The sequence below is a fragment of the Capra hircus genome, chromosome 13, assembly GCF_001704415.2.
Source record: "Capra hircus breed San Clemente chromosome 13, ASM170441v1, whole genome shotgun sequence".
Taxonomy (NCBI): Eukaryota; Metazoa; Chordata; class Mammalia; order Artiodactyla; family Bovidae; genus Capra; species Capra hircus.
This window is the reverse complement of record NC_030820.1, coordinates 46,853,623-46,997,801: the sequence shown is the minus strand read 5'-3', so window position 1 is coordinate 46,997,801 and position 144,179 is coordinate 46,853,623. Positions and strand designations below refer to the sequence as shown.

At 42.3% G+C, this 144,179-nt stretch overlaps 4 protein-coding genes and 1 pseudogene across 9 annotated transcripts in view; 4 read left to right on the top strand and 1 right to left on the bottom strand.

Annotated features, from left to right (window-relative positions):
* Positions 1-6,577, top strand: part of PROKR2 (prokineticin receptor 2) — a 12,695-nt gene extending 6,118 nt beyond the window's left edge. The window contains exon 3 of the mRNA XM_018057366.1: positions 3,468-6,577. Coding sequence (XP_017912855.1) covers positions 3,468-4,164 — 697 coding nt within the window. The 3' untranslated portion in view covers positions 4,165-6,577. The remainder of the gene's footprint in view (positions 1-3,467) is intronic.
* On the top strand, positions 26,519-50,339 carry LOC102191714 (annotated as a pseudogene).
* CDS2 (CDP-diacylglycerol synthase 2) lies at positions 76,177-121,729 on the bottom strand. Its single transcript, XM_018057365.1, has 13 exons — positions 121,432-121,729; positions 92,757-92,893; positions 91,377-91,473; positions 90,526-90,623; positions 88,363-88,502; positions 86,516-86,574; positions 85,795-85,877; positions 82,688-82,775; positions 82,126-82,194; positions 81,091-81,243; positions 79,476-79,595; positions 78,938-79,041; positions 76,177-78,694 (listed from the first exon to the last, which is right to left on the bottom strand). Exons 1-13 carry the CDS (start codon positions 121,486-121,488, stop codon positions 78,562-78,564), a joined length of 1,338 nt encoding a protein of 445 aa, XP_017912854.1. The 5' UTR covers positions 121,489-121,729; the 3' UTR covers positions 76,177-78,561.
* On the top strand, positions 127,430-133,002 carry PCNA (proliferating cell nuclear antigen). Its single transcript, XM_005688167.3, has 6 exons — positions 127,430-127,859; positions 128,926-129,023; positions 129,162-129,229; positions 129,960-130,154; positions 131,666-131,789; positions 131,880-133,002. Exons 1-6 carry the CDS (start codon positions 127,639-127,641, stop codon positions 131,957-131,959), a joined length of 786 nt encoding a protein of 261 aa, XP_005688224.1. The 5' UTR covers positions 127,430-127,638; the 3' UTR covers positions 131,960-133,002.
* Positions 133,540-141,514, top strand: TMEM230 (transmembrane protein 230). 6 transcript variants are annotated; one of them, XR_001296411.2, is made up of 5 exons: positions 133,669-133,816; positions 135,701-135,814; positions 136,158-136,255; positions 137,113-137,235; positions 140,450-141,514. XR_001296411.2 is itself a non-coding variant. In XM_013968676.2 (5 exons), the coding sequence occupies exons 2-5, from the start codon at positions 135,792-135,794 to the stop codon at positions 140,588-140,590; spliced, it is 366 nt and encodes a 121-aa protein (XP_013824130.1). In that variant the 5' UTR covers positions 133,678-133,816; positions 135,701-135,791; the 3' UTR covers positions 140,591-141,514. The 6 variants fall into 6 exon arrangements, 5 of the variants coding, with proteins under 5 accessions (XP_005688220.1, XP_005688222.1, XP_013824130.1 ...); XM_013968676.2 differs by having other exon boundaries at positions 133,678-133,816; positions 136,158-136,236; XM_018057364.1 differs by lacking the exon at positions 136,158-136,255 and adding an exon at positions 134,038-134,166 and having other exon boundaries at positions 133,704-133,816.

Here is a 144,179-nt window from a genome sequence, read left to right as displayed (position 1 = left end):
CAGCAGGCTTTACAGTGGCAAGAGACTGAGGTGACCTTAGCTCCCATGGGAGGATGTGATTGGCTTGTTTGAATGATTTTGCCAACTGGCAGGGAAGTGAAACCCATTAGTTGTGGGTTGGGGGCACAGTTATTCCCACTGACAGAGAAACTAGCAGGACAGGAGACTTTCCCACCAGGAGGAGGGATACATCTGGTGAAAACAGAGGAACTCACAGCTAAACTTTTTGTAGATATCAAAGCACATATGGAATTTCAGCTCTTAAAATTCATGACTCTAATAAATAGCATCCCTCTTTCTTACTCAGTTTCAAACCAACTGAAAAATAAGGCAAAATGATAAGAAGGATAGATGATGGCCAAACTCTTACTTTTGTTGAGATGACATTAATATTAAATAATTGGCTTGTATCTGTAGGCATGGGGACTACATCATACTCAGAACAAACCCTGACACCGGCAGCAGGAGAAGAGCAATGTTCATGTGCAGAGGGCCTAGAAGACATGCTATTTGAAGTCACAGAGACCCCAGAAGGAGAGTGTTGACCTCAAGAAACAGGCAAGCAGATAGATGGCAACAAAGAATTTACAGATGTCCCTCTTGCCAATGAAAGAGTCATAGGAAAAGATGAGTTTAAACAAAGTATTATAGCTTCTAGCATGCTTTATATACATTTACCTTCTCAAATGGAACCTTTCAAAAAGGTTGTCCATAAAGTTATTTTTATCTCTCTTTCACAGATGAAGAAACTAAGTCCCAGGGGCATAAGTGATTTATCTGAGGATTTAGGTACAGAGCTAAAATCCACGGCTTCTGAATAATGCCTAGGGAGTGTGCTTTATTTTATGATTTATTTGATAACAATAAATCATAAAATAAAGCTCTGAATTTTGGAGCATCCTATAGGATAAGGAAGAAGTTACTGAGTGAAAAGGAATTAGAATTTAAGAGTTGACAGCAGAGTAAGCAGGGCTTTAGAAATTCTCTCCAGCGTTGGTTACTGAGAAACTTCTCATGCTGGAATCAGATTGGGAGAGTTATTAAGTCCTGAACTAGTTCTGCATAATGTAAGGACTTTGGACTCACTATGGGAAGCAGAATAATGACTCCCAAGATATCAACATCTTAATCCCCAGAACATGTTATGCCTAAGAGGAATTAAGGTTGCTAATTAGCTGATCATAAAATAAGGTCATTATACTGGATTATCTGGGTGGGCTCAGTGTAATCACAACAATCCTTAAATGTGCAAGAGGGAGGCAGAAAAGTCAGTATCAGGGTGATGTGTTGTGGGCATGACTTGACTGATCATTGATGGCTTTGAACATATAAGGGGGCCATAAGTCAAGTAATGCAGGCAGCTCTAATGGAAAAACAAATGAGATTTTTCCCTAAGAGCCTCCAGAAAGTAACACAGGCCTACCAACACCTTCATGTTAGCCCGGTAAGATACATGCCAGACTTCAGACTTCAAAACTATAAGATAATAAATTTGTTAAGCCACTGAGTTTGTAGTAATTTGTTATAGCAGCAACAGGAAACTGATACACTCAGCATTACAGAGAGACAGTGATTGTGAGATGTCCCTGCCCCAGTGAAGGATGAGCTAACCCACTTGTCCTGATCTCCAGCCCTGTGAGCCTTGTGCTATCCAGGCAATTCATGCAAGTTAACTTGGAAAAACTGGGACCCATGGATGGGTAAAGAACTCTAGCAAGCCTGCTCATTACTTTATATAGCTAGGGTGCAGCCAGTGGTTGGGATGAGATCCAGTTTTATCTCAGGTCAGAAAGCTGCAACCTGAAGTGAACAAGGCTGCCATGAGATCTCCTAATTGAAGTCTATGGGTCAGAGCTGCCAGTGGGGAAGGGGAAGGCAAAAGCAAGTAAAACAACCTCATGACAGATTATTGCCAAGGACAGACAGAAATAGCATTCCAGAAGGCTGCCTTGGTCAAGTCAGAAGCTTGGAAAGGTGACCAAAGGGTCTAGTTACCAAAAAGTGTAAAGTGAAAGTCAAAGTGAAGTCGCTCAGTCATGTCCGACTCTCTGTGACCCCTGGACTGTAACCTACCACGCTCCTCCATCCATGGGATTTTCCAGGCAAGAATACTGGAGTGGGTTGCCATTTCCTTCTCCAGAGGCTCTTCCCTATCCAGGGATCGAACCCAGGTCTCCTGCATTGTAGGCAGACGCTTTACCATCTGAGCCACCAAGGAAGGCTAGATAGAAATCTATGGGTGTCTTCCTGCTATTGGTCATAACCTGACTCAAGCTCCAGGTGTGAGGTATACATTCATCTCCAAGACTGAATTGCTTCTTCCCAACCCCTCATGCCTCTTTTCTTCCTCCACCTTCCTCCGCCACCTCTTCCTCTTGACCCATAAAATGCACAAGAATGATTCCAGGGCACTAAATTACCTAAATAGGTGTTATTAGGTTTCTCTAGAAAGGAAATGTTCAACCTACACAAATGAGCTCATTTCCCACTAAAGGCTCCAACCTCTTTCCCAGGCAGTGTTGCTGATTGGAAAGAGGATAAAAGCTTTATGCTATATGCTGCTTGATGGTGTCAAGGCAACTTTACATACCTTCTCATCTGAGCTTGGACAGCCCACAGAGGTGGGTGTAAAAGCTTTCTCTCATTTCTTTCCATTCCCTGCACCAAGTGAGCTTTGGCAAGTCATTTACATCTCACTAGATTGCTCAGATTCCACCCTAAACCACCCCTACCCTCCAGCTCTGTAATGCAGAATGAAACCTAAGGGTAGCAGAGAGAAAGTCCTAGTCCACAGACCTTCTTTTGCCTCTACACCAGGAGATCTGTGAATTGAAGAGTTTTGAAAGAATTATACTCTTAGAATGACAAGCTTAAAAGTCAGTTGGTATCAATAGGATTTATAATCATGATAGACCTCATATATTTATTGAATATCTAGTACATGCATTGGAGAAGGAAATGGCAACCCACTCCAGTGTTCTTGCCTGGAGAATCCCAGGGATGGGGGAGCCTGGTGGGCTGCCATCTATGGGGTTGCATAGAGTCGGACACGACTGAAGTGACTTAGCAGCAGCAGTACATGCCAAGCACTTCACAAACATTGTAACATTTAATATTCACAGAAGCCCTGCAAGGTAGGTGTCATTTTATCCCATGTTGCATTTGAGGAAAGGAATCTCAGAGAGACTGATTCACTCTAGACCCCCAAAGCCAATCAGGTAAAAAGCCAGGATTTATTCTCTGTTTGACCCAAATCCTGTGCTGTTCCCCCTAAACCTCTCCTCTCCTCCAAATACCAAATGATGTTGCTAAAATAAAATGAAGTATGTTGACGCTGGAAAATAGGTACGTGGGGAGTCATTGTGCCATTTTGTCTGCTACTGTGGGTGTTTGGGTTAAAAACTAATAATGATTACAAGCATATATCAGCATACATCATTGCTACTGATGCTTCCCTCACCCACCAGATATCTCGCTATCGTTCACCCCTTGAAACCACGAATGAATTATCAGACAGCCTCCTTCCTGATCGCTTTGGTCTGGATGGTATCCATTCTCATCTCCATCCCATCAGCCTACTTCACAAAGGAAACCGTCCTCTTCATTGTCAAAAACAAGAAAAAGATCTTCTGCGGCCAGGTCTGGCCAGTGGACCAGCAGCTCTACTATAAATCCTACTTCCTCTTTGTCTTTGGCATCGAGTTCCTGGGCCCCGTGGTCACCATGACCCTGTGCTATGCCAGGATCTCCCAGGAGCTCTGGTTCAAAGCGGTCCCGGGTTTCCAGACTGAGCAGATCCGGAAGAGGCTGCGCTGCCGGCGGAAGACGGTACTGGTACTCATGTGTATCCTCACGGCCTATGTTCTGTGCTGGGCGCCCTTCTATGGCTTCACAATCGTGCGCGACTTCTTCCCCACTGTGTTCGTGAAGGAAAAGCATTACCTCACAGCCTTTTATGTTGTGGAGTGCATCGCCATGAGCAACAGCATGATCAACACCGTGTGCTTCGTGACAGTGAAGAGCAACACCAAGAAGTACTTCAAGAAGATGCTGCTGCTCGACTGGCGGCCCTCCCACCATGGGAGTAAGTCCAGTGCTGACCTCGACCTCAAAACCAGCCGCCTGCCAGCCACGGAGGAGGTGGATTGTATCAGGCTGAAGTGACCCACTGGTATTTCACAATTGAAAACCCAAAAGCCAGTACTTGGAGCACAGTTTATCAATAACCAAGTGCACAGGCTGCATGGGGAAAGGGCAACTGTTCTCACACGTCGCTGCTGTCAAGGAGCTGGATGCTTCTGCAGTCATAAAATGCAGTGCGGCTTGACACAAACCACAGCAGCTAACATTTACTGATACCTGCTCAACGTACTGTGCATGACACCAGCAAGATTAAGGAGCTGACATTTACTGATTACCTACTGTGTGTAAAAATATTTAAATAGCAAAATGAATTGGCAGAAGTCATTGGAGTCATCGAGTTATATCCAGATATTTAGGTGTCAGGCAGAGGCCACAGCTGGTCTTCTATATTCATACTTCATCTTACCTCATTGTGTATCCAGTCAGTGCAGGAAAGTCAAAAGCCAACAGAATATAGAACAATGGAGATAAAAGCATGAGTTACAGCGTGGGGTGTACTGCCTCATGGGGAGACAGTTCATGCCATCACAATGAGCTATTCCTCTCAGATCTTATGATTTCATTAGAACATTCTGTTGGATTCTGGTTGCCAGAAAAGAATTTTTCTCATAATCAGGTCATTAGTTATCTATAATGGTGTCATTTCAAAGAAAAGAACCAAAAAATCTCTTTTCCTCTGATCCTTGAAAGCTCATCATTCTTTTGTGTGAAGACAGGCAATCCTAAAATGAGGAACATATCCAGTTCCTGACACTTTAAAGTAAATGATGTCAGAAACTTCAGTATCAAGGAGAAAGGAGTGGAGTTTGCCACTGGCAATGAACATAATCTGTGTGGCCATTTTGCTAAGGCCTGGACTGTTTTTCTAGCACACATCCTCTTTTTCAAAGATGAGCTCTACTTGAAATTCAAAGACCTGGGTTCAAGTTCTAAATCACGTGATCTAGATGTTTATTCCCTCTGCATCTCAGTTTTGTTCAATAAAACAGGACTACCTTATAGGACTGTTGGGAGAGACCACTGAGGTCATAGTTTATGAAAGTGATTTTCAGCTATACAAGTGATGAGAATGGATAAGTGACACTGAGCAATTTGTTTGGACCCCATCCACTGTGGCTTATTATGGAGAAACACTCTGACTTTTTCATCCTTATTCTATGAACCAGTGAGCCCTGAGCTCTTTGCAGATCTCTGAACTCTACATCAGGAGAAAAAAAGAATCCTTGTCCTGGGTTGTAATCAGGAAGATTCGACCTCAGAGTCTCGGTAATCCCCCTCCCCTGACTTTCAGTATCCCTGTGATCATAGAAGTGTTTTGACAATCTTCCCTACATGTTGCCAAACAACACACCCCAGAGTTGCCTAAATCTGTTTGTATTATCACATGTCTGTGGTAATTGTGTATATTTGTCCTCATTTCTTCTGGATTCATTTTGAAGCAGAGACTATACAAATGGGAACTGATCTGGGATTGACTCAAATGACCCACATTTGGACAATTTACACTTTTCTGTAGTTAAAGTGTTATTTAGTTGTTTGCTTATGTGTGTGTGTGTGTGTTTAATTAATTGTTGGTGTTTTACCCAACAATGGTGTTTCAATCAACATTTTCCTCTATCACCACCCAGGAGACTCACTTTCAGCCCAATTACTGTACCCTCAGAAAATGTAAACTCACTTTAACATTAGGCTAGCCAAACTGTTTATAAATTCTGATTTTAAAAAACTATATGATTTATTCTAAAGCCAAGCCAGTAAATATTTGGGGTTATCTGCATTTTCACAAGTGTAATAACTGCATTTTTATTTATTACTCCTATCCTGACTCTTTTCCTAATGAGTCTTTAAAAGTAGAGTGTTACCAACTGTATCTGTCAAAAGAATTTAGCCCCTTTTTCCTTTTTATATTATACTAACCTCTCTTCATTTAAACTTAATGGAAACAACCTTTGTAAATATAAGTGTGATTTGTGAGTTTCCAGTGAATAAAAGTGTTACATTGTTATCAGATGAAATAATTAACATATGGAATCTTAACCACACTATTAAAGTAATTTCCCTGATAATCTTCTACGTGTTAGTATATATTAGTGAAGTTATAGCCATTTAAACAATTAAACCTTGAAACAGAGAAGTTCTTAAAGGCATTTCTAGAACAATAGTAGCTCACACCAGCAACCAGCCTCATCTTGGTCACATCTCTCAAGCTGCCAGCCCAAGAGAATACTCATGCATGCAAATCAATCAGAGAACCACGACTCCATGTTTACATTCACATTCAAGCTCCTCCTTCATTTCATTCTTTAAAAATTTAAAGAAAAAAACCCTTCATTTTAAAATCACCTTGTTTGTTTAATGAATAATGCTGTTTACATGGAGATTGTTCATTGATCTAACTGGTGTTAAGGTAATAAATGAATAGCACTTGTGTTTACCCTTTTCTTCTCAAGACTAATTAATGCTAAGCTTAAGATACTTTTAGTGTGCTGAGATATATAAATGTTTATATATAATTTTATATTGGGAGCTATTAAAAATTTAATCTCGTTTGGCAAGATTTCCTTGGCCAGAATAAAAGAAGGATGGCTTTGTGATGAAGCTATTAGAGATCTTTCTTTCAGCATCCAACATCAATAATAAGTTGATTCTCAAATTGAAGAAATTAAAAAATAGCTTCAGGCCTTTTAGGGGTAAAAACCCTAAAAGATTTATGAAGATTTATGAAGGGAAAAGTTACACATGGGACACTATTATAAAACTTAAAGTGAGTTCTATCTCTAGAGGGAAGTGTCAACTTTGAATCATATCTCCTCAATCTAACCATTATCTCTCCCTTGAACTCAAGATCACACAAACACACACACACATACACACACACACACACACACACACACACACACCCCTCAATAGGACACCACAGCAGGAAAAGGCCTTTTGGGGCGTGTAATTCATCTCACTAGTGTCTTAGATGAGAAGATACGAATTCCAAACGAGGAAGTGATTTGCTTAAGGATGCGCAGCTAACACTTGCTGGAACCAAAATAGTGCCCCAGGTCTCAGTCTGGTCTAGTAACTGCCCTTCTGAATCCAAAGGAGAGGACTTCCTCTAAAAATGTTTAGAGGGCCATTTAAACTGGTTGCTCAAATTGCCAGCATCCGCTGGATCACTGAAGAAGCAAGAGAGTTCCAGAAAAACATCTATTTCTGCTTTCTTGACTATGCCAAAGCCTTTGACTGTGTGGATCACAATAAACTGTGGAAAATTCTGAAAGAGATGGGAATACCAGACCACCTGACCCGCCTCTTGAGAAACCTATATGCAGGTCAGGAAGCAACAGTTAGAACTGGACATGGAACAACAGACTGGTTCCAAATAGGAAAAGGAGTACGTCAAGGCTGTCTATTGTCACCCTGCTTATTTAACTTCTATGCAGAGTACATCATGAGAAATGCTGGGCTGGAAGAAGCACAAGTTGGAATCAAGATTGCTGGGAGAAATATCAATCACCTCAGATATGCAGATGACACCACCCTTATGGCAGAAAGTGAAGAGGAACTAAAATGCCTCTTGATGGAAGTGAAAGAGGAGAGTGAAAAAGTTGGCTTAAAGCTCAACATTCAGAAAATGAAGATCATGGTATCTGGTCCCATCACTTCATGGGAAATAGATGGGGAAACAGTGGAAACAGTGTCAGACTTTATTTTGGGGGGCCCCAAAATCACTGCAGATGGTGACTGCAGCCATGAAATTAAAAAACACTTACTCCTTGGAAGAATAGTTATGACCAACCTAGATAGCTTATTCAAAAGCAGAGACATTACTTTGCCAACAAAGGTCTGGCTAGTCAAGGAAGGCTATGGTTTTTCCAATGGTCATGTATGGATGTGAGAGTTGGACTGTGAAGAAGGCTGAGTGCCGAAGAATTGATGCTTTTGAAGTGCGGTGTTGGAGAAGACTCTTGAGAGTCCCTTGGACTGCCAGGAGATCCAACCAGTCCATTCTGAAGGAAATCAGCCCTGGGATTTCTTTGGAAGGAATGATGCTAAAGCTGAAACTCCAGTACTTTGGCCACCTCATGCGAAGAATTGACTCATTGGAAAAGACTCTGATGCTGGGAGGGATTGGGGGCAGGAGGAGAAGGGGACGACCGAGGATGAGATGGCTGGATGGCATCACTGACTCGATGGACGTGAGTCTGCGTGAACTCTGGGAGATGGTGATGGACAGGGAGGCCTGGCGTGCTGCAATTCATGGAGTCGCAAAGAGTCAGACATGACTGAGCGACTGAACTGAACTGAACTCACTCCTGAGAGAATCTTAAACTGCACAAAAGATACCTTCCTTCCCTCTGTCAAGCAGAGTGCATCTCATCCAACAGACTTCATAATCTAGACTCCAGGTTTCCAGAGAAACCAGAATTACCCCAGGACGACTCTAATGTTCCTGCCTTTGATTTCTCCTAATGGGAGAATTGCCCCCTTTGGGAGATATTTGAGCACATTTAGCTGAAATGTACATGGAGCTATTTGGATGTGGTGTTGGAGCCATGTGGGAAAGCAGATTATGATGAGAAGAGGCCTTGGCCACAGGAAAAGTAGGTGGTGGGGAAAAGGGCTTTCTCATATTGGAAGACAAAGCAAGTCCAAGGCCAGAGTGTGTAATCATCACACAAGTGGTGAGCAGTGGTCATTCTTCATGCCTCCCAGGAACAAAATGCCTTCTGGTCACCAGGTCAGCCTCTCTCCTGAGGTACACCCACCAGGCCACACATCACCTCCTGGAGTTGCTTGAACCAATTACTCCTTTACAAATGCTCAAAGAGCTCCAAATACAGGACAATTTTTCTAAGCAATAAAGAGGCATGGAGGGAAAATGTGTTTGGCACTTGCTTCAGCTATAACAAATTGGTGGGAGGTGAGAGGTTCATTGGAACTTGAAAAGAATAATCATCAGATAGAGGAAAATAGGCAGGGGTTTTGCCTCCAAGAAGTGAGGAGGTCAGTTTTGGAACAGAAGGTCATATAGATACAAGGTCCTTCCAGTCCTTTGTTGATTCCTTGTACTGAATTTCCACATGTGAGTCACAGATGAAAGAGGTTGTCTCCAGGATCTCATGTAATGCTGTTTGTAGGTTTCCAGCTCTGGATCCAGGCAAGTTCCTGATACAATTCTTTGACTGACTTCTGCAGCAGGAATGGTCCACTGTGTGTAGAATATCTTCCACCCACTCACTTATTTAGTCTCTGTGCTGACTGCTGTGAAGGAACAAAGGTGTGAGTGCAAGTCTGAATCTGAGAGTGACTCTCAAAATGATACATGATTAATTCTATGTTGAAGCAGAGACACTGTAAGCACAAAAATGGAGAGGATATAGAAGACAGATTGCTTCCAACCATGGGAATCAGAAAAGGTTTGGAGTACAGAGGTTGTGAGGCAGAGTTCTGGAAAATGGAGAATGGTGGGGAGAGGGTATTCTAGACAAAGAGAATAGAAAGAGCAAAAACATAAAAGAGGGGAAATGAGATAGAATATAAGTGGAACAACAAATAGTTTGATTTGACAGACATACAGAGTATAGATGTTTAGGGGAGAGCAAACACTGGCAGCAGGATAAAGAGCAGGATGAAAACAGAGGTGTACTGAAAGAGACTTGGATTCACAATGAGAATCATATTCAAATAGTAATTCTTATTTAATAACTTTCACTTTACCTCTTACCCTTTTACTTGTAAAATGGGAATGATCATAGTACTTGCAGCATAAGATTATATGTGGATTAAATATGTATCTTAAACAACACCTCAGTTCAGTTCAGTTCAGTCACTCAGTGGTCTCCATCTCTTTGCAACCCATGGACTCCAGCATGCCAGGCTTCCCTGTCCATCATCAAATCCTAGCGCTTGTTCAAACTCATGTCCATTGAGTCAGTGATGCCATCCAACCATCTCATCCTCTGCCAACCCCTTATTCTCCCGCCTTCAATCTTTCCCAGCATCAGGGTCTTTTCAAATGAGTCAGTTCTTCACATCAGGTGGCCAAAGTACTGAAGCTTCAGCTTCAGCATCAATCCTTCCAATGAATATTCAGGACTGATTTCCTTTAGGATTGATTGGTTGGATCTTCTTGCAGTCCAGGGGACTCTCAAGAGTCTTCTCCAACACCACAGTTCAAAAGCATCAATTCTTCACTGCTCAGCTTTCTTTATAGTACAACTCTCACATCCATACATGACTACTGGAAAAACCATAGCCTTGACTAGACGGACCTTTGTTGGCAAAGTAATGTCTCTGCTTTTAAATAAGCTGTTTAGGTTTGTCATAGCTTTTCTTCGAAAGAGCAAGAATCTTTTAATTTCATGGCTGCAGTCATCATCTGCCCTGATTTTCGAGCCCAAGAAAATAAAGTCTCTCAACTGTTTCCATTCTTTTCCTATCTGTTTTCCATGAAGCAATGGGACCAGATGCCATGATCTTAGTTTTTTGAATGTTGAGCTTTAAGCCAGCTTTTTCATTCTCCTCCTTCACTTTCATCAAGAGGCTCTTCAGTTCCTCTTCGCTTTTGCCATAAGAGTGGTGTCATCTGCGTATCTGAGGTTATTGATATTTCTCCCTGCAATCTGGATTCTAGCTTATGCTTCATCCAGCCTGGCATTTTCACATGATGTACTCTCCATACAAGTTAAATAAGCAGGGTGACAATATACAACCTTGACATACTTCTTTCCCAATTTGGAACCAGTCTGTTGTTCCATGTCCAGTTCTAACTGTTGCTTCCTGACCTGCATACAGATTTCTCAAGAGGCAGGTCAGGTGGTCAGGTATTTCCATCTCTTGAAGAATTTTCCACAGTTTGTTGTGATCCACACAGTCAAAGGCTTTGGTGTAGTCGATAAAGCAGAAGTAGATGCTTTTCTGGAACTCTTTTCCTTTTTCTGTGATCCAAGGGATGTTGGCAATTTGATCTCTGGTTCCTCTGCTTTTTCTAAATACAGCTTGAACGTCTGGAAGTTGTCAGTTTGCATACTGTTAATGCCTACCTTGGAGAATTTTCAGCATTACTTTATTAGCGTGTGAGATGAGTGCAATTGTGTGGTAGTTTGAACATTCTTTAGCATTGCCTTTCTTTGTGATTGGAATGAAAACTGACCTTTTCCAGTCCTGTGGCCACTGCTGAGTTTTCCAAATTTGCTGACATATTGAGTGCAGCACTTTCACAGCATCATCTTTTAGGATTAGAAATAGCTCAACTGGAATTCCATCACCTCCACTAGGTTTGTTCATTGTGATGGTTCCTAAAGTCCACTTGACTTCGGATTCCAGGATGTCTGGTTCTAGGTGAGTGATCACACCATCATGGTTATCTGTGTCATGAAGATCTTTCTTGCATAGTTCTTCTGTGTGTTCTTGCCACATTTTCTTAATATATTCTGCTTCTTATAGGTCCATATCTTTTCTGTCCTTTATTGTGCCCATCTTTGCATGAAATGTTCCCTTGGTATTTCCAATTTTCTTGACGCGATCTCTAGTCTTTCCCATTCTATTGTTTTCCTCTATTTCTTTTCATTGGTCACTGAGAAAGGCTTTCTTATCTCTCCTTGCTATTCTTTGAAACTCTGCATTCAGATGGGTATATCTTTCCTTTTCTCTAGCACATCATAAGCAGTCAATAGATATTAGCTATTATTTTTAGAATGATTAATTCTGGGAACAGAATTTCTCTTAGAGGAATCCAGAGTATTGTGTCACATATAATGGATGTACTATTTGGGATTTATTCACCAGAGTATTTTCATCTTCTATGGCTCCGAGTCTCTAGCTATCTTGGACTCCCAATTCGACCTGGCCAGCTCAAGTCATAGGATTTCTTCCATAGTATAAGGAAGAAGCTCTTCCACCATTAAGGCTGAACCAGAAAGATTAATGATTTTAAGGAAATTGGCATTAATATAGGGGAAGTCCCTTCCATACAGAAAGAAGGAAACAGAGCATACCCCTTCCAGTCCCAATGGTGGAGGGGAAGAAGGAAACAAGCTGATTAAAGACAGATGCATTTGTCCCTGCTTTCTCTTTCAGAATATAAATCTAGGTGGTGAAGTGAAGATGCAATAGAAGCACCTAAGTTATAGGGAAGCCTAAGAAAGGTGCTTGGGGCAGGGAAGCACCAATGAAGTGCTTGCCCATGTTCACTGAGGTAGGCCCTAGACCTCTAAGAGAAGTCGTGCATAAGGCCCAGAGATAGCGAGACAGCAGTCTCACTAAGAAGAAGCTATAAGATAGAGGAGTCTGACATAGTACCTTAACATCTCACAGAAAGCAGTGAGGCATAGGGATCCATAAATTACCATGTGCCCCACTTAGGGGTCACAGATGGATGGACAAAAGCCTGGGGTTGAGTTAAAGAGGCCATTATACATGGGGCCTTTGCAATCAAGCACAAATAGCGAGGATTATAGATTCCAAAAGACCAGTTGAAATGTGTTATTTTTCAACAACCCACTCTGCAGCACAGCCTGCAAAGATCCAGAATGCACATAACAGCATGTGATTCTGAGTGTTCCCTCTACCCTTCCCCAACATGCTTTCATGGGAGCTCTACCATATTGGGAAAGAGTAAGAAGAAGGGTCTGAAATCCCAAACATTTCATTTATCTGAAAGTGGGTGATTTAAACTGAATGGAATATACTTAAGTCCAAAAAGACTATATGTTATTAATAGTGAAGTTTAAGTTTGTTCTCTACCTCCCTGTGAGACAGGGACTTATAAAGCTTTGACCAATGATAGAAAAGTCAAGAAGCTATGTTTTCCCCGTCATACAAATGTAGTGTCAGACAACACTGCACATATAACAATGATGAAAAAACAACAGAAGATTGAGGACTGGCATGGGGAGAAAAGAAGAAAAGCAGTTGTCCCACTGGAAACATATGGTAAAAAATGGGAGTTGTTATATAGGATCCGGATCCAGCTCCAAATCTTATGGAGTAGGGTTCAAAACAACAAGGAGGATATGATGGTACCCTCACTTGGACTGAAAGGGACAGGAAAGACTTGCGCCTGATGCTTGACAGATGGCCAAGAGAGGAGTGGGGTTCAGGAGGCCAGAAGTCATCATGAGGGAGGCATATGTGGAGAGAAGCTGTGGCTGCTGTTGAAGGAGAGGCAGTACTTCCAACTGTTCACCACTGGGTGTGATGTCTGCTGTGGACTTGTCATATACGTACTTTGTTGTGGTGAAAGATCAAGCCCTGAGCCTTTGGAGTGGGAGCACTGACTCCAAGACACTAGACTACCAGAGAAATAACCCTAGGGAGTATTAAATAGTGAGAACTCCCACAAAGGAAACCACTTGAACACAAGACTCAGCATCAGCAGTAGCACACTGTGCAGGATGCCTCATCCAAACAAAAAAATAAAACAAAAATACAAACCATACCATCAGCAGACAGGAGTACCACCTCACTCAGCCTTGTGCATCAGAAGAAAACAAACAAACAAAAAAACTCAGCACAAATCTCACCTATACAAAGTTTACCGAAACCACTGCACCAGTCTTAGGAGGGCAGAAATCAAAAGGAAGAAAGAATTCAACCTTTAAGCCTGAGAAAAGGAGACCTCAAACACAATAAGTTTTAAAAAGAATAATGAAAAGGCAAAAAAAATACTGCACAAATGAAGGAACAAACTAGAAAAATAGATGTCTAAATAATGAAGAGGAAATGGGCAAACTACCTGAAAAAGAATTCAGAATAATGATAGTAAAGATGATCAAAAACCTGGAAAGCAGAATGGAGAAAGTGTAAGACTCAATTAACAAAGATCTAGAAGAATTAAAAAATAAACATACAGAGACAAACAACACAATTACTGAAATTAAAAATACTCTAGGAGGAATCAATAGCAGAATATCTGAAGCAGAAGAATAAATCAGTGAGCTGGAAGACAAAATGGTGGAAATAACTTCTGAAGTGCAGAATAAAGTAAAAAGACAGAAAAGAACTGAGGATAGTCTCAGGGACCTCTGGGACAATATCAAATGCACATTCAATTTATAGGGGTCCCAGATGAAGAAGAGAAAAAGAAAGTGTATGAAAAAGTTTTTGAAGAGGTTATAGTTGAAAATTTCCCCAACATGGAAAAGGAAATAGTCAATCAGTCCAAGAGGTGCAAAGAGTTCCATACAGGATAAACCCCAAAAAACATGACAAGACACATACTAATCAAACTAACAAAGATTAAACACAAAGAAAGAATATTAAAAGCAGCAAGGGAAAAGCAACAAATAACATACAAGAGAAACCTTATACATTTAACAGCCTATTTCAGCAGAAACTCTGAAGGCCAGAAGGGAATGGCAGAATATATTTAAAGTACTGAAAGGGAAAAGTCTACAACCAAGATTACTCTACCTGGCAAGGATCTCATTCAAAATTGATGGAGAAATAAAAACCTTTTCAGACAAGCAAAAGTTAAGAGAATTCAGTACCACCAAACCAGCTTTACAACAAATGTTAAAGGGCCTTATATAGTCAGGAAATATAAGAGAAGAAAAAGACCTATACAATCAAACCCCAAACAATAAAGAAAATGGCAATAGGAACATATATATTGATTATTACTATACGTAAATAGATTAAATGCTCCAACCAAAAGACACAGACTGGCTGAATGGATACAAAAAAAGACCCATATATATGCTATCTACAAGAAACCCCCTTCAGACCTCAAGACTGAAAGTGAGAGGATGGAAAAATACATTCCATGCAAATGGAAACCAAAAGAAAGCTGGAGTAGCAATCCTCATATCAGGCAAAATAGACCTTAAAGTAAAGAAGATTACAAGTGATAAGGAAGGACACCACCTAATGATCAAGGGACCAATCCAAGAGAAAGACATAACAATTGTAAATATCTATGCACCCAACATAGGATACATAAGACAAACACTAACAGACATAAAAAGAGAAATTGACAGGAACACAATAATAGTAGGAGACTTTAACACCCCACTCACACCAATGGACAGATCATCAAAACAGAAAATCAATAAGGAAACACAAGTCTTAAATGATACATTAGATGAGATGGATCTCAATGATATCTCCATGGCATACCATCCAAATACAGAAGAAAACACTTACTTCTCAAGGGCACAGGGAACATTATCCAGGATTTACCTCATCTTGGGTCACAAATCAAGCTTCAGTAAATTTAAGAAAATTGAAATCATATCAAGCATTTTCTCAGACCGCAACACAATAAGACTAGATATCAATTACAAGAACAAAAGCTGTAAACAACAGATTTGACATAAACACATGGAGCTTAAACAATACATTTCTAAATAACCAACAGGTTACTGAAGAAATCAAACAGGAAATCAAAAAATTTCTAGAAACAAGTGACAATGAAAACATACCTCAAAACCTATGGGATGCAGCAAAAGCAGTTCTAAGAGGGAAGTTTATAGCAATATAATCCTACCTCAAGAAACAAGAAAAACAGCAAATGGACAGCCTAACTTTATACCTAAAACAACTGGAAAAAGGAGAAGAAAGAAACCCCAAAATTAGTAGAAGGAAATAAATCATAAAATTCAAGCAGAAATAAATGAAAAAAAAGAAAGAAACAAGTATAAAGATTAAAAATACTAAAAGCTGGTTCTTTGAGAAGATAAACAAAATTGACAAACCCTTACCCCAACTCATCAAGAAAAGAGAGAAGAATCAAATCAACAAAATTAGAAATGAAGAAGTTGAGGTTACAACTGACAATGCAGAAATACAGACGGTTATAAGAGACAGTGATGGACAACTATATGGCAATAAAATAGATAACCTGGAAGAAATGGACAGATGCTTAGAAAAGGTCAATCTTCCAAGACTGAACCAGGAAGAAATAGAAATTATGAATAACCCAATCACAAGCACTGAAATTGAAGCTGTAATCAAACATCTCCCAAAAAACAAAAGCCCAGGGCCAGACTGCTTCACAGGAGAATTCTATCGAACATTTAGAGAAGAGCTAATGCCTATCGTTCTAAAACGCTTTCAAAACATTGCAGAAGAAGGAACACTTCCAAACTCATTCTATGAGATTACCATCACCTGATACCAAAACCAGACAAAGACAACTCAAAAAAAGAAAACTACAGACAAATATCACTGATGAACATAGATGCAAATATCTTCAACAAAATGTTAGCAAACAGAATTCAACAACACATTAAAAAGCTCATACACCATGATCAATAAGGGTTCATTCCAGGGGTGCAAGGATTCTTCAATATATGCAAATCGATCAATGTGATACATTATATTAACAAATTGAAAGAAAGAAACACATGATAATCTCAATAGATGCAGAAAAAGCCTTTGACAAAATTCAGCACCACTTTATGATTAAAACTCTTCAAAAAATGGACATAGAAGGAATCTACCTCAACATAGTAAAGGCCATATATAATAAGCCTACAGAAAACATTATTCTCAATGGTGAAAACTGAAAGCATTCCCCCTACGATCAGGAACAAGACAAGGGTGTCCACTTTCACCACTATTATTAAACATAGTTTTGGAAGTCCTAGTGACAACAATCAGAGAAGAAAAAGAAATAAAAGGAATCCAGATCGGAAAAGATGTAAATCTTTCACTGTTTGCAGATGACATGTTACTGTACATAGAAAACCCTAAAGATAGTATCAGAAAATAACTAGAGCTGATCAGTGAACTTAGCAAAGTTGCAGGATACAAAATCAATATACAGAAATCACTTGCATTTCTATATACTAACAATGAAAAATGAGAAAGAGAAATTAAGGAATCAATCCCATTCACCATTGCAACAAAAAGAATAAAATATCTAGGAATAAATTCAGCTAAAGAGACAAAAGAACTGTACACAGAAAATTATAAGACTCTAATGAAAGAAATAAAAGGCAACATAAACAGAAGGAGAGATAGCCCATGTTCCTGGTAGGAATAATCAATATTGTGAAAATCTATACTACAAACAAAATCTCCAGATTCAATGTGATCCCTATCAAATTACCAAAGGCATTTTTCACAAAACTAGAACAAAAAATTTCACAATTCATATGGAAACACAAAAGATCCCAAATAGCCAAGCAGTCATGAGAAAGAATGCAGCTGGAGGAATCAACCTTCCTGACTTCAGGTTATACTACAAAGCTACAGTCATCAAGACAATATAGTACTGGCACAAAAACAATGGAAAAAGATATAAAGCCCAGAAATAAACCTATGGACCTATGGGTACCTTATTTTAACAAAGGAGACAAGAATATACAATGGGGCAAACACAGCCTCTTCAATAAATGGTGCTGGGAAAATTGGGCAGCTACATGTAAAAGAATGAAATTAGAACACTTCCTAAAACCACACACAAAGATCAAATCAAAATAGATTAAAGACCTAAATGTAAGTCCAGAAATTACAAAACTCTTAGAGGAAAACATAGGCAGAACACTAGATGACATAAATCAAAGCAAGATCCTCTATGACCCACCTCTTCAGTTCAGTTCAGTTCAGTCGCTCAGTCGTGTCCAACTCTTTGCAACCCCATAAATAGCAGAACGCCAGGCCTCCCTGTCCATCAGCAACTCCCGGAGTTCACTCAGACTCACGTCCATCAAGTCAGTGATGCCATCTAGCCATCTCATCCTCTGTCGTCCCCTTCTCCTCCTGCCCTCAATCCCTCCCAGCATCAGAGTCTTTTCCAATGAGTAAACTCTTCACATGAGGTGGCCAAAGTACTGGAGTTTCAGCTTTAGTATCATTTCTTCCAAAAAATCCCAGGGCTGATTTCCTTCAGAATGGACTGGTTGGATCTCCTTGCAGTCCATGGGACTCTCAAGGGTCTTCTCCAACACCACAGTTCATAAGCATCAATTCTTTGGCACTCAGCTTTCTTCACAGTCCAACTCTCACATCCATACATGACTACTGGAAAAACCGTAGCCTTGACTAGATAGACCTTTGTTGGCAAAGTGATGTCTCTGCTTTTGAATATGCTATCTAGGTTGGTCATAACTTTCCTTCCAAGGAGTAAGTGTCTTTTAATTTCATGGCTGCAGTCACCATCTGCAGTGATTTTGGGGCCCCCCAAAATAAAGTCTGACACTGTTTCCACTGTTTCCCCATCTATTTCCCATGAAGTGATGGGACCGGATGCCGTGATCTTCATTTTCTGAATGTTGAGCTTTAAGGCAACTTTTTCACTCTCCACTTTCACTTTCATCAAGAGGCTTTTGAGTTCCTCTTCACTTTCTGCCATAAGGATGGCGTCATCTGCATATCTGAGGTTATTGATATTTCTTCCGGCAATCTTGATTCCAGTTCGTGCTTCCTCCAGCCCAGCATTTCTCATGATGTACTCTGCATAGAAGTTAAACAAACAGGGTGACAATAGACAGCCTTGATGTACTCCTTTTCCTATTTGGAACCAGTCTGTTGTTCCATGTCCAGTTCTAACTGTTGCTTCCTGACCTGCATACAGGTTTCTCAAGAGGCAGGTCAGGTCGTCTGGGATTCCCATCTCTTTCAGAATTTTCCACAGTTTATTGTGATCCACACAGTCAAAGGCTTTGGCATAGTCAATAAAGCAGAAACAGATGTTTTTCTGGAATTCTATTGCTTTTTTGATGATCCAGCAGATGTTGGCAATTTGATCTCTGGTTCCTCTGCCTTTTCTAAATACAGCTTGAACATCTGGAATTTCATGGTTCAGGTATTGCTGAAGCCTGGCTTGGAGAATTTTGAGCATTACTTTACTAGCATGTGAGATGATTGCAATTGTGTGGTAGTTTGAGCATTCTTTAGCATTGTCTTTCTTTGGGATTGGAATGAAAACTGCCATTTTCCAGTCCTGTGGCCACTGCAGAGTTTTCCAAATTTGCTGGCATATTGAGTGCAGCACTTTCACAGCATCATCTTTCAGGATTTGAAATAGCTCAACTGGAATTCCATCACCTCCACTAGCTTTGTTCGTAGTGATGATTTCTAAGGCCCACTTGACTTCACATTCTAGGATGTCTGGCTCTAGGTGAGTGATCATACAATTGTGATTATCTTGGTCGTGAAGATCTTTTTTGTGCAGTCCTTCTGTGTATTCTTGCCACCTCTTCTTAATATCTTCTGCTTCTGTTAGGTCCATACCATTTCTGTCCTTTATCAAGCCCATCTTTGCATGAAATGTTCCCTTGGTTTCTCTAATTTTCTTGAAGAGATCTCCAGTCTTTCCCATTCTGTTGTTTTCCTCTATTTCTTTGCATTGATCGCTGAGGAAGGCTTTCTTATCTCTTCTTGCTATTCTTTGGAACTCTGCATTCTCATTCAACTTCAGCTTCTTCAGCGTTACTGGTTGGGGCATAGACTTGGATTACGTGATATTGAATGGTTTGCCTTGGAGACGAACAGAGATCATTCTGTTGTTTTTGAGATTCCATCCAAGTACTGCATTTTGGACTCTTTTGTTGACCATGATGGCTACTCCATTTCTTCTGAGGGATTCCTGCCTGCAGTAGTAGATTTAATGGTCATCTCAGTTAAATTTACCCATTCCAGTCCATTTTAGTTCGCTGATTCCTAGAATGCCGACGTTCACTCTTGCCATCTCTTGTTTGACCACTTCAACTTGCCTTGATTCATGGACCTGACATTCCAGGTTCCTATGCAATATTGCTCTTTACAGCATCAGACCTTGCTTCTATCACCAGTCACATCCACAACTGGGTATTGTTTTTGCTTTGGCTCCATCCCTTCACTCTCTCTGGAGTTATTTTTCCACTGATCTCCAGTAGCATATTGGGCACCTACTGTCCTGGGGAGTTCCTCTTTCAGTATCCTATCATTTTGCCTTTTCATACTGTTCATGAGATTTCAAGGCAAGAATACTGAAGTGGTTTGCCATTCCCTTCTCCAGTGGACCACATTCTGTCAGACATCTCTACCATGACCCGCCCATCTTGGGTGGGCCCACAGGGCATGGCTTGGTTTCCTTGAGTTAGACAAGGCTGTGATCCTAGTGTGATTAGATTGACTAGTTTTCTGTGCTTATGATTTCAGTGTGTCTGCCCTCTGCTGTCCTCTTGCAACACCTACCGTCTTATAGAAATACACAGTTCTGATGTTTCTGGTTCTCACATTACTCCAGCTGAACCTGACTCCTTTGCTCCAAGCAAGATTTTAGCTAAACTATCTCTTACCCAAAGAAAGGAAATTTCAACGAATGCTCAAACTACTGCACAATTGCATTCATCTCACACGCAAGTAAAATAATACTCAAAATTCTCAAAGACAGGCTTCAGCAATACGAGAACCATGAACCTATAGATGTTCAAGCTGGTTTTAGAAAAGACAGAGGAACCAGAGATCAAATTCCCAACATCCACTGGATCATGGAAAAAGCAAGAGAGTTCCAGAAAAACATCTATTTCTGCTTTATTGACTTTGCCAAAGCCTTTGACGGTGTGGATCACAGTAAACTGTGGAAAATTCTGAAAGAGATTGGAATCCCAGACCACCTGACCTGCCTCTTGAGAAACCTGTATGCAGGTCAGGAAGCAACAGTTAGAACTGGACATGGAACAACAGACTGGTTCCAAATAGGAAAAGGAGTACGTCAAGGCTGTTTATTGTCACCCTGCTTGTTTAACTTCTATGCAGAGTACATCATGAGAAACACTGGGCTGGAAGAAGCACAAGCTGAAATCAAGATTGCCAGGAGAAATAACAATAACCTCAGATATGCAGATGACATCACCCTTATGGCAGAAAGCGAAGAACTAAAGAGCCTCTTGATGAAAGTGAAGGAGAGTGGAAAAGTTGCCTTAAAGCTCAACATTCAGAAAACAAAGATCATGGCATCCAGTCCCATCATTTCATGGGAAATAGATGGGGAAACAGTGGCTGACTTTATTTTGGGGGGCTCCAAAATCACTGCAGATGGTGACTGTGGCCTGAAATTAAAAGACACTTACTCCTTGGAAGGAAAGTTATGACCAACCAAGATTAGCATATTCAAAAGCAGAGACATTACTTTGCCAACAAAGTCCATCTAGTCAAGGCTATGGTTTTTCCAGTAGTCGTGTATGGATGTGAGAGTTGGACTGTGAAGAAAGCTGAGCACCGAAGAATCGATGCTTATGAACTGTGGTGTTGGAGAAGACTCTTGAGAGTCCCATGGACTGCAAGGAGATCCAACCAGTCCATCCTAGAGGAGATCAGTCCCTGGTGTTCATTGGAAGGACAGATGTTGAAGCTGAAACTCTAATACTTTGGCCAACTGATGCAAAGAGCTGACTTATTGGAAAATACCCTGATGCTGGGAAAGATTGAGGGCAGGAGAAGAAGGGGATGACAGAGAATGAGATGGTTGGATGACATCACCAACTCAATGGACATGAGTTTGGGTAGGCTCCGGGAGTTGGTGTTGGAAAGGGAGGCCTGGCATGCTGCAGTTCTTAGGGTCGCAAAGAGTCAGACACGACTGAGAGACTGAACTGAATTGATCTCTTAACTTTGGGTTTACAAACCCAGCGAAGTACTTCTGACTGAGTCTTGTGTTCTCCAATATGGTAGGCTCAGTAATGACCCCCTAAATATGTCCACATCCTAATTCCTAAGGCTTGTCAATATGTAATCTTATGGGGAAAGGAACTTTGTGTGATTAAATTAAGCATCTTGAGACTAAGAGATAAGTTTGTATTGTCTAGGGGGAGCCCAAAGTAATCATAAGCGTCCTTATAAGAGAAAAACAAGGACAAAGTCAGAAAAAAAGGATGTACGACAACAAAAGCAGAGACTGGAACAATGTGCTTTGATGATGGAGGAAGGAGTCACAAGCCAAAGAATGCAGATACCTTCTAAAAGCTGAAAAAGGTAACAAAACAAACTCGCCCCTAGAGTCTCCAGAAGGAATGCATCCCATCGACACCTTGATTTTAGCCTCACAAACTCTTTTTGGACTTCTGACCTCCAGAACTATGAGAGAATATACTTGTATTGTTTTAAGCTACTAAATTTGTGTTGATTTGTTATAGCAATAATAGAAAACTAATTCACCCAGTTACCAACTCCATCGCCATTTTTAAGGTTGAATAATCAGTAGCAATTTGGTACTCCCAAACTGCTTGAGTCCGGCTGGGTATTTACTCTCCTGTGTATTAGTGAGGACAGCTGTAAGTTGAGGCTAATTTGGAAGGCACATAACAGGTGGTCCAGAAAGAGACAGGTAATACTGCCACTCAGCGCAGGCTAGGGGTCAAGTTTAGAGAAAGCAATAAAAGCAGGAGGATCAAGCAGAGCCCAGGCAGTCAGACAGCAAACTCCACCCCAAGTAACAGCACTGATGCGCTCAGCTATTCAACAAGTGATGGCTCCATCTCTGTCTTTGATTTGTAGGTCAACAGGGTGGAACTGTTTGTCACAGAAAGAGATCAAAGGCCTATATGAGACTGAAGTCAAAGCAGAACTATTTGAATTCCCTCCCACTGGACACACTTGTCAGAACTTTCAGGCTATAAAAATGTCATAAAACATGTCAGAAGCCAAGTACTTGCATCTGTAGAACTTCACAGCATCTGCTCCTATGCGATAAGTCCAGGATGACTCTTCTTTGGAAATTTAGAAATTTCTAAGCTGGACAGTTCACTCACACCCTCCCCATTACCTACTATCCTCATCTCTTTTAAAAGAAAAAAGATGAGGTGATCAAATTAGGGGAGAGGATAGGAAATAAGAAAGCACCTATATTGCCACCTTCTCTGTTGCCAGGTTCTATGAGACACATTTGATATGTGGAGGCATGTTTAAACCTCCACATACCAGTGTCATTTTACTCCATCATTTAAAGATGGTTAAACCTCCCCCCCTTGCCCAGCCTAGAAGTCCTTGAGGTAGGAATGAGATCATTGGACGAATTGAAGTATGAGTTGTTCTCAAGGCTCCCCTGTGAATAGCTATTAGAATCACAAAGCATCTAACTTCATCCAAGAGTTGTTCAAACAATGTTTGTTTTTAAGAAACAAACTTATTTTTAAGAAATAGATGAACAGACTCTTTTCTACGTACAGTCAGTGCTCATTATTCTCAGAGAGTACATTTGTGAATTCTGCTGCATGCTAAAATATATTTGTAACCCCAAAATCAATATTCATGGCACGTTCGTGGTCATTCATAGGCATGCACAGAGCAGGGGAAAATGTGAGTCACCCAATGCTCATGTTCCCAGCAGAGATCAAAGAAACTGACACCCTCCTCCCTTGTTTCAGCTCTCATAGTGTAAACAAGTATCTTTTTCATGTTCTATGTAGTGCCATGGTTTTTGCCTTCTTATGCTTTGGGTATCAGTTTTGCTTTTCAAATGACAGCTGAAGGACTTTCAGTGATCTAAGCACAAGATGAAAGAGAAAATATATGTATGAGATAAGCTTTGTTGAGGCATGAATTGCAGTACTGTGGGCCATGAGTGTTTGTGAATATATATATATATTATATATGAATATATATATGTGAATATATATATGTTTAACAATATATCTTAAACAAAATGTCTTTGAACAGAAACACATGTAAAACAAGGGTATGTATTGATTGGTTGACAAAAGTATTGTGACCAGAGGCTTGCAGGAACGTAACCTTATAATTCCCTTAGAGCAATAGTTCAATATTCATCGTTTGTGGTAACTTTATGGAACATAACTACTGTGAATAAAGAGAACTGACTGTAACCTTTCAAGTTCATATTTTTGTTTGTCACAAGACATAACCTGAAGTGTTAGTTGAATAAAATTAGAGCCCAAAGTTTGAGTTGATCAAATTGCCACTTTTTGCAGCATCCCTAAAGCCCCTCCTTCCTACATGTCTGCCACAAATTGAAAGCCCTTGAAAAGAAATGTCTGCGATGAAAACACATACATTTAGCCAAACAACAGTCCACACTTACCGGAAATCACATGTCTAGGAAAGCAGGTTTTTTCCCCATTAAAAAAAAAAAGTTGAACTTGAAAGATATCCCTCATCTGCTCTATTGCATTACAAGAAGAAAACCATACTCTGTCCCCATCCCAGAGTGGAAAGAAGGGTAGCCCTTGGCTAAGACTTTGAGCCTCTTTGTGGCCATTTCAGTGGTTTTCAAAGTTGGTTTTTCCAGAGCTGAGGGAACAATTACTAAGAGGTAGTGCTATGTCTTACTCTCAGTGGACCCATGTACACAGTCTGAAGCAGCAGATTGGGACCCAAAAAAAGGAGCCAGGGATCATCCACATAAAACTGTGAAGTCTAATTCACTGAGAAGAGGTGGTCTTGGAAATTATGGAGCATAAAAAAAAATGCTGCCTCCTTGTGGGTTTCAACTATATCGTTTGTCTTTGACAAGAGGAGAATGGAGAGTGAGAAGGAAAGAGGGAGGTGGGGTAAAGAGAGACAGAGATGCCTTTCTACTTGACTCAACAGACACTCACTGAAAATGTAGAGGATGAAGAGGTGTGCCTGCAAAAAATGCAGGTGGAGAGAAGCTCTGGAAGCAAAAGCTCATCCTGGGCTGTGCTGCGGAAACTGCAATGTCAACAGCTACCTTGCACTGCCCTTCTGGAATCCCCAGGAAATTCTCATGGATGGAGTTCCTTAGCAGCAGGGGAAGTACTGCCAAGGGGAGAGGGACAAATTCTGGGTGCGGCAGACCCCTTAGGTAGATAACAGAATTTCTAAGAGTGAGTGGGAGTCCCATAATGACCATTAAAAAGAAATTGATGCCCCCTTTTAAAGCAAGAATGAGATAGGACTGTTTGCTCTCATCCCTTCCATTCAAACTACTAGAAGTCAGTCTAATAAGACAAGGGAAAAAACATTATAAGCATTAGAAAAGAAGAATACTATTGTGATTATTTGCAGAGAATATGCTTGTCTGCAAATAAAACCCAGAATAACCTAGTAAAACTTAACAAATAAGAGAGTACAAAAAGGTAGTTGACTACAAGATGCAGAAACAAAAATCAATGGCGAACTTGACAAATTCAACTTGATACACTTTGAATTATACCAAATTCAAACCAAAGCACATATTTTTTCAAGGCACATTTTTGAAGAAGGGACTTAATCCATCAGCTAGCAATATTTATTATAAAGTTATGGTAAAACTGGAAGAGTGGGGTATTCACAGAAGGGACAAACAACTAGGCCAATCAAATAAAACTTAAAACCCCAGATTTCAGATGCATGTATGTATAGGAATTGACAAAATCCATTTTTTTCCAAAATGTGGAAACCAATGCTAAAGAGCTAATTTATTCTCAGTTACAGAGAAATAAATTGAGATTTTAAACACTTGACTTCTTTGCAGAAAATCTACACCCCCTATCTACCTTTTGTAGAGGCACTGAAAAGGATTAGGGGATGGGACAGAACAGGGAAATATTCCCTGCTCCCACTTCAGCCTGTGCTAATGCAAAGAGAGAGGCAGCAACATACAAGGGGGTGAAGGGAAAGTGGTGTCCAGGCATTCCTGGGTCACCAGCAACAGAGAGAGCAGAGGTGGAGATGGGAGCCATGATGACCTGGCTACTGTCAGGTGAATATCTCATAAAACACTGAAAAGAAACTCCACTGACACGAGGCTAGGAAGCTGGGAGCCTGGTCCAAGGATAACTTTTTACACAAATCCAGTCAAATATCATACATTACCAATAGAATTCCTCTGTGAGTAACACACTGACATTCCACTTCCTAAGTACATTCAGCAATTGTCTTTTCTGCTTTCAACAGTCTTTACCCATTTTTTATTTCAATTTTTGTTAGAGCATAGTTGATTTATGATGTTGTGTTATTTTCAGGTATACAATAAAGTGAATCAGTTATACATGTACTTATATCTACTCTTTTATTTTAAATTCTTTTCCCATATAGTCCATTACAGAGTACTGAGTAGAGTTCACTGTGCTATACAGCAGGTTTTTATTAGTTATCTATTTTACATATGGTAGTATGTATATGTCAGTCCCAATCTCCCAATCGTCTTTACCTATCTTTATCACGATAATCCTCTCCTTCGCCATAAGCACTAAAGAGCCAGCCAAAGCTGCATAACTCATGAGCTGTGATTCTGCCATCATGCATTTATCGCCAGTTGATTTGTGTCTATTCCTGCCTGTCCCCGGTCTTCTCCCTACTCAGGCTTCTCTAATACCATGCGAGTAACCCTAAACCTTCCTGCCTTCATCCGTATCACCTGCTCCAGTTTCTCTGGCGGAATTAGCTCTCTCTCATGACTACTGGCTGGTTCTGGTCTCATGCACAGCTCTGGTTTCCACTCCATTCGGACTGAGCTCTACTGGATGCAGAAGGATTCCCCAGAGTGAAGATGCAACTTTGCTCCCAGTATGAGAGACCGCTGCCCTCTCCTTTCCCAGAGAATGCCTCCCAGGTTTCAGCACCAGCACAGACCGATAACAGTAACCTGTAATTTAGATTCATGTGACCCAGCTCTTCTATTGGGCTTGATTTCTTGGTCCTTCTCCCATATCTTCCAGCTTTATTACACCTCCTTCCCCACCTCTAACCTGCACCCCTGATACCCAGAAAACCAAATTAAGATCCTAGACGTCTTTAGTCTTTCTCTATGTGCCAGTTGGAATCTTAGTAGGAAGTGAATTCAACTCAGCTGGTTCAAATGAGAAACCGTTAATAAAGAAGGTATTTACAGAGGTGTGGGTGGAGATAAGGGAATCAATAAGGGGTGACGGGGCTCCCAGAAACCAGCAGCAGAGGGTAGTTTATCACCCTTAGGACTGGAGAGCAAGAGAAGGAAATGATGGCACAGGAGCTCAGTGAGAGCTGGAGTCACAAGAAAGGGGTTGCTCCTGGAGGGATGGAGCCACTGTCAGAGCAAGAAGTAGTACACCCTGACCTCTCTCTCCTGCTGCCCTCATCTCAAGCACCTTCCATTGGTCAAACCCAACCAGAATCCAACTGGCATGTGAGCCCAAAAACTGTCATCTGTAGAGTCACTCTCTGAGCACAGAGTAGGGCAGAGAAGGGTAGAAAATGCAAACAGGTGGGCAACCAGTACAAGCAGACCCTCTGTTTCTCATGTCAGACCTTTCATTTCTCCTGCAACCATGAGTGTTTCAGACTTGGGCTCTCCTGGCCTCCTGACAGGGGGCTTCTCTTAAGCCCTTCATGAGGTGTCTACCTGGTAATAGCCAATGTGTTATGGCTCCCACAAAAGTATTCCAACTACTCAGATATGCCACCCCCGGGCAGGGAATACCTGGTACTTCTCAGATGCTAGGAGTTACTGGGAATTTATGGAGAGAGGACAATAAAGGCATATCTCCACCAAGGGAGCTCCCAGTGGAGACACAGGCAGGTGGGATGAAGCAAATGAGAGGAAGGCCACAGGATAAGAAGCTCAAGCCAGGACGCTTTGTTCCAATTGGTGGGCGATAATCCTTCCTCTTCTTCCGAGGTGTGCCCAACACACAGCAGAATGGCTCAGGCAATTATGATAGGAAGGGCTGCAGACCGTGTAACAATACCCATTGCATGTTCACATCCTTTGTCCTATTCAGACCAGAGACAGATTCCCAGCCCCAGCTTGGTCACACACAATTGTCCTGCCCTGACTGAGTTCTTGTTTCCCTACCTGCATTTCATATTCTGAGTTTCTTCCTTTCCTTCTTCCTAGGTTTATTTATGTCATCCCATCACTTTTTGTTGTCACCTAATCACAATTTCATGTCCTTTGTCAACTTTTAGTGACTTTAAAAAGCATGGTTGCCATAACCACTCTTGTAAAAATGAAGGACTGGCTGCCTTATTTAGCAGTAGTTATATCCTACCTTGGAATGGCATCTTGGTTAAAACAGAGAGTGTGGGCTTCTATTTTATCTTAACACTGAGAATCAGGGACCAAAACCAACACACTCACCACCAGCAGGCACATACATTAGCTCATTTAACCCTTCAACTCCCCTCTGAGGTGTGAACCACTATTAGTCTCGTTTTAAAGATGAGGTAACTAAGGCTCAGAGAGGTTGATTAATTTGCCCCAGGTCATGAGGCTAGTGAGGATACTCTCAGTTCTCTCTCTGTCCTTATGACTGTCTGTGACCTAAGAGTGAGGAATAAAGGCAGCGCTTGAAGGAAAACACTTCTCTCTCCTCTGGTTGCCGTTGTTTCTCTGTCTTCCCTTTGGATTCTGTACAGAGCTGCTGTTCATCTTTGCCTTATGCTTCAGAACAAGACAGAATGAATGAATAACCAAGGCTATTGGGAGCAGCCTCCCAGATAGGATGACCAGATCCCCAGGAAGCTTGAACACCTGGCTGCCGCGGCTGAACCTTTACAATCTCAATTCAACAGTCTGCCACTGTGCCTTTGTTATTTCTTGTGAGCCTGCTGTATTTAAGAACATAGAAAAGAACTTTTGTTTAGCCAGGAGGTATGGGAGTGGGGTCATTCTGAAAGAGGAAAACTGAGACAGAAATGGGACAGAGCCTCTAACTGCTCTTCATTCTCCCATTGTCTCTGTCAGGCGTCATTTCCAAACTACAAAACCAGAAAAGCACGGCTCGTTAAGTTCTGCATTATCTGGGACAGTTGGGGATCTCTCATCCATCCCTCAACATGCACACACACAGAGAGAGAAAGAGAGAGACCCTGAATTTGGTACAGAATGGATAAATGCCAAGTATTCCTGCCCTGATTGAACTCTGAAGCTAAATCCACCTTGATATTTGAATTTCTGAATAGGGAAATGTCCAGAGAGGCAAACTGTCCTGTACAAAGTCACAGAACTGTTCACATGGCAGACTATGGTCTAGAATCCAGTCTCCTCATCCCCAAGCAAATTTTTCACATTGCATTAATCCTCACCCCCTCCATGAGGGCTTGTTGCAGAGGGTCATCAGCAGGGTCCAGCTAGGCCCTACATATGGGGATGAAGAGAAGATTCATAGGGGAAGAGGTTCTTGAAAACCCAAGAGTTGAGTTTCATGGTCTTTCTTGGGCCAAAGAGAACTCTTCCCAGGTAAGGCTGGGAATTACAAATTTACAAATTAAGATACAGGATGCCCAGGCTTCCCAAGTGGTACTAGTGATAAAGAACCTGCCTGCCAATGCAGGAGACATAAGAGATGCAGGTTCAATCCCTGGGTTGGGAAGTCCCTTGGAGGAGGGCATGCAACCCACTTCAGTAATTTTGTCTGGAAAATCCTATGGATAGAGGAGCCTGGTGAGCTACAGTCCAAAGGAATAGCAAAGAGCTGGATATGACTGAAGTGACGGAGCACACACAGCAAACACATACAGGATGCCCAGTTAAACTTGAATTTCAGATCAACGATACCTAATGTTTCAGAATAGGTATATCCAAGTATTTCACCTGTATCTGGCAACCCTATTCCCAAGGTTCAGATGAAGAGGAAAACACCATAACTGCCACAGATACTTCCTCATTTCCCTGCAGATGTTCAGGCCCTCAATGCTCTGACTCTAGCCAATGGAACCTGCCTTGTTTTCTAGAATTATTTCTGGTCTGAGGTAAACATGGCACCAGCAAGCAATTGGGAAAGTTAGGGAGTTCATAGAAAATATAGATCCCAAAATATTTAACCCATACCACTGTATCTTTGCTACCTGAACTTCTCAGAGTGTGAAACATAGACTTGTCATACTGGAAGATCTACCCATCAGGGATGCCCTTCTAAGGACAATGCCAAGCAGACTACCCCAAAGTAGGGAAGTTCTTTACCCAGATTTCTTGAGTGAATGAATGAGCAAACCAGGGCCAGAGCAAAAAGTCAGGAAATCTGACCTTTGAACAATAGCACTCCCTTCTTGAGCTGACACCCCAGTTCTCTCCCAACCCAGGCCTGAGGCATCTTTCAAAGCTCAATGGAATTCCCTCCTTCTTCAGTGGAAAGGCAAGCTCCTGGATGTCCGAGGCCTGGCTCACTCATTTAGGGCCCCCAGGGCCTATCTCAATGCTAGACACAAAATGAGAAGCCAATTAAAAGTTGAATGAATGAATGACTTTTCTGACTACAAGGACCTCAGGAATCCAAGAAACAGGGATTTGGAGTAAACAATGATAGGAATCCATTGTCACCAATCTTGAATTCATTCATTTATTCAATATTAAATATACTGAGCTTTTTGAGGTCCAAATGGGAAAGTGAAAGTGTTATTCACTCGGTTGTGCCCAACACTTTGGGACTCCATGGATTGTAGCCCACCAGACTCATTTGTTCATGGAATTCTCCAGGTAAGAAGATTGGAGTGGGTTGCCATTCCCTTATCCAGGGATCTTCCCAACCCAGGGATTGAAACTGGGTCTCCCAAATTGCAGGCCGATTCCTTAACATCTGAGCTATCAGTGAAGCTTAATTTTCCATTTTCTTTAAAAATTGCTTGGTCCCTACCCCATCTCAACCACTTACAATAATAGCAGTCTCATTTTGATAAAGAGTCATTGTTTAGCTGTTGAAAAGTCAAGTTCAATCTTGCCCAAGTCAAAACTGCAATCTCATAAGCAATTCCAAGTATCAATTCTCCTTGCAGGTTCTACCTAAACTGTGGCTTGAGGCCTTGCAATGAGGATAGGGGATGTGAGCTATTCCACCCTTCCTCTACTTCCTCCCTGTAATGAGACAAAGTAGAAGATATTAGAAAAAATAGGGAAGCCTCAATTTACTTAGCTAGTGCTATTTGTGATTGTCTCTTGGCTACAGAAGTCTTCTGTACATGGTAGGGTCCCTACCTTGCACCTGGTCAGATGCATTGGCAGATCCTTTGGAAGTAACCCTACACGAGCCTCCATAATGTATAGTTTTCTGATGTGGGCAATGTGCTCTGTGCATAACCTGCATGCTTCTTCCTTTCTAATTCTTGTCCAACTAATCTGTCTGAAATCCTTTTCATGCTGTAGTCCCGTCACCTCTTGAGAAACCTCCTATCAAGACTGCTTAAACCTAGAGACTGTTCATAGTATCTATTTATCCATCCTTGCTTCTCCAAGTATAGAGTGCTATCTGCCTATTGACACCTTCATTCCTAGACCTCCCATCACAGTCAATGCCAGCTAACATTTCACCTTCAGCATGACTTGGTTAGATGTGGATTCCAGTATGTTTCACATAAGTCTCCCAGGTTGCAGTTCCCCTAAGAACTCTCACCTCCCTCCTTCCCTGTAGATACAGCAAGAGCCACAGGAACTTGAAGTCCCTGGTGGTCCAGTCGTTAAGACTCTGTACTTCCAATGCAGGGGGCAAGGGGTTCCATTCCTGGTTGGGGAACTAAGATCCCTCAGGTTGCAAAGTGCAGCTAAAAGAATACAAAACAAACAAAAACAAAAAAAAGATGAAGCCACAGGATTCTGCATCTCAGCAAGCTACCAGCTTTCTGGTGAGAAGCCAAGTGGAGGAATGTGGATTATCCACGAAGAGAAGCAAAGAAACACCTAGAAATGAGCAGCAGCCCTTGGCTGAACTCTCCGTTCCCAATGACTCCTGATAATCACATCAAATGATTTATAAGATAGTCTTAAAAAGACTGAAGGTAGAAGAAAGTATTGATGGCCACTGAACTTGTTCTAATGTTTTCTACTAAGTCTGGCATAGGTATGTCTAGCATCTAACTTTGCGATGCAGATAAACACACATTGCATCATCTATCCTGCTGGTGTGTGTGTGCATGCTCAGTCATGTCCAACTCTTTGCAACGCCATGGACTGTCAGCCAGCCAGGATCCTCTGTCCATGGGGTTTCCCAGGCAAGTATACTGGAGTGGGTTGCCATTTCCTCTTCCAGCAGATCTTCCCGACCGAGGGATTGAACCCACATCTCCTGCATTGGCAGGTGGATTCTTTACTGCTGAGCCATCAAGAAAGCACTCCTCTATTCTAGTACCTCTTTTTGAGAAGTGAAGGCAACTTTCACCTATAATTCTCATCTTTAAGGTTTCACTGAAATCCCATGATATCCAAAAAAGTCCCTTCAACTTCCTGTTAAAATCATTTATTCATTCACTCATCCATCTATCTACTCATTCAGCATATTGTTAGAGTACATTATTGAGCGTAGCAATGAGACACCTGACTTAAGGAATCTAGATGGAAGATCTCTCTGGGAGAGGGCATCTGAATCCAAGATCAAACTGAACCATCAGCACAAAAAAGGACCTTAAGTACTTCCTTGGTGGTCCAGTGGTTAAGAATCTGCCTGCCAATGCAGGGGATACTGGTTTGATCCCTGGTCTGGAAAGGCATCACATGCAACAGGGCAGCTAAACTACTGAGCTTATGCATCACATCTATTGAAGCCCACACGCCCTAGAGCCCTTGCTCTGCAACAAGAGAAACCACCACAATGAGAAGCTGATGCACTGCAGCTAGAGAGTAGCCCCTGCTTGCTGCAACTAGTGACAGCCCACATGTAGCAATGAAGACCCAGCACAGCCAAAAATAAATAAATGTTTTTTAAAAGGACTTTAGAAACAAAAATGAAACAAAACAATATAATCAATGGCCACATTAATATATGTAAAATCTGACTCTAGGGACACAGTGACCAACCACCCTGCAGTCTGAAACTCATACCCTCAGATGAATGGGATCCATTTGGAACACCACATTTCCCTGAAAGATGTAGACAAACTGGAGATGGCTGTCAAAAGTAGCTGCACAGCCCTGAAAACCATGCTCTAGGAAGAATGAGCAGGAGAGTTTACCCAAGAAAACAGAAGACCAACAAGAGAAACAAAAGTAGCAGCTGCCTTCAGTATTTGAAGGCTAGTGATATTAATTGTAACCACACACAAAGGGTATGACCTCAAAGAGTAGATCTACAAACAATAATAGAAGATTCTCCGAAACTAAGATTTCAGTTGTATGTATTAAATCCCTTCCTAATCAATCAGTTTAGTTCAGTCACTAGGTGGTGCCCAACTCTTTTGCATTTGAAATCAACTCTGTGCATTTATGTAAATTATATACTGGTTTTGTTGTTGTTCAGTCACTAAGTTGTGTCCAACTCTTTGCCACCCTATGAACTGCAGCATGCCAGGCTTCCCTATCCTTCAGTGTCTCCCTGAGTTTGCTCAAGCTCATGTCCATTGAGTCAGAGATGCCATTCAACTATCTCATCCTCTGTCATCCCGTTCTCCTCCTGCCTTCAATCTTTCTCAGAATCAGGATCTTTTCTAATGAGTTGGCTCTTCGCTCAGGTGGCCAAAGTATTGGAGCTTCAGCTTCGGCACCAGTCCTTCCAATGAATATTCAGGACTGATTCCTTTAGGATTTACTCCCTTGCAGTCCAGGGGACTCTCAAGAGTCTTTTACAACACCACCAGTTCAAAAGCATCAGTTCTTTGGCACTCAGCTTTCTTTATGGTCCAGCTCTCACATCCATACATGACTACTGGAAAAACCATAGCTTTGACTAGATGGACCTTTGTCAGCAAATAATGCTTTTTAATATGCTGTCTAGGTTGGTCATAGCTTTTCTTTCAAGGAGCAAGCATCTTTTGATTTTGTGGCTGCAGTCACCATCTGCTGTGATTTTGAAGCCCAAGAAAATTAATTCTGTCGCTGTTTCCATTGTTTCCCCATTTGTTTGTCATGAAGTGATAGGACTGGATGCCATGATCTTAGTTTTCTGAATGTTGAGTTTTAAGCCAGTTTTTTCACTCTCCTCTTTCACCTTCATCAAGAGACTTTTTAGCTGCTCTTCAATTTCTTCTATAAGGGTGATGTCATCTGCATATCTGAGTTTGTTGATATTTCTCTTGGCAATCTTGATTCCAGCTTGTGCTTCATCCAGCCTGGCATTTTGCATGATGTACTCTGCATAGAAGTTAAATAAGCAGGATGACAATATACAGCCTTGACGTAGTCCCTTCCCAATTTGAACCATATTGTTCAAATATGGTCCATTGTTCCATATCCAGTTCTAACTGTTGCTTCTTGACCTGCATACAGGTTTCTCAGGAGGCAGATAAGGTGGTCTGGTATTCCCATCTCTTAAAGAATTTTCCACAGTTTGTTGTGATCCACACAGTCAAAGTCACTTTCTAATAGTCAGATTCATTTAATTACTTGCGCAGCCTGTCAATGAAGATGTAAACTAGGAACTGATTGACCATCTGTCGAGGACAGGAAGTTTCTCTACTGCAATGGTCTTCAATCAGCATTAGTAGAACATGCTAAAAAAAGATTCCTAAAATAATTCCCACTCCAGGCTTGAAATCGGAACTCTTGGGAGTGTGACTCAGGTGTCTACATATTTCAGTAAGCCCCACAGGTGATTCTAAAGAGCCAACCAGGACTGAGAACCAGTGCTCTGTGGGGCGGAGAGACACACTGTGGCCATTGCCAACTCCCAGACTGGACAATTTTAAGAAATATTTGGTAAGAAGTGAGTTGGGCTTCCCAGGTGGTGCTAGTGGTAAAGAACCTGGTTGCCAGTGCAGGAGACATAAGAGATGCTGGGCATAAGAGACATAAGATCCCCCAGAGGAAGGCATGGCAACCCACTTCAGTATTCTTGCCTGGAGAACCCATGGACAGATAAATGGTAAAGAAGTTGTGGTACATATACACAAGAGAATATTACCCAGCCATAAAAATAAACACATTTGAGTCAGTGCTAGTGAGGTAGATGAACCTAGACCCTGTTATACAGAGTGAAGTAAGTCAGAAAGAGAAAAAGAAATACTGTATATTAACACATATATATGGAATCTAGAAAAATGGTACTGATGAACCTGTTTGCAGGGCAGTAATGGAGGCGCAGACATAAAGAATAGACTTTGAACACAGTAGGTGGGGGGAGAGCATGGGAAGAATTGAGAGCATAGCATTGAAATGTATATTACTATATATTAAATAGATAGCTAATGAAAAGTTGCTGTATAACACCGGGAGCTCAGCGTGGTACTCTGTGACAGCCTGGAGGGGTGGGCTGGGAGGGAGGGGACAAATATTTACTTATTGCTGATTCACATTGCTGTACGGCAGAAACCAACACAACATTGTAAAGCAATTATCCTCCAATTAAAAAGAAAATTTAAAAAATTTAATGCCATGAATTTTAAATTTGCTGAGATTGATTTTTGTGGGGAGAGAGCAAATTAGCCAAGATGGACTATCCAGGCTCCCTCGTCCCACGTTTTGTAAATAATGACTACGTAACAGCTAAGATTTATAGCACTGCACATGCACGTCACGAGGTACTCGCTTGGTCACGGGTTGTATGCTGTAGGGATACGCAAGCACCACTGAGCTGTGCCACAGCTGTGTCCATTGGGTCAGCCAAGGGAGGAGAGAATAAAGTGTGTCTGCTGCTGCAGCTGCTGCATCAGCCAGAAGAGAATACTGCTACAGCTGCTGTGCCAGCCAGAAGAGAATAAACCTGCTGTAGTTCCTATGGCTCCTGAGTCTCCCTCCAGTCCCTTAGCTTGCACCTTGCCTACTCTGGGTTCAGTGAACAGTGTGAGCAGTGAGACAACTGGCATCACAAACAGGATGAAGAGTGATACAATTGTTACATATGATGCTTTTGTGTAACTATCACCTGATAAGTTGTAAGATATTTCCAGCATTCTAGAAAGTTCTCACATGCCACTTTCCAGGACTCTCCTTCTCTGCCCAAGGATAGTACTATTTTAATATCTATAACCATAGAGTATTACTACCTTTCTTAAATGTCAAAAAAATAGAATTATACAGCATGTGTTATTTTATGTGTAAATCTTTCATTCATCCATAGATCTCGAGAAGATTTTTTAAAAGGTATAATATAAACCAAAAACCAAAAAAATGAAGACAGCGGGAGAGGAAATGACAGTCACCATATTTTGAAAGCTGGGTCATAGTAGGATGTGTGGTAATTGAGTTGGTAGATGTGAGAAAGTGGAGTCCAAAATCAGCAGTGAGAAAACCCAAAATGCCATCTGCTTTGCTCAACAGAAGCCCAAAAAATTTCAGGATTGAGGATGATACTGAAAACAGAGTGAAATGAAGAGAGTAGTCATGAGCAAATAAACATCCAGATTCTCCTTATTGGTACCATCCAAAGACAGAAGGACTGTTTTTCCTGGAGAGAAAATAGTACAGACACCAGGCACAGGTGAGGGCAGGAAGTGTTATATTGGAGACTGGAAAATGGGCAAAATCTGCCTATATACTGAGTGTTGACACTCCAACCCTATTTCTCTTCTAGTTACCTGAATTCTGGCAGCCAAGGTTATACTGCTAGAACTGGGCAGAGAAGTTTTCTCCTTTAAAGTCTGGCCCAGTTCAAAGGGGAAAGACCCAAAGATATGACAACAGAATTTTTCTAACAAAATGGCCCAGCCAGGTCACTCTACGAGACCCACAGGTCAACAAGGGTCACTCATGAGTACAGAAATCCCCATCAATATTAGTGACCTGCAATTCAATGTGAGCAGACAAGCAGACATCTGAGGGAATCCAATGATAAAGACAAAAATAATAACTAGAAGGAAGTAACTTAGAGGGAAAAAATATACACATATATACCTGATATATATGATATACCAATATATAAATTTATTAAAATATATAATTTATATATTTAATATGTAATATACCTCCAGGTCATCTGTAACTCTGATGTACTCCTTTTAATTACCGAACAATATTTCATGTGTGTGTGTTAGTCACTCAGTCATGCCAACTCTTCACAACCCCATTGACTGTAGCCCACCAGGCTCCTCTGTCCACGGGATTTCCCAGGCAAGAATACTGGAGTGGGTTGCCATTTCCTTATCCAGGGGATCTTCCCAACCCAGGGACTGAACCTGGGGGTCTCTGGCATTGCAGGCAGATTCTTCACTGTTTGAGCCATCAGGGAAGCCCAAGAATACTGGAGTAGGTAGCCTATCCCTTCTCCAGCAGATCTTCCTGACCTAGGAATCGAACCAGGATCTCCTGCATTGAAAGCATATTCTTTACCAACTGAGCTATGAGGGAAGCCCAATAATAACCAAGCAATATCCCTAAGAGAGACTAATTACCCCAGTCATTTTATTTTTTTATTTATTAATTACTTTACAATAATGTGATGGGTTTTGTCATACATCAACACAAATTGGCCATAGGCACACATGTGTCTCCTCTCCTGAACCCCTCTCCTACCTCCCTCTCCACCCCATCCCTCTAGGTTGTCACAGAGCACCAGCTTTTGGTGCCCTGCTTCATGCACCAACCTCCCACTGGCTATCTGTTTTATATATGGTAATGTATATGTTTCAGTGCTATTCTCTCAAATCATCCCACCCTCTTCTTCTCCCATAAATTCCATAGCTCAGAGCTTCAAGCACTCTAACCACTGATTTCAGTTTGTTCCTCCTATCTAGCACTAGACACAGTGATGATTATGCCTGAAATCATATGGTTCTTCTTCATCTTCAGTACATACTTTCAAAGAACTTTTGCCACCAGCATCTGCTTTTTATGGAACCAATGTCTTCCTTGCTTCTATCATTCTATCCTTCATAAAGAAGGAGATGAGGGTCTCCTCAATATACTGATTGACTTTTCCTTGGCGTGTGTAAGTTTCTTATATTATGTCAGGTAGTATCTCTATTATAAGCCTTTTGTCTCTAACTGGAGAACAAACAACTTCATTTGCTGTTAGAGGAATTTTATGTCAGCATTTTTGAGGATATTTTTTGGAGGAGAGGACTTAACAAAGGAGAAGAGAGAAATTGAAATCTAATGGCCACATACAGCCCAGAGGAGAAAAAGTCTGAGGTTGTCCCACTTGTATTAATGAAAAATAAGCCTAGAGTATGGGATGCACATACTCATAGGAAGACTCAAGAAAGAGGTATGCACATCTACCTGCCTGTAACTTCTGAAAGGAAAAATAACTTGAAACTATGAAATATGATAACAAACTCACCAAAGTGTATTGCATATACCTTTTGTAGGCATATAAATTGAGAAACATAAGTTACATTTCTCTTCTACAACAAAATAGAAATTATAAATCTTCCATCAAGGTAGAAAAGAAAATGTAAGATCACTTTGCTGTAACTCAGCCACCTGCACTGTTCAGATCATGCTGTCTCTACATCCACGCCATCCATGCACCAACCTGCTTCTTCGTGTGCAGTTCTCTTCACTTCATGTGCGGTTCATGTTGCTTAGTTCACACATTTCATCTTTTCCTCAGTCACTAGATATTTTAGGTATGTTTGGCAATGATTTCTTTCTAACACTGTCTAGTACAGTAGCCACTAGTCACATGTGGCTATTTAAACAACTAAATTAAGCAACACTTAAAATTCAGTTCCTTAATTACACAAGCCACATCTCAAGTGCACACACAGTGGGGACTGTCAGACAGCACAGCTACAGAGCATGTTTTTCTCTGCTGTACAGTGTTTAGAAAAACTTGAAAGTCATATTAGAACAAAAGTCTTTCTCTTTCCTTCCTTACACCTCTCCTTTCTCCTCCTTTTCTACAACAATCTCTTCTTATATCTGGTTCAGAATTCCTACAAGAGAATTTTGATAAGATTCTCCAAGGTTTGTGGGTGACGACCTAGAGGTATGAGATGGGAGGAGTGGGAGGGCTCACGAGGGGGAGGATATATGTATATATACATATAGATAGTTGTGACTGATTCGCATTGTTGTATGGCAGAAACCAACACAACATTCTAAGCAATTATCCTCCAATTAAAAAGAAAGAAATTAAAAATAAATCCCTGAATTCTACAGCAATGACCCCAAACTTCTTATAAAGCACCCCAACAATAAAAATACCTGAGTTGCAATCAAAGGAAAATTTAAAAGAATGAACTGCACATGAAATGAACATTTAATAAATAGTTCTATAAATTCATTCATTAATAGTTTTTTATAACAAATAGTTCTGATTAAGATAGCATTAAAATAAAACTCATGTATACCTGTGGCTGATTCATGTCAATGTATGGCAAAACCAATACAGTATTGTAAAGCAAAATAAAGTAAAAATAAAAATTAAAAAAATAAATAAAATAAAATATGCCTATTGTTAGTATTTTGAATTAAAACTAATTCAATCTACTTTTTTAAATGTTGATTTAACATTTTGTGATAATACAGGTCTATTTCTTTCAACACTTGCTTTTGATTATTGTCATAGCTGAAAAAACTTCTCATGAATAGTAAATGTAGTAATAACGTCATTGGATGGGCTCTCCCAAATTGTGATACTCATTTTTCCATTAGTGTAGTTTCAACTAATTATGTAAAAATTCTTGTTGACACTTGGCAATTAAATCACCATATTCCCTGATGCTCTTGCAGACTAGCCAGAGGGTGCTGTATTCTTTTGTATTTAGCAAAGCAATTCAGTACAAAACCTACCAAAACACTTCACTTTGAAGCTTTTAAATGACTCAATGGTTCTGTTCCCATTTCCCCACCCCATTTTTATTGTGGTTAAAAAAAACACAAATAAAACTTATCATCTTAACCATTTTTAAATGTACATACAGTTCACTACTGTTATGTATATTCACATTGTTGTGAGTGTATATTCAGAACTTTTCGTCTTATACATTGAAACTCTATATCCATTAAACAACTCCTCTTTCCTCCTCTATCTTGCCCCTCATAATCACCGTTCTATTTTCTATTTCTATGATTTTAACTACTTTAGATACCGCATGTAAGATCCTCAAGGTTTATCCATGTTGTAACATGTGATGAAATTTTCTTCCTTTCTAAAGCTGAATGATATTCTGTTGTCTATACACACCACATTTTGTTTACCCTTTCAACTATTGATGGACATTTGGGTTGTCTCTGTCTTTAAGTTAGTGTGAATAGTGCTGCTGTGAACAAGAGTGTGCAAATATCTCTTTGAGATTCTGATTTCAATTCTTTTGAATATATATACTCAGAAGTGGAATTGCTGGATCATATGATAATTCTATTTTTAATTTTTTTATTTCATTTTTCCATAGCAATTGAACCAGTTGCACCGACAGCATACTAGAGTCCTAATTTTTCCACATCCTTACCAGCAATCATTATTTTCTGTTGTTTTTGTTTGCTTGTTTTTAATAGTTGGCATCCTAATGAGCATGAGGTAATATCACATTGTGGTTTTGATCTACATTTCTCTGATGGTCAGTGAGCATTTCCAATATGCTTTTCAGCCATTACTATACTATCTTTAGAAAAATATCTATTCAAGTCCTTTGTTCATTTTTAATTCATTTGAATTTTTGTTGTTGAGTTGTGAGAGTTCTTTATCTATGCTGTATATTAACCCTTTATCAGCTACATGATTTACAGATATTTTCTCCCAATCCATAGATTACTTTTTCAGTTTGTTGATTGTGCCCTTTGATTTGCAAAGTTCTTTTTTTAAGTTTGATGTAGTTTCCTTTGTCTGTTTTTGCTTTTGCTGCCTCTATTTTGGTATCATATCCAAGAAACCTGTACCAAGTCTAATGTCATGAGTTTTCCTCTATGTTTCCATCTAGGAGTTTAATAGTTTTAGGTGTTAGGTTTAAATCTTCAAGGATTTTGAGTTAATTTTTGTGTATGGTATAAGATAAGGGCCTAACTTCACTATTTTGCATATGAATATTCAATTTTCCCAACACCATTTGTTGAAAAGGCTTTTCTTTCCCTGAGGTCTTGACTCCTTTGTAAACATCCTATGACTATGAACACAAGGGTTTATTTCTGGGCTCTCTAGTCTATGCCATTATTCTGCTTGTCTGTCTTTATGCCAGCACCACACTTTTTTGATTACTATAGCTTTGTAATATGTTTTTTTAAATTTTTTTGTTGAACAATGATTGATGTCATGTCAATCTTGTGTTAATTTCTGCTACATGACAAAGTGATTCAGTTATACATATAAATACATTTTTTTCACATTCTTTTCTACTATGGTTTATCACATGATACTGAATGTAATTCCCAGTCTTATACAGTAGGAGCTTGCTATTAATCCCTTCTTTTTTAAATTTTTATTTTGTATTGGAGCCTAGTTGATTAGCAATGTTGTGTTAGTTTTAAGTGTACTTAGGTGCACAGCAAAGAGATTCAGTTATGCATATACATGTATCTATTCTTTTTCAAATTCTTTTCCCATTTAGGTTACTGAAGAATATTGAAGGACTTCCCTGGCAATCCAGTGGTTAAGATTCCTCACTTTCAATGCAGGGGGTGTAGTTTTGATTCCTGATTGGGAAACTAAGCTCCCACATGCCACCCAATTTCACTGCAGTACTATTTATGATAGCCAGGACATGGAAGCAACATAGATGTCCATCAACAGATGAATGGATAAAAAGATGTGCTACATACACACAACGGAATATTACTCTGCCATAAAAGAGAACAAATTTAAGCAAGTTCTAGTGAGGTGGATAAACCTAGAGCCTGTTATACAAAGTGAAGTAAGTCAGAAAGAGAAAAGCAAATATAGTGTATCTATCTATATATATATATGGAATCTAGGAAAGTGGTATTGATGAACCTATTTGCAGGGAAGGAGTGGAGACACAGTGTAGAGAATGGACACAATGGGGAGCGAGGGAGGGGATGAATGGAGAAAGCAGCATCAACATACATAACACACTATCCTGTGTAAAATGGATAGGTGGTGAGAAGCTGCTATATAACACAAGGAGCCCAGTTTGGCACTCTGTGATGGCCTTGGAGGGGGAATGGAAGAAAGAGAGAGAGGCTCAAGAGGGAGGGAATATATGTATAATTATGGCTGATTCATGTTGTTATATGGCAGAAACCAACACAACATTGCAAAGCTTAAACAACAAAAAGTAATAAAAGAAAATGACATTTGAGAAGATCCCACATGCTGTGTAGTGCAGCAAATGAAAAAAATAATATTGAGCATTGTTTCCTGGGCTATACAGTAGGTCCTTGTTGGTCATCTATTTAAAATATAGTAGTGTGCATGTGTCAATCCCAAACTCCCAGTCTGTACCTCCCAATAACCTGTCCCCTCTGATAGCCATAAATTCATTCTCGAAGCCTATTTATGTTTTCTAAATAAGTGAATTTGTATTATTTTTTAGATTCCACATATAAGAAATATATGATATTTGTCTTTCTGTCTGACTTACTTCACTTAGTATGATAATCTCCAGGTGCATCCATGTTGCTGCAAATGCCATTATTTCATTTTTTTAATGGTAGAGTATATGTACTACATCTTCTTTATCCATTCAACTGCGGATGGACATTTAGGTTGCTTCCATGTCTTACCTATGGTAAGTCACACTGTAATGAATACTGGAATGCATGTATCTTTTCAAACTATGTTTTTCTCTAGATATATGCCCAGGAGTGTGGGCATATGGTAGCTCTATTTTTAGTTTCTTAAGAAACCTCCATACTTTTCTTCATACTGGCTGTACCAATTTACATTCCTACCAACAGTGTTGAAGGGCTCTATTTTCTCCACACCCTCTCCAGCATTTATTGTCAGTAGATTTTTTTGATGATGGAAATTCTGACTGGTGTGAGGTGATATCCCATTGTAGTTTTTATTTGCATTTCTCTCATAACTAGAGATTTTGAGCATCTTTTAATGAGCCTCTTAGTCATCTGTATATCTTTGGAGAATTGTTTGTTCAGGTCTTCTGCCTATTTTCTGGTTGGGTTGATTTTTTTCTTTTCTGTGGAGTCTCATGAACTGTTTGTAAATTTTGGAGACTAGTCCCTATTGGTCACATCATTTTCAAATATTTTCTCCCATTCTGTAAGTTGTCTTTTTTATTTTGTTTATGGTTTCCTTTGCCATGAAAAAGTTTAGTTTAATGAGGTCCCATTTTTTTTTGTTTTTATTTCCGTTCCTCTAGGAGATGGCTTGGAAAAGATATTGCTGTGATTTATGTCTAAGACTGCTCACCTATGTTTTTTCTCTTAGAATTTTATAGTATCTGGTCTTACATCTAGGTCTTTAATCCACTTAGAGTTTATTTTTGTTTATGGTGTTAAATAATGTTCTAAGTTCATTTTTTTCCTTCTTTTATTTTTTTTTTTTACTTTATTTTACTTTACAATACTGTATTGGTTTTGCCATACATTGACATGAATCCACCACGGGTGTACATGTGATCCCAAACATTAACCCCCCTCCCACCTCCCTCCCCACAACATCCCTCTGGGTCATCCCCATGCACCAGCCCCAAGCATGCTGTTTATTTTTGTTTATAGTGTTAAATAATGTTTTAAGTTCATTTTTTTACATGTTGTTTTTCAGTTGTTAAGTTGTATCTGACTCCTTGCAATCCCATGGACTGCAGCATACCAGTCTTCCATGTCCTTCATTATTTCCCAAAGTTTTCTCAAACTCACTCCATTGAGTCAGTGATGCCATCCAATCATCTCATTCTCTGTTGCCTGCTTCTCCTCCTGCTCTCAATCTTTCTCAGCAGCAGGATCTCTTTGAATGAGTCTGCTCTTCGTATCAGATGGCCAAAATATTGGAATTTCAGCTTCAGCATCAGTCCTTCCAATGAATATTCAGGGTTGATTTCCTTTAGAATTGGCAGGTTTGATCTTCTTGCAGTCCAAGGGACTCCAGCACCACAGCTCAAAAGCATTAATTCTTCAGCACTCAGGTGATGGACAGGGAAGTCTGGCGTTCTGCAGTCCATGGGGTTGCAAAGAGTCAGACATGACTGAGCCACTGGATTGAACTGAACAGCCTTCTTTATGGTCCAACTCTCACATCCATACATGACTACTGAAAAAAATCTTAGTTTTGACTATATGGACCTTTCTCAGAAAAGTAATGTTTCTGCTTTTTAATATGCTGTCTAGGTTTGTCATCGGAGAAGGCATGGCACCCCACTCAGTACTCTTGCCTGGAAAATCCCATGGACAGGGGAGCCTGGTAGGTGGCAGTCCATAGGGTCGCTATGAGTTGGACATGACTGAGCGACTTCACTTTCACTTTTCACTTTCATGCATTGGAGAGGAAATGGCAACCCACTCCATGTTCTTGCCTGGAGAATCCCAGGGACAGGGGAGCCTGGTGGGCTGCCGTCTCTAGGGTCACACAGAGTCGGACACGACTGAAGCGACTTAGCAGCAGCAGCAGCAGCAGGTTTGCCATAGCTTTTCTTCCAAGGAGCAAGAGTCTTTTAATTTCATGGCTGCAGTCACAGTCCACAGTGATTTTGGAGCCCAAGAAAATAAAATCTGCCACTATTTTCATTGTTTCCCCATTTAATTGCCATGAAGTGATGAGACCAGATGCCAAGATCTTAGTTTTTTGAATGCTAAATTTTAAGCCAACTTTTTCACCCTCCTCTTTCACCTTCATCAAGAAGATCTTTGCTTTCTGCCATAAGGGTGGTATCATCTGCATATCTGAGGTTACTAATATTTTTCCCAGCAATCTTGATTCCAACTTGTGATTCATCCAGTCTGGCATTTTGCATGATGTACTCTGCATAGAAGTTAAATAAGCAGGGTGACAATATTGAACCAAGCCCTTGTTCCATGTACAGTTCTGTTACTTCTTGACCTGTTTCCTAGAAGGGAGGTAAGATAGTCTGTTACACCCATCTCTTCAAGAATTTTTCAGTTTCTTGTGATCTACACAGTCAAAGGCTTTAGTGTAGTCAATGAAGCAGAAGTAGATGTTTTCCTGGATTCCCTTGCTTTTTCTATGATCCAGTGAATATTGGCAATTTGATCTCTGGTTCCTCTGCCTTTTTGAAGTCCAGCTTGTACATCTGGAATTTCTCGGTTCACATACTGTTGAAGTCTAGCTTGAAGGATTTTGAGCATTACCTTGCTAAAGTGTGAAATGAGTGCAATTTTGATGACCTTTTTTTGGCATTGCCCTTAACTAGGATTGGGCTTCCCTGATAGCTCAGTTGGCAAAGAATCCACCTGCAATGCAGGAGACCCCAGTTCGATTCCTGGGTCAGGGAGATCCCCTGGAGAAGGGATAGGATACCCACTCCAGTATTCTTGGGCTTCCCTTATGGCTCAGCTGGCAAAGAATCCATCTGCAATGAGGAATACCTGAGTTCAATCCCTGGGTTGGGAAGATCCCCTGGAGAAGGGAAAGGCTACCCACTCCAGTATTCTGGCCTGGAGAATTCCATGGACTGCATAGCCCATGGGGTTGCAAAGAGTTGGACACGACTGAGTGACTTTCACTTTCACTTCTCTGGGATTGGAATGAAAATTGACCTCTTCCAGTCATGTGGCCATTGCTGAATTTTCCAAATTTGCTGGTATATTGAGTGCAGCACTTTAAGAGCATCATCTTTTAGGATTTGAAATAGCTCATGTAGAATTCCATCACTTCCACTAGCTTTGTTTATAATAATGCTCCTTAAAGCCCACTTCATATTCCAGCATGTTTGGCTCTAGGTGAGAGACCACTAGCACCACCTGAGAAGCCCTTTTTACATGTAGCTGTCCAGTTTTCTCACTATTATTTATTGAAGAGACGGTCTTGCCTTCTTTGTTACAGATTGTTGTTATTCAGTCACTAAGTTATGTCCAACTCTTTAGGATGCCTTGCAGTCCAAGGGACTCTCAAGAGTATTCTCTAGCAGCACAGTTCAAAAGCATCAGTTTTTCTGTGCTCAGCCTTCTTTATGGTCCAACTCTCACATCCGTACATGACTACTGGAAAAATCATAGTGTTGACTATATGGACCTTTGTTGTAAAAGTGATGTCAGATCACTTTGTTGTTACAGATTAATTGGCCATTGGTGCATAGACTTATTTCTAGTTTTCTGGAAATAAATTTTTTCCTGTTCCTTTGATCTATATATCTGTTTTAGTGTCAGTACCATACTGTTTTGATAACTGTAGCTTTGTAGTATAGTGTGAAATCAGGAAGCCTGATTCCTTCAGCTCCATTTTTCTTCCTCAACATTGCTTTGACTATTAAGGGTCTTTTTGTTTCTCATATAAATTGTAAGATTTTTTTCTATTTCTGTGAAAAATGCCATTGATAATTTGATAGGGATTGCATTGAATCTATAGATTGCCTTGTGCAGTGTAGTACTTTGACAATGTTGATTCTTCCAATCCAAGAACATGGTATATCTTTTCATCTGTTGGTGTCATCATTGATTTTGCTCAGCAGCATCTTATAGTTTTTGCAGTACAAGTCTTTTGCCTCCTTAGGTAGGCTTTTTCCCAGGTATTTTGTTCTTTTTGATATGATGGTAAATGAGATTGTTTTTCTTTCTGATCTTTTATTGTTAATGTATAGAAATCTAACATTGATTTTGTATCTTACAAATTTACCAAATTCATTGATGAAGTCTAATAGTGTTTTGGTAGCATCTTTGAGATTTTCTTTGTGTCGTATCAACATGAAACCGGTTCCGATGTGGTATAGCCACGCAGTGTAGGCTGTACCCAAGCTCACAGGTCTTGTGAGGAGAAAAATTCACCGAGCCAGGTAGATAAAAGAGACGACTGAGTCTTGCAGCAAGGAAATAGAGTTTATTGAACAGAAACAGAAAAGGCTTCTGACATAGACATCAGAAGAGGGTAAAGGAGAATACCCCCTTCCTTAACTTGAGCAGAGCTTTATATACCTTCTAGTGGGCTACTAACAATAGGTTAAAGAAACATTTCAAGGCTGTAAAAGTTTTTCCAAAGCTCTTTCCCAGCGTATACATCTTGAGATAACATCAGCACAAGATTGACCAAAAGGTACAAGTTCCTGTGAGGGAGGAAAAAACATGCCTTTGGGCAAGATATGTTGTTGCCATTTAATCATCAGTCAAGAGCAGCAAAATATGCTTTTGAGCAAAATATACTGTTGCTATTTGATCACAATGGCTACATGACATACTGCTGCTGCTAAGTCACTTCCATCGTGTCCAACTGTGCGACCCCATAGACGGCAGCCCACCAGGCTCCCCCGTCCCTGGGATTCTCCAGGCAAGAACACTGGAGTGGGTTGCCATTTCCTTCTCCAATGCATGAAAGTGAAAGTGAAGTCTCTCAGTTGTGTCTGACTCTTCGCGATCCCCTGGACTGCAGCCCACCAGGCTCCCCCGTCCATGGGATTTTCCAGGCAAGAGTACTGGAGTGGGGTGCCATTGCCTTCTCCTACATGACATAAGGCTAAGGAAAAACATGTCTGCGAGAAAGATGTATTATTGTCATTTAGTAATAGATGTGTTTTTGTTATTTAGTAATTATCACGGAGCCTATGTGACTAAGGCAAAGAATGTATACCTCCTCCCTAAGGGCGCCTTATCAACCTGCCTGAAGTTAACTATATCACTGTAATCGGCAAATAGCGGCAGTTTTACTTCTTTTTAAATTTGGGTTTCTTTTATTTCTTTTTCTTCCTTGATTGCCATGAGTAGGACTTCTAAAACCATGTTAAACAAAAGTGATGAGTGTAGACTTCCCTGTCTTGTTCCTGATCTTAGAGGAAATGCTTTCAGTTTTTCGCCATTGGGTACTCTGTTAGCTGTAAGTTTGTCATATGTGGCCTTTATTATGTTGAGATATGTTCCCTCTATGCCTACTTTCTAGTGAGTTTTTAATCAGAAGTGGATGCTGATTTTGTCAAAAGCTCTTTCTACATCTATTGAGATGATCATATGATTTTTATTCTCTTATTTGTTGGTGTAGTGTATCACAGTGATTGATCTGGGGATACTAAAAAAACTTTTCCACCCCTGGGATAAATCCCACTTGATCATGGTGTATGACCCTTTTAATGTATTGTTGGGTTCAGTTTGCTAGTATTTTGTTGAGGATTTTTGCATCTATGTTCATCAGAGATATTGGCCAATAATTTTCTTTTTTGTGGTATCTTTGCCTGTTTTTGGTATCAGTGTGAAGGTAGCGTCATAGAATGAGTTTAGGAGTATTCCTTCCACTGTGATTTATTGGAATAGTTTCAGGATAGGTGTTAACTCTTCTCTAAATTTTTGATAGAATTCTCCTGTGAAGCCATCTTGTCCTGTACTTTTGTTTGTTATATGTTTTTTAGTGTACAGAGGATGGGGGAGCTGGATGGCATCACCAACGCAATGGACGTGAACTTGAGCAAACTCCAGGAGATGGTGAGGGACCGAGAGCTGTGACCATGGGGTTGCGAAGAGTTGAATACAACTAGGCAACTGAACAACATGTATTTTAATCACAGTTTCGATTTCAGAACTTGTGATTGTCTGTTCATATTTTCTATTTCTTCTTGGTTCCTTCCTGGGAAATTTTGCCTCTAAGAATTTGTCCATTTCTTTCAGGTTGTCCATTTTATTGGCATATAGTTGATTATAGTCTTATGATCCTTTGTATCTGTGGAGCCATTGTAACTCTTTTGTTTCTAATTCTATTGATTTTGAGTTCTCTCCCTTATTTCTTGATGAGTCTGGCTGAAGGTTTATCTTTTCAAAGAAACAGTTTTTCCTTTCACTGATCTTTTCTATTTTTTCTTTTTTATTTCATTTATTTCTGCTATGATCTTTATGATTTCTTTTCTTTTACTAACTTGGGGTTTTATTTGCTCTTCTTCTCTAGTTACTTTATGTGTAAGCTTAGGTTGTTTATTTGTGATTTTTCTTCTTTCCTGAGATAAGATTGTATTGCTATATATCTTCCTCTTAGAACTATTTTTGCTGTATCCCATAGGTTTTGTATTGTAGTGTTTTTGTTTTCATTTGTCTGGGTACTTTTGGATTTCCTCTTTGATTTCTTCAGTAATCTATTGGTTTCTTAGTAGCATGTTGTTTAGCCTGTATGTGTTTGTGTTTTTTACAGGTTTTTTTTTTCTTTTAGTTGACTTCTAATTCATAGCATTGTGGTCAGGAAGGATGTTTGAAATAATTTCCATTTTCTTAAATTTACTCCAGCTTGCTTTATAGACCAGTATGTGATCAATTCTGGTGAATGTTAGATGTGACTTGAGAAGAATGTGTATTCTGCTGCTTTTGGATGGAATATTCTATAAATATCAACTAAGTCCATCTGGTCTAAGGTTTCATTTAAGGCCTGTGTTTCCTTATTGATCTTCTGTCTGGATGATCAGACAGTGATGAAAGTGGGGTGTCTTTTTATGTTAGTGGTGGAACAGGGAAGAGCTGCATCCTCCAAAGTGGTAAACCAACACCTCTGTTTGTTTGTTTGTTTTGCCTTAGTTCCACCACTCCAAACACACCCATCAAGGATTCTGGATCTGTCCACCCCAGGCGAAAAAAGACCTTCCAGCTAGGTCCCCTGGATTTTGGCCAACTTTGCACCTCCAGACAACCTTAGCAAGATGTCTTATCTTACTTAAGCAATTACCTTATGCAGTCGTTGCACTGAGTCTGCCTGGCCACTCCTCAGAAAAAGCAGTGGGAGAGGAAAACGGTCAGTCAGGCGCAGCTAGATTCACTGGAAGCACTGTTTGCTAAGACTCAATACCCACATATCTTCATGCAGGAGGAGTTGGTGCTGAAAACCAACTTGCCTAAGTCCAGGGTACAGGTATGGATTAAGACCTGAAGAACTATGTGCCACCAACAGCAGCAGCAATGACAGAATGGAGGTCTAAACAAAGTAACACCTGACATAGACATCTGCCGTGGAAGTGAGTTCAGACAGTGTAACAAGTGGCCTATTCACGCCCCACCTCCGGCACCTTGCTCCCAGCCATTCCCAGCATCAGTGCTCCTGTGTCCATCTGCATATCCCCACTGTCGGATCCCTTGTCTACCTCCTCTTCTTGCATGCAGAGGTCCTATCCCATGACCTATACTCAGGCTTCAAGTTGTATAGTCAAGGATATGCTGGCTCAACTTCCTACTCTGAGAGCAAGGACTGTGGATTGACTCTCATGCATCACCAGCTTTCTGGACCAGCAACCACACTCAGTCCCATGGATAACAGTACAGCCACCAGGCATCTCAATCGGTTCCCAGCTTCTCTTTCCACCCAAGGCTATGGTACTTCAAGCTTGGGTTTTAACTCAACCACTGATTGCTTGGATTGTAAGTACTGTCTCCTAGAAGCTTAACTTCAGTGCTGACTGCTTAGATTATAAAGATCAGAAATCTTCATGGAAATTCCAGGTTTTGTGAAGACTATAGAACCTCCTCTATGGATGAATTTTAAATATACTGGGCTGGACATTCCAGTCTTAGCCAGGCATTGGTTAAAAGAGTTATATGCTATGATACTCAGACTCATCTTCTGATTAATGTCTTGGGAGGCATAGAAGGAAAATGAAAGGCCTTAAAGTGGCCTACCAACCAGTTACCTGAAATGGACAAACCAACCTACTTAATACTTAAGATCATGTCACAATTTTAGATCATCAGTTTTCCTGATTCACAAAGTGATCGAAAGCAATCTAGCCATGTGCAAACAAATACCACCAAAAATAAACAAAAATAAATTGTGAGGAGAAGGATATAGCCTTCTTAAGCAGAGGTATTCCAGTGTTTCAGCCAATCCTTGGTTGAATCTTATGAATGGACAGTGTCTCACACTCATTCACATTTCAGGACCGATCCATAGTTGGTACTGAAAAACTTCTCAGGGCTATGTGAATTGTGTCTTATTTAACTTATATGCAGAGTACATCATGAGAAATGCTGGACTGGAAGAAACACAAGCTGGAATCAAGATTGCCAGGAGAAATATCAATAACCCCAGATATGCAGATGACACCACCTTTATGGCAGAAAGTGAAGAGGAACTCAAAAGACTCTTGATGAAAGTGAAAGAGGAGAGTGAAAATGTTGGCTTAAAGCTCAACATTCAGAAAACGAAGATGATGGCATCTGGTCCTATCACTTCATGGGAAATAGATGGGGAAACAGTGGAAACAGTGTCAGACTTTATTTTGGGGGGCTCCAAAATCACCGCAGATGGTGACTGCAGCCATGAAATTAAAAGACGCTTACTCCTTGGAAGAAAAGTTATGACCAATCTAGATAGCATATTCAAAAGCAGAGACATTACTTTGCCGACTAAGATCTGTCTAGTCAAGGCTATGGTTTTTCCAGTGGTCATGTATGGATGTGAGAGTTGGACTGTGAAGAAGGCTGAGTGCCAAAAAATTGATGCTTTTGAGCTGTGGTGTTGGAGAAGACTCTTGAGAGTCCCTTGGACAGCAAGACCAAACCAGTCAATATTAAAGGAAATCAACCTTGAATACTCATTAGAAGGACTGATGCTGAAGCTGAAACTCCAATACTTTGGCCACCTGATGTGAACAGCTGACTCATTTGAAAAGACCCTGATGCTGGGAAAGATTGAAGGCAAAAGGAGAAGAGGGTGACAGAGAATGAAGATGGTTGTATGGCATCACTGATGCAATGGACATGAACTTGGGCAAACTCCAGGAGACGGTGAGGAACAGGGAGGCCTAGCATGCTGCAGTTTATGGAGTCCCGAAGAGTCAAACACAATTGGCAACTGAACAACATTAGTGTCAATATTCATGGGAATAGGAGGAAAGACAATATTATTTTTCTTGATATATTTTTCTTACAAAAAATATATGTAAAATACTGTAAGAACACACAAATAGCATATTTCCCCAAAAATAGGGATTTTTTTTTTTTTCGGTCATTCAGTGGTCAAGACTCCCCTCTTCCACTGCACAGGGCATGGGTTCCATCTGTGGTGAGGGAACTAAGATTCTACATCCCACATGGTATGGCAAAAAAATAAAATAAATAGAGTTTTAAATATATATATGTATATATTTAAATAAACAAATGTATGATTTATAAATACATTACACAGTATAAATTGTATATTGCAAGCATGTGTCATGTGTGTGGAGTAATTTATAAGTGCATTTATAATTTATATCTGCCTATAAAATCGAACAAAATCAGGACACCTGAACATCCTGCTTTGCAGTCTGCAATCTATTGTGAATATTTCCCCTGTAAGTCAATACTCTTAATCAATCATATTGTCACACCTTGATCATGTAGCTTGATCCCAGGGCTGGATGTTTAGGTGCATAGACTGGCAGTTAGTTGAGTTTGGGGATTTCCCTCCCTTATCTTTGAGGCAAAGAGTTGGTCTGGGGTGGCTGAATGAAGATGAGGACCCAGAGGAAGGCAAAAATCTCTGTGGCTTGTGCCTTCCTCCTCAAACCTTCTTCTCCCTCGAGCACTCACAGGGGCCCATGCTCTTATGATTGTGGAAGATTATATCTCTCAAGGCTCCATGGAACATGAGGTTGCATGGGATTGTACCTTGTCTCTAGGCACACAATTCAGCATTTCCACAGTCTGTCTGTGCTGTGGGATTAATTAGAACATGGAGACTAATATTTGTATGCTATTCAAGGAAAATTATAAATGCAAGTTTATGCTCGAGGCTGATTGGCATTTAGAGGCTATATGACAATTTTTTAAACAATAAGAGTGAGAGTCCTCATTCTTTCTCTTTTAGAAAAATTCCAGGAAGAAGGAACATCAGGCTTTTTGTACAGTTTGCCTGTATCCCTGCTTGGCATCATTCATATGGCCAATATTTTGTGTGTCTTACCCCAGATGCTCTGAAGAATGAATCGCACTTTCTAGCTGTGACTTTAAGGCTTCTTAGTACACCTGGAGCTCACTTTTGCTCATTGTGTCAGAGGAAAATACATTTTTAAACTGCTTGCCGTTTGGGCAACAACTCAAATTCAGAAAGCTAAGCAAACTGTGCAGGGTGAGATCTATTTTGTTTAACTAGGTGTCTTGATAGGTGAAGTTGGTAGAGAGGGTAAAGATCCCTGAGGGCACAACTTAAGTGAGAGAGGTGAGGATAAAGAACAGCTAAATCACTCTACATAATAATTTTAAGAGTTGCATACTGGGGTCTGAGGGAAAAAATGAATGGAGATTGTGAGAGGGTGGGGTCAGTACTGCAACCAATCCCAGAGAAAGAGGGACCTGTGGAGGAAATTCATAAGGTACTCAGTTCCCCGGAGGTCACAGGCATAATGAGTGACTGACCAGAAGACAGGGAGCAGCATCTTAGGCGGGTCCTTCAGAACCTGATACTGAAACAAGAATCTGAGTGCAAGCAAATAAACTAGATTTACCACTGTGATAATTCTGTAATATATACAAATAGTTATTCTATGTTGTACTCCTAAAACTAATACGCCAATTACAATTCAATTTTTTTTTATAAAAGAAAATCTTTGGGCATAAAGGCACAAGAACTTGCAGTAGAATGCAGTCAGCATGTCTTGGGGTGGTGAGTGCCAAGTGGGGCTGGTCACTGATGGTGTCTGCTACAAGCAGCTGAGCCTGGGACTCACCAAAGGAATTCAGCTATTAATTACCCTGATAATATAGTCTCGCTGAAGACTGGTCACATGAAAACAAAAATGGAAAGAGAAGAAAAAAACATTAAGATTTAGGAGATTAGGATTTAAAAGCCCCAGATTATCCAGTTCAAAAACCACTATTTTATAGGAAACCACAACCCAGAGTTTTCATGACATCTTTTGTCCATATAGCCAGATTATTATGCGTACAATAAGAGACTGGAAGGGAAAATCAAAATAGTTAACCTTCCGTGCACCAGGAAATCCATAAGGGAAGTAATTTCAGTGACCATTTGGGATGATTGCTGACAAATTCATAGAATGAGCCCACTGGGTTCCCATTCTTCATATTTAATCTGCAGTTTCAGGGCTCTTTTTATGGCCCAGGCACTGCTCTAGGTGATGAGGACACAACAGTGAGCAAAGCAGGCAAAACCCTTGCTCTCAGCAATCTTAGCTTCCACAGGGAGAGATGGACAATAAACAAAGAATTAAGTAAAATTTGTAGTGTGTTAGACAGTGACAAGAACTAAGGAAGAATTTAATCAGGTGCGCATACTGTTGGATGGGCAGCTTGATGAAACACTGTAAGCAGACATCTGAATAAAGACCGAAAGGAGGTGAGAGTGAGTCATGTGGATACAGGGGTAAGGGCAATCCAAGCAGAGGGAACAGCAAACGCAGACCTTGAGATGGGATGTGCCCAGCGTAGCATGCTATTTCAGGGGCCAGCGTAGTGGGCACATGGTGAATGAAGGGAATGTGAAAAGGAAATGCAGCCAGGTCACACAAGCGTTATCAGGACTCTGGCACTTACTGAGTGAAAAGAGAGTCCCTGCAGAGCTCTGAGAAGAAGAGAGACAGGATCTGAAGGAACTGGGTCACTGGCAGCTATGTCAATAATAGAGTGAAGACAGGGACAGAGAAGGGACACCAGTTAGGAGAGTGGCTAGTCTGGATATGAGACAAGAGGAGCATGTTCCAAAGTAATACCAAGAGATAAGAAGAGATCAGATGCAAAATGCATCATTTTTAAGAGAAAGTGTAAGTAAAGTGTGCATTTGTGCCAGAAGTGATACTTTAGACGTGTGAAAGTCTCTCAGTCATGCCTGACTCTTTGCGACCCCATGGACTGTAGCCCGCCAGGGTCCTCTGTCCACAGAATTCTCCAGGACAGGATACTGGAGTGGGTAGCCATTCCCTTCTCCAGGGGATCTTCTCAACCCTGTCTCTCACATTGCAGGCGGATTCTTTACCGTCTGAGCCACCAGGGAAGCTGGGTATTCTAGATATTCATACCATAATAACGTAATTGGCAAAAAGAGAGCCAGCCATGGACGCTGCCTGTGTGTGAGGGAGGAAAGGAACAGGCCGAGCTGACTCCATCTTGAAAAAGAAGGAAACTCGATCTTGCACTTTCAGTGACCTTTGACTATGTGCCTGGTAGCAACAGGCATAACATACCTACGGCCAAATTGGCCTGCTGGACTAATAAATACCAGATTCCATACCAAGATTTCCCATCGCCAAAAAGAATGTAATAATCCCCTATGTAGTCAGTCACCTTTGTAATCTTTATGGCACCCACTGGTGTAGGCTAAAATGTATAACCAGCTGACCCTTCTGGTTATGAATCATGGCTGTAACCTGATTGTATCTCCCTTTAACAGTCTCCAGGCTAGGTTTAAGGAATTTGGGGATGTGGGCTTGAGCAATACACTTAAGGTATACAGTTAGTTTAGTTCAGTCGCTCAGTCATGTCCGACTCTTTGTGACTCCATGAATTGCAGCACGCCAGGCCTCCCTGTCCATCACCATCTCCCAGAGTTCACTCAAACTCACGTCCATTGAGTCGGTGATGCCATCCAGCCATCTCATCCTCTGTCGTCCCCTTCTCCTCCTGCCCCCAATCCCTCCCAGCATCAGAGTCTTTTCCAATGAGTCAAGTCTTCGCATGAGGTGGCCAAAGTACTGGAGTTTCAGCTTCAGCATCAGTCCTTCCAAAGCACACCCAGGACTGATCTCCTTTAGAATGGACTGGTTGATCTCCTTGCAGTCAAAAGGACTCTCAACAGTCTTCTCCAACACCACAGTTCAAAAGCATCAGTTCTTCGGCACTCAGCTTTCTTCACAGTCCAACTCTCACATCCATACATGACCACAGGAAAAACCATAGCCTTGACTAGATGGACTTTTGTTGGCAAAGTAATGTCTCTGCTTTTTAATATGCTGTCTAGGTTTGGTCATAACTTTTCTTCCAAGGAGTAAGTGTCTTTTAGTTTCATGGCTACAATCACCATCTGCAGTGATTTTGGAGCCCCCCCCAAATAGTCTGACACTGTTTCCACTGTTTCCCCATCTATTTCCCATGAAGTGATGGGACCAGATGCCATGATCTTCGTTTTCTGAATGTTGAGCTTTAAGCCAACATTTTCACTCTCCTCTTTCACTTGCATCAAGAGGCTTTTTAGTTCCTCTTCACTTTCTGCCATAAGGGTGGTGTCATCTGCATATCTGAGATTATTGATATTTCTCCTGGCAATCTTGATTCCAGCTTGTGCTTCTTCCAGTCCAGCATTTCTCATGATGTACTCTGCACAGAAGTTAAATAAGCAGGGTGACAATAGACAGCCTTGATGTACTCCTTTTCCTATTTGGAACCAGTCTGTTTTTCCATGTCCAGTTCTAACTGTTGCTTCCTGACCTGCATATAGGTTTCTCAAGAGGCAGGTCAGGCGGTCTGGTATTCCCATCTCTTTCAGAATTTTCCACAGTTTATTGTGATCCACCCAAAGGCTTTGGCATAGTCAATAAAGCAGAAGTACATGTTTTTCTGGAACTCTCTTGCTTTTTCGATGATCCAGCAGATGTTGGCAATTTGATCTCTGGTTCCTCTGCCTTTTCTAAAACCAGCTTGAACATCTGGAATTTCACGGTTCAGGTATTGCTGAAGCCTGGCTTGGAGAATTTTGAGCATTACTCTACTAGCGTGTGAGATGAGTGCAATTGTGCAGTAGTTTGAACATTCTTTGGCATTGCCTTTCTTTGGGTTTGAAATGAAAACTGACTTTTTCCGTCCTGTGGCCACTGCTGAGTTTTCCAAATTTGCTGGCATATTGAGTGCAGCACTTTCACAGCATCATCTTTCAGGATTTGAAATAGCTCAACTGGTATTCCATCACCTCCACTAGCTTTGTTCGTAGTGATGTTTTCTAAGGTTTCCACAAAAGTCGGTTGGGGTCCTTGGCTGAGAGGAAACTCTGCCTTGGTCTCGCTGGTATAATAAACTGCACTCCACTATCTGCATTGTCCTTCTGAGTGAGTTTGTTTCCCGGAACGCGTGGCTACAACATGTGAAGTGTGGGTTTGGAGAGATGAGGAGTAGTGTCAATTCTTTCCTACTAGTTCCTTTTCTCACTGTAAAGACCCTAATGGATTTTCACTATTTTCTCCATGAAGGGTCCATTCCTTTAAGGTGCCCAAATTTGGAGTTCAGATTGCAACTTTCCTATTGCACTATTTCAGGAGACCAATTCATTCATGTCACAGGATACTGAATTGCAAGGGGCTTGGTGTTAGCATGATCTTAATGCTTTCACACACCTTCTGAAGCTGGACAGATTTTCTAGAAGGCTCCTGTGTTTCCTTCTGCTTTTATTTGTAGAATGGGGTGACTGGTTATTTAGTACCTGATATTATGTGTTGAAGTAGAAGGTATTCTTTAAGGCAACTGACATGACTTTCCACTTACTCCCTCCCAAGTTAACAGCTAAATATTCTCAAAAAGGTCAGGATGTATTTGGACTGATACGGGAAGAAATATGGCAGCTCCTAGAACTAATTATGACTCAGCTTCATGTCCACACTGAACACTAATGCTATGTCTTTATTACTCAATATATGCAACAGTTGCCCTAAAGACATACCATGGTTATAAGTGATTGCTTTCTAAACTCACTTTTCCTATTTGGTGCTTCTGAAGGAGGAAACAGACCGAGCTGGACTCCATCTTAGGCCTGTTCATGCTGATCATGCTCGGCCACCTCTCCAATGGACTCTGAACTCTGTGCTTAGTGCCTACGGAAATTACAGTAGAAGGATAAGATTCCTCCTCTGGGAATCTTGAAGATCACATCCAGGTTCTTCATCGCCTAAGAGAAAACATACTCTAATCACCCCTGCCTCCAGACAGGTCATAAATTCTTTCTGTATCTATCAGAATGTAACCACAGGCTTATTGATTATTAACTGCTTGAACGCTTAACACATGAATGATGGGGTTATTGTGATTGTATTTACCCTTCCTTTGTTTAATGTAAGTCTCAAGGAAATTGGGGTGGTGGGTTCGGACACGTACACATGGGGTATAAAAGATTTTCACAAATACTGGTCAGGGTCCTTGGCTAAGAGGAGACTCTGCCTTGGGCCCGCCAGGAGACTCTTGCCTTGGGCCCGCCAGTGTAATAAACTGCACTCCACTATCTGCATTGTCCTTCTGAGTGAGTTTGTTTCCTGGAACGCGTGGCTATAACACTTTTGAACGCGTGGCTATAACACTTCCATTAACTGATATGGCAACTTGATGCAAATTAGGAAAAGATACATCCTTCAGACTGGCTATAGACTCCTTGCAACCAGATGTACCCAGATTGGCTACATCTCCTTGCTGAATGTAGGACAAGGTGCTTCAAGCTGTTCTGCGTGTTGGGCCCCATCACCCTGCAGTCCCTGTGATGTTGACTGGAGAAAGAAACACACACAACCTAAAATTTGAGAATTATGTTTTATTTGGCAGACAAAACTGAGGATTTAAGCCTGGGTCACAGCCTCTTAGCTCTGAAAGACTGCTTCAAAGAGGTAAAGGAGGAGCCTTTATATATCCTATAATAGATATACAGAAGTTTTTGCAACAAAAGCCAGGCAGTCGGAATTTGAAAAGATTACTGTTAAAGAAAATCAGATATCTCAAGTTAAGGAACTTAGCACTTTTCTATGCATGGGAAGATGCAAGTCTGGGCTCATTGAAATCATCCCTTTGATATGCATCTTGACTATATGGGGCCAGGATACTACTTCTCTCCATCCTGAATTCCCTTGGGGTGCACAGTTGGGGGTGACTGCAGTGGCTGAGAGCTTGGCAGTGGGCAGCCCCTGTCTCCATCCTGAGTTTCCTCCAGAGCTCACTGTCTGGGATGGCTGTAGTGACTTGAGAGTTACAATACCCTTTGTTCACTGATAGGACAGGCAACATTTTTCATTTCACAGTAGTTTGCAATCTGCTCCATACCCAGCAAACCGAGCCCAAATGAGCAGGTATTGGAACTGTGTCCCACAGGATTAACAGAAGCTGGTGACTAACAGAAACCTTTGAGTTTATCTCACAGAAAAGCAGATAAGGGAACAGCTTGTTTTTAAAAAAAAAAAAAACAAAAACAAAAGCCTCTGCTTGTAACCTGTCTTTACTGATTAAGCTGACTTTAGGTTTTCTAGGCAGGGTATGGGTTTGGGGGTGTTTTGTTTTTGTTTTTTTTCCCTTTAACTAAATAACTGCTTACACTCCAAGCTTCACATAGTTTAGGTGATATATCACAAAACTCCTCAACCACCCATAAAGATAATACCTTTGATGTATGGGTTACTTTAGTAACAAAGGGCGTAAGTTGTTTCCCAGAACTTGGAGTCAGTTCCTAATCAGCTCAAGCCAGCTAAGACTGGTTGGGCCCATTGACCCTAAAACTGGGCCTGCCCAGGTATCCAATGAATGACCTTTCGATATCAGAGGGCCAAAAACTCCAACCTTAGATCATGTTAAGTGCCTCAATTATTGAATATGCATCCCATGAAGAAGCATGTAGCCCAGATAAGCCTGTGTAGAGCACAGATTATCTCACCTCTTCTCTACCTTCAACCACCTTTTCCCACCCTAAGACCACCCTGCTTATCCCATGAATGCTCCAACTCTCTCACTATCAAAGAGGTGAAGCTGAGACTTCTCCAGGCTTGGCTGCCTTACTCTGCTGCAGATCTCAGGATCTAAGTGTTTGCCTTGCTGCGCATCATGAAAAACAACCTGGTTCAGCAACAGTAACAATAAACTAAAGCCAGTCAATTATCCTGACAACTTATACAATGAACTCCTGGAAAAGACCTGCCACCCCCAGCCCATATCTTCTGCAGATCTTGCATGGGCTAGGTACAAACTGACCATTTAAAAGGACAGAATAGTTGGATGAAATATCAGGAATTAATGGAATATTTTGGAGATGGAATTATCATGGAAATTATTATGCTACTGTTTATAAGTTGTTGTGAGGATCTCAAACCATGAAACCACCACAGGTGACAGTGACATCCTTCATGTCATGCTCGGAAATCTCATCTGCATGCCCTCCCAAGCCTTGGGTCCAGCAACCCATTATCTTTCCTAAAAGCTAGCAGGTGATGTCTTTTCACCACCCATTTCTCCCTGGCCCTCACCATTCCTATGCATACAATGGATTTCCTGAGTAAGCAATTGTGACTCCTTGCCTGAGAGCTACCTCTGGCTTCAGGAATGTTCACAGCCCACTAGCACAGCTGGTAGGATGTGATGGAAGATTTGTGCTCTCAGAAGCTCTCCTCAGCCAGTGACAAAGCAGGCTGGAGGAACTCCCTCACCTCTTAGTAGTAACAACTCTGATGAATATGCTTTCCATAATCTCCTAAATTTCTGCAGCGGGATTAAACACTAGTAGCCCCCAGCAACAATCTGCTCATTAATACACACTTTTCTGTCTCACTTCACTATGCCACTAGAGGTTTGTCCTGAGCTCACTTCCAAAAAACTCGTCTCAGGGTCTGCTTCTGGAGAAAACCCAACCTAAAGCAGCAGCTTAATGGATTGGTTTAATTGATTCTTCCTTTAAGTCTTCAAGTCTAGTTCTTCAGACTCCAAGGCAGACAGGAAGTAATTTTCACGAAAGAACTTAACATCCACAAATGACATTCATATCAATCCCACTCAGTGGGCGGAATAAGTAGTAGTTATTTCGGCAAAACTAATTATGTTGACACCCACCTAATGCCAGAAAAAGAGATGCCGTCAAAACAAAGGTAACAGAAACAAATGCTGCAAAGCAATCAGTCCTGGCTAGTGTAAGCAACTTCCAGAAGAGTAAGAGGAGTTCTGGTTTCCAAAGTGGGGAGAGGGAAAGCGAGAGCTGTTTCAGATGTCTGCACTCTGAAACATCCTCCACCACCTTCACCCAGTTATGGTCTCACTCCCTCAAATTTCTCTCCATCTCCATAACAACCTCTGTCCTAAACTAAATAGTGAGATTCTTACAGAGAAATGATGACACCCTGACCACCTATCATTGGGTCTCACAGCTAAGACTCATTCCTTATTCCTCTTTCCCTCACCATCTTGCATCCAACTTGTCAGCAAACCCCACTAGTCCTACCTCGAAAATCTATAGCAAGGGTCCCATGCCTCTCACTATCCAGCCCTACCACCCAAGTCCAGGTGGCCATCTGCACTCCCACTTGGATTACTACGTTAGCCTCTTACCTGGCCGTGTCTGCCTCAGGAGTCAGTTTTGGTATTTTTTGTCTTTCTAGGAATTTTTCCATTTTATTTATTTAATTTGCTAGCATAAAGTTATTTATAATTTCGTCTTATAGTCCTTTTTATTTCTATAAAGTTGGTAGTTATTTTCTCTTCATTCCTGATTTTAGTAATCTGGGTCTTATTTTTCTTGGTCAGTCAAGATAAAATTTTGTCAATTTTGTTAATTTGAGTTTATTTTCTCCATTGTTCTTTTATTCTGTGTTTCACTCATTTCCTCTCTAATCTTTATTATTTCCTTCCTTTTATCTGTTTTAGCTTTAGTTTGCTCTTCTTTTTCTAGTATCTTAAGGTGGAATCCTTTTTAAATGTAGGCATTTACAATTATAAATTTTCCTCTTTGTTGTTGTTGTTCTAGTTCGCAAGTCATATCCAATTCTTTGCAACCCCATGGACTGCAGCATGCCAGGTTTCCCTGTCCCTCACCATTTCCCGAAGTCTGCCTAAGTTCATGTCCATTGAATTGGTGATGCCATCCTGTCCTAGCTCACTCTGCTTACCGCAAGATAAGTCAATGAACTCAAGATGAGGCATTGGGATCAGGAAGGGACTTTATTCGGGAGCCAGCTGACCAAGAAGATGGCAAGCTAATGCCTCAAAATAACCATTTTGTTGGGGCCTGGATGTCAGATTCTTTCACAGATCAGAGATGGGGGAGGTGAGGAAACAAAGTAAAAAAGACCATTTAATTCCTGCAAATATCTCCTAGAATGGCAAGCCTCAGGTAGGGGAAAGTGTTAGTTTCACAGCTTTACAGTCATTTCGTGGGTGGTGAGAGATGGAATGCTGCTGCTGCTTAGTTGCTTCAGTTGTGTTCAACCGTAAGGACTGTAGCCCGCCAGGCTCCTCTGTTCATGGGTTTCTCCAGGCAAGAGAACTGGAGTGGGTTGCCATGCCCTCCTCCAAGGGATATTCCTGACTCAGGGATTGAACCTGGGTCTCCTGCATTGCAGCTGGCTTCTCTACCACTGGGCCACCAGGGAAGCCCATGAAATGCAATCTCTCCTGTCATATCAACAAACAAAGATGTCACATCTATCTGTGATTCCAGCCTCCCCAAATGTGAATTTCTGGGCCACCTGGTAGAAGAACTAGGGTGCTGGGCGCTGTGGCATTTGCCACACAAAGAATTACAATCCTTCACAGGTGGTCAGGGTCAAGTTACCTCCCTGAAGCAGGCCAATGTGTGTGTTTATAACAACAAAAAGTGTTAAGGTCACAGAAGCAGACCCAGTGTAAATTTAAATTTAACCCTTTCCAGTTACAATCCAACCATCTCCTCTGTCATCCCCTTCTTCTTCTGCCTTCAATCTTTCCCAGCATCAGGGTCATTTCCAAAGAGTCCACTGTTTGCATCAGGTGGCCAAAGTATTGGAGCTTCAGCATCAGTCCTTCCATGAGAATTCAGAGTTGATTTCCTTTAGGATTGACTGGTTTGATCTCCTTGCTATCCAGGGGACTCTCAAGTCTTTTCCAGCACCACAGTTCAAAAGCATCAACTCTGGCACTCTGCCTTCTTCATGGTCCAGCTCTCACAACCATATGTGACTGCCGAAAAGACCATAGCCTGATTATATGGACCTTTGTTGGCAAAGTGATGCCTTTGCTTTTTAACACACTGTCTAGGCTTGTCATAGCTTTTCTTCCAAGGAGCAAGTGTCTTCTAATTTCATGGCTACCGTCACCATCCACAGTGATCTTAGAGCCCAAGAAGAGGAAATCTGTCACACTGCTTCTACCTTTTTCCCTTCTATTTGCCAAGAAGTGATGGGACCAGATACCATGGTCTTAGTTTTTTTAATATTGAGTTTTAAGCTGGCTTCTTCTCTCTCCTCTTTCATCCTCATCTAGAGGCTCTTTAGCTCTAAGTACCGCTTTGCTGCTGCTGCTGCTAAGTCGCTTCAGTCATGTCCTACTCTGTGCGACTCCATAGACAGCAGCCCACCAGGGTCCCTCATCCCTGGGATTCTCCAGGCAAGAACACTGGAAGTGGGTTGCCATTTCCTTCTCCAATGCATGAAAGTGAAAAGTGAAAGTGAAGTCGCTCAGTCGTGTCCGACTAGTAGTGACCCCATGGATTGCAGCCCACCAGGCTCCTCTGTCCATGGGATTTTCCAGGCAAGAGTGCTGCAGTGGGGTGCTGTTGCCTAGCTTCCCTCAGTACATTTTGATATGCTATGTTTTCATTTTCATTCATCTCAAACTATTTCTTAGTTTCCTTTGTGATTTCATTTCTAAATAATGCACTGGTTATTTAGGAGTGGTTGTTTAATTTCCACATATTTGTGAACTTCCTAAATTTCCACTATATTATAGTAGTGAAACTGAGCAGGACCTTGTGGGTCTCATGAGCACAAAAGCCTTTCTGTGTCCTCCATTTATTGTTTGCAGGAAATAGGCATCAGCCTCCATGACCTTCCCTGAGTTTCAAAAGGCTGATTCAAACATTTCCTAATTAGGGAAATGAGAGGATGTGAAGAAAGGAGCAGTCAAAAAACAGCAGTGCAGCCTTGGGGTAGGGTCCTGGGTCCTGCTCAAGGGATATACATAACAATATCTTTGAGCTGTTTTCCAAATACTAAAATCCCTACTAGGAGGAAGAAGTTTAACTCTATGATGCCCACAAGCACATGGACCCCAGACTGGTTGGAACCAGAAGGTTGATGGTGCTGCTGCTGCCAAGTCGCTTCAGTCGTGTCCGACTCTGTGCAACCCCACAGACGGCAGCCCACCAGGCTCCTCTGTCCCTGGGATTCTCCAGGCAAGAATACTGGAGTGGGTTGCCATTTCCTTCTCCATTGATGGTGCTGTCTCCCAATTATCACCAACCAGTCAGAAGAATGTCCACAAGTTGATCATGCCCTCCTCTTTGATAAAACTTCTCACGACCCTCTTCAGGTTGGGACAGACAGTTTGAGGGAATTAATTTATTGTGGCCCCCTTTGCCTGGCAAAGCAATACATCTTTTCTTTTCCACTTCACCCAAACTGTCTCTAAGAATCAGTTCAGTACTGGTGTGTAAGAGGATGAATTTCAACTACAGGTGGATAACATACTCTGTATGATTTCAGTTGTTTCACATCTATTGAGGCTTGTTTTATCCCTAGGATATAGTCTGTCCTGGAGCATGTTCCATATGTGCTTGAAAGGAGTGTGTGTTCTGCTATTGCTGGGTGGATTACAGATGTCTGTTCAGTCTAGTTGGTTTACAGTGTTGCTCAAGTCTTCAATTTCTTTCTTGATCTTCTGTCTAGTTATATCTGTTGCAGAGAAGCCATTTCTTACCCTGCTGCAGGGAAGAAGTCAATTCTGACTCCATATTAGAAACTGTTTTTCTAATGCATTGGTTATTTAGGAGTGGTTGTTTAATTTCCACATATTTGTGAACTTCCTAAATTTCCACTATATTGTAGTTGTGAAACTGAGCAGAACCTTGTGGGTCTCATGAGCATCATACATAATGGCTTGCCTCAAAGGAGGCTTGCCCCTCTGCCTGACTGTAAACTAAAGTGACTTTGTTCAGCTCATAGAAAGACGATCTGACCCTGCCTACCATTAATAGATGAGATTAACACATCCCCTCCAAAGGCTGGCCATTCCCTTGGAGATGTTTTGTGAGACTGAAGACACTTTCACTTTACTTCCCCATTGCCTCTACCACTCTGTTCTGCCTTTTGACTTTAGTTTCTCATTGCTTCTTTTTCTCTGACTACACAAAGAACCTGGCATCCAGATCTCGACAAGATGGTTACTCTGAAACACTAGTCTGCCATCTTTTGGGTAGCCATCTTTCCAAATAAAGTTGTATTCCTTGCTTCAGCACCTCATCTCTTGGATTCACCGGCCTGTCACGCATGAGAGTGGGCTTGGACTTGGTCAGTCAGTCAGTTCAGTCGTATCTCACTCTGAGACCCCATGGACTGCAGCACGCCAGGCTTCCCTGTCCATCACCAACTCTCTAGTCTTGCTCAAACTCATGTCCATCGAGTCAGTGGATGCCATCTCATCCTCTGTCATCCCCTTCTCCTCCCGCTTTCAATCTTTCCCAGTATCAGGGTCTTTTCCAATAAGTCAGTTCTTCACATACAGTGGCCAAAGTATTGAAGCTTCAGTTTCAACATCAGTCCTTCCAATGAATATTCAGGACTGATTTCCTTTAGGGTGGACTGGTTGGATCTCCTTGCTGTCCAAGGAACTCTCAAGAATCTTCTCCAACATCACAGTTCAAAAGCATCAATTCTTTGGCATTCAGCTTTCTTTATGGTCCAACCCTCACATCCATACTTGACCATTGGAAAAACCATAACTTTGACTATATGGACCTTTGTTGGCAAAGAAATGTCTCTGCTTTTTAACATGCTATCTAGGTTTCTCATAGATTTTCTTCGAAGGAGCAAGCAACTTGTCATTTCATGGCTGCAGTTACCATCAGTAGTGATTTTAGAGCCCAAGAAAATGAAGTCTCTCACTGTTTCCACTGTTTCCCCATCTATTTGCCATGAAATGATGGGACAAAAGCCATGATCTTCTCTTTGAATGCTGAGTTTTAAGCCAGCTTTTTCATGCTTCTCTTTCACTTTTATCAATAGGCTCATTGGTTCCTCTTCACTTTCTGCCATTAGGGTGGTGTTATCTGCATATCTGAGGTTATTGATATTTCTCCCTGCAATCTTGATTCCAGCTTGTGCTTCATCCAACCTGGCATTTCTCATGATGTACTCTGCACAGAAATAAGCAAGGTGACAATATACAGCCTTGATGTACTACTCCTTTCACAATTTGGAACCAGTCTATTGTTCCATGTCCAGTTCTAACTGTTGCTTCTAGACCTGTATACAGATTTCTCAGGAGGCAGGTAAGGTGGTCTGGTATTTCCATCTCTTTCAGAATTTTCCACAATTTGTGGTGATCCACACAGTCAAAGGCTTTATCATAGTCAATAAAGCAGATGTTTTTCTGGAATTCTCTTGCTTTTTCTATGATCCAATGGATGTCCGCAATTTGATCCCTGGTTCCTCTGCCTTTTCTAAATACAGCTTGAACATCTGGAAGTTCTCGGTTCATATGCTATTGAAGCCTACCTTGGAGAATTTGCAGCATTACTTTGCTAGCGTGTGAGATGAGTGCAGTTGTCCAGTAGCTGGAACATTCTTTGGCATTGCCTTTCTTTGGGACTAGAATGAACACTGACCTCTTCCAGTTCTGTGGCCACTGCTGTTTTCCAAATTTGCTGCCATATTGAGTGCAGCACTTTTACAGCATCATCTTTTAGGATTTGAAATAGCTCAACTGGAATTCCATCACCTCTACTAACTTTGTTCGTAGTGATGCTTCCTAAGGCCCACTTGACTTCACACCCCAGGATGTGTGGCTCTAGGTGAGTGATCACACCATCGTGGTTATCTAGGTCATGAAGATCTTCTTTGTATAGTTCTTGTGTATTCCTATATGCAGGTCAGGAAGCAACAGTTAGAACTGGACATGGAACAACAGACTGGTTCCAAATAGGAAAAGGGGTACATCAAGGCTGTATATTGTCACCCTGCTTATTTAACTTATATGCAGAGTACATCATGAGAAACGCTGGGCTGGAAGAAGTAAAAGCTGGAATCAAGACTGCCAGGAGAAATATCAATAACCCCAGATATGCAGATGACACCACCCTTATGGCAGAAAGTGAAGAGGAACTCAAAAGCCTCTTGATGCAAGTGAAAGAGGAGAGTGAAAAAGTTGGCTTAAAGCTCAACATTCAGAAAACGAAGATCATGGCATCTGGTCCCATCACTTCATGAGAAATAGATGGGGAAACAGTGGAAACAGTTTCAGACTTTATTTTTTGGGTCTCCAAAATGACTGCAGATGGTGACTGCAGCCATGAAATTAAAAGATGCTTACTCCTTGGAAGAAAAGTTATGACCAACCTAGATAGCATATTAAAAAGCAGAGACATGAATCTGCCATGGGTGTACATGAGCTCCCAAACATGAACCCCTCTCCCACCTCCCACCCCACATCATCCCTCTGGATATAGTATTGTAAAGTAAAATAAAGTAAAAATTTAAAAAAAGAAAAAGCAGAGACATTACTTTGCCAACAAAGGTCCGTCTAGTCAAGGCTATGGTTTTTCCAGTGGTCATGTATGGATGTGAGAGTTGGACCATAAAGAAAGCTGAGCACCAAAGAATTGATCCTTTTGAACTGTGATGTTGGAGAATCTCTCCTGTTGTACTGCAAGAAGGTCAAACCAGTGAATCCTAAAGGAAATCAGTCCTGAATACTCATTGGAAGGACTGATGCTGAAGCTGAAACTCCAATACTCTGGCCACCTAATGCAAAGAACTGGCTCATTGGAAGAGACTCTGATGCTGGGAAAGATCGAAGGCAGGAGGTGAAGAGGATGACAGAGAATGAGATGGTTGGATGGCATCACCAACTCAATGAACATGAGTTTGAGCAAGCTCCGGCAGTTGGTGATGGACAGGAAAGTTTGGCATGCTACAGTCCGTGAGGTTGCAAAGAGTCAGACATGACTGAGCGACTGAACTGAACTGATAGAGAGGAGCAGGCTGAGTGGTTGAGTGCTTTGTTCAAGGTCACAGTCAGTGACACCTGAGCCAGGATTCCACCCAAATGTGTCTTACTCCAAAGCTTTGTGCCTCTTGTGACCCACTGCTGCCCTCTGCTTGGCCTGGGACAGCACTGCCCTGCTGGGCTGGGTACCAAGTTTTAACTACAGCACACAGCATGCTGAGCAGGTTCCATCTAATGAAGGGCACATTGGCGGTGGGGAGTGGGGAAGCAGCCACTACAGAGGCCCTCAAATTGCATCAGCCAAAACTGTATGTATTATTTTGATATGAAGAACACTATTAGGATAACTGGTAAAATTTGAATAAGGTATGTGTTCTTATTCATTCAGTCATGTCTGACTCTTTGTGACCCCATGGACTGTAATCTGCCAGACGCTTTTGTTCACGGGATTCTCTAGGCAAGAACACTGAAATGAGTAGCCATTCCCTTCTCCGAGGGATCTTCCCAACCCAGGAATCAAACCCAGTCTCCTGCATTGGAGGAGAATTTTTTTACTGTTTGAGCCACCAGAAAGCCCTTGAATAAGGTTGAAGTGAAGTGAAGTCCCTCAGTCGTGTCCGACTCTTTGCAACCCCATGGACTGTAGCCTACCAGGCTCCTCTGTCCATGGGATTTTCCAGGCAACAGTACTGGAGTGGATTGCTATAAGGTTACATAATAGTAAAGGCACATGATGTCTGCAACTTTTGATTTTTAAAAGTGCCTGCATGTGTGTGCCTGGAGAGAGAAAAGAGGCTAATTAAGCAGACATAGTAAAATGTTAATATTCGGCAAATTTGGAGGAAATATATATGGATTTCTTTATACTGTCTTATAACATTTCTATGTATGAAATTACTTCAAATAAAAAGATAAATAATTGTACCTTCAGGAAGCCACCCACCATAGCACCCTAGGTTCCTAGAACTTTCTCTTATAACTGATATAGTCCATGAAAGTGAAGGTCGCTCAGTTGTGTCTTGTGATCCCATGGACTATACAGTCCATGGAATTCTCCAGGCCAGAATACTGGAGTGGGTAGCCTTTCCCTTCTCCAGGGGATCTTCCCAACCCAGGGATCGAACCTAGGTCTCCCGCACTGCAGGTGGATTCTTTACCAGCTGCGCCACAAGGGAAACCCTATAGTCCACAGGAGATTGCAAATTTATTATCCACAGGGCTCCCTCCCTGGTTCCTCTTCAGGATGACAATCATGACCTTGGTAGGTAGGGGAAACTAGAGTCAGAAGCCCACACATCAGCCCACAATCATTCTCTGGGGCTTTCCACCCAACTGCCTATCCCCTCAATAACCAAATACAGAAGTCACTCTTGCTTTCCCACCCTCAACCTCCCCTGCAAGAAATCAAAGATAATAATATACTTCCTCCTCTACAACTGCAGCCTCCTTCCCCAGGAGGCTGCAGGTCTGCTGTCAGATGGGATTGGAGCCACCTGAAGACAAGCTCCACCCAGGTCCATATCCTGGCCTGAGAGCTGGATTGGAGTTTCTGAGGAAAGAAAATCTCTGTAAAGAGATGGAGGGAGTGGTCCTAGCTGCAAAGAATTGGATCCTCAAGTTAAGAAAAGGTGGCAGGGGGTTGGGGGCTCAGCTGTGGACCTCAACTCTTCAGTGATTTCATCCAGTATCCCGGCTCTTACAGAATAATATCCACAGTGGCCACGCCCCTGGCCTGGACATCCTCAAGTGGGTATTTCACTACTGCATCCAAAACCAAAATACTGATCTTCCCTCTGGTCCACCTCACACCCCAATTCTGTCTTCCCACCACAGCCTTCTTCAGCTCAGAAAAACAGTAATTCTATTACTTAAGTTGCCAGGGTCAACAATGTCACAGCCATCCTCGACTCCCCCTTTACTCTCCCCAGCCACGCAGAATCCTTCAGCACATTGTGAGGATCTGACAGTTTCGCACAGCATCACCGGAGCTCGGCACCATCCTCTCTTGCCCGGACTGCTGCTGCTCCCTCCTCCCGCCCTTGCCCCTCTGAAATCCAGTCTGAGCACGGTAGCCAAGTGACCCTTCGAAAGTAAACATCAGATCAAGTCATTCCTTGGCTCTAACTCTCCAACAGCTTTTCATGTTGCTCAGAGTACAAGCCAGTGGCCTTGGCCCCGCGTAATTACGCACTCATTCCTTGCCACCACTCTCCCCACTCACCCGGTTTCATCCACCACTGCTGCTCCTGAGGGCAAACGTGCCTGCATTTATTCTGCACCTGCCTGGGACACCCTCCCCCCACCCCCTCAGGCGCGTGTCCATTTGCCCAAACATCACCATGGTACAGCAAGGCCCTTCCTGAGGGCCCTGTTTACAACTGCGGCCTCTTCTCAGCAGCATTTCCTGGTTCCCCTCTCCCAGCTAGTTTCTCCATCTACACGCCTTTTTCACATGCTTGCCACCTTCTCCACAATGAGCCCCATGAGAACAGTGATTGTGTCAGCTTTATTTTTTGCTGCTTCCCCAAGATCCAGCCAGGGTCTAGCACAAGGAAGGCACCCCACAAATGTTTGCTGAATGCACGGAGGGCATCAAGATCTGGCTGTGAGGGCCCTCAGGAGGCAGGGTACCAGATGCAGACAGTTACAAAGGTGCCCTGGGAGGTGGAGGCTGACAGCACTGACTCAGGACTGAGTAGGCGGACCTCACAGGCCTGGGCGAGCCGAACCTTCAGTCAGTGGACTGAAGACCAGGGACCTCCTTGGCTCCAGCACCACAAGAGCCCATGAGAGCAAGGTAGTAAAGGAAAACTGCTAACGCCGAGGATCTAATCACGGAAACTGGAGGCTTGGAGTCAGCTTTAGTTGGATTTAGGAAAGTAAACGCAGTATCTTTTAAACCTTGAGTGTTGGGAAGCAATTCATTGAGGATTCAGAAATCCTACCATTTAGGGTCCCTATAGGTGAGAAAGATAGAGGTCCCTGTCCAAAAGGGAAGCAACCCTGTCCTACTGGCCCAAGGCATTAAGTCCCAGGACTAAAGACCCAGGGCAGCCCTTACCCTCCCACCAGGGCTAGCATCACCAGGAAAGCTGTCCTGGGGTGGGGAACACATAGACCTCCCAGGTCAGGTGCTGCTGCTGATGGGACAGTAAGATGAGCAGGAATCAGGCAGCTAAGGGGAGCCAGGGAGGCAGAGACGAGGAATCAGGCAGGGGAATCATCATGTGCAAAGGCTAGGAGACAGAGCAACCGGGACAAAGAGGGGACAGCAGGAGCATGGCTGTGAGAGGTGAGACCTGAGCATGGGTTCAGATGGGGTGGGGGCGGACTCAGCAGCAAGCCTCCGCTAAGGTCAGGAAGGCACCAAACAGATAAATCTCACCCCACTATTGTGTAAGGATGGAGCAATGTCTTTCTCACCTATAGGGACCCTAAATGGTGGGATTTCTGCAATGAATTTCTTCCCAACACTCAAGGTTTAAAGGAGCAAAGGCGACTAGGCAGTAGGGAGCCAGCTGGCAGTCAGGATGAATCTGAAGAATACTTAGAAGGCAGAATGGGCAGGCCTTGGTCACTGACAAGATCACTCCCAGAACAGAACTGATGGTGGTCAAGCAATACTGGACTGGGGCAGGTCCTAGGTTTGGCCATGCCAATTCCACATGAAGAGACCTCACAGGCCCATGAGGTTAGGGGTGTAGACTTGGGAACCACAGGACTGTGATGACTAGAGCCCTGAGAGTGGGCAAGAACACTCAGGAGAGCATTCAGTGGGGGCGGGGAGAGAGTCTCTGGCAGAATCTACCATCTCAGGGCAGGACTGGTGGGAGGAGAGATGCCCAGAAAAGCAACTGAGGAGGAGCAGCCAAGGCAGGAGGAGGAAAGGCGGAAAGCTGGAGTGCAAGTGGTGAAGGTCAAGGGCAGAGGATGTCTCTAGAAGCAGGGATTGGTTGGCAGCATTCTGGAAAGTGACACTGGTTCCATACAAACCCCCATATCTCAGCAAGTCAGCACTCCCCCCATCAGATACCACAAACGATCTAGAATTTAACAGGTGTTTATTTGTATAATAGGAAGATCCAGATGTATAAATACAAATACTTCCCAAGGTACAGTTTATCATGATCTGACACTGCACTGAAAGAGAATCAGTTCAATACTGATCGGACAGTGCACAGAGAAAGGTCAGCTGTGGCGAAAAACACACAGATTTAGTGAAATGCCAGAGGCAGGGCTAGGACAAAAAAAAAGTGAAAGTGTTCATCACTCAGTCGGATCCAACTCTACGCGACCCCGTGGACTGTAGCCCACAGGTTCCTCTGTCCATGGAATTCTCCAGGCAAGAATACTGGAGTGGGTAACCATTCCCTTCTCCAGGGGATCTTCTTGACCCAGGGATTGAACCCAGGTCTCATGGACTGCAGGTGGATTCTTTACTGTCTGAGACACTGCAGTGGGCTTCATTTGACTACAAGGCACTTCCCAGTGGGGCCAGGGAGATCATTTCTATGTTTGGGGACACCTCATTAAACAGACCTTCAGGGTGAACAGAACTGAGAAAGTGCCTGACTCACCCAATACCACTAGGCTTCCCAACAATCTTCAATAGAGGGGCCTCTTCTCTCTAACACTTTTGTCTTCCCCTCCTGTTTTTAGAAAGTATTAAACATCAATAAAAATTAAAACTTGGCATCATCATCAACTCCAGAAGAGAATCCACAATCCATGAGCACTGAGTCTCCATGGATGGCCTTCTGAGCTCAGTTGCTGGTCCCCACACCCCCAAGACACATAGGGCTGGCCTCTCTGCTACCCACGCTTTTCTTGCCACCACCCCCGGGGCTTCTCAACAGTGCTCTGGCTGGACTACAAACCACTGTACCCTGCCCCTGCCTTTTTTTCTCTTGGCTCCAAGTCTTTGATTATACTGGCCCTGATGCCTGCTCAGCTCTTTCCCTTTGTAATCAGCTCCCAGATACCCAGCCATTGTGACATAAGGCAGCCACACAGAACTGTGTCTGTGGATTTAAATTTAATAGCACACAAAGGACATCCTTATAAGATGTATGTACATTCTCAACCCCCTTCCTATTCTGGCATTCCCTGGCACAAAGCCAGCAAAACCAGCACATGAACTTAATGGAGGTGAGAAATGGGTACTCCAGCAGCTGAGGACAGGGACTGCACTATGGGTGACGTCAGCAAAGAATTTCACCAGCTGCTAAACCAACTACAGCCTCTGAGCACTACATAAGGGAAGTGCTCAGAAAGTTTCAAAGAGCTTGGCCCTGCCCGATACCTGGGAGACCACAGCAGAAGCAACTTTAGCCCAAGGCTCAGAGGGTCCCTGTCCCCAGTTTGGAGCCACTTTTTTCTCTACAGATAAAAAGCTGCCTGGGTCTATTAGGTTTAATAATGAGTGAGGAAGTGCCAGTGCCAGGCCTTGCAAGCACGCATCCAGAAGAGTGGGAGGGCAGGCGCAGAATAAGTCCATCACAGCAGCTGCTTACCATCCCTCCACAACCATGTTCCTGCTTCCTGTCATAATCATTACTTCATCAATTAACTGAAAGGGAGAGACTATCACTTAAACACAATGGGCCCTTGGGACTGGTCTTCATTCCACACTAACACTCAGGAAACAGTCCAGTCAAGCCAGTGGGTCTAGGTCATTATTATTCTATCGGCTCAAGAACTTCATGGATCCCTCCTGTCAATGCCATTTCTTCAATGAAGAATGGTCTTCAGTTCAGTTCAGTTGCTCAGTCGTGTCCAACTCTTTGCTACCCCATGAATCGCAGCACCCCAGGCCTACTTCACACATATCCTCCCCCACTCCTGTCTGCGTGCAGAAAACTAAAAAGAAATAGTTTTCGTTCAATATAGTGCATAGTCTCCATTCATGAATCACCCCTGTGATCCTTTGCTAACCTAGAATCCAAGAGAAACAACCTCCATCATTTATCCCCAAGTGGCCACCTGCCATCTACTCTGTTATCACTCTAAAGAAAACAAGAAACACAAAGCCCCTGACTTGTTACATGTAAGGACTTAAGTGAAAACTTTTAGGCCTTCCCTCTGTACTGTCATCTGCTACAGAGGTCTCTCTCCCACTCCTCTTGGCCCCCAGCATGTCCACTTGCCCAGAGGAGTGCTGCAGGTTCCTGAGCTGTGTGCAGAGCCAAGGGGAACACTGAGTCAAGTCACAGGGAGGGCGGCACCACTGGCCAAGAGGAAAGGGCCTCCTTCCCCATGGAAATCAGACCAGGGGCAGCAGGAGGTGAGCAAGAGCTCAGGCAAACCATTCCTACGAGGAAGGGAGAATTCAGGAACATGTCTACATCCTCGTTTCATCAGGCTGGCTTTCTAAATGAAGTGGGAAGCACTCAGCTGCTGTAGGCAGGTGCTAAGGTTGGACTGCTTCTCTCTGAAGGAGAATGTGGTCACTGTCTAGACTTTGAACAGTCAGGCTATGTACAGGGTAGGGGTAGTGTAATGCCTGAGAACCAGTCTCCAGAGCTACACAACAGGATTCAATAAAGTTACCAGCAGGATTCAATAAAACCTATGTGCCAGGTACTGTGCTAAATTCTTACATGCATTATCTCAAAATCCTCACAACAGTCCCAAAAGGGAGGTGCTATGATCAGAGCCAAGGGAGTTGGAACTGTATCTAGTAACCTGCCCAAACCCAGGGCTATTTGAGCCCAAAGTCTATCTTCATAACCACTGCACTTAGCCTGTCACGATGCCTCATTTTCCTCTTGTATAAAATGGAGATAATACCTGATTAAAGGTGTTTTCTGGATTAAAAGAGAATGTATCGTTAGCACTGTGCCTGGGACTTTTAAGCACTATTACTGCAATTATTAATAAACACACGGCCAGTAACTTAATGACTCAAGTAAAAAGGAGCTTCAACAGATAGGCATTTGGTAAGAGGGGAAGCAGAGGCAGGGTTTTCAAGAGCCAATGGATGTAAAAGCCACTGGCCATGGAATTCTAGACTTCACCTATTCTGGCATTCTATTCTCATAAATTATCTACATGTCCTAAAACACCAACACTTCAGCACCAAAGTAGACCTTCCAAGCCGCCCTCCCAGCTAACATCTCTTTGCCTTGAAAATGTGCTGACATGTGTGGACAAGATGAAAGCCTCACTCTGCCCAGAGGCAGTCACAGGCAAGAAGAGCATCCTGTAGCCCAGCTGAGCGGCCAGGTGAGTAAGGCCACTGCTGGTCAGCCTGAAATGGTTAAGGGACAGTGCTGGGAGGAACAGAAAGATGGAACCACCTTCAGATAGAAATAGGCAGAAAGCAGCTGGGACTACACTCCTTGCTGAGAATGGGCCCATCTTCTGCAGGGAATGTGGGTAAGCAGGGTCCAGGACCAAGAGGAGGTAGGCCTGAATGAGCCCTTAAATTAGGCTCATTATCCCCACTTGGTCCAAGTTCAGCACCCTGTGTAGGCTGTGCCACAAGGCCCCCATCCAACAAGGGGAAACAAGTCAGGAGGTGGGAGTGGGTAATCTCTTTAATAAGCAAAAGCTGGGTAACTGCATGGAGAGCGATCAAGGGAAAAGGAAGTTTGTTTTGACAAGGCAGAATAGTGTCCAAGAGTCAAACTCTCTTCAGAGCTGATGGCTTTTTCCAGACACTCTTTCAGAGGCCCCGCTGCAGAGAAGCAGAGTAGGTTGGCCCATGGTTTGTTGTCTTGTGATGTGTGTACAAGTCACCTAGACATCCTCCTCGTAGCCTCTTCTTCCCACCTTGACTGTGGAAGAATAGGAACCCTGGGCCTAAAGGAAACTATCCCCTCCACACTCCCCCCTTTCCTCAGCACACAATCACAATGCACAAGAAAGGTGGGCACAACTTGAGTAACTCCCAAAACAAAAGGCAATGGTGCCTAGGGCATCAGTGACCCAAGAAGAAGTTTCAGCTGTGCCACATCTATTAGAATGATGCTAATCGACTTCCTTGGAAACCAACCTTGGGCAGGCTTCTTAGGGAGCAAGGCCACTGCTTTCCAGTTTTCTAACAATAGCGTTCTTTGCCCTGAGACAGTCACACAGCCCTGACCCCAGGCAATGTCAGGGATGCTCCTGAGCCTGGTAGGGTCTCTCTGACAGTCTGACGATCTGAACTTAGGGATCTGTTCGAATCGGTCTCCAGCTAACTCAGCAACTAGTTCACTCAAATCAAAGGGTCTGTTTAGTCTCTATTCAAGTGTATTTTTAGAATCTCCTGATACAATATAAGTTACAGGATAAAAAGCCCAGTGGGGGAAAAATAAAATACCATAAATTGTTTCAACGTCTACCTGTGTAAGGTTAAAAATTACATTTTGCCCCTTCTGAAAAAGACATTAGATTTCAAACCTACTGATTTCAAGTTCCCCCCAAGCCTTCAGCTTCCTCATTGGCAAAGGTCTCATGCCTTTCACCTTAGATAACACAGAAAGCTATTGTGAGAATGCACTGAATTCAAATTGGAAAACAAAACAAAAATCTCTAAATAAGGGCTGCACAAAATCAAGTGGGAAACATAAAACCATACAGGGAAGAAACTGAATTCATGACAAGAGAGGGCATACAATTTGTCACATTTTATTTCTCACACACACACAAAAACGGATCTAGAGCAAGTTATGCCACTCATTAAGATGTGCACAGCTGTGTGTTACAACAGTCTCTGGAAGCTTGTCTGTTCAGTGAAAGATTTTCAATAAACGGGAGAAAGAAAATCAGTGTGCTATATAGACACAAGGTGGTGTCTCTCTCCTGGCTACTTCCTACGAAATTCCCCTATTTCATCAGAAAGCATGTGGGAAACCAGAAGGAAACAAAACCCTAGCTGACCCTCAGGCTCTCTGGATGGCAGCTCTGTTGAGTTTCCAGCTGCCATTTCCTGGAACCCTCATCAGCAGCCACGTCCACAGGTATGTGCCAGGCTCCCTGATCCCAAAGGTGGCTCTCTGCTGCCAGGTCCCAGCTGAGATTTCCTGTCCCCAAGGACCCACCTATCTGCCCACAGTGGGACACCATGAGACAAATGAAGCGCCATTCTATCTTTGGTTTGGGGAACCAAGTTCATTCTTCATTCAGAAAACTAGATTCATTGCTCCACTCTAAGATTTATTGCTGAGGACAAGCATTTTAAGGAAAAGTATTTAGAAAAGGCCTGTAAGCACTTAATTTTTGCGTGCCCAGGACATGACTCAACACCTGCAAGCAGCCTCTGCAAGTACGTATACTTGCTCAGCCAGAATCATAGAATATGGGAACTAGAAGACAGCTCAGAAAATGAGAACCCACAGTGATGTGTCCTGCCCAGTGCCACATGGCCAGCACTGAACACACATTCTGTTTTTAAGGGGGCCTTAGACTTAGAAAAGCCATTTACTGAAACAGAAATAAAAGTTCAGAAGAAAGAAGCTGCTGCACGTAGAAGGTCACACAGTGACTGTGAACACAGACATCAAGAGGGGTCTGGCCTGTGCTGGACACCTCAGTGATCTGGGCTGGCTGCGAGCGTCCACAGATACAGTAAGGTTGAGATAAACACAAAGAAAGAAAAGCAGCACCAGCCCAAGGTGCTGAAACAAGCTGTTACACCCCCATTTGGCAATGAGAACCACCATGGCACAGAATAATGAAACACATTTGGGCACCAATCTCTCTCCCCTTTACCCCCTTGCTTATTATCCTGACAAAGAATGTATATTCCAAAAGTCAACCTCACTCTTCTAATTAAAAGAAAAAAATAAATAAATCACAATTTAAAAAGAAAAAGGTCCCGCTGTAAAATACAAACTACATTTAAACTGGTCACATTATACAAGTGCGCATTTAATCTTCAGAAGCTTCAAACCTCTGGGTTGGGTTATGCAGAGTTGTAAGCATGACTTTGTGGTTTCAGTGAAGAAGTCATGGTAATTGAAATCACTGTAAGAAATAAGTGATTTTTAAAGCACACACACAGATATACACTTGCCTTAAGAGTAATATATATATATATATATATTAATATATACAACACAGCAGCTACATGGGTGGTCAGCCAGGTCAAGGGCATGGGTGTGTGAACAAGAAGCCCTCTGCTCCCTGCCTAATGAGGAAGCCCCCAGAAAGGATTCAGCAGCAACAAGTCTATAGCACAAATGTGAACAGCATCATCCCTGAAAAGACCCAGTTAGCCAACTGCCCTATAGGAGCCACTTGAGCCTAAACCCTGTGGGAAAAGACCTAGTTACAGCATCCTACAGCATACACTTGAAATAGAACAGTGTGGCTTTTTTCCAGACTATTATAATTTTTCATGCCTTTTGAAAAAAATTAAAACTGAAACCTTCTTCAGTCTGTGATGAAGTGAGGTGAATCCATATCAAAAAGCAAAGCTCACAGTCCACAGGATTTCATGAACAGAATGCTTATCTGATTAATAAGCCTTCATCCTTCTTCCCTCAGAAGGCAACCCTCCTGTAGCTCCAAGGCAGGGATTATTGAGAAGCCCAGGAAAAGCACTCCAGTAGTAAAGACATCTAAGCTGTGTAACTCTTCCCTGCTGGGGGTCAGCTACAAAGACAGTCGGTGGTGGGGGGCCTAAACTAGACAAACACAGATGAATGAGTGTCCACTCTGATCAGGCCCAGAAATGGAAGCTCCAGCTTAGGAGCTAGAAGCACCAAGCAGGTACTCCAGAGCTGGGCAACACTGTCTTCCAGGATGTTAAAAGCTTTGGTTTTAAAAACAAAAATTGACTTCTTTCCAACTCAAAGCTATAGGTTACTCACAACCCAAATCATAAGCATATGGACTGTATACACTGTAGATTTTTTTTTTCAATCCACAAATAGAAACACTGGTTTAAAAAAAAAAAAAAAGTGAGTTGAAGCTTGTCTTTGTCCAGCTAGGCTTGCCTGGGAGCCCTGCCCCTCACTCAGCCCTGTTTCGGCTCTCCTGGCCCTGGGTGGCCCCTACTTGTCCTCTGTGGCAGCTGTCAGCATCCCCTTGTCGGTCAGGTGAGACTTGAGCGTGTTGAAGATATGGAGTTGCTGATCTGGCCTCAAGGTCAGGAACTGCTGAACCAGCTTACTTGGGTTTGGGCCCCTGCAAGAGGATGAACAAACAACACTGAGCAAAGCAGGAGCCAAGCACTTCAAGGGCCTGATTATTTTAGTGGCTGTTCCCTTCCTGGATCCTCTACTAATGGAGGGTAGGAGGGGACCTCAGAGAATCCATAACTAATAGCAACTGAAAACTTCATTCATATTTGGGATTTTTTCACTCAAACTGAGAAGTAGATGAAATTCTAAAATCCGCCAACTTGGTTCAGACAGAAAGGTACTATACCTGATAAAACTAGCAATATACACATTGACAAAGGTGGCCATCAGATACTGGCAGTCAAAGCGATCCATGATGCCTCCATGGCCAGGAATGGTATTGGCGAAGTCCTGTTAGAGGAAGGAAAGGATTGGTGAGCCTGGCTTCATCCAAGTCAAAACCTTGTCTATGGTCACACCTCAGTGTCCATCTACTGTACTCTATAGCTGAGGGCAACAGAAAGTGAAAAGTATTGATTCAGGTGCTGAAGCTATAGTATACAATCTTATTAAATTATAAAACATCTCTTTCGAAGAAAGATTAACATAAAAAATTATCATAAAACTGAAATCCAACCACAGAATTTTCTTAGAAACAAGGTATCTTCCTTTATCCTACTTAAATTCCATGCATGGGTGAAGAGTACGTATTAACAGTCAGGGTTCACAGTCTGGTATTCTGAAGGGGGTGGTAGTTGATGAGGTGAGACAGGAGGAGGAAGGCAGAGACGGTGAAAAGGGGCCTGGCTGGGAGACAATGAGAGGAACAAAAAGGGTTTTCCTACTTTGATCTTAAAGGCTCGTTTGAATCCACTAGCGAAGAACCCTCCAAAGGGGCCGATGAGCGAGGCAAAAGTAGAGAGGGCAATGCTGTGAATCTGGAAGGGGTACATCCGCACTGTTTTCTAAAAAGAACAAATGAAATCAGTTCAGATGCCTGCAAGCCCAGGCTTATTACTTGTTACCATGAAAAAAAAAAAAGACAAAAAAATCACATCTTTATGAAACTATATCTCCCCCCAAAATTAGAAAAAAGACTGGTTTAGGAGTTCTGTTTCTGCTAAATCTCTAATACACTGCTTTACAGAGGACATTAACATATTATGCGTTCAGTCTACAGCAATATGTTTTGTTTGAAGTATATGAAGAAAATCCAGTCCTACAAGGATACATCATTGAAAAAAGAAGATTATTTTAGCACCGTCTTTTCAGATAATTACAGGGATTCTTTTCTGATACTACACCAAAACTTGACAAGTGATAGGTTTCTAAAAAGTTGGTGCAATGTGGAATCTGAAATCCTATCAATAATTTTTTTGTACTCTCACATTAAAATCCATTGGTCTATACTGCACTTTGAATAGATCATTTTATCCATGTATGACTGTAACACCATGCACTGGCCATTTCAAAAATACTGGTTTAATGAGTTACATAAATCTGCCACATGTAAACACATTTTGCCATACAATGTCAAAATGTCATATGTTAAAATCACCACAGATCCCATCAGAAAAGTCTTTAAGTATTTAAGAAGTTATCAAACTTCCGTGGCAGGTATATACTTCCCAAAATTCTAATTTTTACTTGAAAACCAAATTTTATCATTGGTAACAATTATTGTCAGTTGTTTTCTGGAAGTGACAAATCTCACTTCATTTCTTTTTTAAGAAAAATGCCTGCCAAAAACCTATATGAAAACCTAGTTTCTCATTTCTTTTCAATTAAAATTTATGTCCCCATAAAAAAGCCGCCAGTACAGCTCAGAATTCAAACAGGGGCACACAAACTCTCCCTTTAGGTAAGCACTGTCCTGCAGCAGTCAGCAGAAGCATTTTACGTATACTTTCCATTTTGGCACCAGAGTATTAGGAGATGTATAGTCAAGGATCAAGATTTAATAAAATTAATAATTTTACTATTTCTTCAAAGACACTGTTAAGATAAGCTGGATAGGTCTTGTGAGTGTGTGGCACAATGAATCCGATGACAGTCCAGTTTGGTGCCACTGCCTCCACTCATGCTAAGGTGTCAGCAGGCTTACCCACCACTGCTTTTGCACCACCATGGCAAATGATGACAAAATGAAAAAGCAAATGATGTCATTATGTTATGAAGAAAACAACTGTGATCTCACAGATACCCTCAAAGCATCTCAGGGTGCCCCAGGACCCAAAAGCACACTTTCAGAACTCTGGTCTTAATAGTTTGAGGTAGGAGGAAACATTTCCTGTCCTCTCCCTGAATTGACTTAAGCAATTCTCTTCCATCCTGGGGTTTACAGCTTTGGGGAGGGAAGAAGCTAGGTTTTTTGAGCGAAGGCAGTGGTGGAGAGGGGGCCTCTCTCTTTGTAGTCACTAACCAGCCAAGGGTCATTCATCCCATGTGAGTGGCACATACCCAGCCAATGATCGATTGGATCACCCCAGGAATGTTGTACTCCTGCAGCCGAAACAGGCCCGAGGGCTCACAGTCCACAGTGAAGCTGTTGGTATCATTGTTGTACTCCACAGGGCAGACAAAACATCTGTACCCAGACATCACATAGGACAGCTGAGGATGAGAACAGACAGAGAAAGGAGACAAGTTCCAGCCATCTTGCCTGGGCAGCAGCCACCTGGTTAGGCCATGCTCCTCACAGTACCTAGCACCCTAGTTGCAAGCTATGCACTAAATCAGAGGTTCATGTTTCACCACTGGTGTTATTTTACCTGAATTCTGGAAAAAAATGAAAAAGAGACTTACAGCCTACTGAGGCCTCACATGTACTTGCTCAAACAACCAGGTCCTGAATAAATCCAGGAAAGACCTAAAGGAATCTGGGCAAGAACTATAAGAAGTTTTGTCCTATTTGAAGAACCTATGGTTCATTTTTCTCAGGATCTCTTAATTCGAAATGACAAGTGGTAAGGGGAACAGTATAGTGAGAGGGCGACAACCAGGAGGAAAGAAGTAGACGACCACTAAATAGGCGCATGAGTCCTGAAGGACAGCTAGACAACTCTGAAAAGGGGAGAGATTGACTTGAAGGTCAGAAGCAGGGAACGGTGCTCTAGAAAGGGGTGGTAAGTCACTCCCCTCCAGGCAAGGCACACGCTGGAGAAAATCTGGGTTAGAATGGCATGTCCCACCTCACCTCTTACTCTCAGGGAAAGTGACAAAAGCCTGACTGTGAACACCATCTCCTGAGTGTCACCAGGCCTCGCCAGCGTGAGAGGAGTACAAGCTGTGCATGGTCTCCGCTCCTCTACTGCCAAGACGCTGCCTGAAGCCTGGCAGACAAAGGGCAGATGCTGCTGCCCTGCCATGTTCACGCCCTGCTACAGGGCAAGGCTGCCATTCAGCAGGACAGAGTCCTTGGCCTTGGGAGATGGGCTCTGAAGGTGGGCGGGAGGCCTCTACCCAACCCTCACCCAGCTGGGAGCCACTACCTACCAGAAGGCCAAAGACCACAGTAGCAAAGAAGCCCCCAATGAAGCCTTCCCAGGTCTTCTTCGGGGACAGCTGTGGACAGAGAGCAAGTTCTTAACAAAATGCATTTCGATAACCCTGGCTTTGGGAACAATGACTGTTTAAAGTCTTTCTACTATTAAAAAACCTCATTCAATTAACCACTTCACTTTCTAAAATACCCCATACTTGGTTTCCTTGTATAGCCTGAGAGCCCTCAGTGTCCTTTCTGTTTCAGTTGGTCAAATAATTTAATTATGAAACAGTAAAATAATTAAATGACAACATTCTAATTCAGATCAAAGCCCCAAAAGTGTACCTACACAGTCTAAAATATTTTCTCTATCAGCTCTTTATTTTTTTCCACAAAAGTAATTGTTAAGTCTTCCTTTGGCTTTTCTCTTGAATCTAATTTATTACTAGCCTTTCTCCAGGATGACATGAAGATGTACACGCCATGCAGATCTCTTCTGTCTCCCAAGCTGATCTACTTGAAAGCACTACCCTCACCTCACGGTAATGGTCCACGTTAGGGTGATCCGTTTACCTTGATGAGTGGGGTCCGACCAAAGAAGAAGCCAAACATATAGGCCATGATGTCATTACAGATCACACAAGAAATGGGGACAATGAACCTGGGAAATTAAACCAAAGTAAGAATCAACTCTACCAAGACGATACCTCCAAAGTCCACAAAACAATGCTACTCGTAAATTTCAGTACCAAAATAACCACATAGTACTTATTACCCATTAAGGAATAAGTTTAAAAGAAAAAAAAACCAAAAACGCCACCAAGTATCTATATAAAATGTCATGTTCTTTTTTCATTACAAAGTAATATAAAATTAAGTATACAGAAAAGAAAAAATTAAAAGTTGTCCTTCTTTCTCCTATTCCTATCTCCATTCTCCAAAATAACTACTTTTAATCATTTCTGACTCCTCTTCTTCTAGTAGTTACTTCCATTATTCTGTTACATTTATTATCTATTTCATAATTGACTTTTCTTTTTTTTTTTTTTTTTTTTACTGTTTATTACTAGCTCTAATAAGCCAAACTTTCCCCCAGGACTACACAGACAGCAAGACCAAGATTTAGCCAGATTTATCCTCTGCCTCCTTCTGCTAGCGGTCTGATCATCCCTACCACAAAAAAAGGGGGGGACAGTTTCCACACTTGTACCGTCTCTCTCTTCTCACTCTCTATTCTCTGACAGTCACTTTAAAAAAATTTTTTAATTTCCTCTATAGTTGAACATAATATACATAAATCCTAGCCCCTCATCTCGGAGAAGGCAATGGCACCCCACTCCAGTACTCTTGCCTGGAAAATCCCATGGACGGAGGAGCCTGGAAGGCTGCAGTCCATTGGGTCACTGAGGGTCGGACATGACTGAGCGACTTCACTTTCACGCATTGGAGAAGGAAATGGCAACCCACTCCAGTGTTCTTGCCTGGAGAATCCCAGGGACAGGGGAGCCTGGTGGGCTGCCATCTATGGGGTCGCACAGAGTTGGACACAACTGAAGTGACTTAGCAGCAGCCCCTCAACTACAGGCTTTATTTTTCTGACTCACTGTTTGTTAAGGGAGAGATTTAAAGCACCTATATCCACCCAACCACCCATATTATTTACTTTGTTGAGGCTTCCAGCACATATTCTCTGCTCTACAACTGTAATCAAGTCTTGAAGGTTCCATCTAAAAACCAATAATTAGAGATTTTAATATGATTCATTCTAGAACAAAGTGGTATGTCTAGCCCTAAAGATGAGAACTTAGCATGAGCCTCTCTTTGGAATTACTTAACAGCACTCTGAAAGAGAGGAAGAGTATGCCTTCCCATTGTTTAAAACGTAATAATGCCCTCACAGTATGCCATTATCATTGTTTTAAGCACGATAATGCCCTAAGGCTCTAAAGAACCTCTTGATGAGGGTAAAGGAGGAGAGTGAAAAAACCAGCTTAAAACTCAATACTAACATTTAGATGAGCTAGTCTTTACACGTTCTAAGCTCTTTATATATTTTTACTAATTTATTCCTCAGGCAGTAGGTATTACTGCATCTTCATTCTGAGAACGGGAAACAAAGGCATGGTCTGGAATCTTAACCACAGTACTTTAGTATCTCTGTTGCTGTTGTTCAGTGGCTAAGTCATGACCAACTCTTTGCGACTGCAACATGCTAAGCTTCCCTGTCCTTCACTATCTCCTGGAGTTTGCTCAAACTCATGTCCATTGAGTCGGTGATGCCATCCAACCATTTCATTTTCTGTCACCCCCTTCTCCTCCTGTCCTCAATCTATCCCAGCATCAGGGTCTTTTCTAATGAGTTGGCTCTTTGCATCAAGTGGCTTCAGCATCAAGCTTCAGCTTCAGCATCATCCTTCCAATGAATACTCAGAGTTAATTTCCTTTAAGAAATCTGGTTTGATCTCCTTGCTGTCCAAGGGACTCTCAAGAGTCTTCTCTAGAACTACAGTTCAAAAGTTACTGAATGTGGTCCAACTCTCACATCCATACATGACTACTGGAAAAACTATAGCTTTGACTAGACAGACCTTTGTTGGCAAAGTGATATCTCTGCTTTTTAATATGCCGTCTAGGTTTGTCATAGCTTTTCTTCCAAGAAACAAGTGTCTTTTAATTTCATGGCTGCAGTCACAGTCTACAGTGATTTTGGACCCCCAAAAATAAAGTCTGTCATTGTTTCCATTTTTTTCTCCATCTATTTGCCATGAAGTGATGAGACTGGATACCATGATCTTAGTTTTTTGAATACTGAATTTTAAGCCAGCTTTTTCACCGTCCTCTTTTACCCTCATCAAGAGGCTCTACACACTAGGATATGTCTTCACATTTTCACTAAAAGCATAGTTTCTTCAGTCAACCTATGGATTTCTATCAATGGTGATAGATTTCTTGCTGAAATCATCGCATTTGCAGAATAAAATCTATTAAGTATATTATTCTTTTGACACATTGCCAGATTCTATTTGCTATAGTTTATTTAGAATGGTATAGCTATAATCATGAAAAAAAAAAAAACAGTTTATCATTCTTATTTCTCCCTGTGTTTTTATCAGCTTTAATACTAAGGATTAGATAAGACTCGCCAAAACTAGAGAAAGCCTGTGTGCAGTCATTAAGTAAATAAATAAATACTCAGCTGCTATCACTGGTCACTTTTTCCAGGTGTGGATTCTTATGGAATTTTCAAAGCTCTTTTATAATTATTGATCTGTTCAAGTTTTCTTCTTTGTGACTTTTACTCGGTGTCCTCTTGCCAGGAAATGATTTTTTTCTTCTAGATTTTCATATTTGTTGCCGTACAGTTGCACTGTCCTGGACTCTTTAAATATCCCTATACCTGTTGGTTTAGAACAGTGGTTCTCAAAGTGTAGGTCCTGACCAGCTGCATCAGCATCACCTGGGAATGTACTAGAAATGGAGTTCTCAGGCTTCACCCCATGGCTACTGAGGCAGAAAATCATAAGTAGGGCCCAGCAATCTGTGTTGTAACTAGGCCTGCAGGGGCTGCTGATATGCTCAGTTGAGAACTGCCAACTTAGCAATTGGGGTTTCTCAGTCCTCCTATACAGAAGAACACCCACAAAATAATAGGAAAAATGCCCCTCACTAACATCACTCACCAGATCATTCCTTCAAATAGGTTGTGGATAACAAGATGTGACTGTGTTACAACAATCAGTAATGTTACATGGGTCCAGCCAAACTGCAAAAGAAGATAAAGGATAAACTTTACCTGTCAGTGTACCTTGAAAGGAACTTCAAATAATAGCTAATACCAAACAGAAAATTGTTGAGAAACTGGTAGGAAAGATATCTGCTTCTGTATCTGTCTTATTGGAAATGAAAAGCTACAGAACAGGCCTTGAGAAGAACTATGTTTCCCAGCTACAGTTCCCAACAAAAGGAGGGTGCATGTGGCCCACCAGTTAGTCCTTTTATGCTCCAAAAGCCTGGGTACCTCTTGTTTTCTTAGTAAGTATTTACTGAGAGATTAGGACACTCAGAGAGGGGGTGTTTTTAAGTTGAGGGAGCAATATAGCAGGTAGGATATCTATGGTCAATGTCTAAAGCTTTACCTAGAGCCTTACCTAGAGGCCATACTCAGATCCAGATGGGAGAGACTGCTTAGGGTATATAACAGTGATTAGGTCTAGGTGGATAAGAAGCCACCAAACTTCACAGAGGATGCCTCTTTCACCCTCCAGGTTTCAGATGCACAAGAAGAGACTACATTCCAAAGTTCTGAGTTATCACAGAAAGGATGAGAGGCCTGTGGAGTTTCCACAGAATTTCACTTATATCAAGAGTTTTGACACTGACCCATTTTGACACTACCCTTACCATGTAGAACTGCAATCGATAATGCTTCTTGACCAGACTCAGCACAAACATGCAGAATCCTAGTTTGAGAAGGAAGGAAGAGAAAGGGCAAAATGAATCACATTCTGCATTTATCTTTGTCCTAGTCATTTCCTTTAGCTGTGTCATATGGTCCTTTGCTAATTTCCTGGCAACAGCTAACCAGGACACAAATCCACTGCCCAAGGGAATAAAATCAGTTATTCAGATGGGCAGTCAGAAGGGAAAAATGACTACTTCAAGACAATCAAAGGAAGACAGTATTTTAAAATTTTACAGATTACACTCAACTTAGGATACTGTTCACCAGATAGAAATGTTTTGATTCTAGAGCAGGGGCTGATAATGGTCAGGCCGGCTGCCAGTATTTTGTTAAACCCCCTGGCACCGAAGCAGGGCAACACTGCCCTAGCTGGTAGCTCAGTTAGTAGCATAGCAACTCATCATCGAGGTTAGCTGCCTGTTTTTATAAACAAACTTTTATGAGAACACAGCCATAACTATTGGTTTACATGTTATCCAGGGTTTCTTTTTGTGCTACAATAGTAGAACTAAGCAGCTGCAGTAGAGACTCCACAGCCCCCAAAACCTGTAATATTATTATCTGGACCTTAAGAAACCAATCTCTATCCTAAAGAATAGGTCTGGGCGAATGGGGATCCACATGGTATAAGGCCAAGGTCATCCTTGCATCTCTCTCCTACTGACCCACATGACTAAAACCTCTAGGAAGAAAATGGATTTTACCCACAAGTGTGCTGGGTCCCTCAAAAGTAGCCCTGCCCAGAAGAGAGCCTATCACTGTTCTAGACCTCTGGCCTCTCTTTGTGGGGCTGCTTCCAGGCTCTGAGGCATGCTTTCTGACTATCCTCAACACATCAGACCTCTCAGCAGTAGACTTCATATTCAGTAGCCAGGTGTCATTCAGAGAGCCAAGTATCACTATCAAGTTGATGAAAAAATAGTTCAGATTGAAATTTAGGTCAGAGTCAGAACAAATTTCCCATATGCCTCAAACTGGTTTTCAGGGTAACCATGAGGAACATTAGCATTATCTGAACTCATGTATAGTCTCAACTGAGTTTAGATTGATGGAGCAGTATACTGTTTGTCAAATTTCAATATAGCTTATCAAATCCTCATAGTAACTCTGCCATTTTAACTCTAGGTTACAGGAGGGCTCAAGGAGTAAGCTCCTGGCTCTTCTGAAGTCACAGGTCTTTTAAAACCCAAATCAATAAGATTTCTAATGCACTATAGTGTCCCTTTTCTAAAATTAATTTTTATTGGAATATAGTTGATTTACAACATTGTGTTAGTTGCAGGTGTCCGGCAAAGTGAATCAGTTATATATATACATATGTCCACCTTTTAGATCCTTTTCCCATATAGGTCATTACAGAGTTCCCTGTGCTATACAGTAAGTTCTTATTAGTTATCTATTTTATATACAATAGTGTGTATATGTCAATGAAAAGTCCTTTTTTAAATACAAGTTTCTGGATGATTTTGTTCTGTCACACTGCAGAATCTCTGCCAATAACAGAGTCAGGACACAACAATGCTATGGGGTCCTTCAACAGAGGCTGAAACACACAGACAGGTGGCACAAACCACAGCCCCCACAACCACACAAGCCCCTCAGCCTCATTTCTCTTAGTAAAGAGCTACTACAGCTCATGTAAGGCAGAATCTTTAGTTCTGCTTCCCTGTGTGGTCAAAGTTGAGTCATCAAAACTTTACATGAACCAGGAAATGCCCCAACTCCAACTCAGCAGATATGCAAAAACAAGACATACGCTACAACTGGCAAGCCGCTTAACACATACCTGTTAGATAGAGAGTAAAGGAAATGAATCGGTGGTATTTACTGAGAATCCGCAGAGGCTCCTCTCTCTGGACCAGAGTGAAGAAATAATCCGTCACTGTTTCGCCATAGAAGAAATAATTTACACACAGCAGAAAGTACCTGTTAAAGAAGATAGATCACTGCCAAAGGGAGCACATATGGCCGCTCCCTTACAGCAAGGCTGTTAGGACCAGAGCAGCAATCCACTCAACCCCTAAGAACCCCCCAGGCAGCTCACAGCAGGACGAGCAGACCATAGATCCCTGACCTCTGGTGACCCTGTAGGTGAGATATTTATCTAGAAATTTGTGGCTTTCATTCACTCTCCATTTATCACAAACTTGGGACCCAGTTTCTGCCCCTTCTATGCATTGCCAGGTCTAACAACACTCAATCTGTAAGACAACCCCCAGAAAGGTACCTCATCCTGCCTCCTTGGCCTTACTTCCACTCTTCCTGATAGGAACTCTGCATGCCTATTAAAATGAAATTTCTCTAGCTTTCTGTCTGTCTGTTTGGTTCCTCTCTTCTCCCTGCCTGGAACATCCTCCTCACTTACCCACTTTATCACTCATTGCTCAAATACCATTGTCTTCATAAAACCCTGCATGATCGAATGTGCTATCTGCCTCCCCTGCCTTTGTTTCTATAGTGTGAAATACTTGTTCTTTTCACTAAGCAATTAATTACGCTTCATCTCAGACTGTCTTCCTCTCTGATGCCCGGCTCTGACACACAAATCTTTCACTAGCATTAATTCTTCACTTGTTTATAACCTCTCTCCTAAGGAGAGAGGTCCATATACTTGTGCGGCTTCACTAGTGTTTCCAAGTATGAGAATGAGCAACCTAACTCTAAACACTCAATAAATGTCCAGACACCAAAGAAAGGGGAGAGCTTCTCTTATCTCTTCCATTTTTAAAAAAAAAAACTGTGGAAGTTCAAGAACTCCCAAACAAGCTTTGTTTTCTGTTACTTGAAAAACACTTCCTTTGAACAGTGACCACAGTCAGGGGTCAAACATCCTGAATATGTTAATAAAATTCATAACATTGCTTGCCAGCTATAGGAGACCCACAAGAGAAACCTAGGGGGCAGGCAAGGGGCAGGCACTGGCCCTGTGGCGACTGCAAGGCAGCTTATGCTGCTGGGTGACAAGGAAGCATCTCTGAGAAGGATGTGTCCAGCCCAAATATGAGCATGTCAGCTCCCTTGGCCATAACCAAGTTGCTGGGGCCCAAAACACTATTCTCTGGCCTGGTAAGTTATGAAATCAATGCCCAAGACCCAGCACAGCATAGTGAGAGGAGTCTGTATCTGCCCTAAGTCTTCTTAGTACTACACAATGCTCTGTTCACACAGCACCACCTCGGAAGAGTGTGGTCAATACAGCAAAAGGGTTTCAGATCAGGAAGGTGTCTTGGACATCATCTGCCCTACAGGTTTTGTTCTGGCTTCAAGACAGACAAGCCCAGAATTCTTTGGCAGTCCAATGGTTAGGATTTGCTCTCACTGGCCAGGCCCAGGTTCAATTCCTAGGCAGGGAACTAAGATCCTACATGCCACATAACACAGCCAAAAAAAAAAAAAAAAAAAACCACCTAAGGACATCCAAGCCCTTTCTTAGGAGGAGAAAGTAGAGCTCCTCTGAGGAGCCCAGATCCCCTGCATTCAGTCTCACTCCTGTCCACTGGCACCCAAGGAACCTCAAAGGAACTAGGACTCCAAAACCACAGGTTGAAAAGCACTGACTAGGTCTCTACTATCTATTTTAAGGATGAGGAAGCCAAGTTCCAGAAACAATATAACACCAGCGTGGACAACTCCCAGATGACTGTTGTTGGATGCTGGGATACCAGAGCATGAAAAATGTACTGATCTAGAAAATGGGGGCCATTGTGCAGTCTAAGGAATCCAAATATTGATGCAAATATGGTCACAGATGCAGCTGGTCTGGATTCTTCTAAGAAAGAACCACTCCTTCCAAGCCAGCCATTCAGTCTAACCTAGGCTATACTTTGGTCTCAAAGGTGCTGTGAAGGTCCATGGCCATCAACCCCTCCCTCCAACCACGACTGTAACTACCTACCACAAAATGTCTGTCCAAACCTGTTAAAGGTCTCTGTGGGGCTAGAGAGCTTACCAGCTGAGGGTTCTGAACCAGGGCAGGTCGTAGGAGTGGTACACGTTGTAGCCAATAGTAATAATCTCATGGAAACACTTGATCTGAACACACATCACCTGCAGGACACAAAAGGATTAAAACACTTGCTGTCTCCTCAGTTCTTACGATCTGTGGGAACAGAAACCAGCAGGTCATAGATCTTCAAGAAAAACCACTATATTTAAGAACAATGTCAGCCCTCCAGTGATTCCGCTCCCCTCCTTTCTCTCACATCACTCACCAGGGTTGGGAGGCCCTTTATGTCTCACAGAGCAGATCCAACTTCTCACGATAAATATATGCTTCTGAAACTCTTATTAACTTTTTATTGTAGAATCCCCCGCCTCAATCTCTCCCACTTTTGACTCTGAATAAAAATACATACTTGAAAAGTCCCAAACTGCTCTGCTCAGTCGTCAGCTGTATAGTCATTTGATGCTGTCTATGACAATGGGAAGACTCAGAGCAAAGTACTGCGGACTGGAATTTTATATCAAAAGCCCTAAGCTTATGAGGGAGGCCCCAGGAAAACAAGAAACAAAATCAAGAGTCACACAGAATCATAGCCAGGTTCCCAGTTTGACCAAAGAGCTGAAGTACTAAAATCAAATTTTAAAGTGATCTTTAATCACCTACAACTGGCCTGTGCCAATGGCCCTCCAGTTGGCTGCTGGAAGGTGAGAAATCATAGTTATTCTAAGGCGGATGTGGTCTGAGCAGCCAGGACCTCAAGTGATTCCCAAAACCAACCCAACACCTGGCACTTAAAATGACTAGACATGCAGGGAAAACTGAAGGTAAAACTAAAATAGCAAGCAAATGGCACTTACAATCATCATCAAAACCATTGGTCCCAAGTAAATGATAATGAAGAAAAATGCAATCATTGCCAAAGTCAGGATGCCTCTCACCCACCAGTTCTTCCATCTAAGTTAGAGAGGAAGGGAAGGAGAAAACATGTTAGGAGCCCAAAAGAACTGAAGCACAAACTCAAGGGGGATGGTTCTTTCTGGGATAAGAGCGCTCTGAGGTCAATGCTTTCCAGGAGTATGTCTTTCACCTTGACAGAGGCAGTAGCTATATGCTGGAAGAAGCAGGTCACCTCACCTCATCAGAGCTGTCACCTCATCTACACTAAACTCAGCAAGTGCTCAAGGCTTGCATAAAAATACACCCAACTTGTTTTTTAATGAAGGAATCAGGCAAAAATCCCAAGGGAAAGGTAATGTCCGCCCGCCCCCCTCCCTTATGTATCTATTTAGATGGCTTCTATGGGCGTCTCTGAGAAAAAACTATTAACATTTTTCCTGCAGGAGAATCCTACACCTCTCTGCTCCTGCATCACTACGGTGGTAACAGTGTCAAACACAGTGGTAATCACAGCTACCACACCTGGCACATACGCACCTGGCACTTCTACAAGGACTCATGTGTATTAACTGATTCAACCCTCCATACTACTAGCTTCTACAGATGAGGAAGTGGGTGTACAGATGATACCCTGTGACGTGCTTAAGCTGGGAACTGAATCCTGGGAGCCAATGTGGCTCCAGAACCTGTGATCTTAATCACTGCACAAAATAGCCTTTCAAAAGGACAAACGTGTGGGAGGCATGCCCAGGCACACTTCTATATAATGTTTTGGGGTCTCATAGTTTGTCTGCCCACACAGCTGGTATCAGAAGGCCCAGAATCTCAAGGGACCAAAATTTTAACCCTGAATTCACCAAAGTTGAGATGTTTCTTAATTCCTACAGGAGAATTGAAGGACTGTCCAAAACAGACGTGTGGGGGAGAAGGAAAACTGAGCTCTGAACTAGAAATTTAGGCTCCTCAGTGGAAAGCAGCCTGCCCATTAGTCACAAACCCCAAGGACCATTTATCTCCATGTGCTATCAGTGACCACTCCCATGTCCAGGTACTCCTGCTCTTTGGACAGTACCTCCCAGCCAGCCTAGGGTACCCTTCAAGGGCCAGATCCACTCAGGCTGTGCTTGTAGTCACTGGTAAGCACTCAATGACACTCAATGGAGCCTTAAGCAGAGGCAGGGGAGACTATAACCAATGAAAGTGGGCAGGTCTGGGCCTCACACTTTAACAGATGTGGGCTCCTGCTACAAGACTGCGGGCCCTCTAAGCGCTTCAGGTCTTCCATGACACTTGGAGACCCAGAGCGCTCAGCAAGCACTTGCATGATTAAGCCAAGCTACCTTGAAGACAAGTTGGAAAGGGCCCTGTTGAGAACCTCTGGGGTATCATCTGCAGAGGGTGGTAGGGTGGCAGCTTCCACTCGGCTTTCACTGTCTGATGCAGTCTCTCCATCTGCCTTTGCTTCTGACTCTGACTCCTGCACAGAAGAAAAACAGAAGAGGGAAAGATCAAAAGCACTGAGTAGGATACTGGGTGTCGACATCCAAAAGGACCCATCTACCTTTGAAAAGTCCTCTCCACCAACACTAAGTCACACAGGGAATAGCCCCTGCTCTGCCACAATACCACAATAAGCTGTGGACTCTTGGAGCCACGGGACAACTAGTGGCTCTGGACAGACTCTCGGGGGAAGCTGGGTGTGCAGGCTACTGCCCCCTGCAACAGAGCTCCTGAAAACCCATGGTGTTACTTCCAGGCTTCACAAGACCACCATGTGAGGAGGCCAGCCCCAGTCAGGTGCGGAAGCCCTAAGGGACCACTAACTCTAGTCAACACTTCACCAGGACTGGTGTGTGCCACTGCCCTCTCCCTGCCACCAGGCCTGGGTGTCAGCAAACACTTCAATGTAACTCACTGAGTTGCCACCAGGTTACAGTCACATAAGGAAATGCCTGCAGGAACTCAGCCTGCTCCCTAGCCTGCATGAAGGGACCAGAGCATGCCAGCAACAGGTCCTCCATCCAAAGTACCGAGCTTTTATTTCTTAGGGGAATTTAGAATAGATCCTGTGAGAAGAGGTGCAGGAGAAATCAAATCACTTGGAATCAACATCATGATACTACACTGCATGTGAGTAGCCCTTCAGAATTTTGAGAGTATTTCCATACTTGTGAACATTTGAGCAGTCACGGAAGGAAAGAAAGGCAGACAGCAAAATCACTATTTATAAATGAAGAAACAGGGGCTCTGAGAAATTCAATAGTTGGCCCCAAATCTCCTATAACAGGTCTCTGACTTTAACGTGTTCATTCCACTACATTTCCTTTTTTTTAAGCATCTCAGAATCCATTTAATTCTTCAGTTAAGTGATTCAGAACAAAGTAAACTGGTAATGGCAATAGGATGTTTCACCAAATCAAAGATTTCATTACATACACAAACAGACAAAAAGCTGTATCTTTTTTCCAAATTGAACAATTTGAATTTCCTTAGCGACTTAGCAGCAGCAGCAGCAGCAGCAATGGCTAATAAATGTATGAAACTGAGCACCATTTCACACATTTCTTGGCCATTTTGATGTCTTCTTTTGTGAAGTGCCTTGTCAAGTCACTGGTCAGTTTTCTACCGGGCTTCCTTGCTTTTTTTATGTGTAGGAGTTTTTTTAATATGTTCCAAATTTAAGTACTTTGTATCACTAACATGTTCCCCCAGTCTCCTCTAAACCCTAACAACCCACCTCAGTCCTTCTCTCACTACATTCTCTCACCTACAATCAGACCTTTTCCCTCTCACTCAGTACTGGCCACAATGGGGAGCTGGTGGGAGATTCTGTAATTGTCTGCTGCCCCAACTGACCATAAGGCCCCTAAAGACAAGATAGTCTCATGCCTGACACACAGATGCTGACAAATACACGGGAGATGGTGGAGAGAGGAATTTTTTCCAGCTATGGTAAAGCAGCCCCGCTCTCTCTAAATTAACTTACAACTGAGATAACACCACAAAACAGAAGGCTTAACTGCTACAGGATTGCTGATTCAGAAATTGGTAAAGAACTTAGGGAGTCACTCTGCTGTACAGCAGAAATTAACATAACACTGTAAATCAACTATACTTCAATTAAAAACAAAACAAAACAAAAAACAACCTTATGGAGGTGTCCTCATCAGTAGCACCTGAGGGAAAGAGCCACAGCTGCCGCTGATGCGGTCAATGCTCCTTCCTCCACCAGGCTGAGCCAGTGGACGAGTCACCCAAGTGCTACACTCCACTTCCTTACCTAATAAAAGGACAGCAGAAAGGACCCTCCTTATCTGTGTAAGGGTTCTCCAGAAAGACATAACCAGACACACACCCAGAGCTGTGTCCTATTCCACTGCCCCACAAGGTTCTGAAATGCAGCAATGCCCGTAAGTGTAACTGGGATTCTCTCTCTCCAGTCACACTTAGTGAAGACGGAGGCATTCAGAACAGATTTCCATGCTGTAGGCTAACATTATCATCCTTTTTCCATCAGTAACCATCACGGATATGAGGTAACGATGCTGTGGGATTATCTAGATCTGACCCCTAAACCAAGGGATTGCAAAATGCAAGCACCAGGGCCCCACCAAGGCCTCCCACAGATGTTCTCCAGGAGGATGCAGAAGCCACAGGGACTGAGATGACAACAGCAGGCGGAAGGGTATGTATGTAGGCGCATATGCTTGCAAGCGCATGCCCATGAGTGTGTGTGCGCACACACACACACAGAAGCTCTAGCACCAGCTATTTTTAACTTGTCCATCTTGTTGTCAAGGAAACTCACAAAGGCTGCTCGTTCCCCAAGCTAGGAAGGGCAGGAAGAAACCGGGACAGAGCCCCTGCAGGGGAGGGGCAGAGCCCCTGCAGGGGAAGGGCAGGGAGCTCTGGCTTGGTACTAAGTCTCTGGACCTTGCAGACCCTTTTACAAATGTCAGCCCAAAAAACTCTGTATCTGACTCCTCTCCTTCCTTACTAGGAAGAGTCACAGTGAAGAGAGGTATCCTGAAGCAGAAAGAAGTAAAAGGACATAGAGAAGTGTCACAAAGACACAGTGACTGTTGTTACTGTCAAGACATCAGGAGGCCTGGGATGAACAACTAAGAAATGAAGTAAACTAAAGAAATAAGCCTGAAGGAGATTAACTTTCCAGTTGTCACCTGCCTTTAAACAAGTAGGGGCTTCCCTGGTGGCTCAGATGGTAAAGTGTCTATCTACAATGCAGGAGACCCAGGGTCAATCCCTGAGTTGGGAAGATCCCCTGGAGAAGGAAATGGCAACCCACTCCAGTACCCTTGCCTGGAAAATCCCATGGACAGAGGAGTCTGGTAGGCTACAGTCCATGGGGTTGCAAAGAGTCGGACACGACTAAGCGACTTCATTTTTAAAAGCTAGAAAGTAACGCCAGGGTCCTGGGCCTCAGTCCAGGCCACTGAATAAGCATCCTCAGAGCCCTTAACTGGAGGTCTCCTTGGAGAAGGAGACAAACACCTACACAGAAACCCTCTCTCCCATAAGCTGAAACAGAGCCGAAAAAGGAAGAAGGGCAAATCCCTGTGCCAGAGGAAAGGGCATAACCTGGGAAGATATGGATCAGGGTGAGGTAAGTCAGCCAACTCTTGGGGCTCCAGGTGTGGCTGCCAAGAGAGCAGACGAAGGAAGAGAAACCTTGGAGAACCTGGAAACCCTGCGCTGTTCTGGCTACTCCCTGTGTGGGGCAGGGCCTTCCACTTGGGCTTCTTAGGCCTCAGTGAGGTGAATGCTGGCAGCAGCTTCTGTCGTGGACCCAGGAGGAGTCAAAAACCTGGAGCCCAAGCTTTTGCCCAAGAGAAAGTGGCACACGTGAGGACCAAGAATCGGAGATGTCAAGCGTTTCACTGGTTTGCTCCTCCAGGGGATGGAAAGACGTTCTGCAGGAGGCAGAGGCAGCCAGTTAATTCCCAGCTCTGGTATTCATTACCCTCAACACAGGCCTCCTGTCCCTGGTCTTCCCCCTGGGGAAAGCGCCCCCTACATCACATGGTTGCTGGAATGATCAAATGCAACACCAGTGAAAGTCTATTAAAACTATAAAGGGACTGAAGAGCAATAGGGATCTGCTGAATTTCATCCTACCCCCATTCTCCAGTAGGCTAACCATGACACACAGGACAGGGGCCCAAGAAACTTAAACACCCATCCCCGGCAACCTGGGCATCCTTCCCAGGGAGGGTGGAGTGAAGAAAGAACAGTGCTTATCAGGTCTTGCTGGGGCCCGTGTGCTAATCAATTCTGTGAACTCAGCATCTGCCTGCCTTGCTTCCTCTTTCCTGTCTTCCATTCCAACAGGTGGACCCAACTCAAAAATGATCCACCTCTCAAAGCTCCCATAAAGGTGGAAGTCTGAAACACAGGCAGCAGTACCTACTAACACTTCCTGACATGGGATGTGTACAGCACAGTTCACTGAGGTGTGGAAGGAAACATTAGAACTTACTTCTATTTACCTCGTTCATCTTTTCTTTCCTGTGCCTGCTTTATGATGAACCTATCAAAACATGAATATAACTGAGGCTGTGCCAGCTGGGGAACATGGTAAAAACATCACAAACATGTCAGACACAGTGCTGGGTCAGTGACCCTGGGATCCTTGATTCCCACCACACTAAGCACTGCCTGGAACACAGTACGAACCCAAAGATTTATTGGACTAATAAGCTAATTAATTCTTCTTGACCTACCATGGACCACGGTGTCTGGACTGCATTGAGCATATGACAAAATCAGCTCAGATTTCCAGCTCGTGTGCCAGGTCTGACAGGCACCTGCCTCAGAAGCAACCCTTGTAACAGAGCCAGACTAATGCCCACTCTCATCCCCTCTCTCTGCTAGCTGAGGGACTAAGGATCCAGCTCAGGAGCTGTGGGACCCAGCACACAGTAGGGGGAAAGGCTGCCTTGCTGCTGCAAGATCAGCTCAGCTCCCAGGCATCCCCTCCTCCTCCCTTTCTTTCCAACCAAGGACCCAGATCAGAGGTTGAATAGAGCAGACCCTATCTCTCAGCTTCTATCTCAATCACCGCCCATCCTCCCACAGTCCTGCAGCCATTTCCCAAGTGGGCTGTGGCGCTGGTGTAAACAGGAAACAAGAGCATTGCTTTAAAAGGAGAAGAAAAAAAAGTTACCTCTGAGGCCTCCTTCCTTCTGGTTCACTTAGACTCTAAGGTAGAAACACTTAGGTGATATGATAGACACATGGAGAGCCTTGGGTACCAAGGGTTCAGATAAGACCTGTCAACATTTTTAGAGGAACTCATGAATAAAAAGCTTCCCCTACCAGTCTTCCAGGTCCCCTCTACCTCCCACAACTGCCCAGACACCAATGAACCAGGGCTCAGATAGAACAGAAGTCTTTCTTCAAAAGAAGCATGAGATGGCATGAGGGAGGGCCAGGGAGCAGTAATAAGGGGAGGAGGGAGGTCCCTGTGCCCAAGGTCAGGCTTCCTGGCCTGAGAAGGGACCTGGCTTGGCCCAGTATAGCATCTGTAGGACTCATTTTCACTGCTATAATCTGGATAGGAAACCCAAGAGAGAACCCTAGCAGTTTAGAGCATACTAAGCTGCATTAAAATTTGTAAGTTTCATTTACTGTCTTCACACCTTACATAAACTATTTTTCCCACTGCTTTAGATGGAAATAATAAATCTTGTGTTGGAGGAAAATCATCAGGCTGAGCCTAATCTTTCTATTAAGTATCATGCCATCCATCTTTTTTGTTTTTTCGGATATGCTGGGTCTCCACTGTAGTGCACAGGGGCTTCTCAGGTTGCAGCACACCAGCTTAGTTGCTCCACAGCCTGTGGGATCTCAGCTCCCCAACCAGCAGCTGAACCTGCATCCGTTGCACTGAACTATTGGACCTCCAGGGACGTCCCACCTGCCATCTTCCTAACCAAGCCGTGTGGCCAGATATCAGGGCAATCAACTCCCCCACTTACACACACACCTCCAGGAAAGAAATTACCAGAGACAGGTTTATCCCTAATGAGTGTAGGAGACCTCTGTGTCCTTGTCACTGAAAAAAAGCCAAGTAAGCTTTCATCTGAGTTCCTATTGCAGGGGGAAAAAGTGTGTGTGTGTGTGTGTGTGTCTGTGTGTGTGTGTGTGTGTGTGTGTGTCTGTGTGTGTGTGTCTGTGTGTGGTGTTTGGAACAGCAAAGAAAATATTTCTAGCTTTTTTTAATGCTCACTTCATCTGACAAATTCAGTTGTCTGAACAAAGGAACAAAGGGGAGGAGCCTGGCTCTGAAAGTTTAGAATCATCCCCAAAATGTCCACACCCTGCCTTCAAAAGCCTCATATCAATAATGTGATCCACAGAAAATGCATTCAATTACTCCAGATGGACTGCCCCCTTAAAGTACCTCCATGGGTAACTGTTATCCACACCAAAGAGCTCCAGAGAAAGGACATGGAAAGATGCACGTGCAGAAGGTGAGGCTTTTAAAACCTAACTCTGCCTCTGAGCCATTTTACCTCCAGACAATACTATTTCCAAGGAGCCACAGGGCTCTTTGTAGAGAACCTACCACTGCCAGTCTTGGGCCCAGAGAGGGTTCCCGTGGGAAGACAACTGTTCCCAGGAGAGCCACACCGGGAGCAGCCCACATGCTGCCGTCCCTCATCCTGCCCCTCCTCAGCACCTTGCTCCATTGATCTCCCCTCCCTCCCCTCTGTCCTCCAGCCTCGCCTCACCCCAGGCCCTCGTATTACACCGCTTAAGCAGGCTCATCCAAAGAAAGCACTTTTTTCTCCACTTCACAGGTGAACCTTTGGGAAGAGTTTTGAACACTCCATCCCTTTCCCTTGACTGCCCTTTCCCTTGGCTGACCTCAAGCCACACCAAGCCACCTTCATTCCTGGGCATTCCCAGTCCTCTGCTGCCAGCACAGCCTTGCAGCAATTTTTGATGTGCAACCTTTAATGTTATTATCAAGAAATATTCTTCCCTTGGCTTCCAAGTAGCACATCCTCCTGGTTTCCCACCTGCCTATCTAGCCAGGCCTTCTTTAGCCAGTTTCTCCTCGGCAGCTTCCTCTTCTGCAGCTTGCCCTTTAATTGAGGGGCTCCGAGAGGTTCCGTGCCGGGGGCTCCTTCTGTTCTACTACACACTCTCCCTGAGTCTCATTCACTCAGTCTCCCATTCACTCTGATGCCTCTAACAGCCTCTTCTTGAGCTTCAGACCCACATATCCAATCATATTTGATGCCCCCCCCTTGGATGTTCCACAGATACCTAAAATCCTCTAGGCGCTCAAAACCAAATTCATTCCCTTTCCCCTGAATAGTGAAAAGGTGGCCAATCACCCTTCGTGCTTCCTCCCTGTGGAGGAGTTGGAAGGCTTTGAGCAAATACTGAGAATGTATTTGCTCCACTCATGACGAAGGTTGGAAGCTGGGACGAGCATAACAAAGGGTTATGAGCATTCACCGAGTGCCCAAGGCTGGGAACGGATAATGAAGGGTTATACGCCCAGCCTTGAGGCGTTTGAAGGCTTCCTTCTGACCACCTGTTTCTGAGAGCAAGGACTGTTGTTTCATGATAAGACTCCCTTTAGAGTTTCGCCAAAGCTCTGTTATGGCTTGGGTGGCGGGAACTGTATTTTATGCTTGAATGCTTTAATGTTTATCTGGAATGGCTAAATGCAAGTCAGCCTTATGCTCTATTTCCTGAAAATTATAAAACTACACAATTGGATGATAAACTTTGTCAGTCCACTAGAGGCTGTCCCTGAGTGTCCTTTTCAGAGTGCGGTTCTCTGAGCCTTACACTCCCTCAGCTCCTATCACCTAGTCTGTGACCACTACCTCTGAAACAGACTCTTAAGAGTCCCTTGGACTGCAAGGAGATCCAACCAGTCCATCCTAAAGGAAATCAGTCCTGAATATTCACTGGAAGGACTGATGCTGAAGCTAAAACTCCAATACTCTGGCCACGTGATGCAAAGAACTGATTCACTTGAAAATACCTTAATGCTGGGCAAGATTGAAGGCAGGAGGAGAAGGGGACGACAGAGGATGAGATGGCTGGATGGCATCACTGACTCAATGGACATGAATTTGAGTAACCTCTGGGAGTTGGTAATGGACAGGGAGGCCTGGCGTGCTGCAGTCCATGGGGTCGCAAAGAGTCAGACACAACTGAACAACTGAACTGAACTGAACCCGTTTCCACTGCCTCTGGAACTCCTAAGCCAACATTGTCCCCTCCAGGTAACTGCAATAGCCCAACTGGCCACCTTATCTCCAGCCCTGAGTCTATTCCTACCTCCACTCTAGACTTCACATTGCACCAGAAAGGTCTTTCTGGAAAGAACACCTGACCGCATCACTCCTTGTCCAGTACTCCTCCTGGAGCTCCGTAGGCGAAACAGAGGTGATTCTTCTTCCTCTTGCCATCTAAAGGCTAGATCTCAACATTTCAAATGATCTACAAGCCCCTTTGGGATCAGAGTCTCGTCTACCCTTCCAGCCTACTGTCTCACAGCCTTTCTGACCTACAGTCAGTTCCTAGAACAGGCTGTACTTTCTTACCTTAGGCATGGTGGGTATAGAGAAGACACTAAGTCTCATCACATGTGCCTAAGTAGCCACAGTCAATCATTCAGAGAGGATCCTGGGTTTACTAGATTTGCAGAGCTGGGCAACATGTAGCAATTCAACATCTTTCACACTCTTAAAAGCACCATATGAGGCATTATAGGGTTACAGTCCATGGTCCCATTGTTGAGCTCCTCTTCTTTCTTAGAACAGAAGCCCTGATTTTTATCTGGGCTTAGAACCAAGAGTACATTTTCCAGTTCTGGTCAATGAGATATTAGCAGAAGTGTTGTGAGCAATTATACCTTTTTTCCTCCATGCCGATTCAATTGTGGAAAGGCTAGCTGGAGCTCCAGCAACCATCTTGGCCTATGAGGTGAAAACCATCTATTACCAATGTCTAAGCAACAAGATAAAAGGTGGAGACCATCAGGAAAAACTACCTACAGAGGACAACTATGTAGCAAGAACAAAGTTGTACAGATCCTGGACTGCTTATTACATGAGAAGTAAGGGCAATTCTATCTTGGTAAACTACTGTTTACCAAAAAAACACAGGTATGTCTGAGAAAGAGGTCAGAAAAGAAAGAAGCAGCCTGCCTGAATACAAGGCTTTCTAATCCAGATGGACACTGTTGGTTTAGGTCCCAACCTCCTCAAAACTGTTATTCCCATACATTCAACCAAGAGTTTGGACGCCACAGAACAAACAGGTATTATCCTTTCTTCACCTTCCCCATTAAAGCCTCCCTCTGGAGTAAACACATCTGTCTACTAAAAGAACAAGCATACAACTCTAATCTAGTGCCAGCCATCATCAGAAGACATTATTTAATTCAGGACAGAGACTCCCAGAGCTTGAAAAATCACCTGTTTCTTGGGAGGCTCTGCCCACAGTTCTGTTCTAATGATACTACTTGTTTTCCCCTGTCCTCCAGAGTCAGACACCAAAAATCAGAAGCCCTGCTGGAATCCAACAGGTCCTCTTATCATCAGTTACCTAGTCAAGCATCTCTATTAGTATTTAAAAAAAAAAAAAAAAAGAGTCCATCCTTACCGGGGGAGAAAGTAATTTTAAGTTTCTTCATTATTAGAAAAAGGCTCATGCAAAGAAGAAAGTTTATCAAATATTACCAAGAGTTAATAAAATGGGAAATAAGTTAATAAAAAATAATAAGAGTTCAGTAAGAAATAAAAAGAGTTAAAAAGAGGAGAAATATATTTGCAATCTCAAAACTGGGCTCAAATGTACTCCCTAGACCTTAGGAGGGCTTCCCTTGTGGCTTGCTGGTAAAAAATCCGCCCACAATGCAGGGTTCGATCCCTGGGTTGGGAAGATCCCCTGGAGAAGGGAAAGGCTACCCACTCCAGTATTCTGGCCTGGAGAATTCCATGGACTCTATAGTCCATGGGGTCGCAAAGAGTCAGACCTTAGGAAGAAAATGGAACCAGGATGAGCTACTGGATTCCTCATCTGATGAACCACTAAACCATAAATCATAGTACTTGCCTCAGTGTCACACATCTCCAGCAGTTCCTACTACAAAGATTACTAGACAAAGTAAGTGGTTAAGAATCTGCTTTTGTAATGCAGGGATCACGGATTCCATCCCTGTTCAGGGAACTAAGTTCCCACGTCTTGGGGCAACTAAGCCCGTGCACCACAACCAGGGAGTCTGTGCACCACAATGAAAGATTCTACATGACACAATTAAGACCCAACAGACAAACAGATAAATATTTTTTTAAAAAAAGGAAAAGTGTGTTTTTCACACCCCTTGTGGCTCAGCTGGTAAAGAATGTGCCTATAATGTGGGAGACCTGGGTTCAATCCCTGGGTTGGGACGATCCCCTGGAGAAGGGAAAGGCTACCCACTCCAGTATTCTGGCCTGGAGAATTCCATGGACTCTATTGTCCATGGGGTAGCAAAGAGTCGAACACAACTGAGCGACTTTCACTTTCTGTACAATGGGTACAAAGAAACTGACTAAACTATTCTTTTTTGTGTTTGAAAAGTTCCGTTAATACAAAGGTTAAAAAAAAAAAAAAAAAAAGAGTGCCTGGTCAGCTGAACTGCAAGTGACTTTCAGATACCCCAAACCCCAGCAGAGAAAAACCATTGTGGGCCTCAGTGTGATGCCCCAGGCTCTGAGCACAAAAATGAATTTAAAATTTCTTAACATGAAGTAAACAAAACAGCCTCGAAGACACAAAACCAAATGAACATTCCAGTCTTCATCTTACGGTACCTCTTGGCAATATTAGGTCTAGTTGAACACATCCTTCCTGAAACACTGTTCTCTTGGCTTGCATAATATATACTTTCCAGGTTCTCATTCTACCTGATTGACTGCTCTTAGTTCCTGTGTTATCTTCCCTCTACCTGTCCTCTAAATGTTGGATTGGCTTTAGGCTCAATTCTGGACCCACGACACTCACTCCCTTAAGTATTACCATCCAGCACCTTGGCTTTAATTACCAATTCCATGCCAATGACTCTGATGATTATATCACCAACCCCAACCTCTCCTCCAGCTCCAGACCCAACTGCTATATTTCCAACTACTTACTGACATTCCACCAGAAAGTTCTTGCAGACATCTCAAACATATCTAAACAGAACTACTGACATTGCCCACAAAACTCTCAATCCTCAAGTGCCGAGCCAGCCAGTTGACGGCACCACAGTCTGTATCCAGCATAAGCCAGAAACCTGGGTGCTTTGTGTGCTCAGGTGCTTCAGTCATGTCCAGCTCTCTGCAACCCTATGGACCATAGCCTACCAGGCTCCTCTGCCCAGGAGATTTTCCAGGCAAGAATACTGGAGTGGGTTGTCATCCCTCCTCCAGGGGATCTTCCTGACCCAGGCATCGAACTTGCATCTCTTATATCTCCTGCATTGGCAGGCAGGTTCTTTACCACTAGCACCACCCAGGAAACCCAGGAGTCACGCTTAATTTGCTTAATGCTTCTCTCATCTTTCCCCAGTTACTGGACATGCAGCTGACTCCCTTCTAAAATCCACTCCCCTCCCCTTGCATGTTGTGTAGCAGCCTGTGCAAAGTAATTATTTTAATCCCATACCCTTTGCCACAATAACAAGTTCATGAACAGGCATTTTAACCCCAGTATAACTCAATGTGTGTGTGTGGCGGGGGTGGGGCATAACTGTTCTGGAGTAAGCACTTGGCCTAAGATGGTACAATCAAACTAGAAATTCTAGAATCAAATTATATGACTGTGGGACAAGACACTTGAGCTCTATTTCCCCCCACAAGCCTGAGGAGAAAGGGAATAGGTAGAGAGGCAGAGAGCCCCAGATGCTAAGGCACTGGCCTGCATCTTCATGGGAGTCTTCGGATGATGCCAACACCTGAAAGGCACAGCAGCGTGAGGACAGAAGATGGTTTTAAAGCCAATGAACTGCATGAATTCATTCATTCATACAAAATGAATTTGCAGTAAATTTACTTTGTTTGCAGTAAATCAAACTGCAAATGATTCATAGTCAAAAAACAACTCAAGTTTTGTCGGTTCTATGCCCAAAAATATATCTTAAATCTATCCTTTTATCCTCACAGTCACTAGGCTCATAGCGGCTTCCCAGGTGGCACAGTGGTAAAGACGCTGCCTGCCAAAGCAGGAGATGTGGGTTCGATTCCCGGCTTGGGAAGATCCCCTGGAGGATGAAACGGTAACCAGCTCCAATATTCTTGCCTGGGAAGTCCCACGGACAGAGGAGCCTGGCGAGCTACAGTCCACAGGGCCACAAAGAGCTGGGCACAACTGAGCACACACACATGCACGCTCGCAGGCGCATCCCAGCCCCCGTCACCTCTCACTGCAGCGGTCTCCTAATTGCTCCTTTCACCATCCATTCTCCTCACAAATAACCAGTGGTATTCCTAATATGTATCAGTGCATTCAACTCCCCATTAAAACCCTTTAATGACCTCTCACTACCTTAGCTTAACTTCCCAGCCTACCTCTCATATCTCTTTCCTATACCAGTGATTTCCAGGGAGGACAAACTCACAGCCTTTTTGCTGTCCCTCCATACACTGAACTAATTCCTGACTCAGAGGCTTCACATTAACTCTGGAATGTTCTCATTGCTCAATCAGCCCACCTTACTCAATCTTCATTTAATCTCCCCGAAGAAGGCTTCCCTGACCACCCTACTTAAAAAATGGCCCACCTCCATCTCCATCTCCATCATTCTCTATCTCCTTAGAATGCTTTCTTTTAAAAATATATATATTTTTTTTATTTTTATTTTGGTCACATGGCATGCAGGATCCTAGTTTCTGGACCAGGGATCAAACCTGTAGCCCCTGCAGTGGAAGCACAGAGTTTTAACCACTGGACTGCCAAGACCCAGAACGCTTTCTTTTCTTTATAGCACTTACTAACGCCTGAAATTTATTATCAACATCAACTTTGCAGGCACTAGGGATATGTACCACTTCAACCCTTAATAAAACATTTTTCCTGAAGTAATATATATTCCTTAAAGATAATTGGGATACACACCTTTAGAATGCCCAGATTATCAAAATGCTGTGATATATTTCACACTAGTCTTTTCCTATAAATACATGTACTATGGGGGGATAATAGCTGTAATCACACTGAACACCCAATTTCTGTTTTGCTTCCTAGTCACCTCTGTCATTAATGACTTAAGTAAAACCACTGATGGTAGACTGATAAAACATGCAAGTGACACAAAGCTCAGAAACACAAATAAACACTTAAAAATATCAATGTGGGACTTCCCTGGTAGTCCAGTGGTTAAGAATCCACTAGCCAATGCAAGGGACACAAGTATCAACTGATCCCTGGTCCGGAAAGATCCCATGTGCCATGAGGCAGCTAGAGCCCATGCCCCACAACTCCTGAGCCCGAGTGCTCTAGAGCCCATGCTTCGCAACAAGAAACACTGCTGCAACGAGAAGCCCAGGCACCACAACCAGAGAGTAGCTCCTGCCTGCCGCAACTACAGAAAACTGCACGTGGCACCGAAGTGCCCAGGAACTGCAATGAAGACTCAGTGCAAACAAAAGTAAATTAACTATTAAAAATAAAACAGTCAATGTGCTAGAAAGATGAGCTAAGGATACAAATGCAAAATTAGCAGTTAACACAAGAGTTTAACCACTAGCCTCTCTTCTGTGGACCTACCTTCCATAACACTAGTTGTACCCTCTCTCCCTAGCTACAGCTCTACATTTCAACCTGCCAACAAGATACCTCCATGTCCAGTCAGCATTTCAAAATTCAGCATGTCCAAAATGAATCAACTCCTTTACCACCCACACCAGCTCTTCTGTTTTCCAACAAGATCCTAATCTACCGGAGATGTGCTCCACAGGGAACACTGATGTTATTACCATCTCCAAATCCCCCTCATCAGTACTCAAACTGTACGATACTAACATGCCAGGGTCTCTCCTTATTCCATTCTCACCCCTGGTATACTTGCTAATGTCTGCATGTCAACACTTCTCTACTATACTGGCCTCCGAATTGATTTCTCCACTAATTTCTCCCTTTTCAAACACATTCCCCAGATTAATCTTCTGGGAAAGATTAATCTTCATAAAGCACTCCCAGATTAATCTTCATAAAGCACAGCTCTGATTATACCCCTCTTTCACTCATTTTCACCTAGTCTATTGATGACAAATAGCCTCCCACTTCACATCCTCCAACATTTGTCCCCTACACCCTGCACAAACCTCATGCTCCAACCAAGCAGAGCTACGCACTGACCCTGATGACCTCACCCCTTGCTATCTTCTTCTACTTTGCTCCCAGCCATTTTTCCTTCCTGCTCATTCATCAAGTCCCAACTTAGGAGCACTAAGACTCCTTATGGAATGTCCTCTCTGATTTCCATCTACAGTAAACAGGAAAAAAAAAAAAAAAAAAACACGCCTCCTCAAAATAAACTGACTTCCTAGAAATCTGTGAATATTACATGGCAAAAGAGTGAATATTACCTTATATGGCAAAAGATGTGTTAAGGATCTTGAAAGGAGGTGTTTATCCTGATTATCCAGTTAGACCCTAAGTGGAATCACACGTACCTATAAGAGAAAGGCAGGGACTTCCCCAGTGGTCCAGTGGCTAAGACTCAAGTTGCCAATGCAGGGGGCCTGGGTTCAGCTCCTTAGATTCCACATCCCGCAAATAAGACCCAGCACAGCCAAATAAATAAAATAAACATTTTTAAAAAAAATAAGAGAGAAACAGAGGGAGATATGATGCAGAAACAAAGAGAAGACAACGTAAAGACAGGCTAGAGAGAGAAATGTGGCCACAAGCTGGGAAGGGGCCTAGAATGGATTCTCCCCTGGAGAAATGTGGCCACAGGCCAAGAGGTGCCAGGAGTCCCCCGGACGCTGGGAAGGGGCCTAGAATGGATCCTCCCCTGGAGAAATGTGGCCACAGGCCAAGAGGTGCCAGGAGTCCCCCAGATGCTGGGAAGGGGCCTAGAATGGATCCTCCCCTGGAGAAATGTGGCCACAGGCCAAGAGGTGCCAGGAGTCCCCCAGATGCTGGGAAGGGGCCTAGAATGGACTCCCCCTGGAGAAATGTGGCCACAGGCCAAGGGGTGCCAGGAGTCCCCCGGACGCTGGGAAGGGGCCTAGAATGGATTCTCCCCTGGAGAAATGTGGCCACAAGCTGGGAAGGGGCCTAGAATGGATTCTCCCCTGGAGCCTCTGAAAGGAATGGTGCTTTGAATGGTATGGTCGTGCCAATACCTTGATTTCAGCCTTCCAGTCTCCAAAAACTGTGCGAGAATAACTTCCTATCGTTTTAAGCCTCTGGGTTTATGGCAATTTTTTAGAAGAGTTCTAGGAAACTAACACCCCACACTTCTCACCGGTTTTCTCTTCCAATAAAGTTCCCACAGCACATTATGCATCCCTCCTCCTACTCTTCACTGCACTTTGTAGTTATGTTAAGAGGCACTTTCCATAATCTAATTTAGATTTCAAGCTCATCAAAAGTAAGGACTGCCCTATTCATCTTTCTTTACCTTGAGTGCTCCTTGCCTAGAATCTGGTAAAAGCTCAATGAGTGTTTTTAAAATTACTAAATTTTAATCAAATTCATCAACCTTTATCTACAAAACCGAGAATAATGGCTACCACCATTGGGGTAGGAAAGATAACTCTAGAACTATAGTTACACAATTGTAACTAATGACAAAAAAGGACTACATTTTCAGCCCTTCCCAAAGATTAAAATTATTTGGTGAGGGACACCGATAAAACTCAAGTGATAATGAGCCGTATTCTGGAGAGCAACTAATGTGTTGCCAAGGAATAAAGAATAAGTTGGCAAAGTGAAACCTTTTAAACTCAAAATGGTTCAATGCTGTCCCAAAGAATGTATAAGTCTGTGTACATTTCCACTCATTTCCCTTGAATAACAGGAAATATTCCAGGCAGAATCAGAACACATCTATCCTTTAAGCCAACCAGACTGCATACAGGAAGGTCACTTTGAATGCTCAAACTCTGAAAGGCTACTTTATATTAAGAAACACCTGTTTTATTCTTCTTTGTAAAATCACTACCACCTGAAATTATTATACATTTGTCTGTCTCCTCCACTAAAACATGAACTCCATGTGGAAGGGACTTTGTTTATTTACTGCTACATCCCCTTGGTCTACAATACTGCCTGGTAGAAGGTCCTCTATAAATGTCTCTGTTCAGAGGTACGAAGGAAAGAAAAAAGACAGTTTAAGGAATGACTAAGAAATTATCCACTTCTATAGGTTAAAATGACAGGCATAAATATCACACTGCAATAGCCAACCACTTTGCACGAAATATCCCCATCTCATCGTTTTACATAGACTTGCAGACTCTATGTGGAAGGAATGTGAAATTCTTGAGACTGACATAAGGATGAGCTATCAAACAAGAGAACAGAGGTCTGTAGTAGAACCGAGAAGACAATTTTAAGCAGCTGCTTACTGTTTTTCCCTCCATGTATTCTTGCAAAAAGAAATAACCTGCCTCCTGCAGCTTGGGCTTCCAGAAGTTGAACTCTCCAAGCTAGTTTCTGCTCTAAGCACAGACAAACAGGTGCATCAACCAAAAAAGAAATTACTCACCACCTTAACAACACAGGCAATAGTGTTGGCCACTCAGCCTTCACACTTAACAGTCTGGCTGTCACCTCTACCCAACTCCATCTCAGCTGAGGATTGAGGCTGATGAACAGAATAAACTAACATTTCTGTTACCTGGTATTAAGGAAAAATCTGCTAGTCCACAGTGAAATTTCTAGATAACAAAATATACCCGTTTCATCAATTAAAAAAAAATAGCTTTCTTTTAAAGCCATTTAAAAGCAAATCTACCCAAAAATGATTACGCACCTCACAACACAGATGCTTAACCTGATAATTATTCTACATTTCCCTTATTAAAAAAAAAAAAAACTAAATTATACTTCAAAGATCTTTTGGGGGTTCAATCATGATCAAGCAACATCTAACCTAGCAGAAAGAAATGAGTTTCCAGGAGTTGCACAAAATGAGACTTTGATACGCAGAAAGGAGTGGGAACAAGGAAATTATACTAGCAAAAGAGTAGACTGGGAGGTTGCCCTGGCAGTCCAGCAGTTAGGACTCTGCACTTCTACTGTAGGAGGCACAGGTTCAATCCCTGTTCCAGAACTAAGACCCTGCATGCTACACGCCAAAAAAAAAAAAAAAAAAAAAAAGGAGATTGGTTATTGAAATACTACTTTCCTTCAGGGAATGGCAGGAGTCAATCAGGCAGATTACCCTAAATAGTGCTGATTAAGTAACTCCTGAGTGAGTGCTCTAAGATTCAGTTTCTGGAAGAGTAAGTCTTGGTTTGGTGATGTGGAGCTTAGAATAAGTGACTCCATTTGGGATCTGTTGTCTTGTTTTTAACACCTTGAATCTCCACTGCTGTTCCACCTGTGCAGACCTCAGGAGGTAATGAATGAAGAGAGGCTATCTTCCCCAAAATACAGACCCTGTGCTTTTATGCTCAGGTTAATGTGGTCCACTGGAGAAGGGAATGGCAAACCACTTCAGTATTCTTGCCTTGAGAACCCCATGAACAGTAAGAACAGGCAAAAATATAGGACACTGAAAGATGAACTCCCCAGGTCGGTAGGTGCCCAATATGCTACTGGAGAACAGTGAAGAAATAAATCCAGACAGAATGAAGAGAGGGAGCCAAAGCAAAATCAATACCCAGTTGTGGATGTGACTGGTGATCGAAGTAAAGTCCAATGCTGTAAAGAGCAATACTGCATAGGAACCTGGAATGTTAGGTTCATGAATCAAGGCAAATTGGAAGTGGTCAAACAGGAGATGGCAAGAGTGAATGTCGACATTTTAGGAAACAGCAAACTATAATGGATTGGAATGGGTGAATTTAACTCAGATGACCATCATATCTACTACTGTGGGCAAGAATCCCTTAGAAGAAACGGAGTAGCAAGGATGCAGTATTTGGATGCAATCTCAAAAACGACACAGTCTCCAAGGCAAACCATTCAATATCACAGTAACCCAAGTCTATGCCCTGATCAGTAACACTGGAGAAGCTGAAGATGAACAGTTCTATGAAGACCTACAAGATCTTTTAGAACTAACATCCAAAAAAGATGTCCTTTCATTATAGGGGACTGGAATGCACAAGTAAGTCAAGAAACACCTGGAGTAACAGGCAAATTTGGCCTTGGAATATGGAATGAAGCAGGGCAAAGGCAAAAGAGAACGCACTGGTCATAGCAAACACCCTCTTCAAACAACACAAGAGATGACTCTACACATGGACATCACCAGATGGTCTACACTGAAATGAGATTGATTATATCCTTTGCAACCAAAGATGGAGAAGCTCTATACAGTCAGCAAAAACAAGACCAGGAGCAGACTGTGGCTCAGATTATGAACTCCTTACTACCAAATTCAGACTCAAATTGAAGAAAACAGGGAAAACCACTAGACCACTCAGCTATGACCTAAATCAAATCCCTTACGATTATACAGTGGAAGTAAGAAATAGATTCAAGGGACTAGATCTGATAGACAGACTGCCTGATGAACTACGGACAGAGGTTCATGACACTGTAGAGGAGACAGGGATTAAGACCATCCCCAAGAAAAAGAAATGCAAAAAAGCAAAATGGCTGTGTGAGGGGGCCTTACAAATAGCTTAGAAAAGAAGAGAAGCAAAAAGCAAAGGAGAAAAGAAAAGATATACCCATTTGAATGCAGAGTTCCAAAGAATATCAAGAAGAGATAAGAAAGCCTTCCTCAGGACTGGAAAAGGTCAGTTTTCATTCCAATCCCAAAAGGCAATGCCAAAGAATGCTCAAACTACCACATAATTGCACTCATCTCACACACTAGCAAATTAATGCTCAAAATTCTCCAAGCCAGTCTTCAACAGTTCGTGAACCATGAACTTCCAGATATTCAAGCTGCTTTTAGAAAAGGCAGGGGAACCAGAGATCAAATTGCCAACATCCACTGGATCATAGAAAAAGCAAGAGAGTTCCAGAAAAACATCTATTTCTGCTTTTTTGACTATGCCAAAGCCTTTAACTGTGTGGCTCACCACAAACTGTGGAAAATTCTTAGAGATAGGAATACCAGACCATCTTACCTGCCTCTTGAGAAATCTGTATGAAGGTCAGGAAGCAACAGTTAGAACTTGATAAGGAACAACAGACTGGTTCCAAATAGGAAAAGGAGTACGTCAAGGCTGTATATTGTCACCCTGCTTATTTAACTTCTATGCAGAGTACATCATGAGAAACGCTGGGCTGGATGAAGCACAAGCTGGAATCAAGATTGTTGGGAGAAACATCAATAACCTCAGATATGTAGATGACACCACCCTTATGGCAGAAAGTGAAGAACTAAAGAGCCTCTTGATGAAAGTGAAAGAGGAGAATGAAAATGTTGGCTTAAAGCTCAACACTCAGAAAACTAGGATCACAGCATCTGGCCCCATCACTTCATGGTAAATAAATGGGGAAACAATGGAAATAGTGTCAGACATTATTTTGGGGGACTCCAAAATCACTGCAGATGGTGACTGCAGCAATGAAATTAAAAGATGCTTACTCCTTGGAAGAAAAGTTATGACCACCCTAGAAATCATATTAAAAAGCAGAGACATTACTTTGCCAACAAAGGTTCATCTAGTCAAGGCTATGGTTTTTCCAGTAGTCATGTATGGATGTGAGAGTTGGACTATAAAGAAAGCTGAGCACTGAAGAATTGATGCTTTTGAACTGTGGTGATGGAGAAGACTCTTGAGAGTCCTTTGGACTGCAAGGAGATCCAACCAGTCCATCCTAAAGGAAATCAGTCCTGAATATTCATTGGAAGGACTGATGCTGAAGCTGAAACTCCAATACTTTGGCCACCTAATGTGAAGAAACGACTCATTTGAAAAGACCCTGATGCTGGAAAAGATTGAAAGCAGGAAGAGAAGGGGATGACAGAGGATGAGATGGTCAGATGGCATTACTGACTCAATGGACATGAGTTTGGGTAGGCTCTAGGAGTTGGTGTTGGACAGGGAGGCCTGGCATGCTGCGGTTCACAGGGTCGCAAAGAGTCAGACACAACTGAGCGACTGAACTGGACTGATTCAGCACAGGAACTATATGACATATCTTGTAATAACCTATAATGGAAAAGAGTAAAAGTAGATTATATATATATAAAGTAAATTTTATATATATATATATATAAAACTGAATCACTCCTGTACACCTAAAATGGACACAATATTATAAATTAACTACGTGCATGATAAGTCACTTCAGTTGTGTCTGACTCTGTGCGACCCTATGGACTGCAAGAGACTGCCAAGTTCCTGTCCATAGAATTCTCCAGGCAAGAACACTGGAGTAGGTTGCCACACCCTCCTTCAGGGGATCTTCCCAACTCAACTACATTTGAATTAAAAAATAAAAAGGCAAGCTACCAGACCATGCGTGGTAGCATTACAGCCACGTGTAGCAATATGCACAGGAGGAAAAGGCATTTGAACAATGGTTGCTTTCCTGAACGATGAGATTATAGGTGGATTTCATCCTCATTTGCATACATTCTTGTGATTTCTATAATACGTACATGCCTGATGAAGTGTTGTTGTTCAGTCACTTGCAGCATGCCTGGCTTCCCTGTCCTTCACCATCTCCTGGAGTTTGCTCAAACTCATGTCCATTGAGTCAGTGATGCCATCCAACCATCTCATTCTCTGTCATCCCCTTCGCCTCCTGCTTTCAATCTTTCCCAGCAGCAGAGTCTTTTCCAATGAGTTAGCACTTTGCAACAGGTGGCCAAAGTGTTAGAGCTTCATCTTCAGCATCAGTCCTTCCAATAAACATTCAATGTTGATTTCCTTTAGGACTGACTGGTTTGGTTTGCTGTCCAAGGGACTCTCAAGAGTCTTCTCCAACACCACAGTTTGACAGCATCAATTCTTCAGCACTCAGCCTTTTTTACTATCCAGCTCTCACATCCGTACATTACTGGAAAAATCATAGCTTTGACTATTCGAATGTTTGTGGGCAAAGTACGCATGCTAAGTCGCTTCAGTCGTGTCCAACTCTTTGCAACCCCATGGACTGTAGCCCTCCAGGCTCCTCTGTCCACGGGATTCTCCAGGAAAGAATACTGGAGTGGGTTGGTATTTCCTTCTCCATGTTGGCAAAGTAATGTCCCTGCTTTTTAATATGCTGTCTAGCTTTGTCACTGATTTTCTTCCTCGGAACGTCTTTTAATTTCATGGCTGCAGTCACCATCCATAGTGGTTTTGGAGCCCAAGGAAATAAAGTCTGTCACTGTTTCCACTGTTTCCCGATCTACTTGTCATGAAGTGATGGGACCAGATGCCATGATCTTAGTTTTTTGGAAGTTGAGTTTTAAGCTAGCTTTCTCACTCTCCTCTTTCACTTTCATCAAGAGGCTCTTTAATTTCTCTTCGCTTTCTGCCATAAGGGTGGTGTCATCTATACATATGCGGTTACTGATATTTCTCCCAGCCATCTTGATTCCAACCTGTGGTTCATCCAGCCTGACATTTCGTATGATGTACTCTGCATAGAAGTTAAATAAGCAGGGTGATAATATAGAGCCTTGACGTACTCCTTTCCCAATTTGAACCAGTCAGTTGTTCCATGTTCAGTTCTAACTGTTGCTTCTTGACCTGCATACAGGTTTCACAGGACGCAGGTAAGGTGGTCTGGTATTCCCATCTCTTTAAGAATTCTTCAGTTTGTTGTGATCTACATAGTCAAAGGCTTTAGCATAGTCAATGAAGCAGAAGTAGAGGTTTTTCTGGAATTCTCTAGCTTTTGCTATGATTCAACCCATGCTGGCAATTTAATCTGTTTCCTCTGCATCTTCTAAATCCAGCTAGTACATCCAGAAGTTCTTGGTTCACATACTGTTGAAGCCTAGTTTGAGAAAGAAAAGTGAAAGGCAAAGGGGAAAAGGAAAGACAAACCGTTATGAATGCAGTTCCAGAGACTAGCAAGAAGCATACTGAGATAAGGGAAGATCTTAAGTGGATTTTGAGAAAACAGGACTTCAATAGGCAGAGATGGAAAGAGGGGTGACAGAAAACAAGCATATTTCCTATGGTTGGAAATATCAAGAGGCAAGATGCATGTCACAGAGGCCCCAAGCAGGAAGGGGGTTGGTTAAGAGACAGGGTCATAAAGGACCAAATTTAAGAGATCTGAAAAGAGGGTCAGAATTTTTTTCTTCCCTTCTGTAACTCACAGAGTAGTTTCCGAGCTGTTCAAAGGTCAGGAGGACTAGAAGAGGCTGAGAGTAAATCCTGAAGGAAGGTAACTCAATTAGAAGGATTTACAACTAGTTCAGGCATCCTGAACTATCTTAAATATGCAAAAGCAATAGATAAGGATCCAGGTGTCATCTGATGTGAACATCTGGCCTGGACTAGATGAGGGAGCAGACACAGGGACTAGTGGATTCCCAGCTGGAGCAGAGCAGACAGGAGCAGGAAGGTCCATGTCTAAAGGGAGAAAATTAGATTTCAGACAAAGCAAGTTTGTGCTGCCTGAGGTATACATATACCTAGGGATTTCCTGCAGATCACTAAACTCACGGTACTGGCAGGACAGAGACTGTGGGTAAAGGCTTTGAGAGCCGCCCACTGAGGGATTCAAGTCAGCGACACACATCCTCTCAATGTCAGAGACCCACGAGCAGAAAATGCTGCCAGTAAATCTCAAATCACAAGGGCTCTTTCCAAAATGCAGCCAAGTCTTCACAGAGAAGTCCCAGGCTGGTCCTGGGGTGACTCTAATACAAAAGAGCTGCTGCCAAAGAGCAAAAAATTCACAGGACAGTTCGGGTCTTTCCATGCCAGCAGCAGGTGCTCATGAGCACTACTTCCTGGCAGGCGTAGGCTGCTGCCGGGGAGGAGAATCAGGGAGCCAGGAGGGAGATGTTCACAGTGCTACACCATCACCTTTCAGTTCTGATACATGCACACACTGTCTAGTCAAAATAACATAAAGTTTAACCTTCCTTAAAAGGTCACTCTAAATAAATAATAAAAGGTCACTCAACTGAGTGGGCCCTATGCCATCCCCACTGCTGAAGCAAACTTAAGCAGAAGAACAAAGACCAGGCAGTGGCAGGGTGAACTGCCTAATGCGGGCCATGTCTGCCCTGGCTGGCCCCGCACCACCACCCCAACCAGGCAGCTACTGCACAGCAAGGCTTGGAAGGCAGGAACTCAACCCAACCCCAGGAACAAATCAGTATTCCTCAAAGGAGAGGCTGGCAAAATTAACAGTCAAGAGTCTCTTTTCCAAACCAGACACAGTCTGCTGAGTGAAAAGCTGTGTTTTCTTACCCCCCCCACCCCCACCCCAGCCTCCAGCACCAGGCAGGAAGGCTGGGGAGACTGGCACTGCACAGGGAGCACGTTAAAAAACTTTGTGTGCAGGAGAGTTACTTGGCAAGCCCTCTGCAACACTAACAAGTTCAATACACTCCATCTATGTGGATCTTAGAAAAGATAGCAGAGTGCACAAATCACAAATAATGATGCACTACTTTTTTCAAACAGTTTAAAGGGTGATTATGTGCACTGTGAAATTAGGAGAGTCATTTCAAAAGCTTCCCAGATACATTCAAAATTAAGATTTCTTGAAATCAGTAGAGAAAGAATGGATTATTTGGAGCCAAAAGCGATATAAAATCCTGGACGTTTTCCCCATGAGCACAGACACCAGCCCTCTCTCAGAACTAGTGAGACTGTATACAGCAGACCTTGGGTTCAGTGAACATTCTAAAAGAAGATGTATAAATACTGAATGACATTGTTTCAGGACAAATAGTTCTAATACTAAGAGCCATCAACCAGAAAGCATTTATTCTGAGTAGCTTCCCATGAAGCTCAGAGTGAGGAGCTGACAACTTGCTAGGAGTTCTCTTCAAGGATACCCGAGTGGCTGCTCCTAGGGGTGAACTTAAAATATATAAATCACCACTTTTCCAATAACCAGGAAAATAGGACCTAATCAACTTTTCCTACAAAAAAAAAAAGTTTTCTCAGAGTTTCAACGTTCACTCAGGAACACACACACACGTTTATATACATACATATATTTGGCATTTTGAAGATTTTGCTATTTCTGTGAAAAATAGGAGATATTGGGGCTTTTTTTAAATCAAAGTCAACCAACTCAGAAACTTTTAAAGTCTGTAAATTAAGTCTGTCTCCTAAAAGGCAACATTATGCAACATAATGAGTAGAAAGGAATCAGAAAACCTTCATACTATTAACAACTCTGCATCTAACCAGCTGTGTGACATTGAGCAAGTAACAAGCTCTCTGGGCTACTCTGCTATAAAATAGCCCTAAAATCCCTTCTAGTTCTAACATCTGATAAGAGCAATTTAATATTTTTTAAAATGTTAAAGGCTAATGAAATATCACATAAATTTACACAAAACATTTTAAACAAAATGTTTTTTTGAAAAAAACTAATTTTAAGTAGCCATAAGTTGGAAAATAACTGAGTTTTAAAAATAAGATTATACTGTTTGATCAGCAACTAAAAATACTGGGTCATATGACAAACTAATCTTTCATCTTCTCTTTCTATTTAAGTCTGGGAGCCATAGTTAAGGTTTACTGATTATTCAAAACCTAAATTATTTCTCAATGTAAAAAAAAAAAGATTGAAAGAATAAAGCATTTCTCCTGCATCTGAAGTAGTCAGAGCTCTGAAAATAAGATTTTATTATTTCAGTAGCACTTTTAAAGTCTAACAGAAAACTATGTTTAATTATTTACCACTATTCTAAAATATGCTATGAAAATATGCTTTCGGTCATGTCTGACTCTTTGCAACCCCATGGACTATACAGTCCATGAAATTCTCCAGGCCAGAATACTGGAATGGGTAGCCTTTCCCTTCTCCAAGAGATATTCCCAACCCAGGGATCGAACCCAGGTCTCCCAAATTGCAGGCAGAGTCTTTACCAGCTGAGCCATGAGGGAGGTCTGAAAAAGCTATTAGGGAAAGACAATTGCATGTAGCAATATTCCTTCTACAGCTGAAGTTTGACTGTGATTCTGCGCGCTGAAAAATTCAGTAAGAAAATGAACTGAAAAGGTGGGTCATAGAAGGCCAAGCTCTGTCTATAAAATTTTCTTTAACAGGTGATAAATAGGACAAGACTACTCTGAACACTTATAACTTGAAGATTTAATCATCTTCCAAGAGTAGAAGGTGAATATTAGCTTTTTCCTGTAAAACTATATTTCAACCAGAAACAACAGCTTAACACAGTACAATGTGACAATTTCTGCTCTACATATGTAACATACATACTCACTTAATCCATATGAATATCCTCTGAAGCACATGCTACTTTTTTATCACCCCTCATTTTAGAGATGGACAAGCTGAGGCTTTTATGCAAGTTAAGTGATTTCCTCAAAGTTACACAGCTGGTATGGAGTAGGAAAATGGCAACCCACTTCAGTATTCTTGCCTGGAAAATTCCATGGACAGAGGAGCCTCACAGGCTACAGTCCACGGGGTGGCAAAGAGTTGGACACGTCCAAGCGACATGGACTGACTGACATCACTCACACACACACACACACACACACACACACACACACACACACACACACACACACACACACACACACACACACACACACACACACACACACACACACACACACACACACACACACACACACACACACACACACACACACACACACACACACACACACACACACACACACACACACACACACACACACACACACACACACAGCTGGTAAGCGGCACTGTCCAGGCTAATGATAGCTCTAGCTGTTATGTGGCAAAGAGTTGGACACGTCCAAGCGACATGGACTGACTGACATCACACACACACACACACACACACACACACACACACACACACACACACACACACACACACACACACACACACACACACACACACACACACACACACACACACACACACACACACACACAGCTGGTAAGCGGCACTGTCCAGGCTAATGATAGCTCTAGCTGTTATGCCCCTGCTCTTAAAACCACCATCTTCAGTTAAAATCTAAACTCCCCTTTCTAAATGATGCCTTTATTTGATCTTTATACTGGTTTCATTGATCTAGAAAGAAAGCCTTGAATGAGTAAAGCTGTAGTTTAAACAGCACTCTAGCACTTGAGGACGACAGAAAAGGACTCCACATCCTTCCTTCTAACCTCCAAAACAAAGTCTCCTGAAATGCCAACCCAATCATAAATTTTAAGATGCCAATGTTTTGGCCCAAGTTCCATTCTCTCCTTTCCTAAGCTCCAATGGAAAAACATGGAATGATGGGAGGAAGATCATTTCCAAACCTTAAACTCCAAGTTTCTTGGTTTGGCAACAATACTGTGCTTTGGGACTTTAAAATTATAAGCACAGTTCCCAGAGGAAAAATTTCCTTTATTAGCAACTGGCTTGACAATTCCATTCTAGGATGCTAAATATAATACATTCTGACTTTTATAATAATAAACACATTCCCCAGATTATTTTGAAATGACTGTTTATTTAAATTTTGTCATACCAGTTAGGCAACTGTAGCATTTTTTCCTAAATCTTTCAAATTTGTTTCAGTTCTTTTAATGAATTGACCTGACACTGTTTTCTGAATTCTACTATGAAATAAGAAAGCTGGAATTTTGCCATTTGTTTCCCTTAAAAGATGCCCTTGTTTTACTATTTTTTATTTTCTTAAATTTTAACCCAAGAATATCAGCAAAGTCAGAAACATGGAAGTAAGTTTTACGAACTATGAAATAAAATAAACCTAATTTTACTACTTAATATACATTCATGTGATGGCTCAGATGGCGGTGAATCCACCTGCAAGGCGGGAGACCTCGGTTTGATCCCTGGGTTTGAAGATCCCCTGGAGGAGGGCATGGCAACCCACTCCAGTATTCTTGCCTGCAGAATCCCCATGGATAGTAGAGTCTGGCAGGCTACAGTCCATGGGGTTGCAAAGAGTCAGACACGACTGAGTGACTAAGCACAGCATACATTCATCAAAGACAAATAAAGTATTTCACAGTTTTTAAAAGGAATCTTTATTATTAAAAATCCCATGCATGGTAATCCAGAAATATTGGCAATGGTGCAACTGCCTTGTTCTGAGCTAATGGACTAAGTGTTTGTGGAGCAACAAGCATTCAGTGAACCTCAAATGGATCCAAGTAGTTGGATGGGGAGGGTAGAAATTTTATTTTACCTCATAACCTTACGGTTTTGGGGGTATGTGGGTTTGCCTGTTTTTACCATTAAGTCTAATTCTTACAAGTAGCTTTTTAAACATACAGCCCACTAGGTATCACGCTTTCTTTTTTGACTGCTCTTTTCACACCTAAAACCACAAAGTCCCATTAACATCAAGACTGATCTCTCATCCTATACAGGGCTATACAGCCTCAAAACATCTGGTAACTTCCCAACAGGCAAATGCATGGTGGCAACAGAGCTCTTCCAGGCCAAACTAAGGTATTTAATGGGAAGATTAGAAACTTCAAAGTACCTGGTCTCTGTAAGCGACTCCTCAACTTGCAACCAAATTTTTCTCCAAAACATATTCTAGAAATCAAATTCCATTATCTTTCACCCTTCTAGTATAACTGCTGTTGACACCAAATCTTGGCTTTCTTCCTTCCTGATATCTCCCTAACGTTCCTTTCCTCCGGTTTTCTAAAATGGAAAGCTACATAAATGGGTATTGAGGGCCTGGTGTAGGGGGAATAGGGATTGGTGGGAGCAGCTGTTCCTCAGTTCCAGCCAAACATTAATCAGCTGGGAATATGATGGCAGATCTTCCAATGATCCAAAATAGGCAATAAATTCAAGTGGCTGGGAGAAATATTCTGGTTTTTTAAAGCAACACAGGGACCAAAGAAAGCAACTGCAGGTCACCAGCTGGCAACCCGCGATTCAGACACTCTCTTTCATTCTGGTCCAGGCTCCCTCAGTCCAGTTTACACATCACTGTCATCAATCCACCAAATAACACTGCTCCTGACCACGACAAACTCCAGGCTTGAAATACTACCACCAAGTTTGTGCTGTCATTTAGCGTCCACAGTAACAAGGCCACTCCTCACCTTCCCTACATAGACCTTTCACTTCAACCAAAGAAGTCTACTCACCTTATCCCTCACCCCCGCAAGATGGCCTCTGTTCTACCCTCCTCTACCCCAACAAAGCCCACATCTGAAGCAGGAAACAAGCCCATCTTTCGGAAATATACCTTTCAACACCTAATGACTACATGACTTCTCTGCTTAAAGCCAACAGATTTAACTTTCGAGAAGGGGTTTAAACCTCCTAACAGGCAAATCTCATGGCCTTGTCTTGATACACCTTCACCCCTCAACAAATAACGGGAGATCGGAGAGGCTAAATCACGCTCTGAGGAATCTTTGCGGGGTCTCGACGTCTTCACACCAGGGAACGCCTGGGGAGTGGACTAGAATGGAACCCCTCCCCCCGGCCCCAATCAGCCCTGCGAGACAGGCAGACGTGCGCAACCTCCCGCGCTTTCCTTCCTGCGCCGCGGAGATACCAACCCCAACCGGACCCCAGAGCTGTGTCCTCGGGACCTCGACCTGCTGAACCCTGCCGCGAGCTCCGCGGGACCCCGCACCCAAGGACCCTCCGCCCTACTGAGGCCCGATGCTTCCGGCGGCCGAGCCAGAGTCAAAAGGCGAGACGACCCCTCTCTGCGCGCCCCCCACGGACTTATGGGGGACGCCGCTTCCGCAGCCGCGCCCACCCGGTGCCGCCGCTACCTTGTCCTCGGGCGGAGCTTCCGGCTCGCGGGCCACCCTCTGCCTCAGCTCCGTCATGCTGGAAACACCAGCGCTTAGTCGCCGCTGCCGCGTAGCGCAGACGCCGGGGCCGGCGCGCGGACTCTGCTCGGCCAGCCCCGAGTCGCCAAAGCAGCGCGCAGCTACGCAGCGCCTCGCTAGCCCCACCGCAGCCCAGCCGCCAGCCCTGGAACTCGGCCCCTCCCGGCTCAGCCGCCGCCCTTTCACCCGGGCGGAGCTTGACCAGCCTTCTCCAACCTCTGCCTGCTTGCTCCTTTTCTGGTAAAGGCCCGGAGGGAGGGCGCAGGCGCACCACCGCCATCGCGGCCCGGGAGATCCACCAATGGCGCGAACCCGTTAGGGAGGCGGGGCGAAGGCGGGGCAAGTGAAACGTAGTGGAGAGGCGTGCGTTATTAGATAGTAGCATGAAGGGGCGGGAAAAGGCGTGTTTCGGAAGGAGACTAGCCAATGGGAACTCGAGCACTGGCGCCCAGGGTCTTAGAGGTTAACAACTTGCTGGGGATAATGGCAACCCACTCCAGTATTCTTGCCTGCAAAATCCCATGGACTTAGGAGCCTGGTAGGCTACAGTCCATGGGGTCGCTAAGAGTCGGACACGACTGAACGACTTCACTTTCTTTCACTTTCCCCAGTCTCCTGCCTGCCTAGTCAGTACTTTGCCTCACACGGATAAGTATCCGCTTATTAGGCCATGAGCAGAAAGGCCTGGGGAGCCCACCTGTGTAAAAGGAGATTACTGATAAGGAAGTGAAATTCAAACTTCAGTCTGTATCGTCTGCTTTATTTTATGTGCTGGGCACTGAACTATGTAATCTATCTCATTTAAACTGCACAACACTTGGAAGTGGATATGATTTTCATTTTACAGTTAGGGTTTTCCACGGTTATTCAGATTTCTTTTCTGCCTTCTGAAATACTGAAAGACCTTTTAGGTAGGGAGGAATGTTGCCTACTTTGTTCACAGCCGGATCCCCTCTGTACCTGACACATCCCAAGTCCCTAATGAATGAGGTTTCTCCTAAAAGAAAATGATTTAGCCAAGGTCTCACGGCTAAAAAGTGCCCACTAAGAATTAGAACATAAATCTGTTTGCCACCAACGCCCGCTCTAACATACTCCCGGCCTTCTTAAATTTATTGTTAATATCTGTGTTACTCAGCATTGCTTTCAGCAGTTCCTGTTCACTGCCTTGTAAGTGATGTAAAACAAGTATAAAGTGGGGCCCCTTCCCTTAGCATCTTGTAATTTAACAAGGAGAGAAATTTGCACGCATAGGAGATACAATTTTGTGTTAGCAATTTTGACCTGAACTGTGAGGTTTGGGGAAAACAGAATTCTGAACTGGATGTTTTATTTTCTTGATTTCTGTGAAACTAGATCCCAAAATGCCTGTAACACTGCTTACAGTCTACAGTAAAGTAAACGTGAGATCCGTGTTAAGTCGCTTCAGTCGTATGCAACTCTTTGTGACCCAATGGACTGTAGCCCACAAGGCTCCTCTGTCCACGGGATTCTCCAAACAAGAACACTGGAGTGGGTTGCCATGCCCTCCTCCAGGGGATCTTCCTAACCCAGGGATAGAACCCACGTCTCCCTCCTGCATTGCAGGCAGATTCTTTACCGATGAGCCACCAGGAAAGCCCAAAATCGGTGTGGAGGATCAATGATTTCAGGGTATACTTTGTTCTCTATTAACAACATTGCACAAATACTTGATTTTGTTTTTTGAGAGAAACAGACCACTCCATTCAGGCCATTATTTATTTAGAGAAAGCCTTGCTTTTGTGTTTTGTCTTAACCTTATTTATAAAAGTAAATAACATGCTGATTGTAATTTTTAAACTCTTTTAATCTGTTGGGGACTGTGTGACCACTGTTATGGCTGTTAGTGATCACCTCTTGAACTGAAGACTAAGACACTTGGATAAGTTATACAAGGTTTATTAGCTATAGGATGTAAAAGGATGTCAACAGAGAGAGCCACAAGTTCATCCTTAAGACAAGTGGAAGTGTTAGTAACTAGATTCTCACCTTTGGGGAACATGTGAAAGGTCACATCCAAGTAAGCATTACATCAGTCCTCCTGGAAGCTCGGCTGTTTGCTTTGAAACCCAGCCTAACTGGAGAACCAGTGCACACAGCTTCAGAATGCAAACCATTTTTTCATACATTTACTAAGACTAGACCTTAGACACTGAAAGCCAGAGACCTTTGGCTTTTGTTTAGATACACTGAATTGGATTTCTCTATTGTGGAAACTTCAAATATATTAACAGACACAAGTTTTTAGGCATATGAAAGTTTTAAAACTTATATAGTCATTCCTTATGTTTTATGGGGTGTTTTTCCCTTTTATGTTTAGAAGTCCACAGCAAGATCTCTTAAATATTTACCAATATATTTTTCCATTTCTTGAGTTTACACGTATTTGAATTTTAATTAATCTGTCGAATTTATTTTAGTAAACAATTAGGAAGAGCCTATAGCTTTATTCTTCCCTCAGTTCAGTTCAGTCGCTCAGTTGTGTCTGGCTCTTTGCAACCCCATGAATCGCAGCACACTAGGCCTCCCTGTCCATCACCAACTCCCAGAGTCCACTCAAACTCATGTCCATCAAGTCAGTGATGCCATCCAACCATCTCATCCTCTGTCGTCCCCTTCTCAAGCCCCCAATCCCTCCCAGCATCCTAGAAGTTTAATGAATTTTTTATCATAATTCATTTTTGTTTGGAATAGCACCTTTACTAGATGTTTAAGTAATCCTCTTACAACATGTCAAAGCTTCCTTTGATAACTTTCTTTTTCACTTATAGAAGGCTTCCAAAGTGCTGTAAGATCTCAGCCCTGCCTCTCTTTGCAACTTCTCTCCCCTTTGTTCAGTGTGTTCCAGACATATCAGTCTTTGAGTTCTGTCAATTGTTGTTGTTCAGTCCCTAAATCGTGTCCAAACCTTTGCGACCCCATGAACCACAGTCCAGCAGGATCCTCTGTGGGCTTTTACACAGATATTTTTCTATGAGATTTTTCCTGGTGAGAATACTGGAGTGGGTGCCATTTCCTTCTCCAGGGGATCTTCCCAGACCAGGGATCAAACTCCTATCTCCTGCACTGGCAGGCTGATTCTTTACCACTGAGCCACTAGGGAAGCCTATATGTCAATTACATCTCAATAAAACTGGAGGAAAATATTTATTAAAAAGCTTTGAATTTTTCAGATTGACTTACTTATTTTTGGCTGCACTGGGTCTTCCTTGCTTTTCTTGGGCTTTCTCTAGTTGCAGCGAGCAGGGGCCACTGTCCATTGCAGGGCATAGGCTTTCATTGTGGTGGCTTCTCTTGCAGTGTACAGGCTTCTCAATGCGGTGGCTTCCCTTATTGCCCAGCGCAGGCTCTAGGCACAGTGGTTGCAGCTCATGGGCCTCTAGAGTGTGGGCCCAGTAGTTGTGGCATATGGGCTTAGTTGCTCATGGCACATGATCTTCCTTCCTGAACCACAGATCAAACCCTAGTCCCCTGCATTGGCAGGCGAATTCTTATCCACTGTGCCACTAGGGAAGTCCAAAAAGCTTTGAATTTTAAAACAAACTACTATCTGAACACCTTCTAAGCATGCTGTCCTTTTAAATGTTATTTTTTCAGCCAAGAATACTCTTTCTCCGACTCTCCAAACAGCTAGTTTCTCTGGTAAAATGCTAACTACTCAGAAAGGCCATATCTGACCACAGTTCATAGCCATTCTTAAATCATGAGTGGAGTTTAATTGCTATTTAAAATACCTTCAAATTAATAACACTTTGATTTGGCATTAAAATGCCAAAATGCTATTATGTAAGCACAAAGCACAGAAACAGTAACAGAGTATACATGTTATTAGTGAAGCAAATATTTCTCACTGGAAGAATAAATGCATTCCACATTTTGCAAAGGAACTCAGACACCAAAATGACCTAGAAGGAAAATACCCACAAAAGATGAAACTGTTGTGTTTTGATATAAAAATACATGCAAAAGGGTAGTTGATCATACATAATTGAAGTTAGTGCTAGCATCAAAATTTACAAATGCATGGCTGAGTCTTGGAATAAATTCCAGAAACAACAGAGTAGCACTCTTTTTAAAATAATTTTATTTATTTTTGGCTGTGCCAGACCTTTGTTATTTTGTGCAAACTTTATCTAGGTGCAGCTAGTAGGGGCTACTCTTGGTTTCAATTTAAGTGCACTGGCTTCTCATTGTGATAGCTTCTCTTGTTTTGGGCCATGGGCTATAGGGCAGTCAGGCTTCAGTAGTTGCGGTTCCCTGGCTCTAGAGCACAGGCTCAATAGTTGTAGTGCATAGACCCTGTTCCAAGGTATGTGGGATCTTCCAGGATTAGGATCGAACCCCAAGGTCCTACACCAGTAGGTGACTCTGCATCACTGAGCCACCAGGGAAGCCCAGTATCACTCTTAAGAATGCTGCACCATTCACAGCCTTGACAACGGTGATATATGGAAAAAACAGCAGTTATCAGCAACTGACTGAGAAACTGAATGTTAAGACATATTACGAGTGCTTTTATATATGTGTGTACTTTTACGTATTTATTACAGGATAGGTGCATATTTTATTTTCTTGTGCTAATAAAATAATGGAGTATCTTACAATTGAAGGTATTTTAAAGTAAATTAAAGACACATCTAATAGAAATACTAGAGGGAGAGCATTGAGTAGGGAAAGGGAATTTTTGAAACCATAATGGTTGACAATATTCTAGATTTGGTGAAATTCATCAATCTTTGAACAGGATAAATAAAACCACATCCACACTATACATGATAGAAAGACTAAAGAATTCTACAGACCAAGGTAAAACATTAGAAGTAACTAAAAAGAAATGCTGTAAACAAAAGAAAAAAGAAACAAAGGGAGAATATTCATAATAGGGAGATGGTTAATATATGAAATGCTTTTAATCAATCAGAAAAAAGTTTAATAGAAAAAATATAAACATGCAATGGTCAAGAACTGTATGAAAGATATCCAATTTGCACCAGTCTTTTAATATGCAAATTGAAATTTCCACACAAACGAGCACAGATTTAAAAATTAGATTGCCAGTAACAGAAAAATTAGAGGCAAGGAGCATGCTCATAGTCTTGGCTGGAATGTAAATTACAATCTTTTAGAAGTCAACTTAGTTAACATTTATCAAAAATTTAATGCGTATGCTCCTCTATCCAACAATACTACTTCAAGGAGTTGCCCGAATTACAAGAGATTGGCAGTTAGGTTAGGTTACATTTGTAGGATATGATGCCATCTTTTTAAGAGGTGCTGATAAACAAAACATGAACCTGGCATAAAATTAAACATACTTTAGTAAGCACTTTGCTGAATTCTTTATGGCATGAACTCATTTTTGTTTTTTAAAAGATATATACTTGTAGAGGAAAAAAAACTTAGAAAGTTACATAGAATAAATGATATCAATTTGTGTGTAGGTGGCGGAGGAGCTTTAAGAGCTGGTAGTAGGGAGATAACTTTTCTTGTTTTTTTTAAATCATAACTGTACCTCCCTTCAAACAGCTAAAGAAAAGGTGGCTTTTCTTCCTAAAGAGTCAGACAAACCGATGCGACTGAGCACAGAGCCTGGATTTACGTTTCACTCAGGGCTGTAAATTTTCTACCCCTCAAGCGGTAGGCTGATGAGGCAGCACAGCGTCGCAGCTCATCGACCATTCCCGCCCAGCCTAGGACTGATTTTCACACTCACAAGGACTCCTCTTACGGGTGCCGGAACATGACAAAACGGCCAAGACTCCAGCGCACGCCTATCTGCTGGGCCCCTGAAGCGCTGCGCTCCTGCCCCGCCCCCATACCTGCATCCTCCAATGGATGCTCGGGGTGGGGCGGCTTTCGTGCAGTGCAGGGACAGGATTGGCTTTACAGTCTCTCCGCCCAGGCAGCGGGAGAGCAGCGTGATGACGTATCAACAAGGGGCACGGAGACGTAGCGCGCGCTAGCAGACGCGGCAGTATTAAACGGCTGCAGGCGCGGCTAGCTGTTAGAGGCGTCTCAGGCGTTCGTAATCGTGTTTTGCCTCTCGCTCTCATCCTCTGAAGCCTAAGCCGGTTACACATTCCTCACTCCTTCTACCTGTAGCCGTGTCATTGCGACTCCGCCACCATGTTCGAGGCGCGCCTGGTCCAGGGCTCCATCTTGAAGAAAGTGCTGGAGGCGCTTAAGGATCTCATCAATGAGGCCTGCTGGGACATCAGCTCAAGTGGCGTGAACCTACAGAGCATGGACTCGTCTCATGTCTCCTTGGTGCAGCTAACCCTTCGCTCCGAGGGCTTCGACACTTACCGCTGCGACCGTAACTTGGCCATGGGCGTGAACCTCACCAGGTGAGCTCCAAAGCCTCGGACATCCGGGCCATGGTCCGCTCCTACCTCTGGCTCTTGGCGCGAGCTCCTACGAGCCGGGCCCTCATTGGCTGGCGTGGGCCATCTGCGTCTTCTCATTGGCCTGCTGCGGAGTTGGGCGGGTGGTGGGACCCAGCAGAGCGCGCGGTTTGCAAAGCCCGCGCTGGCTGCAGCGCGAACAGCGAACCGGCTGTTTTCCGCGCCAAAGTCACAAAGCGTGTGGTGGCGGGAAAATGATGGACTTTGCGGTTTCAGGAAAAGACTGTTGCAGAACGGTTTGGTCGTTAAGTGCAAGCAACTTGGATGAGAAACCTTGGTCCTGGTTGACTTAAAGTGCTTTATAGTGTATCCTAGTTCTGTCACACTATCTAGGGACCAGAGTATTTTATTACTGCAAAGTTGCGGTGAGCACCATAAGATCCTGGACTTGAAAATTTTCTCCAGGGCAATGGCGTTCAACTTTTGAACTACACGTTTAAATCTTAAAGCTTATGATAAATACCCATAGTACATGCCGTGTACTTTAATAGGTTTATTAAGATAGTTGGCCCGATAATTTACTTCACCCACTCGAAATTCATAAAATGTTCTTTTATTTATATCCAGAAGTGAAATTGCTTTTGGTATGTTGTGGGCCTTTTGGGTTTATACTGCCAGATTGCATTCCAAAGTGTCTGGACCGGCTTGCATATCCCCCGTGCAGTACGTTTTCCTAACTCACCAATCTGACAAATGGCATACTGGTTAAGGGTTTCCCTGGTGGCTCACTGGTACAGCATCACTTTGCCAATGCAGGAGATGAGGGTTCGATCCCTGGGTGGAAAAGATCCCCTGGAGAAAGAAATGGCAACCCACTCCAGTATTCTTGCCTGGGAAATCTCATGGACAGAGAGAGGACCCTGATAGGCTGCAGTCCAGGAGACACCACTTACGCTCTAAACAACTGCAACTAATGGTTAAAAGTGGTAACTCCTGATTTTAATTCCATTAGAAAACTAACGATCTTGAGAAGATGGTATTTTAAAACCCTTTGTCTTCTCTGTTCTAGCATGTCCAAAATACTAAAATGTGCTGGCAATGAAGACATCATTACCTTAAGGGCTGAAGATAATGCGGACACCTTGGCACTAGTATTTGAAGCTCCAAGTAAGTCCACCCTTCTACTGAGTTATGGCAGAGGAGACTAAAATGCAGTGTCAGTATTTCCCAAGTCTGATGATTGTAAAATATACCTCTTAGTTGTAAACTTACATGTTTTTCTTCAAATTTGCTTTCTTTTGGTAGATCAGGAAAAGGTTTCAGACTATGAAATGAAGTTAATGGATTTAGATGTTGAACAGCTTGGAATTCCAGTGAGTATCAAAAGTTTCTGATTGAGCATGCTGTACACGGTCATGATAGTTACATAACATATTTATATAATAATTTAAAGCCTACTTCCTAATAGAACTTTTCTGTATATCTGCTCATGTATATTCCAGAGTAGGGTATTTAGACTGATATATTTGTCATTTTATTAAATTATGGTGTTCTGCAGTGGCTCGTTGGTTTGAATTCATTGCTGCCAAGGACATATTTGCATTAACCTCTGCATCTTTTAAAAAAATTATTATTCCTAGAGTGCTTGATTTTTATTGAGATTTTAAAGCTATTTTAGCAGAAATTCATTATGGTTAGGTTTTATCAACATCAAAAGAAGATGTGTTCAGATGTTTACAATGCCTAACACACTCTTGTTTTGGAAAGCAAACCTATTTGTGCTGTTACCATTTGTATGCCATATACTAATGTCTTCTTGATTTAGACCTCCTATAGAGTGATTAGCTGGAGGCTCTTGTTCCCTGGATAGTGCATTTACTTTTAAAAGTTTAAGTTCTAATTGGTTTCTTAGTATGATGATGATTATTCTTTTTTATATCTGCATTTTTTTTTAGTAGAATGTTAAGAAATTACACAATGAGTGATATTTCAGAGTAATCAGAAAATCTTGAATTGTGAGTTCTTGTTTAGATGTTGAATCTTCAGGAAGTGAGGGTGCCAAATCTTTCATTTCCATGACCTTTACATTTCTTTGTTTTATAGGAACAAGAGTATAGCTGTGTAGTAAAGATGCCTTCTGGTGAATTTGCACGTATATGCCGAGATCTCAGTCATATTGGAGATGCTGTTGTAATTTCCTGTGCTAAAGATGGAGTGAAATTTTCTGCAAGTGGAGAACTTGGAAATGGAAATATTAAATTGTCACAGACGAGTAATGTTGATAAAGAGGAGGAAGCTGTAAGTAGTTTTCAAGTAAACAAAATACTTTGAAGAATTACACTATGTTATGTCCTAGTTTGGTAAGGCTACTGTTTCAGAGTACCATAGATTGGGTCAGATTTGGTGTCTGACGAGGGCCTGCTTCTTATGTAAGAAGGCAGCAGCCTCTTTAACCTGGTGAAAGGGGTAGGAGAGTTCTCTGGGGTCTCTAAAAGGCACTAATCCCATTCATGAGGAGTCTGCCTTCCTAACGTAAGCACCTCCCAAAGTCCCCTCCAATACCATCATTTTGGAAATTTGGTTTTAATGTGAATTTCATGGGGGGGTGGACACATTCAGTCCATAGCAAGGTAATTACTAAGATTAAAGAAAGCTCTAAAGAAAAGCAATTTGTATTTTCAAGTAACTGATTTGTGAGAATTGAAAGACACTTTTGAAATCTGCAACTGATTCATAAATGCCATATAACTTAAATTTGTGAGAAGGGAACACAAATTCAGTGCAACCTTTATAGAACTACAGAACAATGAGTTTGTGTATCAGTCCCACACATACTCTTAAGAATATGATTGGGAGGCTACCCTTGGCTTTCTGGAGGTATTTACTATGTTTTTACCGAATAATTAAGCAACTCAATAAAAGGATCTGGTTGGGGGGGAAAAAGAGTCTATATATATATATGTAATAAATATATATTAGTAACAAAATTCCAGGAGCTAATTTCTTTTATTCTAAATTACATCTCATTTCCTTGTCAGTCTTGAGTTTTGTTTTTCTCTCAGTAGTTCAGTAGTTAGGACTCCATGCTTTCACTGATGAGGGTATGTGTTCAATCCCTGGTCTGGGAACTAAGATCTTGCAAGCTGTGAGGCACAGCCAGAAGTTTTAAAAGTTCACACATGAATATCTTACTGTTATTATAGCATAAACATTTTATGACATCTAAGAAAATTTATGTTAAGGAATTTTTCAGTGTTCTGCTTCCCTTGTTATTTCAGTTTATTTGAATCAAGATTTTTAATAAGGTCCATATATTACAGTTCATTGGGATGTGCTTCTTAGGTTTCTTTTAGTCCATTGTTTCTCCGGTTTCAGTTTCCTTCTCTCCATTACAATTTCATTGGTTGAAGAAACTAAGTCATTTGTTATCAAATTTCCCAAAGTCTGGATTTTGCCCACTGAGTCTTATGTCAGTTAATATGTTCTTCAAATCCATTTTCTGATAGATACAGCTCTAGGGGCTTGATGATTTTCAAGGTGTTTTGTTTGGAGATGGGAAGAGAATATTTTATAGATAATGGTGTGTCCCTCTGTAGGAGACATGAGGTATTTGGGTATCTTTGTGATTTTTATAAGCCATAATAAAGTTTGTCTATAATCATTAAGTCCTTAGGGTTTGCAGAATTGTAATATATTAATATATTTTATTCCTTTATTTAGTAGCTGACTTTTTTAATGTATACTATCAATGAATGGATTGCAGTTTTCTTAATGTTGTTCAGTATAATGACTCTTGTTTTCTCCCTAAGGTTACCATAGAGATGAATGAACCAGTTCAGCTAACTTTTGCACTGAGGTACCTGAACTTCTTTACAAAAGCCACTCCACTGTCTCCTACAGTAACACTCAGTATGTCTGCAGATGTACCCCTTGGTAAGATAATAAACTTGTTGAATGTTGGTTTTGTAGGTAGTGTATGTGGTACTTCTCAATAATTAACTATGTTCTCCTGTTTTCTTTCAGTTGTAGAGTATAAAATTGCTGATATGGGACATTTAAAGTACTATTTGGCTCCCAAGATCGAGGATGAAGAAGGATCTTAGACATTCTTAAGATTCAAAGAAATAAAACTAAGCTCTTTGAGAACTGCTTCTGAGATGCCAGCACACACTTAAGTCTTTGTCTTTGTACCTCTGAGTACATATGTAGATACTGTTTTCTGTAAATAACTATTTTTTCTCCATTCTTTACAACTTGTTTAAAGAAAAGTGCAAATTCAAATCTGGTCTTGTTAACTGAGTAATACTTCTGCCTTACCTAGGAATAATCCTTATAGTTTTTATAAACAAAAGAGTTTTGACTCTAAATGTGTTTTAAGTATCATTTTCAATTTAAATAAAAGTCATTTGAATTTAAGCATCATAGGACAGTGCCTTCATTTGGACTACAATGATTGCAACCAGCTCTTTCATGTAACTGCTCTATTTTTTCAGTCTAAAGTATTCCAAATACAGTGAGTATTTTGGGGTGATTCATTTGCCAAACTTTGGTATTCTGACTTGAGCTCAAGAAATGAAAAGAGTAGAACACATATAATATTTTGTATTAGCAGAAACTAACACTTTACAGAAGCTTAATGTTTGCAAAGTTCAGTGGCCTTTATAAGGTCACAGGATTGTTGTAGGGCAGTGTTTTTTTAGCCTAGGGAGCCTTGTACAGGAGTCTTGAAAATGTTAGTAGGTCTGTGATAGGTCCCAAGAAGTATGTGCAAAAATAGTTTTTCTAGTGTAAGTACTTTTGGGAGGGGCAGGGGGGACTTATTCCCTTAAAGGATGAAAATGGTTTCCATGGGTGTCAGGAGTCAACCAAGAAAGTGAAAAAGGCTCAGCAATAATTGTGCTGCAAAGTCACATATTAAATTCTAGTTATCCGATGGTAGAACTCACTGTATCCAGTAGATAAATTACCTTCCGGGTGTGTTGGGGAAGGAGACTTGACAGCAGAGGGGCCTGCTGGAAGATTTTGGAGTGAAAAAAATGTTTTATCTACAGTGGTGATGTCTCCACTGCATTTGTCAAAAAAACTAACCCAACTGTACTTCAGTATATGTAAATTATACTTTAATAAAGCTTGACATTTTAAAGAGCTTTATGTATTGCAAAATGTACCTTGTGTGCAGCCCTCTTAATAGGGCCTGGCCTGAAGATGTGCAGGAAACAAGCACGGGAATGTAGGGTGCTACTCCAGAGTAGTGAGTGAGGTAGACGGTGGCAGAGACCGCTGCGCAGACCCCGGGAAAGGCAGCCTTCCCTGGTCACACGGAGACCTCCAGCTTTCTGGAGCTTTGTCAGCTCAGCTTGTGCGTTTCACGGCGCCACTGAGCTCCCTACACTGCCCGGGGGACCGGAAAGAAACACGTGGCCGGGTAGCCCTGGGCCTGACTGTGATCCAGGCAGCGCCGCTGCCAAGGAACCCACAGGCCCCGGCGGGAATGGTGGACAGCCAGCCCGGACTGCAGAGCCTTAGAAAACCCCACGGGGCCGCTCCGCTTGCGCAGCAGTAAGACCCGACGACTTGTGCGGGCCGCTGGAAAGAAAGCGGGCTTGAAACCGAAGAAACTAGAATGAGAAGGCGTCGCCCCCGTTGACGCCACTTCCGGCCCGCAGCCTCCAAAACACGCCATTTCCGGCATGTAGCCGGTCCGAGGCGGGGTGGCAGTTGGGGGAGGCCTCAGGCGCTCCAGCTGCCAACCGTGAGCAAGCTGTCCGTGCTCGGGCCCCGGATAAGGCGTGTGTGCTCCCTGGGCGGGAGCGGAAGCGGAAGCGCTCACCTCAGGCTTTCGGTGCGGCCCAGACTGCGTTCTCCGCCGGTGAAGGCTGGAGTCCTCGGTGTGGAGCATTCACCCTCCCGGGGCACGGCTGGCCGCTTTCCTGAAAGCAGATTTTTCCATCTAAATTCACGTCAGTTCTTATTTCTCTTGCTGGCTGGGTCTGGAAGCGGACAGGGAAGTATTGTGCAGAGGCGCGTTATGCGAAGCTGTGTGCTAAGTGTTATGCTTAAAAAATTCTTGCAGCATTCAAGTGCTGAAGAAATTTGGGGATTCCGGTGAGGCTGGTAAAAAAGCCTGTTGGGCAGGTACTCAGTAAACATTGCTTTACGTTTTTCTTTTTCCCTCTTTTAGAATTGTTACTCTGCTACCAATAAGCAGTCGTCTGATGTTCCTCACGCCATGCCTATTTTTATGTTTTGATGCAGTGTATGAATAGTTAATGACAGTATGTAAACTTTTAAAGACTGATACAAATCACAGGTGATTAAATGCTCTCAAAACCCCCCATTTATTGGTAGTTTGAACTTAAAGTTTTATAGAATTAAATTTAGATTATCGTGTAATCAGGATCACAACACTTAAAAACAATTTTTGACATAATTTGGTCTCACCATTTTTGAAAAGCATATAAGAAAGCAAACTTTTATTTTTTCAGTACTTGATTTCTGTATCATTACAAAATTACTAAAAAGGAACAGGAGCGGTTAGCACCAGTTCCTTTATAATGCTAATTAGGTTGTCTGCAGGCCACTTAAAACAGCTCATTAATATTCAGAATTAAGTATGTACAACCCACTCCAGTGTTCTTGCCTGGAGAATCCCAGGGACGGGGGAGCCTGGTTGGCTGCCGTCTATGGGGTCGCACAGAGTCGGACACAACTGAAGCGACGTAGCAGCAGCAAAGCGCATAGATATGTTTCACTTTTAGAAATCAAGTAACTTGATCAAAATAGGTTTACTTGTTTCATTCACATAACTTTGTGATTTTATGGAGGAAAAGTACACGAATTACAAATGTTTTTCAGTTTAATCTTATCTACTGTCTTTTAAGCTGGTGACGTAATAGCCACGATTTCATTATAGGAGTCAACTTTGACTAGTTTGAACAAAACCCAAGCCTTTATTCAGAGTTTTTTTGTTTTGTTTTTGATGTAGCTGAAGAAGGACCTGGAAAGTGAAATTGCTGCTTTCAGTGCTTGGGCTGAAGCAGTGCGTGCATGCTCAGTCACTCCAGTTGTGTTGGACTCTCTGCGACCCCAGGGACTGTAGCCCGCCAGGCTCCTCTGTCCATGAGATTCTCTAGGCAAGAATACTGGAGTGGGTTGCTGTGCCCTCTCCCAGGGGAACCTTACCAATCTGGGAACTGAGCTTGGGTCTCCTCCTTTGGACTCTACCCCTGAGCCAAGGAGGAAGCCCTCTGGGGTGGAGCAGAGACACAGGCAAATCAGAGGACACTGGTTATAATACTGGTAGCCAATAGCTTATCCAAATTTACAAGAACTTTTACAGATCTTTTGCGTTAGACGGATGATATCCATCAGAGGGAAATAGGCAAAATGCTGATGTGAATGTATTTCATTTCTCACCCTCTCTCCTCTGTCCTAGTCAAATAAGAGAATCATTATGTATATGCTCCCCTTTTTCTGAAAGCAGGGATAGGGGGACAGGCAGTACTGTAGCAGAATGGTTGAAATGTCAGATGGATTTAAGTGACCACTGTTTCACCTACTCTCTTGTGACTTTGAAAAAATGAGGAGGCAGAGAAACATTAATGGCAAAATAAATATGAAGTCTGGTTCTTGGCAAATGTCTTGATTCTTATTCTACCAGGAGAAACTAGAGTAGAGGCATAATGAGAATGTTTTCATGTCAAAGGAATATCAAGCTCTAAGAGCAATGGAGCTTAAATCGCCAAATGCTAGTATAACACGGCAGCCCAGAACTCCAGTATGTATAACAAACACATTGTAGTAGCCTGCAGACAATAATACTTTTCTTTGTTTTCATACTGTAGCTGTGTCAGCGTGTTATGATGCCGTCTCGTACCAACCTGGCTACTGGAATTCCCAGTAGCAAAGTGAAATACTCAAGACTCTCTAGTACAGATGATGGCTACATTGACCTTCAGGTAAATGCAGAAAGGACCTGATGAGATTAGCTGGCTCTGTTGATGCTGAGTTAGCAGGGAGACCTTCCAGGTTTTGCTGATTGTTCCTAGGGATTAGAGGGAGCAGAAAAGAAACTGCTGAGTCTCTTTCAGCCATAGCCTGCAGAAAGAGGGACCTTGGCAGTTTCAAACCAATATAAATATTGTCCATTTCTGAGAAATTTTAGTTGTGATGCCAGAGTCTAATAGTTGCAAATTTTATTTAGTTTATCTGGAAATAATCAGATTATCTTGTTAAGCAGAATTTTTTAAAGACTGTTACCAGTTTGTTTACACTTCAGTCAAAACCAGTTCATTTTTTAAGGGAGAAACTCACTGCTAAAGCCAGCAGATTGTGGGAATCTTCCTTCTTTCCTGATGTCATGAGATCCAATTTATTAAAGGTATTCTTTGTGGCAAACAGTAAGTAAAACAGAGAATATTTTTTAAATGTGTGTCCTTCCTGATCATTGTTTATAAAGTACTTAAGGGTGTAGCATCTCCTTTTGCCCACTTCCCTTTAGACTAGACTATTTTAGGTAGAACTAGGATCAAAGAAGTAGCAGGAACCCTGTCCTTTTAAATAAGTATCAGTATAAAGAAATCAATTATTCTTTGTACTTTTGGGACCCACACTTGAAGGAGAGAGTTTTTTTTTTAAAGCAGGGTGGAAAAGCTTCCAGTCAGTGTGGTCACACACAAACATGAGCCAAACCTTAGAAGTTTGTCTTTTGAGTGTTTTAACCTTGAATTGAACTTGTTAATAAGGCAGGTTACTTGCTCGGTGGATTAGGCAACTAATGCTTCAGAAAAAGTTGTTTTTAAAACCTTTGACCAGATGCCAACTTAACTTTGAATGCCAGAAATCATTTTTCTCTTTCTTACTTTTCCAGAGCTTGATGTTCACTCTTAATCCCTATAGATTAGTACATTCTTCCATGTGCAAAGGCATATTTATTAAAAACGTGTGACATGAAGTGTCTTGTTTTTGTAAGAAAATGATTATTTTAACAGTATAATGAGTGGTCTGTGGAATGAGACTAGAACTAGAAAAAATAACATTCTGCTGAGATTTCCTTACTCAAGTTATTGTTAGAGCAATAACTGGAGCTTCCTCTCCTGCAGTCCTTTTCCTTTCTCTCCCAGAGATGCAGTGGGTGGTAGGACTTACTTCAAGACACACTAAGATTGATTTTTCTTATCCTCCCTGCTTTAAAGTATCTGAGTCCTGTATATTCATAATGCTCTTCTTTGTCTTTTTTTGTTTGTTTCTCTTCCAGTTTAAGAAAAGCCCTCCTAAGATCCCATATAAGGCCATTGCGCTTGCTACAGTGCTGTTTTTGATTGGCGCCTTTCTCATTATCATAGGCTCCCTCCTGCTGGCAGGCTATATCAGCAAAGGGGTAAGCTGAGGGGCTTGTGGGATTTCCAGAAGATGTTTAAAATGTCAGCCACTCTGTTGTCTTATATCTAGTACAGCATATTTCAGCAGAAAGAAGAAAAGGTGGTTTTGGGGTTTTTTTTAAGATTTTGTTCTCAGACAACAAGATGTTTCTTCCTTTGAGCCTCAACAAACTTCTCTCACAGTTCCTATGAGGTGGGTATGGCAGGTGGGCAAATTTTCCCTCTGAGATGTGGGCAATTTTTCTACCATCATAGTTTGGAACAGCACAGCTGAGTCTAGCACTGAGGATTCCTGAGTGATAAAGTTTACAACTGGAGTGGGATGCTATTATTGTAACTTTGCAGTGCCACAGACATACAACTGTAGTTAGTGTTTGGGCAAAAGCAGTGAGGCTTGTATAGGTCTGGGACCACTGACCAAGCCAAGACTTTTGGCTCATGGACCAGATTTGGTTCTTAAATTGGATTTGGTTGAAGTTCCTATTGAGCTTCAGTATGATACCTTAGAAACCTAAAGTGGTTTTTGGTGGTTCTTTCTCTTGGATTGTAAAGTAGTGGCAGTTAGTCTCTCAGTCTCTCTGTTAGCCTCTCAGTCATGTCCAACTCTTTGTGAATCCATGGACCGTAGCCCACCAGGCTGTTCTGTCTGTGGATTTCTCCAGGCAAGAATACTGGAGGATATTCTCCAGGTGATTTTCCCAACCCAGAGATTGAACTGGGGTCTCCTTCATTGTAGGCAGATTCTCTACCATCTGAACCACCAGGGAAGCCCAATACAGATGCTTATACACAGAATCTAAGCTAATATTGACCATAGTTCACATCTGATCTTCAATACACACCAGACCAGGGGCTGATGGTCACATTGCTTTGTATAGGGAACACAGCAAAGAGCTAAAATTGGGCATTATCCTTGGGAATTAGGAATAGTAGACTGTCCCAATAAAATGGCTGCACATGGCTTTTGAGATATATATAAATTTGCTTTAGCTGTGTAGCAGTTTGTCTTTAGCTATTTCAAAAGTATCATGTGGCTACCAGAGGCTGGCTTAGTGCTGTCTAAATCTGAACATTGAACTTCAGGACTGTGCCTTCAGTTAACTTTATTAATGATGTAAAAATTGAGAGTGGAGGTGAGATCACAAATAACACTTCACCTTGTGTAATTTATAAAAGACTATTTTATAAGTAAGGATAAAGGTGTTAACTAAGAAAATCACTTATTAGATTGTTTTGGTTTTTGGTTTGGTTTGGGGTTTTTTCACTTCTTATTGCAGACATTTCAAACAAAACAGAAGTAGATGAAATAACATAATGAACCCCCAGTATATATCCACAGCTGAACATCAACAGTTAGTGACCTTTTGTTTCATCTATACCCCCAACTTTTTTTCCTATATATACTAAAGCAAATACCAGATTTACAGTTGCTGGTAAATTATTATTAAGTGTGCGTCTTCAGTATGCCTCTATAACTGTTTTTACATAGATCTAGGGGTATTGTCTTGGTACAATTTACCTTGTTTTTCTATTCCCCTTTTTCTTGTGTACTGATAGATTTAGGAACTTGCTTAAATTTAGATATACTTTAGTTTTCTTTTAGAAAGAATATTTCATAGGGATGCTGTGTGTTTCCTATTACACATGGGTTCTCAAAGCCTTTAATAGTTTTCTTGCTTTCTGGCTCAGCATGTTATCCCAGGCCCATCTGTATATTCCCTGTCCCCCAACTTTTAAACAGCCATTTCACTAAGGAGCTCTGGTTTCTTTATGGGAAGTAGATTTAGAGCTCACAAACTGGGCATTAATGATGCCATTACTATTGGTTTTCATTTTTTCTAGGCTTTTTCAGAGACAGAATTAGGAAATAAGTATCCTTTAGAAAACAGGGAAATACTGTATAGACATTGACCTGACCAAAAAGTTCTTGTGGGTTTTTCCAAAACATCTTACCAAAAAACCTAAATGAACTTTTTGGCCAATCCAATACGTCATAATAGCTGTAGTATTAGATATTTCCCAGGCAAGTTTAAGATTACAGTTTGAACTTAATTTCTTTGCTTTTAGGTGTATGTATGTCTATCCCAATGATATTGAAATAATTTCTTCATGCCTTATTTGACATTAAATAGTTTAAAAGTAATTGGAGAAGGAAATGGGAACCCACTCCAGTATTCTTGCCTGGAGAATCCCAGGGACAGAGGAGCCTGGTGGGCTGCCATCTATGGGGTCGCACAGAGTCGGACATGACTGATGCGACTTAGCAGCAGCAGCAGCAACAGTTTAAAAGTGATAGTAGTATTAATGCTAAGTAAAAGAAGGCTGAACGCACTGTGAGTTTTCTTAGCAACTCTTTTAATCCTTAGGATATATCTCCTTAGGGATGTACAGTCGAAATCCTGAAAAAAATAAACAGAAAAGTAGAAAATGTAAAATAAGATAATAGAAGTAGCACCAACTATGTCAGTTGTGAAAGTTGTAGACCATCAATTTTGATGTTCAAATAATCCCCTTCAGAAGTTCTCTCCCTTTGATTTTAAGCTTGCATTTATCGTCATTGTGTGCCGGCTGGGGCTACTTCCTTCACATGTATCAATCCCCTCATTTAATTTCCACCATAACCATATGAAGTAAATAATCCTATTTCAGTTTTGAATGAAGCAGCCTGTCAGTATCTGTTAAAAGCAGATCTTTACAGATTGTGTTGTGGTGGTTTAGTCGCTCAGTCGTGTCCAACTATTGTGACCCCATGGCAGTAGCCTGCCAGAATCCATGGGATTCTCCGGGCAAGAATACTGGAGTGGGTTGCCATTTCCTTCTCCAGTGGATCTTCCCAACCCAGGAATCAAACCCAGGTCTCCTGCATTGCAGGCAGATTCTTTATCAACTGAGCTACGAGGAAAACCCAGATTGTGTTATAATAAGGGATGAAAAACAAGGCTCAGAGTTTGGTATATTCACAACTAAAAACTTTAAAGGAGTAAAAGCCAAAATATCTGTGGATGAACGTGAATAATTTCTTTATAATTTTAGTACTTTGCAATTTTTCTACAATTGTTAAAGAGACAAAGAGATGTAAACCTTTTCTCTTGGTAGTGTACTTCCCAAAGCTCTGAAAAGTATATGATAACTGATTTATGAATTGGACCCATGACTTTATTTTACAATTTAATAACTTGCGTGGAAGTAATGTTTGCTTCCTTCTGCCACCAGGGGGCAGACCGGGCCGTTCCTGTCCTGATCATTGGCATCCTGGTGTTCCTGCCAGGATTTTACCACCTGCGCATCGCCTACTATGCATCCAAAGGCTACCGGGGATACTCCTATGATGACATTCCAGACTTTGATGACTAGCACCCACCCCAGCCCTGAAGAAAAGAGTCACAGATGGAACTGAGCCCAGCTTTAAGACATTGAGCAGAAACTATGACTAAGGGCTAAGGAGTTCTACAGTTTGCAGATGTTTAACAAAACAGTGGCCAGATTTTATAGGTCCATCCTGAAAGATGTTAACCAAGCTCACAAGTAACTGTCATTCGGGCATTCTCTTATTTTTCATTTTCTGGCCCTGGCAAAAAGCTCCTGACAAAGTTCCGAATGAATATGCATCATGGGAGAATAGCAATTAATTGTATGGGAAAGTGGGAGGTTATTCTATAGTGGAAAGTGTTCTGCCACACCCTTTTTAGAGCTGAGCATTCTTTTAACTAGTCCTCATGGTCAGAGTGTTCTTATGGAAAATGGAAGAATGTGATATGTCAGATTTCTTATTACTAAGTAATTTATTTTGAAAATAAGTGTCTTCTCCCCATACTCTTTAACTCTGTGTTCCAGGGGAAGACCTTGGCACAATCAAATATCAGTGTGGTGCATCTATAATATTTTTTACTTGCTTTCTTATTAACAACAACTAGGAATTAGCAAATTTTCAAAATGTAAACACTTTTCTCTGTACACCAATCCTTGGCCAGCTCTGATCTGGCTCACTGATAGGTTGGCCAGCATATAATTTGGATCATTCTGTCCTATGTAGATCAAAATGTTCTTATATCATACCTTTATGGACTAGACTTTTGGCTGCTTCCTAAGGAAAAAATGTAGACTAATGGTTATTATTTAGAGTTTATAATCCTGTTGTTAGCACCTTGTATTAATGTCATTCTGCTGAAGATTTTAAGAATTGGCCTGGATCTCTAGAGGACTGGACTGGCTTGATCTGCCTCCTAGCCTGCAAAAAGTGACTTGTATTCAAAAGAAATTAAAATGTCAAAATCTAAATCCTAGACTTAAAAATTAATTTTAACCTATTTTAGAAAACAGTTTAATGATTATATGGCTTTGATCCCAATCCCCAGGACAACCTTCAGTTTTAGTTAACTAGCATTGTGCTTAGACTGCTTTCTAGTCATTGTTTTATTCTGAAGTCAGAGCTGTAGTTTTTCCAGTAGTCATGTATGCGTATGAGAGTTGAACTATGAAGAAAGCTGAGTGCTGAAGAATTGATGGCTTTTGAGCTGTGGTGTTGAAGAAGACTCTAGAGAATCCCTTGGACTGCAAGGAGATCCAACCAGTCAATCTTAAAGGAAATCAGTCCTGAATATTCATTGGAGGGACTGATGCTGAAGCTGAAACTCCAATACTTTGGCCACCTGATGCGAAGAGTTGACTCATTGGAAAAGACCCTGATGCTGGGAAAGATTGAAGGTGGGAGGAGAAGGGGATGACAGAGGATGAGTTGGTTGGATGGCATAACTGATGCAATGGAGTTTGAGTAGGCTCCAGGAGTTGGTGATGGACAAGGTGGCCTGGCAAGCTACAGTCCATGGGGTCGCAGAGAGTTGGACACGACTGAACTGAATGAATGGATTTGGATGATTATAAGGCTAGAAGTGCCATTGGCTGAGATTTGAAGGGCTGTAGTTAAAGTGTTATTGGGGAAGATGAGTTCAGCTTCAGATGTATTAAATTTAGATGTCTACTTGACATCCAGGTGGAAATACTGAGTAGGTAATTGTAATATGCAGTTTGGAGTTTGGGAAGGGAGTCAAAACTATAGTTAAAATTTGGGAGTCAGTGTTGGGGTGGTATCTAAGAGCTGTTACACCCTCACAGTGGGCACAAATGGGGGGGAAAAATCTAGTTTAAGACTCAGGAAATGAGGGACAGTGAGAGGGTGACCTGAAGCAGCCACCAAGGTTAGGTGCATTTGGTAATGGGAGAGTAGGCTGGGGAGCACAGTAGTATAAAATTCTGGGGCTGTGACAGTGAAAATATGAGGAGATATATAAAGCTTAGTATCCTTGGTAATGTTTGCAAAGCCAAGAACCAGAAGGTTTTGGCCAAACTAAATTATTTGGCCATTTTTTAAGGGTAATGATAGTGCTAATAAGGGGGGAAAAATTAAAATGGAATGGTGGGGGGAGTAAACAGCCAATTCCCAAGGTTGTCTAGGTAAGTTTCTTGTATGCCTTTCTAGAAATGTTCTAAGCACTATCTGTATCTGTTTTTCAAAAAAAACTGACTCCCATTCTATAGTTCTATAATTTTTTTCCCTACATACTCAGTTTTGTGTTCTTTCTATATCCCAGAGATGAGCCACATTTCTTTCTAATGCACATCATATGTATAGTTTTCCAAGTTGTGCATGTAGTCGTAGGGTGCTAAGAACAGAGACCATAAAAGTCAGATTCCTGGAGTGGTAGTCATATCTTCAATGCCCTGAGGAGTGGTCTTTGCTAATTGTATGTGAACATTCAGGTTCATAATCTCATGCTGTAGTTGGAATTGTTACAGAAGTACTTTTTATTAAACCAAACTCAGACTTTATATAACTATGCAATGACAGTAATGGTATATTCTTGTGCTTAATAGAAAATGTATAAACCTCCATAATAATGGTCAGTGTTTCTTGACCGCTTTGCCAAATGTTGTGCCAGGCAATTTCATTACATGTTTCTACTTTACTTTAATATTTAGGAAAACCCTGAATTGAGAAAGATTCGTAGATAAAAAGTTGATATTTGGGACTCACATTTAAGCAAAGTGTGCCCTAGATTTATAAGGATTTTGTTATTTGCAACAGCAGTTATGCCTCTCAGTCATTTCCAAGGCTAAAAATCCTCCCCAGTTGTATCAGCTGTTCTATTAATACATATGATGGCAGTTTTGGGCCCATTCTCTCTGGATAAGCTTTACCTGGTCTGTGTGCCAGAAGCATATTGGTTCTTCCTTTCTGCCAAGAATTTTTAGGTGCTGAGTATTATAGGAAAAGATAAGGCTTGGTCAGTGAGGAGCAGAGGTTGGCCAGAATTGTTTTAAAAATGGAAAAGTTCAGCTGAACTTGATTTGGGGCTTTTCTTGGGAAAAAAAAAAAAATCAATAGATTTTTCTTGCCCAGAGGCAACCAATGGGAGCAAAATAGTAAGTGAAGCAGCTTTGAGCAGAATTGTCCAATTCACTGCAGTCCCCACCATTGCTTGGTTTCTTTTGTATCAAACCTGTTAGTTTTCTTCATTAAGGGCAAAGAGTGTATCCTACAATTCCACAAAGTCTAATACAGTGCTTGTGGGCATTTAGGTTTATTGAATGACGAACCAGCGCATTTCTGCGCCAGGATGCAGTGTTTTGAGGTACAAACAGATGGGCTGGTATTGTTTCATTCAGTTTCCTAAATGACTCTCTTCAGCTGCCAGGGAGGCCGGCTACTCTGTAGACAGATTTGATACTACCTGGTGAGTCAAGTCTGCTTGGCACCCTCTGCTCAGGCCAGTGAGCCCAGTTCACAACCACCTCCAAGTCCCCTCTTCCAGGTTGTGCCCAGAGGAGCCTCCATTACTGTGTACAGTGAGGGAGGCAGTTAAAGGGACAAGAATAGCTTTGACTCTGCTGACCTTCACAGGGCCATTAACCAAGTCAGTTCACCTTATTTGCTTTGCTCTGTCAT

What these genes read in the sequence shown, in the direction of transcription:
- TMEM230 (XM_013968676.2), top strand. Translation starts at nt 135,792, where the DNA reads ATGATGGCTACATTGACCTTCAG. An exon ending in ATGGCTACATTGACCTTCAG is followed by an intron (nt 135,815 to 136,157) that starts GTAAATGCAGAA and finishes TCATTTTTTAAG; the next exon opens with GGAGAAACTCACTGCTAAAG. An exon ending in CAGGCTATATCAGCAAAGGG is followed by an intron (nt 137,236 to 140,449) that starts GTAAGCTGAGGG and finishes TTCTGCCACCAG; the next exon opens with GGGGCAGACCGGGCCGTTCC.
- CDS2 (XM_018057365.1), bottom strand. Translation starts at nt 121,488, where the DNA reads ATGACGGAGCTGAGGCAGAGGGTGGCCCGCGAGCCGGAAGCTCCGCCC. An exon ending in CAATGGTTTTGATGATGATT is followed by an intron (nt 90,624 to 91,376) that starts GTAAGTGCCATT and finishes TGTGTCCTGCAG; the next exon opens with GTGATGTGTGTTCAGATCAA. An exon ending in ATCGATTGCAGTTCTACATG is followed by an intron (nt 85,878 to 86,515) that starts GTAAGGGTAGTG and finishes CTTCTTTTGCAG; the next exon opens with TTTGGCTGGACCCATGTAAC.
- PCNA (XM_005688167.3), top strand. Translation starts at nt 127,639, where the DNA reads ATGTTCGAGGCGCGCCTGGTCCAGGGCTCCATCTTGAAGAAAGTGCTG. An exon ending in ATGGGCGTGAACCTCACCAG is followed by an intron (nt 127,860 to 128,925) that starts GTGAGCTCCAAA and finishes TCTCTGTTCTAG; the next exon opens with CATGTCCAAAATACTAAAAT. An exon ending in GTCTGCAGATGTACCCCTTG is followed by an intron (nt 131,790 to 131,879) that starts GTAAGATAATAA and finishes GTTTTCTTTCAG; the next exon opens with TTGTAGAGTATAAAATTGCT.